We start from the raw sequence: 144179 nt of genomic DNA on the forward strand, positions 1-144179 counted from the left end.
GAAGGATCATGGATGGCACATTGTAGTACCTCCTTGGGTTGTGTGCTTTCTTCAAGACCAAATAAAACAATTCCTTGGGTTGTGAGCTCGCCTCAATTCCTTAGTTAAATGCCACAGGCCACATAATTAAAACATGATTTAACTAGACTTCAGCACGTGGCATAAAGGTCATGATACAAGATCCAGGAACCCCGTGTTCTTGCAGAATCAAGTCAAGCAGGCAAAAATTCAGAACGAAATCTGCTGTTCCCAAACAGGTGATACTAGGAGAACAGTTGAATCCATCAAATAACGATAATGAAATGTGCTCTCAAATCTTCATTCAATTGTACAAGAATGCATAAAAATGGATGCATGACCACTCCTTACAAAATGGAGAGTTATATACAGATCTACAAAGCTAGATCTCCCACCTTATCTGAGGCAGCCTTAAAATGTGAAACTCAAGCTTTCATATTACTTAATGCCTGCCCCACATCCTGTCTCAATATGCCTCATCAAAAGCAGCAAAAGCAGCAAAGGCCGTTTCCTACAAGGAAGCACAACTCATCAAATCAATCTAAAGAATGCAGTGACAGAGACTATCTTTCGACAATGACAAATGTCAGCCGAAGAAGAAATGACGACAATTTCCAGCACTGTAGCCATCGCTTTTAGCTGAAACCGATGACGTTGGAGAGAGGTGGCCCTTTTAATCCTCACTTGAAGTTTTAAGAAGCCTTGGCAATGCAGGCATCTCAGCCTTTGGTTTCTTCAACCAGTTCAAGTCAACCGTTATTTAAACTTCAGTGCCCAAACTGCTTGCAGAGGGCTTGGCCCTACTTGAATTTCAGTCCAACAGACTTGGTGCCATTCCTCTTCTTCAAAAAATGGAACAAGAAACACAGGTCTCATGATGGCAGCTTCATTGGTTTGTATCTAGACATGGCAACATTAACGCCAACACAAATCAGCCTGTTGGCCAACACAAAAGGAGTTCGCTCTGATACCAGCCCAAATACAAGAAAATTCCCTTCCTTCCAAATACAAGAAAAAGTCTCTCTCTCTCTCTCTCTCTCTCTCACACACACACACTTTTTTTTTGTGAAACCAGTAACTATATTATTAACATGAGAGCAATGTACATGACATTAGACTCCAAAAGAGAGCCTAATGGAAGAACTCAAAAACAGTCAGAAAACACTTCCTCTCTCTCTCACACACTTTTTTTACTGAAAGCAAATGACTATATTAACATAAAATCAATGTACATGACATTAGACTCCAAAGGAGAGCCCAATGAAAGAACTCAAAAATAGTGAGAAAACACTTCAAGGCTAGTAGCATCCAAGTCTCTTGCAGCAAAACTATCATATAAGGATTGCTTGAGAGACATTCTGAAGAAAATATATGTCTGAGAAAACTGTTGACCCATCCTGGAATGCAGTCTCTGTGTCCAAATGGTCCATAGTACCCAAAAGCGAGTCCAGTGAAAGAAGAGGAGGAATGGAGACATCTGAGATGAGAAGCATCCAAACATCCACAAGAGTTTCCCAAATCGGATAGAGGGAATCCGAAGCCGCAGCAAATGGAAAACATGAGTGATCAATATGCGAGAGTGTGGGCAAGACCATAAGAGGTGAGGAACTCTCTCGCAGTGATGAGAGCAACGGGGGCAGGAAGAGGGAGCAATGCGACGTGCTGCCAATTTCACCCCAATGGAAAAAGCTCCCACTATACATCTCCAAAAGAAAAGCCTTTGTTTTAATGGCAATTTGGCTTTCCAGATTTTCATGAGTCGCGATTGCCACCAAGATAAAGGCCTATCCAAGTTCCAAAGAGTGTTGGCATGCTTGTCAATCCATGGCGGTGGAAGAAGAAATCTGTAGACCTTCGAGGAGGTCAAATTATGCATTGAAAGCGTATGCGTAGCAGGAGGTAAGGAAGTCGAATTCCAGTCCAGTAATCTGTCCTGTACAAACAGTGGAGGAACCGGAATAAATGGCTGCAACATAGTTGAAAGTGTTTTCCAAATGGACCTATGATGCAGTCCCAAGGAGAATGTCCTGCAAGCTTGTGGAAATGAAAGCATACATCCTTGTTGATCCACAACATCGCCAACAAGTCTTATGCCCAATTTCATGAGATTTTATGCTTTAATAGGTGCCTGTAGAGCGAGAGGCGATTCAAACACCTTGCTCCAATGGATGCTTTCCAAGCGAAAAGAATTACCATGATGAGAGGAAGCACCTGTCCATTTAGCATATGAAAGAATTCTCTTCCAATCATGAATAAAAGCAGTAGAAACAGGGCAACCAGGAATTTTCCCCTGAAATGTGGTCATGACTGCTTCCCAGTGATCTGTAATCCAATGCCCATATGCATGGGAAGTCATGTTTCCACACATAGCTGCTAACATAATAGCCCATGGCTGTTTTTGCTGAAAGAAATCAGCAATCATAATGCTCTTTCTTACCAACATATGAACCTGGAGATTGAGAATATTCAGCCCCCCATGAGTCTTGGGTGAACCAATAGACTGCATTGGGAGTAGCCGCAAAGCCTTTTTGTGAGATTTGCTTTTCCAAAATATCTCCATAGCCTGTGACATATAGGAAGCCAACTGCTTAATAGACCAGCGAAGAAGAGGCAAATAGAATTGCACATATGCCATAATGATGGACTGTACTATCCGAAGTCGAACATGTAGAGGCCAAGTGGACAAATGCCAGTATTCCAGCTTCTTGTTGATCTTTTGAAGCACCCATTTGAGCTGGTGTTGCGGAGTGATATTCCAACCAATGGGGTAGCCTAGATGCCTCACATAGTATGGGAAGAGATAATGTGGCCTGGCCAGAGAAGTGCATGCCAATCAGCTTCTTTCATAGCTAGAAGTTTGGATTTCTGAAAATTGATATGCAGTCCAGCAGCTATACCAAAGTCATTCAGTGCATGCATCAAATGAGAAAGGTCACTTTGAGAATTCCTGGGCATAAAGTATGAATCATCAGCATATGCCTGTGCAAGAAATGACTATGCCCCTGGAATTTGCAAGCCATGAAGCTGTCCTGTGTCTGCAAGATAGTCCATGTGCAACAGTAACGGATGGGTAGCAATGGCATACAATAAGGAACTAAGAGGGCATCCCTGTCTCACTAAGCAGGTCATAGTCCAAGTTCTTGACAATCCACCACCAAGCAGGCACTGCGCCGTGGCCTGAGAGAAGAGCCAGTAGATAATATGGACGAGCCGAGGGCCAAATCCCAATTTATGCATAGTCTGTGAGATAAAATCCCAATGGCCAGTATCAAATGCTTTCGCAATGTCTACTTGCAGAATGAGAACATCTTGTTTAGAATATTTGGCATACTCAATCGCAAGCAAAGCATTGGAGATATTGTCAGTGATCTGCCTTCTGGGGACAAACCCATACTGCCTAGGATGAAGTCCTGCTTGCAAAAGGAAGCTCATTTTAGCGATGAGTTTGTAAATAACAGGCATGAGAGATATAGGCCGCCAATCAGCAATCGTCTCACACAACCTTTTTTTGGGAATCAATTTGACCAGGCCATGTTTCCAGGATGGAGGAAGAGATTGTTTTGCCCAAGCATGATTGATCATTAGAAGAAGAGTGTTCTTGAGATCACCCCAAAATGCACGGAAAAATTCGACAGTCAAACCATCCCAACAGGAGAGCTGCTTTTACGTAGATGACTCAAAGCATCATCCAGTTCACTAAGCATAAAAGGCTGCTCCAATGCATGAGCCTGTTCCCGAGACAATATGGGCTGGACATGCATAAGAAATTGAGACCTAGCTGCATTCACTTGTATCAAATGATCAGGCTGAAGAGAAAAGAGATGCTGGAAATGACTAGAACATTGCAATTCCAATTCTGATTTGGAAGTGGTCCAGGTGCCATCATCTTTCTTGATCCTGCAAATATCCTCCTTTCGCCTATCCGCGTGGAGGCCTTTAAAAAAGGCCTTGGAGAAACAGCCCTTATCCAAAAGGGGTTTCATGCGAGCTCGGATTTGCCACTTCTTTAATTTGCGAAGATCATTTTGGTGAATGATATGAACCGCATAAGCACAAGAATCTTGTTCAGAAGAGGTAAGCTGTCTATGAGAACTGATAGCATCCATTTGCTGCTTGTGAGATTGAGCCCATTTCAGCTTCAGCCTGAGGTTACCCATGTAGCTCTGTCCATAATCTTGAATAACAGCCTACAAGCGATGAGCAAGACTGACCCAAGCAAAATCCATATCCTCCTGAGCATGTGAGAGGAGGGGACAGACAGCCACTCTCACCATGTTCTGAAATTGCTGATGCAGCAAATAAGCACTGTTAACATGGAGCAGTCGACGACCAAAAAAAGGCATATCATCTGTCAGACTTGCTATAGATAGTGTCAAGCATACTGGAAAGTGATCAGATAGCAAGAGGGAATGATCAACCCATAGTGTACATGTAAAATCAGCATACTGCTGAGCATGCAGCAAATACCATCTGTCAAGTCGAGCCCAGTAATGAGTAAATGCATTGTGATGATATGTATAAACCATATCTCTGTCCCTTGTTGAGAGCCATAGATCTTCTGCATGCAGGGATGAGAGCATATCTTCCCAATGTCGAAGCTCAGTGGGGATCATGTGAGAACGATGAGTGGTATTGTCTTGAGTGGCAGGTGAGTTGTTAAAGTCTCCACACAAAAAAGCATTGGACAGCCATGGATATTGTTTGAGGGAGACCCACATTTGAGCTCTAGTCGCAGAGGTTTGTGATGCATAAACAGATGCTATTTCATAGAGATCAGCCTGCCAAGTGCACCTGATCCCCATCCATCGACCCTGAGGGTCATTGTAAGCAACCATGGGCTGCATATCATGTTTTACCAGAATGCAGACCCCCGAAAAGTGCATTGTACCAGCATAAAAAATATCATAACCAGCATAATGGCCTTGCTGACCAGCCAAGAAGTGTTGGTTGTGTTCCTGTAAAGAGATCACATCGGGATGCATGCTATGTACATAATGCCAGAAAAGTCTCCACTTATTGACATTGCAAAGACCCTGAACGTTGTATGTGATGCAAGTAATTGAAGTAGACATAGAAGATATGTACAGTCAAACCAAAAGCAGAGTAAAGTATAAGCTGTCAGGCCTCAGCCATGACATCAACATCCACCTGGCCTCCTGGATCATTAGCTCTACGATCCTCATCATTGTCGCATACAGGGATGCCCTTTTTTAACACATCAACCCACAGTTGGGAAGTGAGGCTGTCAGCAGGGGTAGAGGTCTGACCAGGGGTAGAAGTTGAAGCATCCCAATGGCGAGATTGTAAAGGACGTGGTTTGAGAGCGAATACCTTTTTGGGTTGCTGCCAGGCACCCTGGGGGGAGGCATGAGGTTCTGAAATTTTGCCCTTGCCCTGATCCTTTTGCTTGGCTGAAACCTGAACCACATTTTCCTTGTAAGAAGGTCCTCTCTCTCTCACACACACATAGGTATGTATGTATGTACACACACACGTGTGTGTGTGTGTGTGCGTGCGCGCGTGAACGCGCACGTGTGCACATGTGTGTGTGAGAGAGAGAGGACCTTCTTACACCCCCCCCCCCCCGCTCTCCCCACCACACACTGCTTAGCAATCAGGCATACTCACATGTAAGAGAGCAATACAACATACAAGATCTGGCACCCAAGAATCTTGCACCCCCTCTGTAAACAGCCACGCAAGTGAATCGTACATCGAAGAGGGTTTAAATACCACAGAAAGGTTTTGTGTTAACCTCACATGTTGACCAGATAGGTCCTAGACACAAACATACAGAATTAGGCAGTGGTTAAGTCAGCACAGAGCCACCACTTGGAATCATTGATGCCAAATCCTATGTTTCTTCTCCCAAAAGTCTTGTTGGGTCTTGAATGGACATTTATCATATCACATCAAATCTCAGTATGTTAGTTTCCCCCAGATACATCGTCCCAAGCGCATGAGGTCACCACGGAAGGCCATAGCCCATATGAGACGACACATGATAACATCCTAAAGCACATGACGTCACGACGGAAGCCCATATAGACCCTAGGTGACTTAAAGGCACACACAGGGAGCAAACGAGTGGTGCTACAAGATTTTGAAGCAAACCCCCTCAGAGCAGACGCAAAGCTTGGGATAGTGAGGCACTCAGATGATGCACCACACGAAATGGGGGCAGTATGCGACTTGATCATCTATGACGGCCTTCAAAGATGACCAGTATCCAAGAGGACTCACTTGTTTCCAACATGGTGGGGGGACAAGTACAATGGACTATTTGATGTGCCTTTGTGTCATGTGTACATGACTTTAATGTCCCATCCCCTCCCACTCGGCGCTGACCATTCCTACTTGGCATTTGACATCTCCGCTGCTACACCAGACACAGCCCCCGATCCTCCTTACCCCCTCCACCCAAAAACACTTGCACCATGCCCTCAATGCAATCTATTCGAGCCACCTATCTCATGAACTATAGATCTGCCTTGGAGATGATACAAACCTTGCCCATGCCTCAAACAATCTGTATCATGGGTATGGGACGATGGTCTCCCACATCTATTTTCACAAACAGTCAGTGCCTGGGCCGTTGTGAAGAATCATGTCTGTCATGCTCGCACTAAGCACATTGAAGTACACTATTATTATATGAGAGAACAATTGTCTGCAGGAGAAATCAGCATGTGCCTACACATGACAACGTGGCAGATATATTCACTAATTGCAAGTATTTGAACTTGCTTCCTTTTGGTGATTGACCACTTCACTCTAGGGGTTTGTTAGCATATATACTATGGAAGTGTCGGGTGATAGACTAGGTGTAGGGTTGGGGCACTTTTCACTCCACCTAGTGGAGGTTTTTCCCCCCAAGCACATTGTGTGTGGCCTATAGGGTGTGCTTAGTTAGCACAGCTCTATCTCTTTGTACTTGTATATCTGTTGATGTTGACATTTTCTGTCACCTCACACTATCCACTTTGTATTCCTTCGTCTTAGTGTGTTTTGCACTTTTTGTCTCCGCTTCCTACTCCAATAGAGAGTGATAGTTCCTAGTATCCATGGGATCCCTTGCTTGTGTAACGGTACCATGAACATCTGTGCTAGGATCGGGGCAAAGACCTCCTATCCATGTGCGAAGTCGTACTCCCTCATGATATTGGGCTGCAAGGAGGAAATATTAGGTGGTGCCTAGAGCGATGTGGCGTGTGTGTTGAATATCGGATCTGTGACGGGGATGGGCTTCCCCTCTGATAGAAGCTCCCATGCAATAGTGGGGTCCCCTGTTAATAGAAGCAAATCATCTCATCACGTCTATGTGAGAGGAAGGCTCGCCTCTTATGATGTGTAAGACAGTGTGAGATCCGTTGTGCCTCGAATGTTGTCAAATGTCCCGAAGCGTGCTCATGTATGAGGCGAGATATCATCAAACCATGAGTTTTGGGGCGTCTTCGTGGTTGAAGGGTGTGTTGTGGATCGAGTCGTGCATGGGAATGATATAGATCAGCATATAATCTTCTGAGCCAAACACATTCCACAGTAGTTGAAAAAGGCTGCCCTGTACTCAGCCTCACAACTGGAGGCGGCCAATGATGTCTGCTTCTTACTCAACCATGAAATGCATGAGGCACCCAAGTAGAAGCATAAGCCAAAACATCCTGCCCAATCTGAGCCACAGAAAGCATGCAGCGGTGCATTGCCGCCCCTGGGGTAGAACAAAACAAGGTTCTGAGTACTCTGCAAGTAATGGGACACCTGCTTTACAGACTGCCAATGGTTGGTCCCTGGGCAGTGCATAAATCTACCCAACATTGAGACCCCATATTGAACGTATGGCCGTGTATTGCATAAATAAATCAACAGCCCACAGCTTGCTGATATAACGTCTGATCAAACTCATCACCAGAGTCCTCAAGGCTAAACCTTATTCCAAGCTCCACAGGAGTGGCAACTGGCTTACAATCCTGAAAAGAGAGCCTCTAAAGTAGCTTCTGAATGTACTTGGTTTGCATCAAGACAATACCATCTGACTGCTGCAAAAACTGAATACAGTGCGATTGTCCCATATCACTCATCTCAAAAGCTATATGTAATTCAGCCTTAAAGCCTCAATACTCTGTTCATTTGGTATGTTGAGTAGCATGTCATCAACGTATAAAACAATGACCAGAAAATCATTTGTACTCCTTATAGAGAGTACACTCAGTTAAGCTGTTGCAAAAGCCCTGTGCAATAAGTGTGAATCTTCAAATCTCAAGCACGGTGCCTCCTTAAGACCAGATAGAGGATCCTGAGCCTACACACCTTATCTTCAAGACCGGCCTGAACAAAACCACGAGGTTGTGACACATAAATATCTTCTGCAAATCCCCATGTAGAAAGGCAGTCTTGATATCCAACTGTTGAACAATCCAAGCACGATGGGCATCCATAGCAATCATGCATCTGATAGTGGTCATGTGTGATGTGGGAGCAAAGGTCTCTTCAAAATCTATGCCTTTCTACCGAGTATAGCCCTTTGCGACCAGCCTTGCTTATAACGGTCTACTGTACCATCAGTTTTCCGTTAAGTTTATACATCCACTTTGTACCTATGGCCTTCTTGCCTTTAGGCAAGTCAGTCAAATACCAAGTATTTTTCTGCATGATGGAAACATATTCACTTTGCATTGCTGCCTGCCAACATGAAGCCTCCTCTGCATCCTCAAAGGAGAAGGGCTCCTCCTCACTGCATGTGCTTTCAAAAGCATAATCAGTGAGCAAACCATGACCAGAACTTGCACAAGTAGGTGTAGGTAAAGGATTTTCTAGCTTGCTGTCTCTACCAGCCATTTAGGCATCCGTTTGGATGATTGGATGGCTGTCATTTCCTTGTCCACTGCCTGATCAACACCTGCCTCATCCATGGGCATATGTGCTGGCTGTAAATCAGTCATAACACGCTGATTAGGAGCTATACTGGACTGTGTAACAGCAGGAGGAACATTATTGTAGTTATCGGCGAGTAAGGAGACTGCACTTCTATGAGCTAGCATCATTTCGAAAACATTTCGTGAGTAAACCTCAGGCTGTTTTTTATTGGAAAAATTAAATCCCTACTGATGATTATCCTCCTGCTGGAGGGGTAATACAGCCTGTAGCCTTTGCTTTCAACACTGTAACCCACAAAGACGCATTTAAAAGCCTTGTCATCAAGCTTAGTACGATGTTGCTTGAGCACGAAGGCATAGGCCAAGCAACCATATACCTTGAGATAAGACACTGAGGGCTTCTTGCCGTACCAGGCTCATACGGAGTGAATTTTTTTGCAAAACCTTGGTGGGGCATCTATTAAGCACATAGGCTGCGCACACAACTGACTCCATCCAAAACATATTTGGCAAACCTTTTCCCTTCAGCATTCATTTGCCCGTTTCCATGAGGGACCTATTCTTCTCAGCCATACCATTTTGCTGAGGTGTGTAAGGTACTGTGCACTGATGTGTAATGCCCCTCTCTGCCACATCCTTAACACACTTCACTTATTGGGAGCTGCCCTTATTCCTTGGTTGCTTACCAAATGGCCCAGATACTCAACTTCATCTGCCGGACCTCCTGTAGATTAATGTATCGTTTAAAAAAAACTAGAATAGATTTGTAGAGAAAAGGCTGTAGGATGTTATTCATAGGGGCTTGAAAAGTTGCAGGAGCATTGGTAGGGACAAGGCCATTACCTTAAATTGGTAGAGACCTCTTGCAGTCGTGCAAGCAGTTTGGGCTCATCTTTCTCCTTCACTCTTATCTGATGATCATCTGAGATCAATCTTTGTTAAAATCTTAGCCTCCTTCAGCTCTGGGAATAGGGAATCGGTTCTTGATATTGGTTTTATTCAAGTCCTTGTAGTCAATACACATTCTATAGGAGCCATCCTTCTTCTTCACCAACAATACGGGGGAAGCAAAAGGAGATTGGCTGTGGGTAATGAAATTTCTGTCTAATAATTCCTTGACTTGCTGTGCCACTTCCTCCCTCTCTGCCCTTGAGAGCCTATAAGGTGCTTTGTTCACAGGTTTGTACCTGGTTCCGGCACAAAAGAGTGGTCAATGTCCCTCTTGGGTAGAAGATGTTGGGGCAGATCAGAAAATTTATTTGAGAACTTCTGAACTAACTCTGCATGTCAACTTCCAGCCCATTACTATCTTGTATTTTGGCTACATTTAAAACATAGATGCCAGAAACACTCAGCTAGTCTTCTTGCAGGTATGAGAACTAACTTGGGAGAAGTGCAGCCAGTCAATGCAATAGGCTTACCATGATGAATGAACTTTATTAGCATCTTGTTCAGGTCCAACGAGAACTCCCCCGAGCTCTCATCCACTCACATCCCAAAACCACATCAATAGGGCCATGTCAAGAACAATTAGATCACCAACAAATGTGTATTCCTCAGATAATAGTGGCTGGGCCACATTGCTTCCTATAGGTGCTGACCATCAGGCACCTCCACTTTAATTCCCTGATCCATGATAGTGGGATGCAGCCTCAGAGCTTGGATGGAGGTAAGGAAACTGTCAACTAATATGCGGATAGGCCTGTTTTGGACAGAGTTTGAGCTCCTTTACAGCCCATGATAGCATCTGTGGAGATGGAGAACAGTTCAGCTCATCAACCTCTACACAAGGATGTGCATCAAAAATTCTCTCATCAAAAGAGTAGTCATAAGCAACTTCAATATTCCATTGCTGACCACCAGTGGACATTTGGCTTGAGGAATAACTTTTTTTCTGAGTGCTCATTTCTGAACCATCAGGGTCAAAGGGATATGAAGTATCCTTTTTGGAACCCTTGGCAACTTCATCATCCTCATATTTGCTGTCATTTACACAGTCATGAAATTCCATTTCTGTTACAGCTTCATTACAAGCTGAGTCCTCATCAACCTCTATAATCATGCTGATTTTAGTTCCAGATTTCTATGATCCATGGATCATTTCTCTCCACAAAGCTTTTCCCTTTCCTCCATGAGAGCTTGAGAGAGATGTTTAGCTAACTTCTCTTTGTTGTCCCCCATATCTTCCTGCTTAGTGGCTTAGGCAGGACCTTGGCCTCATCAGCCTTATAGGCTTTAGGGTGTCCCCATGATACTACCATACACAGTGGGAAAACTGGGAACAGAGGGGACTGATCAATAACTCCTCATATCCCCTGAGAGGAGTTGGCAAGGTTGTGCTCAGCGGTGCAAATGGTGGAGCATTTATTCTTTCTGATGCATTGTGGGTGCCTCGCATTAAGAAGAACTTGCTATCTGTTTCAGCCCTTGCCCAAGAAGGCCTCATGGTTAAGTTTATTGATGACAGATGCACAGTTTATGACCTCAATGATGGGGATGATATTGTTGCTTCAGGCACCTTATACCATGGGCTCTACAGGCTGGATAATTATGCAAGTGTTGTGTGTGATGCATTGGCAATAACCACAACTTCAGACATGGTGGATGCGGAACTATAGCATGCCCGCTTTGGCCACTTGAATTTCAGAGGTTTGCTGTGTTTGCATAATCATGATATGGTCACTGAGTTGCCACAAATACATGCTCCTACACGTCATGATTGTGAGGGGTGTATTCTGGGTAAGATGCAATGGGCCACATTCCCCAAGGATGGATCAGTTAGAGCTACTCGCTACAGCTCATACACAGCTATGTGTGCTGCCCCATGAAGACCCCATCCCTCAGAGCATTTTTTTTCTTACCTTCATTGATGACTACTCTTGTTTCACACGGGTTTATGCACTGAGAGAGAAGACGGGCATATTTACAAAATGCGGACATTACATTTCTCAAGCTGAGAATCATACATTGGAGAAGGTGGGCACTCTTTGTACAGATCAAGGGGGGAGTATGTGGATTTGGGGATAAGCACAAGAAACATTGGGGGTTCCTTGCATATAAAGGGTCCTTGGACCCTCCTCAGTTATCCTGCCGGCCTTTTTGGGAGACTGGGGAGGCATGCGTGGCTAGGAGGCGATGGGATTAGGACCCCCTCATACTCGGCACTACTGTGGACACTTTTTCCAACTCCTTACCGTCAAAGTCACCCCCTCCCCATAAACCCCAAGTTTATCCTCTACAAAGTGGGCAGCCTCTGATTGGCTGCAACATGTACCAGAGCAGAGCAGAGATACTCTGCGGACCTATGCGTGGGCAGGCTTCTGCGCTGCGGCTGCATGGCGGCTCTAGCAGATTTTCTTGTGTGTTTGCGATCTGCAGCAGTTTGTGTAAGTGCAACTTGATGGTTTCTTTCAGCAGCAGCTGTTCATGACTACTCACACGTGTTAGTCCCCCCTGGACTTAGGCAGAAATGCTGCTATCCATGGAATTCTGTGGCGTCCGGTCTTTGTGGTTGGTGTGGACTTTGGGGCAACTTTGGTCTGTTGACCCCCGTACACTTCACCTTGTTTGGTTTGATCCCCGTACACTTCACCTTGTTTGGTCTGTTGACCCCCGTACACTTCACCTTGTTGAGTTTACCCACGGTTTGTCCACAGGGGGGTGTTGGAGGTGGTGGCCTCACCCGTCATTTGGACGTGGAGAGAGCTCGTGGCTGTGACACGTGGATTTGGGAATATTAATCCCATAAGCACAAGCAACATTGTGGATTCCTTGCATATAAAGGGCCCTTGGACCCTCCTCAGTTATCCTGCCAGCGTTTTGGAAGACTGGGGAGGCATGCGTGGCTAGGAGGCTACAGGATTACACTTGGAAGCCTCTGATTGGCTGCAACATACCTCTCAGATCCCAAAGCTACTGCTGTACTGCAGGCCTTCCAAAACCCTGATTGTCAAGACTATCCCAAATTCAGTTTACACCATGGTTTACTCTGGTATAATGGCAGAATATTTCTTTCTGAAATAAGCTGCTAATTCTGCAGGAGTTTCATTCATCTCCTATGGCTATTTTAAAAGAATTATGAAAAAGTCAAGCAAAGTAAAAAAGAGTTGACAAGAGCAAGAAAGAAGAGAACCATGCTTGGAGACAGACTACGTAGCAGGCTTTCATCGGAAGGGATTTTGGAGGGATGCCTACACATATGTGCAGAACTGTAAGCGCCATGTCAACAAAGCAGGGAGCTGAACCTAAGTCCTGCTGGTCTCGTCCAAACATTGCCCACCCCTGAAGGGAAGTGGACGCACATCTCTTCGGATTTTATTTCAGGTCTGCCCGTAACTTCTAGAGGATGGAGCAGCGTATTTGTGGTGGTTGACAGGCTGGCTAAGGCTGCCCATTTATTCCCACCAAGACTCAATACACTGCTTCTATGGTTGCTCAACAATTCATGGAACATGTACTCAAGCTGCATGGCTTACCTCAACAGATTGTGAGTGACCGTGATACCAAGTTTATGGGCCAATTTTGGCAGGAGCTTTTCAGATCTATGGGCATACAGCAGACCATCCTCAGACGGATGGACCCACTGGGAGAGTTAATTGCTCTAAGGCACTTTTGTTTTGATACCCAATCTACATGGGACTTCATTTAGCTGCGTTTTGCTACAACACCACTAAACATACTTGTATTGGTATGAGTCCTTTTGAGGCCATGTATGTTCGCAAAGCCCATGCACCATCCACCATTCTTGACAAGGCACTTACCAACCAGCAAGCTAAGGATGATCTGGCCAATATGACAGCCTTGTTGCAGCAGTGCAATGACAACATGGTGAGAAGGTGGTTATGTATTTCTAAGGCACCACAAATCACGGTATGCATCTATTAAGGGGAATACTAATGTCAAGCTTGCCCATAGATATCATGGACCATACAAGATGATGAGAAAAATTAGATCCAACCTCATAACACCTATATCCATGATCAGGGTCGAATTGGAGCTTGCTGGGGAAGTCCTCCCCCAAGTTTATTATGTATAGCGCTGTACTATATCCAACCTTATGACCCCGTTGACCTCATCCTGTGGAATCTAGGGGGGCAGGACAGAAGAGCAAACCTCTCTGTCCATTAGCTGTTTGGATGACTCTAGTGCCAATCCCTCTGTCCGCTAGTCGTTTCGATGAGTCTAGTGCCAACCTCGGTAGTCTCCATCTGAGCAAGGCTTGAATCCGATGAAGATATACCAGTCTGAAAACTTTGTGTGTACTATTTGACGAGGTTACTAAGGGCATGCCCCGAATCATCCGGGCATGTAGCCTCTCAAATCTCCTCCACTTAGTCGCTGAGAGATCATTCCCCTAGAAGGGTGCTGCATACATGGTTGTTGGCTGCACGAGGTTATTGAATAACCATCCCTTCATCGAGAGATCTTGCCTGAAAGCACTATCACTCTACTCGAGCCAAGCTCCTGATAAAGGACTGCTTCTAAATAGAGCTATTCCCAACTAGTTTAGCATAACGAGACAGCCCTAGGCTAGCCTAATTATGTTTAGACCAGACATGAATAGCTTTGAACAGAAAATAGGCCAGATCCATTCACTTAGGAGTAGGAACTGAATTGCTGAAGTGTGCAGGAAGTACAATGTGAAATAAGCAGTCTTCATAGATTTGGAGAGTCAGAGAGAAGTCAGTCAGGGGCTATAATTACAACAGATGCTTGTGAGGAGCTGCACAAGGGCAGGTAGAGTTAGATCCTACTTAGAAATCAGCTTGGAGCTAGAAGCCCTGGTTGTAAAATCCCATTTTGGCATTATAACAGTGTAAATCATAAGCTGGGTACAACTGAGCAGCGATGCCTTTCATAGAAATTAGGGCAGCCTGAAACAGCATTGCTTATGGGATAACTCCCCTAGACTGCCACGTGGCAGCATACTAGCAGCCCTAAGTACAAAGTACGAAGTACAAAGCCACTAAAAAAGACTACTAACTAACCCTAGTGTTTCTTGAGTAGTGAAACATGGAAAACATTATGAAGTCTGGTAGTAGGAGGAAGCTCCAACTGATAGGCCACTTCACCAAGTTTGCATCAATCTCTACTTGAGAGAGAAGCGACAACATAGAGACTCTATTGACAACAAGAGATGACAATGGCATAAGAGACCATAGTCACCAGAAACATTTCGAAACATAGAAACGTGAAACGTCTCAAAACGTTTCAAAAAAAAAGCAGAAGTTTTGAAACGCCTGATTGTACTTTTTAGTGCCAAAAATGTCTAAAATATGTCCCACATATACATGGCATGTTCAAATGATGCCTAACATGTAGAATTTCCAGTAATACTACCCTTGGCCACGTTTCTTTGGGATAGGAACGTTTCGAAACGTGAGAAACGTTTCGAAATGTTTCTTTCCCAAAGAAACGCGTTTTGTTGTGACTATGTAAGAGACAGAGCTAGACCGGATATGAGGGCAGAGTGGATTGCACACAAGCTAGGTCAACGAGTACTAGCAACAGCAAGTCTATAGGATTTTCATTAAAAGATCACTATTTGTTGACAGTGATCACCAATCCCAGGATCTCAGGAGGACTTTCATACCCCTCTCTCTCTCTCTCTCTCTCTCTCTCTCTCTCTCTCTCTTCTCAACTGGCATGTATGTGTTGGAGGTGGTCATCTCCTGATGTCTCTAGAGAGAGAGGGCCTTGCTTGTGGGTATGCCCGCCCAGAGTCAGGCTAAGGTAGATGAGAGAGGGCTTGTGTTGTGGGTGTGCCCGCCCCCTATGAGGGTAGAGTACTGTATTCCACACCTGCCCATTTGGAGGAGGCTCGGGACCCGATGGGGACCAATATGGTGGTGTGCCTCGTACTGGTCAGCCTTGGATGCTAGTGTGATTCTCTGTGAGGATGAGACCAGCCCCTATGAGCCCTTTATAGGCTGAGGTGGGCCGACATGCTGGTCGGCCACCTAGGCCTGTAGGTCAGGTCATGTGCAAGGGGTTCAGTCCTCCATACTGCTGCATGGCAGCCCCTACATGGGGCAGGAGGTTGGCTGGTTGCAGTCAGCCCTTGAGGCAGGGGCAGGGGACCAGCCCCTTGTAGGGCTGTCTGCCAGCCCTATAGAGGGCTGAGGGGGTCCGCCCCCTAGCATGTGCAGTCGGGCTGGAGGGCAGTGGGTACAGCCCTCCCTATAGTTCTTGGAGCAGCCCCTTATGTGCTAGAGGGGGTCGGCCCACTTGCTTGTAGGCTGTTCGGCTCCCCACCTTGCTGACCGACCAGGGAGGGGCTGGGGCTATATATAGGCCCACCTCCTTGGTGTCTTGTCATCTCAGTTTGGTGGCTGTTGAGCAGTCTTGTGGAGCTCTTGAGCAGCCTGCTGTGCAGAGGTTTTCCTCCAGGAGTAGAGGGGATGTTGCAAGAGAAAAACACAGCACAATGCAGTTCAATCTCATGATAGTCACTCAAAAGGTTGAAAACCATAAACTCCATTACGCATAGCAAGGAATAGCTACTATAACATCCCCACAACCGTCATCAACGCCCAACATTGTTTCATCTACTATTGTTCTTTCTTTTGCACCTCCTTGTACTTATGGAGAGTTGTACCTATTAATTGCAAACTTGTTTTTTAAGAGGGCACCATGCCACCAAAACAAGGGCAAAGATAAGCTGATGAGGTTATGATTGTTAAAGAAGATCATATAGATGTTGCTCAGGCGTGTGGGCATGTGTGCTTGCAAAGCAAACAAAAACAAACAAAAAAATAGTAAAGCTAAGCATTGAACGTACATGGTCAAATTTCATTTCTTGGACTATTCACCCACAATGTACACCTGCAATGATCATCCAAAAAACACATTCTTACTAAATGTTACTCACAAATGTTAAGGCCAACATTCACTCCCACCAAACTCTCTCCAACCTAACCATTGTGCATTACCACCCACCGCCCACACTTCCACAAACACATGTTCACACATAAAGCCTGTGCCCAAGAGAAATTTATGCGACAAAATCAATATGAACTCAGCAAACTAAGGATAATGCCCATGACAAGGTTAACTTGAATCCCAAAAAGGAAGATAAGAAGACAACTAGGAGGCAAGAAGCTCATGTAAAACAATAAGAGCCTTCGAGCATACGATCCTGCACTTCTAAAACAACTCAACCTATACACCAATATCCATACATGTGTAATGAACTTTAAACAAATCCAAATAAAGAGTGAAAGTTTGAGAAGTGCAAGCTCTAATCCATGCCACTCACATTCCCGAGAGCTAGTTTGGGATCACGTTCCACCAGTGGTCTCGCACGACTTATGCAACAGACTTGAGGAGCCTTTCACAGATGAGGAGCTCTCGGAAGCCCTCAAGGCTCTCCTGACCCAGAAGTGCCCGGGTTGCAAAGCCTTGGAAGCTCCTCTTACAGCGAGGGCTTCTGAGGAAGACCCCACGCACTGGGGGACATTGGCAGCCTTCACATCGATGGATCTTCTCATAGGCCCCCCTTACGGCGAAGGGCTCCCCCCTGATGAGGAGTCTTCACAGGGTCTGGCAGACTGGCAGGGGGTCTCATCCGTGCTCCACCCAGATGCAGAGAGGAGTTTGAGCGCCAGCCCCTTATGTGGTACCCAGAGATCAGGGATCAAGAGGGCCGTATGCTCGGACAGCGGACTCACATTGGTTGGGCACAGTGGGACACTGGTCCAGCAGGGTCCTTTGGCCGTTGGAGCAGACTACCTATGGAGACAGAGGCGAGGCTTGATGCCCTAGTGCATCTACGAGGGGCAGGGCAGCGGATGGGCGAGATTGACTTAGCCATTCTGGAATCCTGGTGGGAAGGACTTCACGTTTGGACACACAGCAGATGGTTGGGGCAGTTTTCTCATACTAGTGTTCCCTTGAGGATGTTGATGTAGCGCGACAGCACGCACCCCGGCTTCTTCCGTGTAGGACCTGGAGGCCTACTTCAGCCACTCATTGAGAGTGACCCCGAGATGGATGGGAGTCTTGATGGGATACACTAGCATATGATCAGAGTGGTGGGCCGTTTGGAAAAGGAGTGGCACATTGACCCTCCCAGTATTTCAAAGCAGAATGCCTCTAGATAGCGCCTTTGGCTGTGGGAGGGTAAACCCCTGAGGGAGGTCCAGTGGGATCCGGGAGAGTGGTTCTGGCCCTCCAGAGGCGGCCCAGCTGAGCAGGTGGATGAGGTGCCCTTCTTTTCCTACACCACACGGATTGGCAGGAGGCTTCAGTGGACTCGTCGAGGCAGACCCCTTCAAGGGAGAGACATTGGGTGACCCAACGAGTGCCCCGAGGTGTGTGCTCCAGGTTCTCGACGCGGTTGTGGTCTAGCTTGCGGCCGAGGAAGATCTCTTGCTTCTTCTGGATGGCCGCCCACAGAGGCTTGCCCATCGGACCGTAGTTGGAGCAGATGCGAGTGAACGGGCAGTGCCATTGTTGCTCCGATGGTGCCTTGGAGACTATCCCGCATTGCCTGTGTAGTAGTTGTAGCGCAGCGAGGATCTAGATGGGAGCCCTCAGGATCATGACACGTATGCAAAGTCTTCATAGAGACTACACCTGGGCGATGGTGGCTTGGTTGACAGAGGGAGGACACGCGTTTCAGATTGATGAGATCTCCCCAGCCTATCAGATACAAGGTCAGAGCATCCAGAGGATCGCACTCCATGAGGCAGTCCCCCCTGACAGTCTAGACTCTAGCTAGGACAGGGGATCTCTGGAACTGGGGCTAACAGCCAAGTGGGGGCACTATACAGCCAGCGAATCCCTCGCAGAGTGGAGATGTAGAAAACACTTGTAGGCCAAGCCTTGCAGAAACGAGCACGCCTCTCAATAGTCGCCCTGGAGCCTGGAGTCCCGCGCACCCAGGTGGACCGTAGAGTATAAATGATATCCTACCATATGGCAACTAGGGTAGCCGCGGGTGGAACCGTGTGCTCACCCATCACAAGACTGCAGCGAGCCACCCAAATGTTCCAAGCCCTGATGCTGGTGGGTTTCTCTAAAACAGGCTGGTTTTTCTTTCACCCTTTTCCGGTTTTTTCCATACTCAACACCTTCGAGGCTGCTGTCTTAAATGAAAATCTTTCAAGCATTAATAGAAGGTTCCTTTCTTTGGAAAAAAAAAATGTGAGCTTAGGCACTATCAATATACGTGTTGAGATCTGTACAAGATAGGGCGCATGAATAGTAGATTGGAAGCAACAACGTGTTGTCACATGTGCAAGGACGCTTTATCCCACATGTTGAGCAAGCAATGCAAGGTTGTACTTCACTAATTGAGCTTGAAACTATTACTATTTAGTCTCGCTCTTCATCTTGTGTGCACTAGTCACACTAAGACTAAAGCTCAAAGTAGCTCTGCGCATGTGCGTGCCTGTGTGTGTGTGTGTGTGGGCATGCCCAAACTCATCCTCTAAAAACACAACATAGTGCAGTTTCAATCTCATGATAGTCACTCATAAGGTTGAAAACCATAAACTCCACGCATAGCAAGGACTAGCTACTATGACATCCCCTCTGATGTCATCAGCACCCAACAATGGGTGTAGACCATAGTATAAACGTATGCTCTCTTTCATACAAATCCACACACCCACACAGACTTGAGCGTCCATTTATACAGAGTCTTCATACGAGTTTCTATAGATACTCCGGAGGTGAGAGGCAGACTCAACCATGATGAAGGCTAGCACCAAAGGAGAAGGCTAATCAAAAGGTAGTCCAAAATCTCTTCAATCAAACCTACAACTGCTTGTGAAGACTAGATGATTTTATTTTGGTCTCTCCCAGACGAGCATCTAAATCTAGACGCACCACTTAACATAGAGAGAATTATCATCTTCTTAGATGGTAATAGAGCCACCCCTCTCCTCATGAGCCTCTCACTTTTTAAGCTTAGTTCATTAGTAGTTCCTCATTCTTCGTCAATGTTTAGTTGCTAAGTTCTTGTCACATTTGCATAAAGAGAGTTACTGTTGATAAGGACTGTGCGCTTCTTACAAGAGGTTATTGCATAGTGTTGAAGTTACAAACTCAAGGACGGTTTCTAGACATTGGATCTATGAGCCATACATGTTTCAATGTTTCCGCAATCTAAGATATGCAGTTCTAGAGATCAACCACCAACTTCAAACTGATGTCACTTGGGCTATGTTTTCATTGTTTTGGTCTCTGAATAGTCCTTTCAATTAATTATAGTTGTATTCCGCCCTTTGGGCAAGACGTTATTTCAATTATTATTTTCCTCTTCGGAGGCCCAGTATACTCCTCCCTCAGACTCACACTCACTCCACATTTCCACTTGTGTTTTAAGTGCATTATTCTATCAGTACAGATACTACTGAGCAAGAGAGAGAGTGGGCATGGCGCTACAGAAGCTATGCCCTGCACTGAAGCGCTACATTGTCGCTGTGCGGATGAGGCCATCAACTGTGTAGAAGAAGACTCAGCCTCGCCCTTGCCCAAGGGCTAAGGTTTTGGACGAGGCTGAGGCCCCACTTGAGAGGCAACGGGAGGTAGGCCGACAGTGAGAATAACTACCTCCAAACAAACATGCGAGGGAGAAGTGAGGGGGCAAGGCTGTGAAGAGGGAGGAGAGAATGTCCAGCGAAGGGCGACAAGCTGAAGCGGCAGCAGGAGACAAATTGGCTAGCTCTCCTGTGGCCTACTGCAATGAAAGTACCCGAGTGCATTGAGCCCCTGGCACCGGGGGGTCTGTAGAAACATCAGCTCTCTCCAACTTCTCCCCTTGAGACTAGGAAGCTACCTCTCGCTCTACACGTGCCCTCTCTCATAGTCTGGCTCGGCGCCTCCAGTTATTCGAGGCTTTCTCACTCGGCTTCTTCCTCTCCACACTCAAGACTAGGAAGCTACCTCTCGCTCTACACGTGCCCTCTCTCATAGTCTGGCTCGGCGCCTCCAGTTATTCGAGGCTTTCTCACTCGGCTTCTTCCTCTCCACACTCAAATAAGGATCCACCCAAGGAGCGTGGGACTCGTATTGCTACTGCACCCTGAGAGAGGACGCTAGGCCCTATCCGCCTAAGGCTCCCTCCACTGCCTCTGTCGAGCCTGCAAAGCAGAGGGACGGACTCATCTCTATCCTTTGGGGCAATCACGTGCCAAGTGACCCATCTGTATGCAATGTAGGCACTAGCCCAATAACCTTGAGACCTCAATCCTTTGGAAGAGCTGTCCCTGTCAAGGATCTCAAGGTAGATCTCCTCCGGAAGGGATTCAGTACTCTCTACAACCAGCCTGAGTCGAGGAACCCCATAATTTGCCACGAAGAGGCTGATGTATCTGGTGGGGACTTCAACATTGTGCCAAAAGTGGTCTCTGCTCCTTACCTGCCTAGGTGGTGTTAGGTGGTCTCAACTAGAGAAGAAAAACTCCTCTCCCGCAAATGGTGATCTCATGGATGTGGTCCCTCTCTAGAGCTAAGTATAACCAATCCCAGATCTAAGTACTCGAGGGTGTGAGACCAACAATTCTGCCCACCACTGCCCTGTCCTGTAGACACTGAATGCTAACTTCACCCATTTGTTTTGTCCTCGGAGAAAGCAGGACCTTAACGCTAGTGGTAGCCAGACAAAGGTCACCACCAAGTTTATTGCTCCAAGGCTGAAACAAAAATCCATGTGCTGCTAGAGGGAAGGAGACGGAAAAGAAAGGAAAATAAAAAGGCAAGAAAAAGGATCCCCACTGAAAGGCCAACCCAAAGCTTTGGCACTAAGCTGAAAGGCTGACAAAAAGAAAGGAGAAAGGTTGACTCAGCCCCAAAGGAACCTGCTTAAAATGGCTGAAGGAGCGCTTCCCCCCAATACTGAGGAAGCTCTCTGACTCAACAGCCAAAGCCCAAGTACCTAGAAGCGCACCCAAAGCAGCAGCAAAGCTGCTTCTAATGCACTTGAAGCCCAGATGGAAAGGCCCGACAAAACTGGAACGTCAGCAAGCACCCGAGCTGCAAAACGAAACCCTGAAGCTGGCCTATGAGCAGGAAATAGAATGGCACAGCAGAGAATGAAGGCCGACAAAGGGCTGGTGATGTGTATGGGCGGCTTCTCAACACACGGAGGAAGCTCCCTAAGCTGAGCAAACCTGTGTACTCCTAGGGGCCATGCGTGCTGGAATATACACCCGGAAGAGCAGACGATCACCCGCAACGCTCCACAGTCTGAGCGCAGCCTCCCAAAATGCCACAGTGACCAGTAGCCAGCCTTCAAGAAGCTGTATGAGCTGGCGAAACAGCCTCCAGGAGCAATACGAAACGAAAAAAGGCAGCCCAGGAGCTGCAGAGAGGCAAGGAGAGATCCGAACCGGGAGGTTGTTTTTTTTTTTTTTGGGCGGCCCGGGGGGGGGGGGGGGGGGGGGCGGGGCCTGCAGCGCTACGGGGAGCAGGGAGGAAAGTAAAGTCCAACAAAATACCTTTGGCCTTAGTACCTGATCCTTGACTACAGGATACTCCATGGGACCTTTGCCTAGTTTTTTGCTTGCACGTGCTCCTCAAAAGTTGTTTTGTAGCTGAACTCCCACTGTAGACGACAGTGCCAGGATCTCCACCACATACTCATTTAGAGGGCTTATGTATCACTACGCCTTTCCTTCACGTACATCTGTAGCTTCTGTACAAGTCTAATGGTTTTGCCGCTTAATCATGCACTAATACATTACTTAACAGAAGAAGAAGATCTTAGAAAGGTAACAAAGACAAGAGTGGTAGAGAAGAAGGAAAAGATTGACATCAAACAAGTACAGGCCTAAAGATATAGAATTTGATTTCTGATTTTTACATGATGATCCTAATAGTAACTTCATAAAAACTAAAGATTTGATACTATTCACTGACATGCAAATGTCCTTCACAGAAGAGCGTGCCATGTGTTACATAACATAGCCAACCTGACCAGCTAGCTCTCCAAAATCAGGAAAGGTGTGCAAATTCAACTGTCGCAGATCGGGAATACTTTCTGTCTAAGAAGGCCGTTTCCTTCCCACTGAAAGCCATAAATTTATGCATTTTCTTGGGATACATATTCCTAACAAGAAACACCCTGCCCCCAACCCCACAAAAGAAAGGCAGTGCTCATACCTTGTCCTGTCACAGTTGCAGGTACCAAGACAGGAATCTCACAAGAGGATGAACGGGGCCCAATTACAATGGAAGAGGGTCCGCTGTTTGTTACTTGCTCAACATATTCTTTTGAGACTCTCACTTCCATGTTTATTTCTCCCCTCGTCAAAGCATCAAAGGATGGTTGAAATAATGAGGAAGATCTAGCAGTCTGTACAGCTGTCGCTTCACACTCCCCTCTGGCAGTATCCAAAGCTCTGTCATCTTGCCTCTCCTTTTTCTTCCGTCTACTGTAGTATTTTGTACCAGCCAATAATCCATCCCTGACTGCTTGTTTGCTGAAATAGCTCTCTCTATATGTGTCATCAGCACAGCCATTCACATCAGCACCACCCTTAAGGCCACTGTTCAAGGCCTCATCCAAAACACTGTATTCATGCCCAAAAGACCAGTTTCTATCCATATCATCATGGCTATTTGCTACCGGATATGTTAGTTCGTCGTCATTGCCTCTAAGGTTGGCCATATCATTGCTGCATGTACCAGAATCCCAGGGATTAGATGCGACAACAGGTTTGCTTTTGCAGTCTGTCGCTGAGAAGTCCAAAACCCTTTGAATATCTCTGCCTTCCTCAACCTGATCTACTGGTGGGGCTGCCTTCCTCCTTGTTCTAACATAGACGTTTTCAATAATTCGACCGTTGCCCTGGCCATCATTCTTTTGATGGTATTCCTCTACCAGCAGACCACAATTCATACTTTCAGCCACCTCAGATAAGAATGTCTTGGGCAGACCACCTTCCATGCCCAGAGAGCGCTTCGACTGCTTGACATCCTTGACAAGTTCCTTAAGCCCATCTGCAACCCACCTGGATGATTTCACCTGATAGCAAAAAGGAAAACTAAGCAAATTAATGTATATCATCAGCGACTCACTGGATGCAAGGCTTCAGAAAGATGTGGTTTAACTTTTTTGCAAGGAGCAGTATTGCTTCACAAAAATGCAATTGACTCATTTCTCGCAAGTCTTCCAAAACATTGCACTAAGCTATTCTCTACTGTCAGAAAACAGCCATACTTGATCAAAGCCAGACTTAGCAAACCGAATCAGACCTTACAACCAAGCAGCAACCGTAAGGATCAAAACACTTGCAAGAATATTGTTTCCAGCTTATACGGTTGAACACCAACATGGTAACGCATGTTACTTCTATGTCAAATAAACACACAAAGCCATATGGAACTGCAATGTGTCATTTACCAACCTTGATATCTATATGAGCAATAACAGTACGCATCCAGGATAAACCTCTGCGAAATTGCCACTTCAGACATTCCATTTTGCACCATCCGAAAATCCCTTTAAGAGATAAGTCTGCTAGACACAGTGCACTTTGCACAATCCAGACCAATTCTACTACAACCTATATGCGTGAACAACTATGCCCACACTTGGTTGAGAACTTAACTTATCACACAAGCCCTGCACATGGACTGCTTTCGAAGGTGTCATGGACGTCACACAGTCAAAAATATTACAGTGGTCCATCCAAGGATTGAAGCCCTATAGCGTCTCATCTGTATGGTCTCAAGTACCCTGGGACATGGGAAAGCACAAAAGCTTCTGCAGCTGTAGCCCAAATAGAAAGGCTAAAGAGAACATCCCACACATTTAGGCACGACAATATAGCCAAAGATGCAATAAAACAACAGCTCATGCTCTCTTCAACTCCCTTCTTCTACAGACTACTATCTTCTCCCCTTCTGCCCTCCCTTTCCAGCCAACTGTGTAGCGTGGATTTCACTTGAACTGGATAAATTAGCCATTACTGCCAAAATGCCAAATACTGCAAGCCAAGGCCCAAGCTCAAGGAAGACAGAGAGGGCCCACAGCTGGAGATCTTGCTTAAAACATGCCACTTGAAGCTAATAAAACCTTCAGAAGCTGTCCAGGTATGGAGATATAATTGAGAATTGACAACACATCTGCACGCTAGAAGTGAAAACAAATGGCATACTGCTGCCTAGCAATTTGTAAATATGGCAAAGTGACTTCATTCTCTATGCCTCACTTGTACATTCGGTCCATTGGATTTGTGCCTAGCATCATGTTCCCTAATACAAGGTACAGTAAAGAGATTAAGAAAGAGCTTCACCACACTCTCTTGACTTAAGAGGGAGCTTAACCCTAATATAACACTTGTTCTACATCAAGAACCGTCATTATCACAACTAATATTGAGTTTAAATAGTGCTTCACTGTCAAGCCTGCCTGAAAGGTATCAAGCCTCAAGGGGCTTGAGTATAATCTGGCCTGTCATAGCCACCCCTTGTAGTTCTTTTATTCTCCCGCTGCCAGTGCTCACATTAGGCATTTGCATTGAGGACAGTGTTGTGGCAGTCAGGTCAACCATAGAGTTTTTTTCCAGCATAAAAGCAAGCTGTCCGAGGCTCAGGACAGCAAAACTGAGTTCCTACAGAAAAGCAGGTTATAGCAAGTTAGGAAGAGATGAGCTAGTAGAGAAGTGGGTGTAAAGAGGTGGACCCAGCGTGGAAGCAGCAGGGGTTGAAAGTACGGACAGTAAGTAGGGAATGGTAAAGGGAGAGTCCTTGGGGTCCTTAGAAATGCTAAATTCATATATAATTCTCCAAATTTGATTTTCCTAAGGTGGGATCCTCCTATTCCCTCGCCACTCAGAAGGAGGAATTCAACACCACCTTCGCCTCAGTCCTAGATCCAGTCGTCATCGCTACAATGCACTTTTTCAGGCTGCTGATTTTGCTCAAGCACATTTCGACATTGGAACCCACCGACAAAAAAGGACTATCAACGGCTCCGCACAAAAATAGTATTTGACTTAAATAGGGGGGCATTATTTCCTCAAGTTATGAGATTGCACATACGAAGATACGTTCAAGAGAAACTTTTGGAAGCCTCTCCACCCGCTTTGCCGAATCTCCCACAGACTCTTTGACGGCACCAAATAATGAACAACGCCCTGAAGTCCAACAGCATGCGTCGAACACAATCCAGGGATGGATTGTGAATAGGAAGGGGGGGATGTTAACTACAACGGTTAACAGTTCATATGATTGTAATAACAAAGCCAAGAAGTAGGAGAGGGTGTGAGGACTAGAGTATGTTATCTGCCTTGGAGCCGTATGGGCCCAAGTGTTTGTAATAAGAGAGTTAGAGAGGTACAAGAGAGTACAAGGGTTATCCCCCCTTCAAAAGGTGTAATGCATTTAAGGCCAAAAGTTTGACTTTGGTCTTCATTGTGTACTTGCAACATTTGGAATAGAAGCTCTCTCATTCTCTACGTTCTCTTGTACTTGAGTCTTCATGTTTAAATAGTTGTTGCCTTGTGATTGCCACTCTCCTCCTTCACACTTCTCTTCCCCTCCTCATTCCCGTTCCCTCCTCTAATTCCCCTTCCCTTCTTCTTTCTTTCCCTTCTCGCTCTCGTGGAATCACATGAACGCAATCTAGTAGACACAAGTGTAAGGCTCGTGCATACAAAGCTCCCACAATGAGTTGCTCGGGAGTGGAGACTCCAACGGCATTCTTCCAAGATCCCCACGACATGTGAGTCGCCGCCAGACTAGAAAAAGGACACTGCTTTTTCGTCCAGCTAATCATGCTTCCACCCTTTTGTCTTCCTCCTCCTTTCCTTACTATAGCATTGGAACCATTATAGATAAATCTAAACCAATTTACATCAAAAATGAAAATCCTAAATTGAATCCAACTTGTAAGGTATCTCGCATGGTCCCACAGTAATCTAACTGCAATTAGAAGATTGAGATCTGAAGTACTCGCTCAACTTTCTTGTATGAAGATAGCTATGATTCCACGGCCAAATGTTGTCCACTTTAAATTGATGTGTTTCTTATGAAAGTGCCACTCGTATAACCACACGCGCTATACTTCTTGCACTATAATAAAAAGTATTGAAACTATGGACATGCTCATTATAGTAATCAAGGCCATGGCCCATAAGAAAATTATTACAAGTATTAGCCAAATTAATATACATGCGCTATACTTCTTGTAGTATAATAAAAAGTATTGAAACCATGGGCATGCTCATTATAGAGATAATGGCCATGGCCCATAAGAAAATTATTTCGAGTATGAGCCAAATTAATAAGTAAGAAACTTACATGCAAATCACATCACCTTACGAACTCCCAGTCGTCGTCACTTACTATCTTCCCATTCTTCTCAGCTTGATGAAGAGCTTCTTGTAGCCAATGACGTGACATGTATTTAGGAAGAAGAGCAAGGTCTATTGGATATGGTTGTGTCCTATTTCAAGCTATCAAAAATTTTCCTTTTAGTTGCTCTCTCTATTTTGTCCTTTGATATCTCTCAATCCACTTTTGCATGTCATTGTTCATACTATGAATACAAGACTTTTTTACTTTCTCCCTCAAAGATTCCATCATCTTTCTTGTAATCCCTTTTCCTTGATCAGTCTCACCCACCACACAATCATTGTCTTTAAAGGGCCAATGGAGAGGCATATTGGGATCCACATGCATAAGAAACTCCGTAGAGGTATATCAGGATCCACGTGCATAAGAAACTTCATGACATATACCAAGGACTCTTGCTCCTAGCAACCCTCTAACATGCTACTACTTTTTACTCACAAATCCTTCCTAAACCTTTCGAGGAAAAACATCCAAGCACACAGGTTTGAGAGAGTCCACCCTAGCTTGTTCAATGCGCAATAGGGAGAAAATCCCTTCGACGCTTTCATAAACCTTTTGAGGAAAACATCTAAGGACTATGGATGGTTCCCTATCTCTTCTGATACATGCACAAGCAAGTGTGCTTGGATCCATTCTTGAGGAAAATCGCTTCTCTACCAAACACATAGGTTTGATAGAGTCGACCCTAGCTTGTTCAATGATCAATAGTGAGATGTCCTTTAAAGAGATCCATCTTTTAATTTGCACATGCCAAAATAAGACTGCAACATTACTCGTGATCAAATGCATACCAATGTATCATAAAGATATGTAATGATGGATAGTAAGCATAACTCATGAAGCCATTGATGTTGTAGATGGATTTTTTTGCTGCCTTTTGACAAGCATCCTTTACCACAATTGGAAAGATAAACGATATATATATATATATATATATATATATATATATAAGTGTACAATGATAAAACCTATGCACAAAGTCACATGGTCATGAAAAGCATATCACCATTTTAAAAAGCATACCTATAAGGACTTGTGCCATTCATGAGACTTGAGGCCACTAAGCTTATTGTAAAGCTCCCTTTAGAGAGCCTTTAGGCAATGCATGTATCTTGTTGGTGTTCAAAATGATGCAATGTCGCTCTTGACCATTGCTTACTCTATCTTGGTGAGTGGCCACAGTGCGTTTGAAAGCACAAGTTTTCTGCCATTACTTTGTGGCCACAACTCCCTCATCTTTTCCACGTCTCTTAGGTCCTCTCATGCTCGTTTCAAATCTCTGTCACCAGTCAAATGCTGCCAAATGATAGATCCCACATTCTCTAAGAGATGCATGGGGTCTAAGATGTGATTGGTCTATAATTGACTCCAATAAGGTAGCTCATACCCAAGGACCATCATGCATTGACCCTAGGACCATCATGCACTACGTGAACACAATGTCATCAGCCACACTAACTATGATTCCCAAGACACCATTTTGACAACTTCTCATGAGATGCCATGAGACAAATCTTATAGGATCTCATTTCATGTCACGAACTTGTCACAGATGTGACAAATCATGAGCATTATCTTTGACATACATATTTAAAGATTGACGAAAGCAACTTGTTGATAAGGAGGACTATGAAATAGACATGTCCCATAGATAGCTTCCTATGCTTGAGCACCTACAAATTGATAAGAAGTGGATGCTAGAATACATGCCAGTAGTGGTGATCCACTGCAAATCAGAGATCCGAGATGCAATGAAAAATAGACTACCATGTCCTTCTCATGTATCTCATGAGGATTGGTGCTCAGCAAAGGATGAAAGTAAGAGAGACCACAAGTGGAGCCAACAGTGATAAGCGGCACATGCTCGACAAAAAAAGGTCAAAACTTTTCACCTTCAGAGTGGTGGCACAACATATTTTGTAAGTATCTTTATTACATATCTTTATTTGTGATGCACATAATACTCGAGCTCTTTTTGACAAGCTTGAAAGCGAGGGAGTACAGCTCGATTGGGATGCAACTACAACAGAGGTAAGTCTTCTACCACTCTTACTTTCGTAATATAGCTACCTTCTTTTAAGTTATAACTAACTTCTTTTAGTTATATTACTTTCGTAACATAACTACCTTCTCTCAAGTTATGTAATGTTAAAGTTACTAAATAAACTTTTCCATTCGTGTTGCATACAGCCTACCCCTAGCTGCTAGCTCTGGAGATGATGAGGGTTCAAGAGCAAGCATCGATGGTGTTTTTCTAAAGGTGAGTGTTAAAAATTAGGCGCTCATTTGGCTTTGGGACAAAAAATCTCGGTGACCATGGGATTCAAATATTTTCAAAAAATCCATGTTGATCGCCAAAAATAGCCAAAATTTAACAACCAATAACTCTTTAATGGCAAATCCACATTGGGCTATCTAGTATATCAAATCAATTGCAAGACATCAGTTAGATAATTATCATGCCTTTGGCACCATGTAGTAAAGATATCAAAATAATCATTCTATGAAGTTATGGCTAACTTTCTCCATCAAGTTTAGAGCATGCTTGCCCATTTTAGGCTACTATCATTTCTCATAGCGAGATGGTAGGATAACCCAATTAGGTGCTCCTTTTTCAAGGTGGAGTTTTAGAAAAAGCGGCCCTGACTGTAAATCTCGACGGTCAGGCACGTCAAAGGATCCTCCAGTAGATCCTCGGCCACGGATAGAGTAAGCAAGGCATTCCACACCGGATTCACGCCGCCCTTCTCGTCCACATGTGTGCGTTCCTTCTGCTCACTAGGATCTACGTAGGCAACAGCATACGTCTTCATGCGACCTATGAGCCGGACATCTTTGAGCTCCTGAGCGGAGATGATTCTGAGCTCGATGGTGCGGCGCCGTTGAGGACGGGGGGAGGCCGGAAGCTTGGGAGTTTGCTTCATGAGGGAGTGGGAAAAAACAAAGAAGCTGCAGAAGGTGGCCAAGGAGGCCAAGCGAGGGGGACTTGTTAGGTGCTATGGAGGGATTCAAGTGGGGAAACAAAGGAGCTACTGAGGGTGGCCAAGGAGGTCAAGCGAGAGGGAATTGTGAGGTGCTATTGAGGAACCCAACTTTAGCAGTCAAAGAATCTTGAGCGAGTGAGGGATTTGAATCTCGCAAGGGATCTAGAGTCAATAGAGGTGGAGGCAAGGATGAGATAGAATAACGTGAGAGCGAAGCAAATTAAGATATCAATAAGGGATCTAGATTAGAGATAGTACTATCTTTTTTAGTTAAGAATCATGAACTTGTGACACTTACTAGAATGGTAGAAGTCGTAAATGGTTCTCATGTTAAGAGACACATGGGCACACAGGCGTCATGGAAAGGTTCACATGGAACATGTCCTTTGTACTTGTGGTCTTGGATAGGAACAACTGTGTGGATGTTGTACGACCAAATGGGTGACTTATCTCAACTTGGTGGAACTCTTGGCTCTATTTAAAGGAGCCCAAGAGAGTATTTCTTAAGGCAGAAATACAAGGTCCTGAATCTTTATATAAGTCTTCTTGACCCCTTCTCCATAGCTTTCTCCATGCAAGTCCTTTGCCCTTATTTGCATGCTCTCAAGTTTACTTCCTGTCTCTGCTTCTTAGCTAGTGGCTTTGTGCTCTTTGCCTTCTAAGAACTCTACATGGTAATAGAGGTCCCTTTCTCTAGTCTATTTCAGCCTTGTTTTTTGATATTTTAGTCGCCTGACTACCTTCATTTCTACATACATTTTACTCTATTTTTACCTCTGCCAGCGGCAAACTATCCTGTCATTGAAGCTGGGCCTTGTAGCACGCAGTAAATTAGAGCAGCAGCACAAAGAAAATCGACTCTTGGTAGCTTCAGTGAAGAGAAGCCAGTGTAAATCCTGCAGTGAAGCAAGAGGGTACACGGATACACGCACGTACATTAGGCCAGCAGTAGCAAAGCAGTTCTACACAAGCGGCAAAATAAGATGAAACAAAGTTGCAAAATGAAAGGCAACATCAGTAGCAGCGTCCACTTCCAAATCCAGAGTAGATCATTAGTGAGTGATTGAGAAGCCACCTCAAAGAAGGAAAATGGCATCTCAAGAGTAGAAAAGGAAGAACAAATCAAATTGTAAGCACTAGATGACCCAAATCATCAAACCGGCTATTTGTTGGAAATCGATACAGTTTTCAATTCTGTCTGTTCCACTGTGTTCACAAAGGCTCAAAACCCTTTATTTCAGCCTCCAATCTCTGTTTCATGGCAACTTTGGACTCCTCATAATTCTGCAACGTCGCGCCTATGTTCTTTTTCTCATAATTTTTATAATTCAAAGTTAAAGAAGATTCTTTATTTGTTGTCACGTGTCTTTTCTGCTTATCATCTTCCTCCAGAGGTCTGTAGTCGTTTTTTCACTCAAGGGTCCTTTTTTACTAAGCAAGCATTATTTTGTGTCACTACTATTGTAAAAGGATAGACACTACCGAGCAATCCATAAGCCGGTAAGACCTCCTCTAGATGGCCAAAGAAATCTCTTCAATTGAAAATTTAAATGAAGAGGATTTCCATTCATGGCAAACCGAAGTCAAATACCTTTTGATGTTTAAGGGGTTAATATGGCCATATGTAAATGGCAAGACAACCTTGAACCCAAGCGATTGAAAATGACAAAAAGGGCACAAGCCATCATCATGCTTACCATTGACAAGAGCCTTGTCCACCACATCGAAGAGTTGGTCAATGCCAAAATCAAGTGCGATGAAATGGAGAAGCTCTATCGCGCAAAAGGTTAAAATTCTAAAACTGGTCTAAATTTTGAATTCTCGGGTCTTGAGTACACTCAAGGGGATCTTGGGTTCCTTCATTTCACATATGAAGGGACTTATGGCACAATTAGCATAGATGTAAAATATAAAATAGAAGAAGAGGATGCAATTGCTATTCTCGTAAAAGCTGTGGCTATATGCTACCTCAGTCATGACATTAAAAAATGTTCCTGATCCTACACATGAGGGAGTCATTTCTTCTCTTCTCGAAGAGGAGAAACAGCTCAAATCAAATGCTACTTCCACATCAGCAGTAGCAGTACCTTAAGTCAGATGTCATCAAATGTTCTTTTTGCAAAAAGAAGGGACATACTGAGGCAAAGTTCTACATCAAAGATCCCAAGAGCAGTGCGGAAAATGTGGAGAATTGGGTCACTTATCTCCAGAATGTAATGCCAAGAAGAAGGAAAACAATTTGGTGGCAACATTGCCATCATATGAAAATCTTTTGGAGACAACATATGTAAAAATCCTACCCATTACATACCTAAGATACAAGTCCTTAATCTTTGTAATCTAGGAAAGCATGATTCTTTGTAGCCAATGTAACTCTCTCCAATGTTACATTGAGGGAGGGTGTTAAGAATCATGAACTTGTGACACTTACTAGAAGGGTAGAAGTTGTAAGTGGATGGCACATGGTTCTCACGTTAAGAGACACATGGACACATGGGTCTCATGGAAAGGGTCCCAAGTTGTTCTATGATTATTTATATTTACAGGCAGCCTCCTTCTGTAGTTTGAGCTGTTACATTTGCCCGTTTCTATGTCCAAGACTTTCGCAACACCTTCCTTTCTCTCACGAAATTGCACACGACTTACCTACACAATTGTAACTCAGACAAAGACACTCCAAGAAACAAAAAATAAGGACAAGCACACTGGTTGAAGTGTACATCAGCCTTGAACCCAATCATGATATGCATTCTTTCGTGCACATTATTACATTTTCCAAAGATGTACCTATACAGCATGCGCCCAAGTTTTTCCTAGTTGACATGACAGCTTACGAAACCCTCACATGGTTCTATGTAGGAGAGAGTGCCCAGCATTAAATTCACGGTCTATTGAGGTCTATTTCCATTGATCGCTCACTTATCCTACGTGCCATTATGTATTGACTAGTAACATTATTATTTAAGCAGGGAAATGATTCTATGAGGACAACCCATGAGTCACCCTCCGAATAATTCCTATTCATGGATACCCACAGAAAGAAAGAAAGAAAGTTTATTAAAGTCTTCGGAAGACCGATGGGTCTATGAGACTGTGAAAAACCTGATACAATGAGCTGTGGTAGTGGAGCTACTAAACGAGCATCCACACCAATGCAAAATGGCAGTACTAATTCCTAAGTACAACATAGTCATGTCAATAGTCGACTATATATAGCAATCTCAACATCATCATCATCAGCAGCAGCAAGACATCAGGATGAATGAGGCAATGGAAGTGGAGGCATGAGGTCAGCAATAGAAAGTTGTCGGCCCCCCAAGGGTGCAGTCCTGGTACGTCTCATGGTCGTAGCTCTGGTCTAACCAGAGCCACTGTGACCCCCGTCAGTCGGGCTAAACAAGGAGGGGATGTCCCCAAGTATGATTTGTGTGTCAACCCTCTATCGCGGTCATGTCGAGGTCTCGTCTCATGGGGGTCTATGTGATCTGGTTGAAAGAACTCCATGATAGAGCTCTGAGAGGTATCAGTTGAGGACAAAGTTTGCTCCTGTCTCCGTGCTCGGAGTATCCTCTCGCGGTGTCTGAGCACCTCATGAATGAAACCAACCAAACACCGTTGGTCTGGGTAGGAGAGGAAATGGGCCAAAACCCCATAACTATCTCTAAAGAGGCAGTAGAAATGCCCTCGGATCTCATAGTAAACAGGACACCTGAAGATGAAATGCTCCTCTACCTCAACCTCCTGCATGTCACACAATGTGCACATGCGCCTCTACCTAGGTAACCGCTCTAAACTGATGCTCTCGATACGAAGTCTGTGTGAAGAGACCCGGAACTTCCCAAGAGAGATCCTCAGCGAGGGGGGTAGGTGAATCTACGTGTATCCTGATGGATAAAAGAAACCCTCCGCTGTGATATGTAAGAAGTGATCTCTGTAGAAGCCCAGCTTCACTGGAAGATCACTCAGGCCCAACCAAGTCCGAAATGTGTGTAGTTGTAGTAGATCGTCACGATAACCTGGTTGACCTCGTGTGATAGGAGGGGAGAGAAAGGAGGTTCACGATCAGAAGAATTCCTATTCCACAACTTTCAAAACAGAAATTCACATATCAAAATGTCCATCTTTCTGGTCCATCATGCCTGTGAGTTATCCTCTACTGGGATCCTTAGATGCACATGTATCCATATGGCCAACCTGTCTATCACTTTCAAGTTTATTTTATACCCTAGGTTCACCAATAGCTTACAATCAATAAATTTGCAATCGTCATCAAATGTTGACAAGTATAACAAGAAGAAATATTCCCCCAAAGAGAAGATTATTCAAAATAAATGATGTCGAAGAAGTTTATCGCACTCAAGAACAAAACGGAAAAGTATGGCTATGCATGGCATACAACTCCCATCTATAAGATCACATCATATAGTGAAAACTTGCAAAATTCACCATGAACCTTTCCAAACTACCACTACCCCACACACACACGTGTCTACATAGGAGTAGAACATTATCCAATCTTACAAATTAACCAAAGAGCAATGAGAGACAAGAGAAGGGGGGGGATTAGATGAGAAATGAAACAAAAATGAAAGAGCAATGAGAGACAGCAAGAGAAAAGACAGATAGGGGGGGGGGGGGGATTAGAAGAGACATGAAACAAAGCAAATAGCAAAAAAATAGAAACTTAGCAAGCAAAGCTACGCTTATGTTCTTAGTTTCCATCTAGGTTTTGAAAGAATCCAAAATCGTTGGGTAAACCAAGTGCTTACTAAATCTCAACCAAAACCGACCAAAACAAAAAGAAAGAAGGTTGAAGAAAATGATGATGATGGTGATGATGAATAATACTTCACTTACATTAGGGTAGAACAACAACAACAACAACAAAGGAAAGGGGGGAGAGAGAGAGAGAGAGAGAGAGAGAGAGAGAGAGAGAGAAGAAAGATATATTAACGTCTTCACAAGCCCTCACAGGACTCTGAGACAAAGCGCGATTATAGACTAAGAGTCTCTTGGGAGTGCATATACCACTTCCAAAATTATTATAGATAAGCTACATTGTACTAGCTGAGATAGTCAGCCTGTATTACATCAGTTTAAGACTGAGAGTCCTTGGGTTTGGATTTAAAATCTTTGATAAGTGCTTTTCCATCTTTGTAGACAGCCCATTTCCCTTCTTTGCAAGCGTCCTTCACTTTGTTCAATTCTATGGACTTCATCTTGAGCTGAATCGGGGAGAGCTCCTCTGATATCCATACGTTGGTGCCTCTCAACTTATTTGTTTGCATGAGAATCTTGATTCTTGTTTTCCTTTCATTGAGTACCACTTTAGCTTGTGTCCCAATAGGAGCCACAATGGTTATATCCTTAAGTCCCACTCAATCTGAGAGGTTGCTACTATGAGCAGGTGCAACTCAGGATCTTGCCCAGTCTGGAAGCAAATTGGCCTGCTTGGGAGCTTAAAACAGCCCTGAGAAGTTGCGAAACTGATGGTGCCTCGCCTGGAGGCTCCTGGAAGAAGTGTGAATCAGTTATGGGGGCTCTAGAAGGCGTGGACAGTAGGTATGCAGCAAAAAACGAACTGATCTGGAGGGTCTTGGCACATGTACAATTCAGTTTTGAGCTTCTAGCAGCCCACCAAACTTAACCTTTTGACAAGTGATGCATGTCTTGACAAATGCCTCAACATCCGGTCTCAAAGCTAGCAGCAAAGAAGTGCTCAACAACCTTCACCATGGCATCAATACCTCTATGCCTGCATACGGTGGAGCATGACTTTCGGTAAGTACCTTCGGCCTCAACTACTTTGTGACACGCAAGTGTCCACGCATCAAAAAGAAGCCTTCTTTAAGAGTATAATGATCACGCTTGTGCCTATCCATAAGCTAATCAAATATCCTTGCAAAGTCATCATCTTCAGCATATTGCTCCTTCATAGCATCATCTAGCTCGCTATGATAAGCAATAGTCACTACAACATTCTTCTTGCCTGCAGCATGAACAATCTGAAATGTAACATGGACAAGAAGTTTGCCCACCTCATATGCTTCTCAAATAGTTTCCTCTCAGTAAGAAAGTAGCTGAAGGAAGATTGATCTGTCTGTACAGAAAAATCAGCTCCCAACAAATAGTGCTTCCACATGGACAAACAATGAATTACAGCAAGCATTTCTTTCTCATTAATCTGCAAATTTTGCTCAGATGACTGTAATACCCTGCTCTCATAGGCTACTACCCTACCGTCTTGCGTCAAAACACCTCCTATGCTGTTGCCACAAGCATCGCACTCAACAGCAAAGGGTTTTCTAAGATTGGTAAAATTAGCACGGGATCGGGGCATAACTTTTCCTTCATCTCTTCAAAAGATGAGTTCTCCTTCTTAGTTCGTCGAAAAGGCACCCCTTTCTTTTATAGAGCGTGCAATGGTGAAGCAATCTCAGCAAAGTATCTAAAGAACCGTATGTAGTAGGAGCATAGACCCAAAAAGCTCCGCACTTCATGACATTCTTGAGTATTGGCCACAATCGGATTGCTTCCACCTTGGCCGGAACCATCCTGACTCCATCTTTCAACACTATGTGCCCAAGGAAATGAATCTCTGTCATGAAGAATTCACCCTTCTTTGCATTAATAACCAGCTGATGTTTTCTCAGCTCTTCAAACATGATAGCCAGATGTTTCCTGTTCTCCTCCTCATTCTTTGAGAACACGATAATGTCATCAAAGAAAGCCCTATATTCTTGAAAAATCACGTTCATCATCCGATTGAACGTGGCCCGAGCGTTAGTCGAACCAAATGGCATAACAAGGTACTCATACAAACAAAAGCTGGTCTGAAAAGCGGTTTTGTGCAAATCTTTTGGTCGGATGCGAATCTGATGGTATGCGCTCTTCAAGTCGATGCGACTGAACATAGCAAATCCCTCCAACGTGTACAGAATATCATTGATACGAGGAATTGGAAACCTATTCTTGATAGTGATCTTGTTGAGTGCACGATAGTCAATGCACATCCTCCAAGATCCATCATTTTTCTGTACCAATAAAACCGGCGAGCAAAAGGGGGAAAAGCTTGGCCTTATGAGCCCTTTCTCAAGCAATTCATTGACTTGCCTCATAATTCCTTCTTGCTGAGTTGCACTTACCATGTATGGCGGCTTGTTGGGTGGGCTGCTCCCTCGCATATCTGGCTTTTATCCAGGTGACCCGAATTCAAATCCCAACAATGGAACCACTGTCACCAGCCTTCGGATTCTCCAAAGGGCGATAAATCCGAAAGGATGAGCAAATCACTTAATTACAGCCACTTGGAAAATTCAAGACAGCAAACAAATAAACTTCTAACACACAATCCAAGAGCTCGAATGCCCCTGGTCCACATCAAACACCAAATTGGCCCCAAAATCGTTGGCGCCCCTTGTGGTATTTCTTTAATTATCTTCAGTGAGATCAAAATACAGCAAAGCCTTGACTTTGCACAACACCCGAGAGATCAATCGACTCAAGCAGCCTTACCGCGGCTGGCAAAGGCATCAAAACCCAATGCAAATTCCATGGCCATCCCGGCAAAAACCTGTGGGCAATATTAGGCAAGAGTAGGGCATCCAACAACCAAAATACCTAGTATCTGGCAACCTCTAGCTCAACCAAACCCTGTTAAACCAGGCCAGCTAGGCAAAAACCAACAAGAGCACAAGCCTGGCAGGCGAAATCATCAACAACAGCCTTAGAGAGGTGAAAAACAGCAAATCAACTTCCTTGTGGCACCCCTCTGTCACCTGACAGCCCAATCCTAGAAGGCGAGGTGAAACTGGTAGCAATCAAGCACCCTGGAAAGCTGCAACAGAATTTCGACCTGTTTTGGTGGCCCTGGACAGCTCCAAACAGGTGTGAATTCTGCAAAAACTGTGTGTTGACCCTAGGAAGCATCTGGAAGCAACAAAACTGGTAAACAGCAAGTCTGGCAGCCCCGGAAGGCCCCTGGCAGGTGCGACTCTGGACCTTGCCCACTCTAGAAGCAAATCGGCCTGCTTGGGAGCTCAAGACAGCCCTGAGAAGTTGCGAAACTGATGGTGCCTGGCCTGGAAGGCTTCTGGAAGAAGTGTGAATCAATTTTGGGGGCTCTGGAAGGCACGGGCAGCAGGTATGCAGCAAAAACGAACTGATATGGAAGGTCTTGGCACAAAAACGAGATTCATTTTTGAGCTTCTCGCAGCCCTGGCAGCCCACCAACAGCCCACACACTACCTTGGTAGTCGAAAATCGGCAAGGCGATATGATAGCCTGTGACTTGCCTCTCCTTGTTCTTCTTGGTCCAGAAACCAGCCCTGAAGCAAATGTCGACTTTTCTGCTTGCTTTCCAAGCTAGCTAGCCAAATGTGGCTCCTAGACTATTTTTAGCGAAAGGGAATTTTACCCCTCTCTAACCCACTTGCCCCTTGCCCTTGGCTCTAGGAATCAATGCACTAGGTTAGCCTTTTTACCACTCTAGGGCTTGGGCTGTCACACGTAAATTCTAATAATTAGAATTACGCCCCCGTGACAGCTGATCACCACTTGGGACGAAAATTCAAAGAATTTGTCCACTAAGGTAAAATAAAAATATACCTTTGTAAGACTAGAATATATCAATCGAACAAATTCAGATTTTTGTCATTCTAAAGTAAAGAGAGAATTAATTATACTAGATTACTTATAAAATCAAAAATAGTACAAACCTAAAAAGTAAAAGAAAATGATCTTTGAAACTTCCCACTTTGGATTTGATTCTATACTTGAGGATACTAAACACATCCAAAGCCAAAATTTGAAAACATAACATAACTACACCACATAATAAAGGGAATTTCATTCAATACTTTTGTTGTATTAGCCCTTTTAGAGAAGTAAGGTGATTAAATTACAAAATTGCGAGATAAAAGTACAATCTGAAATCTGAGATCATTGAAAACAATGTAGATAGAATATTCAAGAACATTTGACTCCATCAAGAAATCATGTTGCTCCAAAAGTAATTCTTCCATTTACATTGGACAATAGTGAAGCATACAAAAAGAGATGAATGCTCTACCAATCGTTTTGATCGGGTTGTTGTAATGACTACTTTTGTATTGTAAAAGTCATCATCGTTACTCTCTTTGCCAACTCCTAAGTCATCATTTAGCCTGCAAATAAGACTCCCCAAAAAAAAAAATTTAACTTTGGAAAAAGAGAACATAACACATGACTTTTAGAATTGAGATCTCAAGCCCAAATTGTATCACTTGATGAGAAAAAAATATTCCTTCAAACTTATTTTGCAGGAGTGAGGAGGAACAAATACAGATTTTACTATCATTTTATCAATATTAGAGATAAATTCAACAAACGCTTTGCCTAAATGCTAATGTCCTAAAATTGCTTAACATCTTTCAGACGTATCTTACAAAGTTTCAATTGCGTCTTACAAATCAACACCCTAACATGTATGAGCCACCACATGGATGCATATACACACATTTTTAAAAAGTGCCTTATACAATGTTCAAAAAGACACATATATTGCATATATATCCCAAGCATTAAGATCACGAAGGACACAACTGCATCATCATAATTAACAACCACCTAAAATAGTAGCAAAGACACAATAGACTACTCGCTCTCAATAATAGGGTATATCAATACATACTTGGACTAAACAAAGCCTAGGAAAAAAGTTTTAAATTCTCTATTTTTAAAGGTACCTTATGTTCTGACCTGAAATTAAGAAGGCCTTGTTTGTTTCTCTATTTAAATGATCGAGTTTTGTTATTCATCCCTTGGTGATGCAATTCTTAGCCATTCCCCTGTAAGGTGGATTCCCATGGTATGGGACATTGGAATTTAGGCCGACAATGTGACTAATTAGTCATAAGTTGACTCATCACACTTTACCATGTTTAGCTCAGCCATGCCACACCTTTAGCACGCCAGCTCAATCTACAAGATCTAAGCTCATCCATGCTAGCTTTGGTCACAACCCTAGGTTATTCCTAACCTAGGTTAGGCCATGCTCTAACCTTAGATCTAATCCTAGATCCAAGGCTTGGCTTTGGTTAAGCCGGGACCCTTGTTAGTCCAATCATTCTCCCACCTTTAAAAATAGAATTATGATGGCATAGATCAAGGTAGGAAAGTCAAATCAACAATTCTCAGACTGTACTTCTCAATCCAACGTCTGATTCCAAATCTTGGTACCTAGTCCCCTCATCGTTCCTTTGGACACCGTTCCTTTGGACACTGCCGCCAATAATGACCTTTTTTACCACATTGATTACATGTATGGGACACCTTGAGTGCTTCCCGTTCTTCTGTGATCAACTACTTCCATCCTTTTTGCTCAGTTGAGAAAGCCTCATGCTAACTTTCAGAGGTACGATCTACAAATCTTTCCTCCTGGTCAAGCAGCATTGGGACCAGTTCCTCCCAAGTCAATGCATTCATCCTTCCACTTGTTATCAAGGACGAATAGAAGGCTCCATACTGAGAGGATAACTGGGACAAGAGAGTTATGGCCATGTCCTCAGACGATATCTGCTTTCCCGCGGATCTCCTACTGAAGTTCCTGTAACTTGTTGATGTGCTCCCGCATCAATGAAGACTTCTTGGGATCCAACAATCTCATCTCGACTTCCAGGGAAAGAGAGAAGAAGAGGGAAAGGAAAGAGGGAATAGAAAGTTTGGAAAAGAGAAGAAGAGGGAAAGAGAGAAGAAGAGGGAAAGAAGCATAAGCATGAGCATATATCTCCTTCTCTTATGCTCATGCTTATGCTTATGCACAAGAGGAGTCTTATGCATAAGCATAAGAGACGGACACATATGCTCATGCTTAACTTATGCTTATGCATGAGCATAAGAACATGAGCATGAAAGAGGGAAAAAGAGGGGAAAAAGAGGAGAAGAGAGAAGAAGAGGGAAAGGAGAAAGAGAAAGAGCATATGTCTTCTTATCTTATGCTCATGCTTATGCTTATGCATGAGCATAAGAGAAGGGAGAAAGAGAGAATAAGAGGGAAAGGAAAGAGGAAAAAGATGCTACATAGATTCTTAGCAAGGTTCACATGTGCTTGAAATTCTTGATTTGACAAAAAATAGTTTTGGAGGGGGAAAAGAGGAGAAGAGAGAAGAAGAGGGAAAGGAAGGAGAGATTGGAAAAGAGGAAAGAGGGAGAGAAAGAGAGAAGAAGAGGGAAAGAGAAAAGAGGAAAAAAGAGACATATGTCTACTTCTCTTATGCTCATGCATAAGCATAAGCAAGAGGTATGTGTCATTCTCTTATGCTCATGCTTATGTTTATGCATGAGCATAAGAGAAGGGGGAAAGAGAGAAGAAGAGGGAAAGGAAAGAGGGAAAAAGAGGGAAAGAAAGAGAGAAGAAGAGGGAAAGGAAGGAGATATTGGAAAAGAGGAAAGAGGGAGAGAAAGAGAGAAGAAAAGGGAAAGAGAAAAGCGGAAAAAAGAGACATATGCTCATGCTTATGCATGAGCATATGTCTACTTCTCTTATGCTCATGCATAAGCATAAGCATGAGCATATGTCTTCTTCTCTTATGCTCATGCTTATGTTTATGCATGAGCATAAGAGAAGGGGGAAACAGAGAAGAAGAGGGAAAGGAAAGAGGGAAAAAGAGGGAAAGAAAGAGAGAAGAAGAGGGAAAGGAAGGACAGATTGGAAAAGAGGAAAGAGGGAGAGAAAGAGAGAAGAAGAGGGAAAGAGAAAAGAGGAAAAAAGAGACATATGCTCATATGCTTATGCATGAGCATATGTCTACATTGGAGATGTTCAATTATATAGGGGCACCAAGTGCTCCCATATACTCTTGGCCACCGTCATGTGCTTCACGTGATTTATCACCTGAGGAGTGTAGTTTAAAGAAAATAAACGATCTTACCCTTCCATTGACACAGTCCCAGAGCTGAGACATGGACTCGGCCTACTTCTGCTCCAAGATGCACGCAAGGGGATCGGGTCTAACAACTCCTATCCATAGGAAATCTACCAGAGCATACGACTACAACACAAACTTCCATAATCACCTGCCAAAATTTGTAACTGAGACCATCCAACTAATGGTCAATCACGAACATGGGCAGAACTAGGGTTTTTGTCTAGTTCTCTACCAACTCGAACAAAGTCGCCATGTCAGAGTGAAGAGAGAGCTGAACTGAAAGAGAAGGTGGATGGGATAGAAGGCGACAGAAGGTTGAAGAAAGGGGAGGGCTGGAGAAGAGGATGAAGAGGCTGACAGCCCAATATACCTTCACTCCTCACTATCCGTCCCTCAGGAACACCTCCTCTCTGATCTGAAAACACCCTTCAAAGCATAGTCACCAGAAACATTTCGAAACGTAGAAACGTGAAACGTTTCAAAAAAAACGCAGAAGTTTTGAAACACCTGAGGGTACTTTTTAGTGCCAAAAATGTCTTAAATATGTCCCACATATACATGGCATGTTCAAATGATGCCTAACATGCAGAATTTCCAATAATACTACCCTTGGCCACGTTTCTTTGGGATAGAAACGTTTCGAAACGTTTCTTTCCCAAAGAAACGGGTTTTGTTGTAACTATGCTTCAAAGTCACCCCTTGTTGGGCTCCCAAACAGTCCACTCCTAGAACACACTCCTCCTTAAAGACACCTCCAAACAGCACCATAAACCTCCTCTCTATATGCTGGCTCAACACTCCCTCCGCTCCTTGGGTATCTCACCAACAGTGGCTCTGATACCACGTGAGAAGTGCAGTGGAAATGAACAAAAATAGAGAGAGAGAGAGAGAGAGAGAGAGAGAGGGAGAGATGTGATTGTATTAACATCCGCATGAGACCCTTCAGGATCTATGGGACTTGCGATCACTATTAACTAATAGTGATCCCTTACATCCAATGAAGAGAAAAATCTTACAACTTTGTCATGTATTGAGTACTTGTTGGGCTAGCTTGTGTTCTAAAATCTCTTTTAAGTAGCTTCCTAGCTTTTTGGCTGGCTGCTCCAGTAGATTCTTTAGGTCCCTGCTTTCCCCATAGCCTTCTCTGATGTGTGCGTATCTCTACATATGAGGAGTACATGCTGCTCATTTTCTACTTCTCTTATGGGGCAGATTTTGCAAATTCTTTCCTCTCTGGGGATCCTGGGTCTTGCCCATCTACCCCTCTATACCTCGAGATCATGTGAACTAATTCTGATTTTGCAGATCAGATGTCTTTTAAATGTCAATGTGTCTTCCCCAAGGTATCTCTGCATTCCATAACTGTCCATTGAGTTAATTTCTTGTTTATAAAACTGCATTTTTGTCCCTGGGTTTTGCCATAGTTTTTGTACCATTTTCTGCGTCACAATCTCTCTTATTTCACATGCATCTCCCATGATTCCATCCACTTCAACCCCTCTCTGTGCCAACCCGTGAGTTGTGTAGCTTCCATCACTTTGAGTGGTATCCTGCTGTCATTCATCTTCTCAGCTTTGTTGAAGTATGCCATGAATTGACACAATGCTTCCCCTTCTAGAGGTATCATAACTGTTTCAGCCAGCAGGATGGGGTAGAGTGTCTATGCCTTCACCCCTAACTCCCCTATTACGAAGAGAGAGAGCAAACCCACACACACCACACTGAGAGAGCGAGAAAGGAACAGGAGAGAACAGCAAGTGATCTCTGGCCAAAGTGTTGGAGAAATCATTGCCAAAGAGTGTGTGAGATGTGTGAGTGCCACGTGTCACCATGGGACTTATCCCATATACACTTGGTGCTGGTATGTGTGTTTTGTAGCATGTACTTCACTTGTCTCATTTGATGATGATGAATGAATGAAAGCCTTCCATGGTGTCCACATTTGAGTATCACCTCTTCTCTCCCTAGCCTCTCTCTCTCTCCCTCTCACCATGTTTCTAACATGGTATCAGATCAGGTTAGCACTTGCCCTGCCACGTCCTCATCTTCTCCAACCTAACCCGAACTCTGCTCCGCCGCCTCTCTTATGCAGCTTGCTGAAACCGGCCTTCAATAAAATCAAAGGGCAGTAGAAAATAACCAGCCAATGCTTTCACATTAAAATATTCAGCAAGCGACTTAAACATAGATTGGGAGCTAGAGTGCCCTTGCACCAGATCAAAGACACAGAATGCCCCCAAACCTTAGCGCCCCTTGCGGTATTTCTTTAATTAAGTGAGGTGCCCTGAATCCAAGCTCTACAAAGCATACATTCTTTCTTGCATCTAGGGCATTCCACTTCCCACTAGGCATCCACATACCCTGCAAAGCCTCTGCTGTTCATTGCTCTCACTAAACCTGGCAAAAGGCATCCATCTCTTTTCCAGATTGATTGCACTCAGCCCGGAACTGTTTCTAGTAGCCCACTCAACCACTCAGCTCCCCATAGCTGTCATTAGTGCCCAATTAGCCATCCAACTGCTGAAAAGCAGAACAAGAAAGCATATAGAAGCTTTCTCCAGTGTCTAGGACTGCCACTACCTATAGTCTCTCACCCTATGGATCGCACATATCCTGATACAATAACTTGTTTCCCATAAGAGATCTTGCATCACAATACAGCAAACACTATGGCAGTCTCACCTCTACCATTCCCTCTCGAGGTTTCAGGGATACTTCACATTCCAAGCATGGATTTCCCAACCCCTGCCTACTCAGCGATGAGGCTGTACCAAAGATGTGCCGCTTGCCTAGCAACCACTGCCTGCATGTGGCCCATCTTCTGGAGAAACCAAAAACATATTCCCACATGGAACATGTTACCTGCCAAAGCCAGCAAGCAAATAGGATTCACTATGAGTTCGATCTTTCAGTAGGCATCAGTATCCCAAACACTGGCCCTGCTGGGCCCTGCTCTCACACCCCAGTGACAACAAGCATCCACATCAAAGCAAACACCTACATAAGAACCCGGAATTGTTGCTAGCAGCCCAAACAGGGTCACACAACTCCCCAAACTGCCACAGGTGTCTACTGCCTCACTGAGATACCCAAGCGATTGGGTAAGAGCATACTGGCCTGCCCACAAACTTCAGAAGCATGAATTTGAACTGCAAAATCCACAGTGCATCTCTCTGCCAACTAGACCTCTCCAAACACAATTCACAGACCAATGCAATCACTGTTAAGCATCAGAGAACTTTTAACCAGCTCGGAGCTCAAACCAAGCTCAATCACGAGCTAATGCATTCACCTGGAGAGCTTTCTAACCACGCTGCTTGTACAACCTTCTGCCTGTGAACACAACCCAAGGCAACCTCCACAAGCCCATACAAAGCAACTAAAAGACAAGCCTAACTCTCCATTCACCGCTGTCAGTACACAAGCGCAGCTGTCTGTACATCTGACCTCAGACATGAGAATCCATACAATCTGCTTGCGTCAGATGTTCACTCACATTGCTACCCTAGGCTCTGGCATAGCATATATGATTGTTCAGAGCCTAGGGTAGCAATCCATATACACTGCAAAAACCTCATAGTGACTATTATACTGATCATAGAAGTCCAAAGGCAGAGATATTGTCAGCAAGCAGTACCTCAGGTGAACATACAATGTCACCAAGCGACCTCTAGATGTCTGTCTGTAAAAAAGATGTGAATCCATGGAAGAAGCAATGAGGCACAAATATAAATCTTTATTTTAAGAGTGGTTACATATATAGGCAACTGCCTCCATGTAGGTAGATCCCAGATCCACAATCATCTCCCTGATTATCTCAATCAATCACCTCCTATGATCACTCACTCATCACACCAACCTGACACACCTAACTAGAACCTTCTAGCACACCTACATTCACACACTTCTTGCATAGGACTCCAAGCCCATAGGCACACACACACATACACATATCAATTTGCCCCTTCATTCCTCCCAACAAATTGATGACCTCATCCCTCAACAGTAGTACATGGGATGCTCTATGGCTTGCCCACCATCATGTGGCAACACTCATGGCCCCAACCTGTGACTCACTCTTTAGGATTCTTGGTTTACAACTAGGAGATGGACATTGACTATGTATGTAAAGCCCAATGAGTCCAACAAGGAAAAAATCTCAAAAGACTAACAATCTTTTAAGGATGGACTATCCATGGCAGAGAACCATTATTGACCTCACACACATAACTTAGAAAACATATGGATCCTTACCCTTGTTAGATTTGACTTGGGTATTGTAAGCAGTGAGAGCTTTGACATTCTCTAGTTCTTCTTCTTGTTCAGTTTCTACTACATAGCCTTTTCAGCTTAGCCATACTGGCCATTGTAAGTGGCAAATCTTACTGACTTCCCACCGTCCTTGAATTCTTTAGTCTCTGCCTTCCTAATGGACTTCTTCTTCTTCTTCTTCTTCTTCTTTTTCTTCTTTGACTCTGAAGATCCCGAAGAAGGAGGTGATGTCGAGGATGAAGAGGTAGAGCTAGAAGATGAAGACGAACTAGATGAACTATGATGATGCTTCACCTTCTTCTTGGGAAGAGGACCTGCACTTTTCCTCTTTTTGCCCACCACCACTTCTTCCTGATCTGCTCCAAAGGGAGGCTTCGTTGGCTTTCCCTCAAAAAGAGGTTGTACCATCCTGCAAAACAAGGGATCACTTGTTGCCTCTCCCAATTGAGTAATCAACTCTCTGTAGGCATTCTCTTTATTTATCTGTAAAGCCTCAGCCTACTGTACCTGGTCTCATGGTATGATTGGGCATCCTGCTGTGAAGCCATCTCTGCAACTTGTTTGAGATCTGCAACTCTCTCACACACACTGTGTAAGCAACTGATGCACTCAGCCTTTGCTTTTCAGAAAGAAAGTACCTCAACAAGAGGTGTCTTGCATTCACAACTTGTGCCAGTACCGGGCTATCAACTCAAGGCATGTACCCACAAAGTGGCCAAAGCATAAATGACTGTGTTGCCCCTTTCCTTGTTTGCTGCAAAGAGCACTCAGAATGCATTTGGTTCATCTTTCCTGTGCACAAAGGCATGCATTTTCTCCTTTTCTGAAAATCTCTGATTTCACTGTGTTTCTGCTGCTTTTCTGACAGTAAAAGTCTGACAGATAAGTGAAAATTGATGGCCAGAATTGTCTCTGCAAGTGTCCTTTTTTTTAGTGCACAGTAACTCGATGGAAAAGGAGAAAATCTCTGATTTCACTGTGTTTCTGCTGCTTTTCTGACAGTAAAAGACAGATTAGTGAAAATTGATGGCCAGAATTGTCTCTGCAAGTGTCTTTTTTTTTTAGTGCACAGTAACTGGATGGGTAACTGGCTGGTTACACTAACCAGACTGACTGGCTCTGGTCTGGTTAGTCTGTGACTAGATGGTTACTGTCTGGTCAAACTGACCAGTATGGTTCTGTTCTGGTCTGGTTGGTTCTCAACCCACCAGTAGTCTAGTTAACCAGCTATGATCTGGTTAGTTAGAACCAAGGTTAGTTGGTCAGACATGGCTTCACTAACCAGTCTAGTTTAGTTAGGCCAACTAATTGGACCTTTGACCAGAGTCCAGCTAACTAAAGTTACACTAACCACGGGTTAGCCACCTCAACTGACACATCAGCAAGTTGCCACGTCATCTGCCACGTGTCAAAACGGCACGTCAGCATACTCTATGCACTGCCACGTGTCTTTTTGCCACGTCAGCAAGCTCTAGCTATATGTCACGTGTCTTTTTGCCACGTCAGCATCTGCAAGCCTGCCAAAACCTTTGCAAAAATCTCCGTGAGAAGATCGTATGTCATCGCGTCGTCAGCTCCGTTGACCAAGACGTATCATTTTCTTCGTCTTTTCACGCACGCATGTGTGTCCGCCCTCCGCCCAAAGCGTCAAGCAATTATCTACTCAGGCATTTCCGTCGCACATTCCCACAAAACCTTATACGTGCAGCTAGCACCCACACAAGGAAATCGACGACGGAACAATCCTTTATTGTTTACGCTTGCCGTCGCGCAATCGCCATACATCTGCCACATTTCTAGAGCCACCATCGAGTGACTGCTACCTCAAGCCACTGTAGTGAGCACTTAATAGAGTCACGGTCGGCTAATGAGCTTCCTAGTCGAGTCAATTCCTGGATATGTATCAAGATGTCACGCATCTACCGAGGTGCCTCTGCCTCGCCTCAATCTGTCTCCCTGAGATGAAGCTGTTACATTGGCTCGCAGCTTACACCTACGTACCCGCTTCCTTGTACCTTCACAAGGCCCAACCAGCAGAAACGCCACGCTCACAAGGTCGCACAATTCTCTTGTCTGCAACTAGCTTTTCTGATCGAGGTTGCCATAGAAGGCAATCCTTGCCATGGCTCCAATATTAATGCAATCCCCTTCCTAAAAGACAGCAAATACACTTTCACAAGCTCTCCCTCACTCCCTCTCCCAACCCAGATACACTAGGGCCCAAGACAAGGCGTCGTGCTGGACCCCCCCCAAGGTTTTTATTCATGAGGGAGAAATTCAAGTACACAGTTCAGTGTAGAGCTTCCCTTACAAATTCAAACGTGAATTCATTTTACAAGAGCTTCAAGCTCCTTCCAAAATGGCAACAAGCCACTTGTCTAAAATCTCGACTAAGTCTTATTACATGCCTCCAAGGGCAATTTCTAGGGTCTTCGTAGCACTTGGTCACGCGGGTGGCCTCCGAAATACTCGCTACGATCCAAATTACTTGGGTCTTTAGCCCCTCATAGTACCATGGCACCCATTAATTGTTAGCACTTTGCATGCAAATAATAAACTGTGGACTAATCCTAGTCAGAAATGGGCGTCCCCAACACTGAACAAACATATGAACAAAACATAGAACACAATCCTTGGTCGACCGAAGTCAACCCTCTTGGTCGTAATTAAGGGGCTTTGACCAATGGTCGTGGCGCCTTAATTATGGCCAAGTCTCTCCAACCAAAGCTGGCACATCTCTCCAACCGAAGCTGGCACATCTTGGTTAACTGTAGTTAACCCTCTTGGCGTATGCCAAGTCTCGTTGACCGAAGTCAACACTCTCTCTTTGCATGCAAATAATAAACTGTGGACTAATTCTAGTCACAGGTGGGCGTCCCCAACACTGAACAAACATATGAACAAAACATAGAACACAATCCTTGGTCGACCTAAGTCAACCCTCTTGGTCGTAATTAAGGGGCTTTGACCAATGGTCGTGGCGCCTTAATTATGGCCAAGTCTCTCCAACCGAAGCTGGCACATCTCTCCAACCGAAGTTGGCACAGCTTGGTTAATTGTAGTTAACCCTCTTGGCGTATGCCAAGTCTCGTTGATCAAAGTCAACACTCTTTGACCGTAGTCAGCTTTGTGATTCTCTGGTTAACCACAGTTAACCCTCTTGGTGATGATAAACCAAGTCTTCCCGACCGAAATTAGGCTTACTTGACCAGAGTCAAGTATCTTTAACCGTAGTCACTTCTTTGACCATAATTAACACATATGAAAACTCTTTAATTATGATCAGATAAATGATCAACTGTACTTTGACTTAAGATATTTACATTGTGGTGACATTACAAGCAAGTTTAGGCCTACTGTGCATGGCATCGATGTGCTGATGCTTTAGTCAAAGTAGTTGAGACTTTCTTTGGCCAACTTTGTGACAAGAGATGGATGCTTTTGTAGGGATTTGCATTGTATGTTAGTAGATCACTGATGTAGCTTACGGCTTGAAGCTACTAGATCTTTGGAGGATTCATAATGTTTGAAATGTAAATCTTCTTAAACCTTTCCAAGGAGATGTGCTAGAGGATGTGCCAGTTGTGTGTAGCCAGAAGTTGGGGAACTAGATGATATCTTAGTTCATAAGGAAGGAAAGTCAGAGGTAAAGTTTCTTTGGTTTGTATGCAAAGTGGCTGGAAGAGTGTGATCTGGCAGATACACCTCAATTGTTTCAGCTTTACTTGGAAGCTTTTTAGCTTGAGCCAACTTCGGTTGTGGCTCCTTCAGGCTCAACAGAGCGTAGGTTTGGAGCATGGCATGATGCTCAAGAGAGGGGTAGAACCTCTGTCTCTTTTGAAGGGGCAAATTCATGTGTGTGTGTGTGTGTGTGTGTGTGTGCGCGCGCGCCTATGGGCTTGGAGTCCTATGCAAGAAGTGAGTGCGTGTAGGTGTGCTAGAAGGTTCTAGTTAGGTGTGTCAAGTTGGTGTGATGAGTTAGTGATCATAGGAGGTGATTGATTGAGATAATTAGGGAGATGATTACCTACATGGAGGCAGTTGCCTATATATGTAACCACTCTTGGAATAAAGATTTACATTTGTGCCTCATTGCTTCTTCCATGGATTCACACGTGGTATCAGAGCTTGCTGAAGATTCTAGTGCCTTTGAAGAGATTCTTTAAAGATTCTCTCTTTTTCCCCAAATGGAGTTTTCTTCTTCTTCTTCCTTCCTTCCATGAATTTCCTTAAGCTCGTTCTCCTCCTACAAGCCACCATCGCTCCAGCCCTTCCAGGTGTAGATTCCCCTAGTTAGGGCGCCCTTCCACCTGAGAGGAATTGAAAGATTATGGCCTCTACAGCCCGTGCTTACACTCGCCCTATCCCGTGCCATTTCTGATGATACAGCCTGTTGGAGACACCATTTCAAAAACGGTCTGAGGTGCACTTGGGCGACCCTATGGGCTACTTGCTGGTGAATTTTGAGAGCAAATGGACCAAGAAATGAGGAGAAACTACAGAGAACAAGGCGGGTTTTTCAAGGAGACATGTTTTTAGAGGTGGAGAAATGTTGCTGCACCTGGAGGCTCTTGGTTTGAGTGATTCCTTTATTCATCACATTGATGGATGTGAAACTGCTCATGCTGCATAGACTCATCTTGAGCATGTGTTTGGAGCACAGGGAAGATGCTCTAAGTTTAGCTTGTCAAGTTCTTTGACTTAAAATTGGATAGAGGGGAGTCCATCTCTTCACATCTAAATTCAATGAAGAGCATTTTGACGCAGTTATCTCGCATCAAGTTTAATCTTGATGAAGATATTGTAATTGCCATCTTACTTAGAGAAGTCTCACTGAAGAATATGACACTATTGTAACCACACTCACCAATATTCCAGTGATTACAAAGAAGGGGCATATTTGGCCAGACGCAACTTAAGCAACTTCAAGGAAAAGAGCAAAATGAAATGTAACTTTTGCGACAAACCTGGACACTTTGAAAAGGAATGTTATGCCAAGAAGAGATGTTCAGCCAATCTTGTTGAGGAAGTTCATAAGGCAGTTTGATTCTGCTTTCAGCCTGGAAAATTTCAGTGAGTCCTCAAACCTTCGTATGGTTGGTTTACACTTGACCGGTACAGCCAATGCATGGTGGATAACTAAAACAGCCAACTATGTAGCCCCCAGGAAATGAAAAGACTTCAAGAAAACCTTTTATAAACAGTTTATTCCCAAACAGTTTCGGGATCACGTCCTTTTGGGTTGGGAGAGCATTCATATGGAAGCACAAGATACAATTGAGTCTTACAACCAGAAATTTTGGGATGCATACTTGCGAAAGTATGCAGGTTTCGCCTTTCAAGAATATTTCTGACAAGACTCAACTCAGGAAGACAGGGCAAGACTCACTCCAAAGATACAAGCTCAAGTGAACACCAAAGATATTAAAGAAATATCAGATCTTATGCATTCAGCCAATGTGGCTAGTCTCATGTACATGCAGGATCCTACTAGTGTGCCTTCACTACAGGTAGGATTACTAGGGGATAAAAAGCTAGTGACCCCCAAGTTTAAATTTCCCAAGGCTCAGAAGAGGGGATTTCAGCCTCGAAAGCCGAGGGGAAACCAAGTGCAAAAGCCCTACAAGGGAAGACCACAGTTTACCCCTGAATAGATTGAAACTTTCAGGAAAGAGGGTAAATGCTTCAGGTGCGGCAAAGAGGGGCATGTGGTTGCCCAGTGCCCAGAAAAGCCTCCAACTTCGAAGGGAAAAGAGGCAAAGAAGCCACAGGGACCGCAAAAGCCAATGGCAAGAGGCATTCCTGACATACTAGGTCATGTTTCAAACCCAAAGGAACGAGAGCTCAGCCCAACCAGCCCTATATAAGGGCCCTAGCCAGGCCCTTTTGGGCTGCTGCTAGGCTCCCCTTTTCTGCTGCAGGCTGTATACCTGACCATAGACCCCCACTATACTGCGCCTTGCTGCAGCCCTTTGCCGGCACCTTGTCATGGCCGTACCTCTTCCATACACTGCCCTGCAGCAGCCTGTACAGATCCGTACAGCTTTGTACCCTGCTCCGTACACATGCTGATGTCAGCGCGCCTTTCATAGGGTCTGCTGCAGTCCACTGAGTGCCTCATGCCAGGCCTGATCCAAGACACTGTCTCCCCGCCATCTTCCTGCACATGAGCTGCTCCTGATGCAACCTTTCATCCTTGGGATACCCCACCAACCATGAATGCTCTAGATCTGTCCCAGATCCACACATCCAGGTAATCTCTCTTTGGGCACATCCTGCCCTAGGTCTCCCTCCCCCACGCTCTCCTCATTTGGGGGCTTACAGATGGGGAGGTGACCATTCCAACACCCCCTCTCACCGACACATCTCGGCCCAATGCCAACACGTCGATGAAGATGCTGCAGTAACTCCCTGGTCGTAGTCCTCTGGAACTTTTCGATGTCAAAATCTTTTCCTGGCTTTTCATCCAGTGGCTCTTGCTCCACCAAGTCCGGTTCTGCTTCCGCACACCATCCTGGTACACAGGTCCATCTCTGGTAGCACCTCCAGGCACCACCTCCTTCAGTCACATTCCCGCCTTCGAACTCGAGCAACCCAGCCATCACGATCTTCCAGTCGTCCCCCTCATAATGAGTGAACAACCTGGAGTCTTCTAGGCACCATGCTCTGAGGGTCTGTTTCAACCCGTCCTTCCTTTGGCAAGGTTTGCAACAAAAGTACATCTCCAGATCACCTCGATCGTGAACGTTAAACGCACCTGACTGAACCTGAGTCACCCTCCTTCTCGCAAGGGCACAGTCCTCCAGTCGTGGCAGTCGATTCCCTAGAGCTTCTGAATCACGGTCGTCCTTCAGCAAGGTCCCTGCCTTCAGGCTCCCACACCTGTCAGCCTCCTACTTGGGCTCTGATACCATGTTAGAAAATAACCAACATAGGGTACACACAACGGAAGACTGATAGTAATGCCCAGGAGCTCACACAGTGTGGTGTGGGTGTGGAATCACAAACTTCTTTACTTATGTGCATTCAATAGATGTGCAGACTCATCAATAGACAATGAACCAACCAAATAGAGAAACCACCAAAATATATATATTTCCATCCAAAACTATGGACACAATACAAGAGAGACAGATCCAGAGTCCCACCAATGGTGTGGTCCTCTGACCTTACCACAAGGTCCTTCTCCTATCAACTGGCTATCTCTAGACTCGAGCCCACGTGCTCCACTTGGCGCTTCTGTAGACTTTCTGTCCTTTGACCTCAGCTCCTTGCTGCCCTAGAAGACAGCCAAGGTCTCAGCCTCACACTGAGCTAAGTCTGCAGCAACGCTGGTACTCCTTCAGCTTCTGGATGTAGGCCCCAAGGGTTGTGCTCTGCTGCTCCTTTCTGCTCTGCTGGAAGCTGCACTGCTGGATATTGAAATGAGGCAAGAGCCTCTCCTTTTATAGGCCTAGGGCCTTGCTAAAAAAACCGACCAGCCTGCAACAGACTGGGCCGACTGGACAGACTAGGTTGGCTGGCCCAACCGACCTGGTTGGCTCAGCCCAACCAGCCCTATATAAGGGCCCTAGCCAGGCCCTTTTGGGCTGCTGCTAGGCTCCCCTTTTCTGCTGCTGGAGACCCTGCTGCAGGCTGTATACCTGCCCATAGACCCCCACTATACTGCGCCTTGCTGCAGCCCTTTGCCGGCACCTTGTCCTGGCCGTACCTCTTCCGTACACTGCCCTGCAGCAGCCCGTACAGATCCGTACAGCTTTGTACCCTGCTCCGTACACATGCTGATGTCAGCGCGCCTTTCATAGCGTCCTGCTGCAGTCCACTGAGTGCCTCATGCCAGGCCTGATCCAAGACACTGTCTCCCCACCATCTTCCTGCACATGAGCTGCTCCTGATGCAACCTTTCATCCTTGGGATACCCCGCCAACCATGAATGCTCCAAATCTGTCCCAGATCCACACATCCAGGTAATCTCTCTTTGGGCACATCCTGCCCTAGGTCTCCCTCCCCCACGCTCTCCTCATTTGGGGGCTTACAGATGGGGAGGTGACCATTCCAACACTCCCTTGATAGGGAAGCTCCGTCTTCATATACAGAGTTATGTGGATCAAGAAGACTTCTTCATTTCTCCCCTGAAACATCATGATGTAGTCTTGGGTATGCCTTGGTTTCATCGCAAGGCAATGAAGTTAACTCTTCTTGAAAGAGTGCTAGAGTTTGTACATAGGGGCAAAGTACATCATGTGGTTGCTAAGAATAGAGGAGAAACTATTCCCATTGTATCAAATAGTTCTGTTGGAAAAGAAATAAAGTCTGCAGTTTCAGATTACATGATTTTTGTAAAAGAGAGAGATGTGGAAATGCATGCTGAAATAAGTGAGGCAGATCAGAATAAATTTCAGTTTCTTGAAAATTTTAAGGATTGCTTTTCTAACGCTTTGCCAGGGGAGCTACCCCCTTAGAGACCTGAGGATCATGGCATAGAACTTATTCCTAATAGGCCCCCATACTGAGTTAGTACAACTCAGCGAGAAGAGATTATGACTCAGGTGCAGGACTTGTTGTCTAAGGGGCTGATTCAGCCCAATTCTTCTCCTTTTTGTTCCCCTGTACTGCTAGTACAGAAGAAAGATGGCTCATTCCGTATGTGCGTCGATTACCGCGCACTGAACAAAATGACCATCAAGAATAGATTCCCTATTCCGCGCATTGATGATGTGCTGGATCAGTTAAATGAAGCTTCAGTTTTCAGCAGGATAGATTTAAAGAGTGGCTATCACCAAGACTCAAGTGAGGATACAGCCTCAGGATGTGCACAAGACAGCATTCCGCACTACTTTTAGGTTGTACGAGTATCTGGTGATGCCTTTTGGATTGACAAATGCCCCAGCTACTTTCAATAAAATTATGGATCGTATCTTCCGACCCTACAGACAGTTCACTGGTACCTTCTTCAATGACATAATTGTATTTTCTAAGTCCGAAGAAGAGCACATCATCAGCTCTATGCAAACAGCAAGAAAAGTGAATTCTTCCTGGAAGAAATCCATTACTTGAGGCATATAATATCCAAAGATGGGATACGGATGGATCCGGCAAAGATCCGTGCCATTCAAGAATGGCCAGAGCTGAAAACTGTGCATGAAGTTCGAAGTTTCCTAGGCTTGTGTTCTTACTACAGAAGATTTATCAGGCTTTTGCGGATATAGCCGCTCCACTCCACGATCTTACTAAGAAAAGTGCAGCTTTCAAATGGGGAATTCCTCAAAAGACAGCATTCATCACACTCAAAGGGAGGCTGACCACAGAGCCACTTTTAATAGTTCCAGATTTGTATCAGCCATTTGATGTGGATTGTGATGCTTGTGGGGAATGTGTTGGGGCTGCATTGCATCAAAATGGTCATGTAGTGGCCTATGAGAGCAGGAGACTCCGGGATGCAGAGAGATCTCTGGAAATCTATGAGAAAGAGTTATTGGCTGTAATTCATGCCATCCATACATGGAAGCATTATCTTTTGGGTGCACATTTACAGTTAAGACAGATCACCAAAGTCTGAGATACTTTTTGACTCAGACAAAGCTTTCCGAGAAGCATATGAAATGGGCAAATATGCTGTCAATGTATCATTTTCAGATTGTCCATACTCCAGGAGTTCGGAACAGAGTAGCAGATGCTTTGCCTCGAAGACCCTAGGTCAACAATGTGACTATTGCTTATCATCAGGACCTGGAAGATATTAGAGAGCAGTATGCTAATGATGCAGATTTTGGTGAGATTTTACAGCAAATGCAAGAGGGGCAGTCCACCAATCACTATTCCCTGAAAGATGGGTATTTAATGAAAGATACTGCCTATGCATCACCCAAGAGATGAGGAAAAAGATTTTGGAGGAATACCATGCACCTCCCTATGCTGGACATAGAGGAATTACAGCAACAACTCAAGCACTAGAGAGGTATTTCTTGTGGCCATGAATGCGGAAAGATATACATCAGTTTGTAACTAAATGCCTTATGTGTCAGAAAGTGAAGTATGATAGACGGAAGGCACCTGGCCTACTTATGCCTCTTCCCGTGCCTCAGGCACCGTGGGAAAGTATTGCAATGGACTTCATTTTTTATTTGCCAAGATCAAAGTCAGGGAATGATGGGATTTGGACTATCATTGATAGATTCAACAAGCAAGCTCATTTCATTCCGAAGGGCAGATCATATGGCTACGCTTTTCATGGCACATATCTTTAAGCACCATGGTATGCCTAAGTCCATTGTCAGTGATCGAGATCCCAGAATGACCAATCTATTTTGGAGAGCTTTATTTGATAATATGGGGACGAATTTTTTCTTCTTCTTTCCATCCCCAGACAGATGGTCAAAGTGAAGTAGCAAATTCTACAGCATTGGATATGCTGAAATGCTACGTGGGTGACCAAGGTTCAGACTCAGAAAAGTACCTACCTTTGGTAGAGTTTGCTTACAATAATGCAGTACACAGCTCTACAGGGAAAGCCCCCTTTGAGGTCATCTATGGGAAGGTGATTCTACCACCTATCCTGAGGACCGAAGACGAAATATTTGCAACTACTCAGTTTGTGAGAGACCTCCACACAGCTTACAGCCAAGTACGGACAGCAATTGAAAGGTCTCAAGAGAAGCATAAAAGAGCTGCAGATAAGCATAGAAGACAGTTAGATCTCAAAGAACAGGATTGGGTACTTTTAAAGTTCGAGAAAGCTAGGCTCCGCAAGTTTAAAGACAAACAGAAAGTGTATGCAAAGTTATCTTCCAAGTACTATGGCCCTTTCAAGGTTACAGAAAAGATTAATGAGGTTGCATACAAGTTGGCATTGCCAGAGCATTGGAGGATTCACAATGCATTCCATGTGAGTCTTCTAAAGAAACTCCAGGGGCCAGAGCCTACAGAACCAATATCAGAGGATCCACCAGAAGTGGATGAGCTGGAGGAGGTCCTTCAGCCAGAGCAGATTGTGTACCATACTGTACGCAAAGGCCCTCAAGGCAAGGAGTTTTACAGGTATCTTGTAAAATTCAAGAATTATACGGCATTGGATGCCAAGTGTATGAATGAAGACATGATGTCCGATCATCCACAGCTTTTGGATGTTTACAAGGAAGCTTTTCAATTGAGGTCAACTGAATAGAAGACGAGGGGATGTCGCCACAATGTAAATATCCTAAGTCAAAGTACAGTTGACCATTTATCTGATCATAATTAAAGAGTTTTCATATGTGTTAATTATGGTCAAAGAGTTCTTTTAATGGTCAAAGATACTTGACTCTGGTCAAGTAAGCCTGATTTCGGTCGGGGAGACTTGGTTTATCACCAAGAGGATTAATCGTGGTTAACCAGAGAATCACAGAGCTGACTACGATCAGAGAGTGTTGACTTCCGTCAACGAGACTTGGCATACGCCAAGAGGGTTAACTACAGTTAACCAAGTTGTGCCAACTTTGGTTGGAGAGATGTGCCAGCTTCGGTTGGAGAGACCTGGCCATAATTAAGGCGCCACAACCATTGGTCAAAGCCCTTAATTACCACCAAGAGGGTTAACCAACTTCGGTCAACCAAGAATTGTGTTCTATGTTTTGTTCATATGTTTGTTCCGTGTTGGGGATGCCCACCTCTGACTAGGATTAGTCCACAGTTTATTATTTGCATGCAAAGCGCTAACAATTAATGGGTGCCATGGTGGTGTGCTTTAATTAATTGTTGCAGGTACTATGAGGGGCTAAAGACCCAAGTAATTTGGAGCGTAGCGAGTATTTCGGAGGCCACCCACGTGACCAAGTGCTACGAAGACCCCAGAAATTGCCCTTAGAGGCATGTAATAGGACTTGGTCTAGATTTTAGACAAGTGGCTTGTTGCCATTTTGGAAGGAGCTTGAAGCTCTTGTAAAATGAATTCACGTTTGAATTTGTAAGGGCAGCTCTACGCTGAACTGTGTACTTGAATTTCTCTCTCATGAATTAAAACCTTCGGGGGGGTCCAGCCCGACACCTTGTCCTGGGCCCTAGTATATCTAGGTTGGGAGAGGGAGTGAGGGAGAGCTTGTGAAAGTGTATTTGCTGTCTGTTACGAAGGGGATTGCATGTAACATCAGAGACGACCATGCATATAAAGGGAATCCATCTCTGAAATTATAATGCAAATGCTGCTGTCCATCAGACAAAACCTTGCAGAGTCCCCATCCTCTGCATACTAGTCCTTCATTGCATCCAACTCAGACTCAACACATATGCGATGCTGAAAGAAATTGCAAGTATATGAGAAAGAGTTGCTGGTTGTGGCTCTTGCTCTTTCTGCATGGGAGCATTACTTGCTAGGGGCTAATTTCACTATGCAGACAGATCATCAAACATTCTACTCTCAAAGGCAACAACCCGTCCATTATGCATGAGGATTGCACCAATGCTGTTCCCACTTACATCACAATGGACAATAAAAGCCTGACCAACATTGCCATTACCCATAGCAGGGTTTGCTATACCAGCCCCAATGCCTTGCATACAAAGCATGCCTACAGGAAATCCCATAATGCTATGCATTCCATTTTGCATTCCTGGCTGCATGCCAAGCATCAACCCTTGCATTCTAGGCTGAAAACCAATAGGGTGATTTCCAAGCATTCCTTGGCCATTTCCAACTTGGCTAGCCACTGTTTGAAACATTGAACCACCACCAAAATATCATGGATGCACTGTCGGGTGCGGAATGACTTGCTGTCCCTGATTTGCACGGTGAAAACCATTGCCTTGGCCATGCAAATCAACACCAGAACTATGAATAAACAGTTGCAATGGAGCACCCTGTCCATTTGTCATAGCTATTGGCTGTCCATTTAATGGCATAGGTCCATATAGCTGCCTATCAGCATTCTGGTCATCTTCAACAGAAGCTCCCTCAAACAAGATTGTCCATCTTGGGAGGACTCCTGTCTGCTATCCCAATCCTCATCAATATGTGGCATACTTGCTGAATTCTCCTTGCTGCAATACGATTACAGCAAGCAATACCTGCACCAGACACAACCACACGCTCACCTCCTTAAAGAAGATGGTGATGTCTCCTCACCAAAGCAACCACGGACGAACCCCCTTCAGGAAGTAGGTGATGTCCCGGCAACGGAACCATGAAACTGGGCTTCAATAAAAACAAAGGGCAGTAGCACTACAAATAACCAGCCAATGCTTTCACATTCAAACCTTGGCACCCCTTTCGGTATTTCTTTAATTAAGTGAGAGGCCCTGAATCCAAGTTATACAAAGGATACATTCTTTCTTGCATCTGGGGCATTCCACTTCCCACTAGGCATCCACATACCCTGCAAAGCCTCTCCTGTTCATTGCTCTCACTAAACCTGGCAAAAGGCATCCATCTCTTTTCCAAATTGATTGCACTCAGGACGGAACTGTTTCTAATAGCCCACTCAACCACTCAAACCCCATAGCTGTCATTAGTGCCCAATTAGCCGTCTATCTGCTCAAAAGCAGAAAAGCAGAACAAGAAAGCATACACAAACTTTCTCCACTGTCCAGGACTACCACTACCTATAGTCTCTCACCCTATGCGTCGCACATATCCTGATACAATAACTTGTTTCCCATAAGAGATCTAGCATCACAATACAGCAAACACTATGGCAGTCACACCTGTACCATTCCATCTCGAGGCTCCAGGGATACTTCCCATTCCAAATGATGCTGTATCAAAGATGTGCCATCTGCCTAGCAACACCTGCATGCATGTGACCAATCAAATGGAGAAACCAAAAACATATTCCCACACGGAACATGTTACCAATCAAAGCCAGCAAATAGGATTCACTATGAATTCGATCTTTGAGTATGCATCAGTATCCCAAACACTGGCCCTGCTGGGCCCTGCTCTCACACAGCAGTGACAACAGGCATCCACATCAATGCAAACACCTGCATAAGAACCCGGAATTGTTGCTAGCAACCCAAACGGGGTCACAAAACTCCCCAAACTGCCACAGCCTCACTGAGATACCCAAGCAATTGGGTGAGAGCATAACTGGCCTGCCCACAAACTTCAGAAGCATGAATTTGAACTGTGAAATCCACAGTGGATCACTCTGCCAACTAGACCTCTCCAAACACAGTTCACAAACCAATGCAATCACTGTTAAGCATCAGTGAACTTTTAACCAGCTCGGAGCTCAAACAAAGCTCAATCACGAGCTAATGCATACACACGGAGAGATTTCTAACCATGTTGCTCGTACAACCTTGGCTCTCCTGCCTGTGAACACAACCCAAGGCAACCTCCACGAGCCCATACAAAGCAACTAAAAGACAAGCCTAACTCTCCATTCACCGTTGTCAGTACACAAGCGCAGCTGTCCGTACATCTCACCTCAGACATGAGCATCCGTACAGTCTGCTCAGATGTTCATTGCCTCTGTGTATTCCATACACATAGTCCTTAACCTCGTACTCGTAGTCATAGTGGTCCCTTATACACAGCAACAGCAGTAATCAACCATACATTTGTACGGAACGTCAGCAACCGGCAGTGATCGACCGTACAATTGTACGAAACAGCAACCAGCATTCCGTACCAACCCGTGCAGCCGTAGTAGTGCGCGCAGCTCCTGCGCAACAGTTCGTACCCGTCCGAAATTCGTACCAGCAACCCAAGCTTGCTTTTAATCCCTGTGATCCCGTCAACTTCCGTCCATTTTCCTTGCCTGGATGCTTCCAAGGTCCTCCTAGCCAAAATAGTTTTGCACGGGCATGCCACTTGGCAACCCACATCTTGGTTTTCCCCTAGGGGCTTTAATTTGGCCCTGAGCCCTAGATGGTCAACACCAATGACCAACTTAGAGCTCATTTGCCCCTTGCCTCCTCTAGTGGGATCAAACCAATGACAAACTTCAATTTCTAAGGTTCTTTGGGCCCCTCTTGGCCCTAGACCTTACATTTGCCCCTAAGGCACAAATGCTTGGGGTTCTAGCACATCAAGCAACCCTTGACCTCGCTCCTTGTATTCCCAGGCACCTGCCCACATGCAGCCCAACATGCATGCACCAAAAGTCACGCTCTCGGGACAAGGGCTCATTTCCCCCTCTAGCTATCTCTTCCTTTCAGCTCATTTCGCCTCTATTATGCCTTCTACATAGGCAACCGCCTCTTCTTCTCTGCTCAGCCTGCGTGTGCATTTTGGAGCTCTAGGTGGCCTTGACGGCCTGACAGCTTGCTGGCCGGCGCTTCATTCAAGACGCATATGTACATGTGGCAGTTTTCATCGCCAAAAACAGCCCTTTATTGCTGCTGCTGTGTAGTCGACTACCTATGAGCATTCTCTGCAGTAGTTCAAGGTCTTTGAGAGTGATAAAAGACTCCTTAGTTGTACAAAGAGGGAAAAATCTATGGAATGGGGAAGAAACGACTCCATATTTTGCCAAATCAAAAATGTTTTGAGTCAATGTGAGGCATTTTTATAATGTGTAAACCACCATATTCAGGTTGTTCACCTTTATCGTAAATATCAACCTCTAATCCTATGGTAGATTGAGAAAGTCTAAGATCTAAGAAAACACAAGAATCCCCCCTTGAAGTGTAGATTCCTTCTCCAAAAGCACAAGTGTCTTTGTACATAAAGTCTTGAAAGTTAGGAACATCTAGTACAAATAAATCATCTATAAAACGCCTAACTTGGCTAAGCTTATGTAAAATGATAGGGCAGGTATTGATAGAAATAAGACATTGCAAGAGTTTAAAATTTAATAGTACTCAGTGTTCCTATCCCGTGCTAAATCCAAAGCACTGGATGAACTGAGTTTAAGAAGTTACCTTTCAAATCACCTGTCATCCAAGTGAGTCACTCTAGGATAAACTAGCTGATCAAAAGATTTACCTGAACAACATAACCATGTCATTGGGTGAGGGTCCTAGTCTTTGTTTGTACAGTTTCATGAACAGCGGGTTAGCCAACCACTAGGTGTAGACCATAATATAAACATATGCTCTCACACATACAAATTCACAGACCAACACATACTTGAGCATCCATTTATACAAAGTCTTCAGACTGAGTTTCTATCGGCATTCCAGAGGTGAAGGGCAAACTCAGCCATGACGAAGGGTAGCACTAAAGGAGAGCTAATCGAAAGGTAGTCCAAAATCTCTTCAACTGCTTGTGAAGACTAACGATTTCATTTTAGTCTCTCCCAAATGAGCATCTAAATCTAGCTGATAGGGCAATGCACCACTTAAGATAGAAAGAATTATCGCAAAACCAGCAAGCTGCAACATGGACAAAAACTTCACAAGGTGAAAATTGGCATGTGCACTAATACGACAGAAGCATATATCTAGATGAGTCCACGAACATGCCCAAACTCATCCTCTAAAAACAAGCCATCACGCATAGCAAGGACTAGCTAATATGACATCCCTACTGATGTCATCAGCGCGTAACAATGGGTGTAGACCATAGTATAAACATATGCTCTCACACATACAAATCCACACACCCACACATACTTGAGCACCCATTTATACAAAGTCTTTGTACTGAGTTTCTGCCAGTACTCCGAAGGTAAAGGGCAGACTCAGCCATGACGAAGGCTAGCACTAAAGGAGAAGGCTAATCAAAAGGTAGTCCAAATTACTCAGATTTCTTTTTTGGATACTTAGGAGGCATGTGACAACTTCTTGAAAGAGAAAAGCAACCATATGCTAGAAGGGGAACAGGCCGAGGAGGGGGAGGGGGGGCGGGGGGGGGGGGGGGGGGGCGCAATACCAAAAGACAGAATAACTAAAAGTTATAAGGCTCTCATTTTGTAATCCAAAGCGGTATGAGAATACTTGAAACAAATTATTGATGGTGGCATCAAAGCAAAAGTTTCTAAGCCAGCCTTGGTTTCTTTCCTATTCGCTCTGAAGAGCTTTTTATCAGCCCCTTCTAGGGTGCTCTTTTTCATGCTTGCATGATGTTTTTCTGCCTTGAGCTTGCTCTTGCAGGTTTTGTTCATACTATAGAAGTCCTTTTTTCAGGGCGGGAAAAGAAAAGTGGCTAAGCCACAAGGAGATGGTGTGATGGAACATAGGGAAAGACAATTGGATACTTTGGACAGGGAGCAGGATTGACTGCCCTCTGATTTTACAGAAGCATGACAGCACAAGCTCAAATGAGAACACGACTATTCATAAGACAGCTATTTAGAGCTGTATATTCACTATAACATTGTGTGCATAACTACCATTTCATTCCCTTGCCCCTCTCTGCCCCTTCGTCGCCTCCAACCCGTTCAGTTTCTCTGCCTCTGTCGTCTCCCATCATTACTCTATAAAACCTTTTACCAATGCAATTCGTTCATGCTGTATGCTCTAAGCGCCACAAGCTGTACAAGGAGGTCAGGAAGAAGAGAGAATAGACACATACCCTTCACAATGAGATCTGCACTTATTTCGACCTTTCAATCTTCCTCTGTTTAAAGAAGTATTCACATGACCCTCTATAATTTCTACCACAGCTGGCGTTTGTTGACCATCTTGCAAACACGGCTGCATTCCACCTTGTAAGTTTATGAAGCTTTCTACACAAGAATGATGGCTCTTGTCTAGAGGCTCCATTTTCTCAATTGTAAGTGTCTTACTGTCATTTGGAGTGCTTTCTAAAGCAGCATTTGTTGGATTTGTTAAACAAGCTACTAGACCCACGGAGGCATCCACAGTAGCTGGAAAACCTCCCTCAAATTTGTATGACGAGCTGCCAATTGTCATGGAAGTACCAATCTCATGAACATTTATTTGCAAATGTTTCTGAAGAAGGGTAGTCCCAGGAAATGTCATTAAGTTAAGTTTACTGAGTTCACGGATGTCTGACAAGTTCATGTGTTGAAAACCAAATGCACCAATCCAAGTCTGAAGTAACTCAGGGACTGCCGGTAGAATCAATTTCTCCACCCCTATGCTCGTCAACATCTGCACAATTACAAGTAAAAGAACTTTTATACCAAAATTCGTCCTTGCAAGGACAAAGTTAATGAATAACTTGCCAGTAGTAGCAACTAAAAAGTAATCAAAACAACCTCTTCAATCGCATGCATCAAGCGCCGGCACATGCCTTGACGGCGATATTGATATCGAGTACCAACAAGAGGCATCTCTGCAAGCCTGATCCCATGCACCCTACAAGAGGAACATCAAAAAGAACATATGTAAAGATCCATTACAAATAAAGTTTAACATGGACTTTCTAGAGGCGTCTGTGGAGGGGCCATTTGTGAGATGGTCAGAAAGAGTGCAGACCTGATTGTTGCTACTGATATAACCTCGTCCCCTCTTTCCAAAAGCATCGTGTAAAAGCCACTATAGTTAAGTCTAGTCACCTTGGACCTGCGGTTGGGGAAAGCCACACACTTCAAAATAAGCCTAAATCCTCGACCAGTTCTCATTTCTAAGAGAAATGTCAAGCTTAATTGTAAATTCCAATATTGCAGAAGTACACATGCAGGACAAGCAAGAAGACACACACATGCTTGAGCCAATCCACCTGGATTCAAAAAGATGTTCATGTACATAAATTGAACCTTGCGTCTGTGTACAGAAGTTCAAAAGACAGAATCACAGAGCTGCAAAACAGCCTGCTACCTTCCATATATACCTTCACAAGGCTAGAATATATCCAATCCTACAAATTAGATTTTTCATAAACAGGCTGCTACCTTCTGACGTATCCATGTACATTCCATCAAGAATGACAATAAAATGAAGCGGCTCACACACTTTGCTAAGTGCAGAAATATACAATTTGAACTCACCTTCTATTGTACAAAGCTTGAGATATGAGATCTACTTTTGTGCGAGGATCAATCATAGGGACAAAACACTCTTGCATTACGCCATGTGCTACCGAAAGTTTGCTGTTGTGCTCAGCTATAACTTCAAAACTTGAGGGTGTAATCCCATGATCTCTTTTCATCGATCTCAATAATGTCCAGGAGAGACCCTTTTCAATAGGATTTGATATACCAACTCGTCCTCGCAGCCCTGTGAAGATCTGTGTGACACAAGAAAAAACACATTTCTTGTGCTTGGATATAACTTGCACGCTAACCTTAACCTATAAGGCAACAGAGCAGGCAAGGCAAAATATACCTCTTCACAACAGCGGCCACAGAACCAGGTCTTTCTTGAAGCTCGGTCAGATTTAAGAATGCCATGCACATGTACACAAGCAAGATGGTCTGCAAAACTCTATAATGTTACAGCTCATTCCTGAACCAAAATCTTCTAAACAAAGAACACTCTCCACCTTTGGACCACTTCGAAACACAGGCAAGCACTTACATTCAAGCTCACATTGAGCACACCGAAGCATTGTTTTATTTACATCTCCCGCAAGCTGGTTGACCCCACATGCACCACAGGAGCATCTAGGGCAATACCAATCCCCTTCGGGAATGACCTGTATTCACACAATTCCAGCAGAAATACTGCTCATGATTCTAAAAAAGTTACTATGCTGACCAAAGTGAACACGTTATTAACAACCAAACCATAGACGATGGTTTTTGCAAACACTAGTCCAAGCCAAACGAGTTTAAAGTTACTGATATCCCATGGGTAACAAAGCAAACCCCTGAAGAGCCAAATGAGTTAAAATGACTGATATCCCATTCATAATGTGCAAAAACTAGTCCAAGCCAAACGAGTTTAAAGTTACTGATATCCCATGGGTAACAAAGCAAACCCCTGAAGAGCCAAATGAGTTAAAATCACTGATATCCCATGCGTAATGTAGAAAACCCCACCCATAAATTAAAATAGTCATCCTCACCTGCAGCCCAATGCAGTCGGCATGAAATGTTGATGGACAGTGATCGCAAAGAATCAACTCTCCACCATCCCCACACACACCGCAAGTATCATCACTACTATCAATAAAACCTTCCTTCTTCTCTTTGGCATCCTGAAGGGCACAAGCTTGCATCTGACATTCTGAAATAGACCTCCCATCAGTCAGAAATATGTTTGCACTGGGTCGGTGAAGCTTACTTCCCGCATGGAGTTCAAAATTTGACAAAGTGAAAACGTCCTTGCAACAATTACACAGAACTCCCTCACGAGTTACCTGCCCCTTCTTCATTACATGTCCATCCTTCCTACTAAGATAGCACACAGATTCATTCTCGATCAAAATTCCCTTATCTATCAGCCAAGAGAGCACAGTGGACTTCCTGAAATGAGATGGTTCTGCACTGTCTTGCGCAAAAGATGAGTCCTTAGCTCTTCCAGGAGGCGAGAGAAGAACCTGCATTCGACAACCCCCTCGATGACGACTAGCCTTGCAATCCTGTAAAAGGTTTGTCTTTTTCAGAGTAGTCTTACTCCTCTTGCACCTTGATTCTGTAGAACAGAAGCTGTCCAACTCACTATGCTTCCTTTTACTGACCTTCTCTACACAAGGGCTTAACACACTCCTCTTAACCCTTAATGGTTGTACAGAACTTTCCTCAATTACACCCAGAGAGTTTTTGAATCCCAACTCCCCTTCTTGAAAGGTACGATGACTTCCCTTTTGGTAAAGAGAACCAAAGTTACTTTTGCCTGAAAGCAGATTCTGAGGATTCATATCCTGTGGGACCTTTGTAAAATTGTGAGAAGATTCAAGCTTTTCTCCCGCAACTATCTCTGCTTTCATTTGTCGTGTGTAAGGCTTCCTGAGGCGCATAAAACTTTCAGCAATGTTGTATGTATTCAGAAGTTTTGATGCCATACTTGTACCTTCCCTGAAACAGGTTGACAGGTTTTGAAGCTTCTTCCATGCCCTGCATGCTGATGCCAAAGAGAAGTACCTAGATCCACTGGGTGACACGTATACGGGTTCTTTCTTCCATATGTGAGAGTGCGATGAGTGAGAACGGACTCGAATTTCAACCTTCCATCCAGCATCGAGAAGAAACTTTTTGGCTGATAAACGGGCATGCTTGACCAAACTTTTAACTTCATTGGAGTTTCCTGGCAAAGATGCTTCATCACCTCTGGAATCAGTTTCCTGCACTTCAATACTACCCGCATACTGAGACAACCAGGTGGCAATGCCTGTCCTCGGATAGAAATCGTCACTTTTGTTTTCAGACTGCTTACTACCATCACTGGTATTTTCAGTCCTGCCTCCGTCACCACCAAGGGGTAATTTGTGGCCTGCTGTGGCATGCTGCGAGTTTCGTCTGACCAGCTTGCTCACTCTAGATCTTAAAGGCCTGCCACTGTTCTGATGAAAAGCCAGCGAACTCCTTGTAAGCCTAACCCTAGTTTTGTCTATCCCTCTAAGTCTAGCTTTTGCAGATTTTCTGGAGAGGGCACTCTTTCTTTTATCGGAACCTTTTCTACGTTCAGGTTTCTTCTTGAAGAATTGATTCAAGACAGTCCGCTTCTCTCGGGTGGCCACCTGGCCAACTGCAGCATCAGTCTGCAAGCGTGCCTGAGAAAGAGAAACATTCGAACCATCTCTTTGCTTTCCGGATGTCAATGGTGTAACAACTTCATTTCCAGTTTGAGAGGGAAGGATCAGAGTAGGAGAATCAGAATGATCCTTTGCCCTTGGCATTGCTTGGTCTGATTGATCCAGAAAGCTATCATAACGGACACTGACGAGCTGCCCATCGTCAGAGAGAGGACAACGTAAACATTCAATCTCTGACGACTGCTGAGCCGTTAACGTTGTGCCATTGCCATCCACTAATACATTGGAGTTCTCCTCCTCAGCCAGAGGTACCTTGCCTTGATCCACATTCCCACAATTACCTGGCCCCTCGACTCCCCTGCACAAATCATGCTTGCTCTGTGACCGTGCATCAAGTTTCTGCTCTTCCTTCCACGAGTCCCCTCTACCATCACATCTTTTCTGCCGCCAAAGCTCCTTCAACGAACTCCTAGTTTGCCTCCATATCTGCTTAAGGGAAGTGAAATCAATCCTTCCATTTTCATTAAACACTGCCCAATGACCACGCAATGCCCACCGTCCCGTAGCCTCATCCCACTCCTGCGAAAGTCTTACGCTTCTCAAAGAAGTTCGCAGATCATCACCTTCCTCTGGGAACAAGATCCTCACCTTTTCGTTTTCATAACCTGATCGAACATCGTCCAGAAGAATGCCTTCCCACCAAGCATCGTCGTAAAAAGCGTCCACTAGAAGACCTTTAGTCCAGTTTTCAGGCGCAGGTAAGAGACATGGAGGTGGTGTAGGCCTGATAAAGCCACGATTGCTTCGCTCAGCTGGACTACCGTTCCTCTCTCTTAAGGCAGAAGATTGAGACCTTATATCCTCGTAAAGCGGAATTGATTCTCGTAACTTGTTGATGCCATCCAACGTAAGTAATTCATCGTATTCCACGATTCTGCGGCCATATTTCACTTGCACTACCACTCCAGAGTGCCAGGAGCCTCGAAGTCCCTTCTCTTTCTGTCGGACCTGCAACAGAACGCAAACGAAGTGTTAAATCCTTGCATAATGCCTTGCGAGACGCAGATGCATGCTCCCGACATGACAGCGACTTATAGTGAGAGCAATTGTTGCAACTCAGAAGGAAAATCCAAGACTGGCGGTTAAAATGTGGCCTTCTGAGGCTAGAAAGAGCGTGGACATGCAAAGGCTGGCACTTCAGAGGTTACCATTACAATAACCATAAAAATAAACGGGAGACGACCCGTGTAAACAATGTCTTCGTCTAGCATGTCCCTCCCACGAGACGATCGAGGCGAGACCAACAAAATGCGTAGAAAATAAGGGCAGGCAGTCGGAACAAAATAATCAAAATACCTCAACGCGCTCCCCTTCAAGCAATTTTCTGCCGCTGCCCAATGCACATCTGTTTAGGCCTTCCATGCTTTTCGTGAAGCAGCACAAATCACGTCAAGAGCAAGGCGGAACCCGCCGTTGCTCTAGAAATTGGGGGTGACACGAAGCCATCGTCCTTCATCCTTCAGCTGCAGTTCCAATGTGCATGTGCAAACGATACCAAGACGAACACTGGGATGGACGCGTGAAAATACGACCCTTGCATGAAAGTTCGTTCGTCGAACGCAAAATTCAACTTTTTCCCGCCCCCTTTCTGGCTTCCTGAGCTGTCCTGAATAGGGTTCAAGTAGAAAGGCTTGACGAATTCAGCAAAAAAGAAGGATCGCATAGCACAAATAGCGTCTCGAGCATTCTATTAACCACTTTGTGTCCAGATTCTAGCACTCCTGCATACGAGAGAGAGACAGACAGACAGACAGACGTACGTTCTGAAAATAAGCCTAAATTTGCCCCCACTTGGTCACTGGACCGGCGACGATGTACTGCGCGATCCAAAGCTATGCCACAACAACCAAATGAAGCACCAAAAAAGGTTTGCCTCAAGCAAATATATTTGCAAGATTGCGCTTCGAGCCAGAGGTTTTGAGTCCGCACTCGAGCACCACAAGAAACTCGAGGGCCTGCAGGGATGAGCAGCAAACACGAGAAGCAATTGCAAGCCAGAAAGAAGAACCAGGAGCTGGTGATTTCGAGGCGAGAGGAAGCAGGACAGAAAATCTGCCGGGAAAAGCTAGGGTTGTAGCGAACGATCAAGAGAGCAGGAACCTAAACAGAATTTGATGACGGGGAATATAACTTTGCAGTTGGGATGCAAGGCGATGAAGGTGAAGGGTGAAGATAGTGCAGATAATGATGACGATGACGATGAATGGAGGCGCTGCAAGCACAACCCTTGTTCCTCCTCCCTCAATATCTTCCCTCTCAAATCCCCCACAATTATTAGTACCTTCCATGAGATTAGTATTCCCTGTTTTCTCTCAATTAACTTAACCCCTTCCTGCTTTCACCTCGGTTCTCACGTACCCTTCACACACACGTCACCTTCCACGTGGAGACATGCAATTGGGCATCATTTAAAAGCTGTCTCGTACATCTCCCCCCCCCCTATTTTTGGCCTTCTCTGGTCTTAGGAACGAGTTTCAATCTTGAAAACGAAAAAAATCTTTTTCCTCTCTAATTATTTGGAGTCTTCATTTTGTGGTGCTCAGATTGCCTCCTTGTTAAGCATCATTCTTCTTTTGATCATTCATCTCTGCTCCTCGTTGGGTCGGCCCTTTGAATCCGATTCACCTTGTTTCCCTTTTGGAGGGCGGGGATCCCAAGCCGTATGTGGCAAGGTATTGTAGGTTCAAGCCCCATGCAATAAATGCCTTCAACTATGTAAAACCCTGCCCATGCTCTTGGGTGGGGGGGTCTTTACTGCCCAACTTTGTCCACCCCCCTTTTTTGGTGGATCCAATAATCTCTTTCAATGTGGCACCGCGCCCCTATAACAAAGGCTTGATGAGGTAGTGTGTAAAGGCCCTTAGTATCGAAGCCCGATTCGTAAAGTAAAGTGACATCGACCACTGGCAACTTCTGCAAGGATTTGGGTATTGCTTTCTCATATGAATAAGCTTCCAAAAGAAATGTGAATAGTGGATATGCCAAATACAAGCTCTCCTCAAATATGATATCATCACCCTGAAGGCACGAAGAAGTGCTGCCAATGGTGGAGGGAGTGTGACTTTATGTACCACATTCCATAAAATTTGACTTTTGAGATGCATCTTGTGCACTACTTGCAACATGCATGGCATAGTTATTGCCACAACAACAACACAATCTCCTCCATGATGGTGTCTTGCTCTACATGATGCATCTCATCAGCCTCTTCCAAATTTAATGAATCCTGCAAACATGTAGCAGCATCCTCCTCCATCATGGCAATGGTTTGCATATGACAACAAATGTAGCGATATCCTCATCCTCATAGCAAAGTTTGCATACAATGGGAGATGTTCAAAAGCCATGTTAGAGCATTGTGCATAAAGAGAGACAAACTATGACAACTTGAGCAAGCATTGTCTCTCCAGGAAGGGCTTCCATACTACCAATTTTGATATAGAGATAGCATATAGAAGAGGCACCTACAAAACAAGGAAGGGGACTATTAGTTAGACGGAGTGATTACATCATGGAACAAGAGAGTGGTTTAGTGAAGGGCTTCCTTGTAATGAAACAAGCAGAGGTGAAAAAGCAAGTCAATAGGTACGGCCAAGAGAGCAAGTAGCCAAGAGCTTATGAGACTTGAGCAATGCTTGCCTCTCTAAGAACATACGCTACCGCTTTGTCATGGACATCTACAAAGTAAGGAATGAGTTTATCAATTAGATGGAGTGGTTGCATGGAATCGTAGTGGGTTAATGAAGTGTCATAGGCATCTACAAAGTAAGGAATGAGTTTATTAATTAGATGGAGTGGTTGCATGAAATTGGAGTGGGTTAATGAACGACCGCTAATTTGTTGTAATGTAGAAGAGGCATCTACGAAGCAAGATTACTTAGATGGATCGATTGCATGGAACTAGAGCAGGATTGTGAAGGGCATACGCATAGTGAAACGGATGGAGGTGAACAAGCAAGTCAATTGGAGCGACCGAGAGATTTGTTGTAATGTAGAAGAGGCATCTACGAAGGAAGGAAGGAGTCCATTAGTTAGGTGGAGTAATTGCATGGAATTAGAGTGGTTGATGAAGGGCTTCCATGTAGTGAAATGGGTAGAGGTGAACAAGCAAGTCAATAGGAGCAACCAAGAGAGCATACATGCATGAGCTTACGAGTCGTATTAGTTGTAGCTTAGAGGATGTGTATCGAAGCTCTCAATGCTTGTGACCGTAGCATTAGGGCATGTGTTGAAGGAAGCTATGTAGTTGCTTGGGCGTTACGAATGCCAAACACCTACTCGATCCAAGCTTGGAGCTGTTTTGCAAGTACATGACGTGACTAGTAAATGGAGGTGGGTAGTGGAAGGCCAAAGGAGGGAGATGGAGTAGAATTGAGCAAAAGGGGAGAGGGACGCAACAAGAGAAGTAGAGGTAGAGGAGAAGGAGAGGGCAGAAGCCATGAGGAGAGACAGGGAAAGATTGTTTGAAGATGAGCATAAGAAATAGATAAGGCAATAAACCAATGTAGGATGGCCCATTCCTATAATGAGATGAACATTTAAATGGATGCTAGAAAAAGAAGCCATAAATGCTTCACAAAGAGCAACACATTCAAGCAAAGGGATGCCCCACAAATAGCTAGTATGATGAGGAATGCAAAGCAACCAATAAATCATGGAAAGAAATAGTAAACATAGAACGTATAGGAAAGGGTATACAAGCAATTAGTAAGAAAGAAGAAGAGAAGGTTCTTAAGAGAAAATTTGTTTGAGGAGCTTTAAAAATTTTATTAAGAGCTCTTCAAAATTTACATGAAAACAAATAACAGGTAGGAAAAGCGGCATGGGAAGACATGAAAAAGTTTGTCAAGCATCTCTAGGGGATAGAAGAAGAGGCCAACCAACATTTCTCCATTGAGATCATAGACAATATCATCATGCTAGAAAAAGATGAGTGAGGGAGCCGAAGAAATCAGTAAATGGGTAGGTTTCAAACTTACAAGGCCTATGGTGAGGAGATCAAACAAAAGAAACGCTAACCATACTAATAACTACAACTTTAAAAGAGGTGTTTCTCAGAGAGTCGCAACTCAAACTATAGGGCAGCAAGGAAATTACAAAAGGATCATGTTAAGCAGTGTAATGGGGCAAAACTATATGGCATAATACTTGAGCAAAGATTAGTCTATGGGCATATGTGTCATCACAATGTGAGCTACAATAGAGGGAGTCAAGAATAGAGGAAGGCAAGTTACTGTTGTTTTATGGAGTTTAAAAAAGATTTTGACACAGACCCTACAAAAAACTATGGGAAAGAAATGAACAGCTACAAATACTTCAAGAACTTAGAGAGCCCATGCTCAAACTATATGACAAGGTGCTTGCAAAATTGGCAAAGCCACTAATAGATGGTTAAAGCAAGAAGACACAATCCAAAAGATAAAGATAAGGAACAAATTTCATGTAGTACAAATTGGCAAAACACAAGAAGAAAGCTGTCTAGTATGCATGAGATAGCCAGAGGGGACAACCCTATCGAAAGATTTGCCCATCAAGACTACTATAGTATATGCACACACCATCAAGTCCCCCCCATAAAGATATTTTGAAAATGTAAAAGGTAGCAGATCCCTCTCTATAAGTATTACTTTGAGAAAAGCTTCAAACTTTGTAAATAGATTTGCAATGTTATCCTAGGTAGAGCAATCGGATAGGCTAATCTCCCTAGCATGCGATCTCTCTCTAACATAATGATAACGTACTTCTATGTGCTTCATACATGCATGAAAGATTGGATTTCATGCCACTGCCACAGCACCATGGCTCTAAATGAGCAGTAGTGACACTCACAAAGATCGGCCAATAATCTCCTCAACTATATAACAATAGCAGTGGTTGCCCTATACTTCTCCTCACGATAGATGTGGCAATAGTGGGTATTTTTTACTCAACCAATGTTTGCATGAACTACAAATAAAAAATGTTTCCCAGTGGTGGATTGTTGGGTATCATAATCTCTAGCCTAGTTTGAATCATTGTATCCATGAAACTACAAGCTGCCCCTCTAGGGATACAAGAAACCAAGATCCAAGGTACCCTAAAAATAATGGAAGAGCCACATGGCAAAATCTCTCACTACGGCATGCACGAGAGATAGATTTGGCTACTTGGCAAAAGCTTTGCAAACCTATGCTTGGTTTCTTGTGAGATATGACTTATGTGGATGTGGTTGCTCTGGACCATGGTGTTGTCATGTGAAAATAGACATGACATCAAGATTTGGCCAAGTGGCCAAATCTCTCTAGACTTTAGTGCTTTGAACAAAGCTAAGAGAAAAAGATTTGGCTACATCTCCAAATCTCTCACTACGGTATGCAATAGTGATAGATTTTTCTATTTTGCTAAATCCTTGCAAACCTTTGCCTAGTCTCTTATGAGGTATGGCCTATCTCGATTTGGTTTCGATTTGGCTACATGGCCAAATCTCTATGGACCATGGTGTTGTCACGTGAAAGAAGGTATGACATGAATATTTGGCCAAATGACCAAATCTCTCTATACCTTTGTATCTCGATCAAATACTACAAGATCAAGATGTGATGCATGGCCCAAATTTCTCACTATAGTATGCCCTTGTGGTACATTTCATCACTAGGGAAAACCCTTGTAAACTTATGCCTAGTCTCATATAAGGTATGACCTATGTAGATTTGGCCACATGGTCAAATCTATCTAGACCATGGTGTTGTCATGTGAAAAGAGATATGCCATCAAGATTTGACCAAGTAGCCAAATCTCTGTAGACCTTGATGCTTGAAACAAAGCTAAGAGATCAAGATTTGGGCATGTGGCCAAATCTCTCACTGTGGGGCCGCTTGGCCAAATCATTACAGACATATGCCTGGTCTCTTATGAGGGATAGCCTACGTGGAATTGGCTGCACAGACAAATCTCCCTTGCCCATGGTGTTGTCACGTAAAAAGAGGTATGGCATTAAGAATTTGCAAGCAGCCAAATCTCTTTAGAACTTGGAACTTTGAAGAATGCCAAGAGATCAACGTTGGTCCACATGGCCAATACTCTTAATATAGTATGGCTGACTTATAGATCTAGTTGCTTGGCTAAATCCTTTCAAACCTATTCAAGGTTTGGCCTAGTGGTAGATTTGGCCACTTGTCAAAATCCTTTTGTACCTATGTTAAGTCTATTAGGAGGTATTGCCTATCAATTCCTTTGCACCTAAGTTAGGGCATGGTGCGTTGGAACAAACATCAAGGATATGAGTTGATGAATAGTAGAGCAATATCTCACCCTAGTTTGCTCTCCAGATGTTGTCTTGCACATGTGGATAGCCTTGGGTCTATCTAGATCCTTTTTCCATTGTTGCTATGAGGTGAAATGTGTTGGATTATGGTGCCTTCTGCATAGCACTAATGGGACATTGTATTGAAGACTCGCTTCATGGCATGCCAATGGTGCGTAGATGTGGCAAAGCGGGAACTTGCAAAGGCAACTATTTTGGCCACCCTCTTGGAGCAGTAGCAGAGGGCAAATAAGGCCCTCAACATTAGAGTTCGTGGTATTCCTCGCACGGATACCATTCACATGGCCACTTGGCTAAAACTTAATGGTGACCTTGTAAGGCATTGTCATCTTCACCGAAATGCTCATGAGCTAGTATCATTCAAAGTGGTTTAAATTCAACTTACTTGTGGGTGGAAAGATGGTTGCCATTGGGAGGGTGATCAAGGTGTGCCTTGGTAGTGATAGATGGTTGCTTGTATGGAAGTGCAGTTCTTCCATTTCCTGCTGGAAAATGTGCAAAAAAAACTAGCCAATGGATGCATTCTTAGCCTATGAGGCTTTGGCTAGTGTTGTACATTGGAAAGCTTGGTTAATGAGTTGTATGGACAATGCTCCAAGAGGTCAATACAGGGTCAATACATGAAAACCCTACATAGCACATGCGTATAAGGGAGATTTATAGACCCCTTTCATTACATATTTTTGAGGTTTATGTAGACCCCTTATGTGCCTCTTTTCATGGTTAAAAGACCCCTGTTGGATAAAATTTTCCACTTTTCAAATTGAAAACCCCCTTGTGTATGTAATACATTTTTTGTGACTCTAAAAAATTGAAAACCTCCTTTTGTGAACTCATGTGCTATCTTACATAATCTTAAATGACCTCCTTGAGGGAAAATGTTGATGGAGCTATGGTACCAGTGAATTGTGGGGGTTAAAGGTCACTGGGCCTTTACCCCAGTTATGTACAATACTCAAACACATATATAAATGAATGAAAAAGAAGATTAGGGTGTTCTGCACCCACCAAAAACTTGTGTGGCTCTCTGTTTCTCTCTCTCCCTCTTCCATTCCTGCTTCTGTTGAGAGCACTCTCAATTGGTATCAAAGCCCGGGTGATCTAGCTGAGCGTGCGTGAATGCCTGGAAGCTTAGCAACTCTATGGGAGGAAGGAGAAGCTCTGTGGGGAGCTTTGTGGGTGACTTTACTTGCATCCGAGCTTTGTGGGTGACTTTACTTGCAAAGACCTTGAAGGAACCTTTGGAAAGGCACTTTGGTTTTGCGAAGTGGTTTTGAGAGCCTATTAAGTGTTTTCAAAGAAAAAGTTATTTAGACTCCGTATTGACTTGTAGAGGCAACTATTGCTTGCTTTTGGCGTCCATTTCACTTCACGAGCTTGGAAACACCTTCATTCTTGAATTTGGGATCATTTCATTGGATTTCTGACTCATTGTGTCAGTTTCTACGTTTTTCTGCCCGAGTGTTAGAACTCAAGTTTGGAGCAACCATTTGTAGATCTGTCAGTTCCGGTGGACTTAGAGGTCCTAAAACTTCTATGTTACTCATCATTCCCACTCCGGTGGAGTCTACAAATAGTTCTGTTTCCAAAAACGTTTTTCAATCCGTGTGTTGGACCCAGTGATTGAGACCACGGTTTCCAAAACCATCTGTCCCATTGCATTTCGGATGCATTAAAACCCCTACCTATCAGTTCTTACGTGATTTGGTGGAGTATTTTCAGAGTCATAGATCTCTGTGTATTGGATTTCGTCTCTCTATTATGCATTTTTCATTCTAAGGTTTTGAAACCTTAGATTTATGCCACATGGCAGTGGATAAGTGTTGACTCCCATTTCTCTCACTCATCGGTTGGGATTTTGGAGTCTAGCAAAAGAGAGAGATTTGCAGATTGTCTTGCTGAGTCCGATTATGCAATGGCGCCCATATTTTGAGGCATCTCACGTTTTATTTTCAGTAGCGGTCATTACCATAGGACCATGATTTCTTGAGCATACCTTATGCAGATCACTCTGGTTGCAGTTTGAGCCGTGTGCACTCATTTGTGGTGTGCATTGGGTTGCATTGGATGATTTATAGGCCATTTGGATGCATTGCGATCCTTATTGGATGCATTGATAGGCCCAGATTGCCTTGTGGGATGCTATTTTTATGGATGCTTTGCACATGGATGCTATTTTATGCTGAGGGACAGCTTTGACACATTACAGGTGATGCACTGATAGTGTTATGCTCTCTTGGATGAGATATTATTGATGCATATGCCCATGGACGGTGTTTATACTTGAGCCATTTGGCACTTATTGGCATTTTGGATTGCCATTGCAGTTGGCATTTTCTTTTGGGCCAAATTTGCTCATATGGATGCATAGTACATGCACATGAGTCAGTTGCATCTTTTGATGCTTTGAGCTTTGGGTTTTGGTGATATTTCACTCTATTGTGGCATACACATTTGGATGCACCTAGTATTTGGTGTGATTCTCTCTTACAGGCACTAGCATTTGGGATTTTGCTTCATTTGCATCATGGCATCCTCTTCCATGTCTAAAAAGGAGTTTTTTAGCTTCAATACCTACCAAAGGTTTAATGTGCTTCTTTTGAATAAGCACATCCCTTATCTGTTCTTTCCATAAAAAAGGATGATTGGAATGAGTTGGATGCATTAGCAAAGTCTACTATTAGACATCATCTTGCAGAGTCAGTTTATTTCACAGTAGTAAATGAGTAGACTACAGAAGATTTGTGGAAGAAACTGTGTGCCACTTATGAGAAGGAAACTACCTCTAATAAAGTTTACCTCATGAAGAGGTTGTTTGAGTTGTAGATGAAGGAAGGGGTCTCCATTGCTTCTCACTTGAATGAATTCAATATTATTTTCAGCCAGCTTCAGGCTCAGAAGATGAATTTTGATGTGGAGACTAAGGCAATATTTCTCTTATGTTCATTGCCACCCTCATGGTATACCTTCCATACAGCTGTTAGTAACCTGCACCTGGTGGAGTACTGAAGTTTGATCATGTTGTGGGTAGCTTGTTGGCCGAGGAGATTAGACGGAAGTCTATGGACGGCAACAAGTAGGATGTAGCCTTAAATGTGCAAAGGGGCAGATCACAGTTCAGGGGGAAGTCCCAAGAAAGAGGGAAGTCTCGTAGCAAATCCAAGGCACAGAACATTGAGTGTTACCACTGTGGCAAGAAGGGCCATATGAAAAAGGATTGCTACAAGTTGAAAAGAGAGCAAAAGGATAAGAAAAAGAATGCAAATTGGGGTGCAAATCAAAAGGAAGAGAGTCCAAGGGAGGACAAAGGAAAAGTGAAGATCGAGGAGATCAATGCAGTCACACATGATAGTGAAATGACATTCTCTTCATGTCTAGTTTATCTGCAAAGTTGCTTACCACTTCATATGATGCATATTCCCAAGATTTAGTGCTTAATTCCATGTTACTCCCCATAGGGAATGGTTCTCCACCTATGACAGTGGAAAGACAGGTTGTGTGCATCTTGGAAATGACTATGCATGTGACATAGTGGGAGTAGGTGACATAAAGTTTTCTTTTGCAAATGGGTCTGCATTTGTTTTGAAACATGTGACACATGTGCCTAAGTTGACCAAGAGTCTTATTTTAGTGGGTCAGCTAGATGATGCTGGTTTTCACACCACTTTTGGCTTTCAGAGTTGGAAAATTCAGATGGGCTCTATGTTTTTGGCCAAGGGTGCCAAGTGTGGGACTTTGTATCCCTTACATGTATCAGGGGTGTTTGATCATGTTGTTGCAATAACCGAGCAACCAAGCACTTCTTTATGGCATTGCCAGTTGGACCATATGAGCCAAAATGGGATGAAACTCTTATGCCGTTTGGGTTATGTACCGCAGTTGAGTTTCTCTGATTTTGAAATTTGTGAGCACTGTCTCTATGGGAAGTAAACTAAATCAGCCCATAAAAGAAGAGGAAAGAAAGAGTTTGAAAAGCTTGATTTGGTGCATTCAAACGTATATGGTCCCATGCCTACATGGTCATTAGGCGAGGTTGAATACTATGTGACATTCATTGATGATGCAACTAGGAAAGTGTGGGCTTATGCTATAGCTTGGAAGAGTGATGTGTTCCAGGTATTTCAAAAATGGCTGGCCTTGGTTGAGAATCAATCAGGTAGAACGCTTAAATGCCTACAGATTGACAATGGTGGAGAGTATCTCTCTCATGACTTTAACATTTATGTGATACACGTGGGATTAACAGGGAGCTCACATCCCTCGTACTCTAGAGCAAAATCCAGTTGCAGAAAAGATGAACCGTACCATTCAAGAAAGGTTGCAATGCATGCTTTCCAATGCAAGTCTTTCTGGTGGTTTTTGGGTTGAGGCAATGAAGATTGCAGTGCATGTGATCAATAGATCACCTAGTAAGAGTTTGGATGGTGGTATTCCTGAAGAGGCATGGAGTGGCAAGAAGCCCTCTTACTCTCATTTGCGTATATTTGGGTGTGAGGCATATGCACATGTGCCAAAAGAGCTTTGAAAGAAGCTAGATCCTAAGTCTAGGAAATGCATCTTTCTGGGTTATGGTGAAAGTGGAGAGATGGGCTATCATCTCTGGGATCCAGAAGCAAAGAAGATCATACGCAGCCATGATGTAGTCTTCAATGAGAAGAAGATGCATAAGGCACGCATGAGGGATATGGAAATGAGGAGAATCACTTTCCAGGATGTGAATCCACCTGCATATGTTGATAGACAGCAAGCTGTCCATGCACCAAATGTGCAAGAAATGGTACCGCCAAGTACTCCATCAGGTATACAATCAAGGGTATATGATGGATCATCTATTGGTGGAAATGATGAGCCAAATGTGGCTGATATGCAGGTGGGACAGCAAGCTGAAATGCCCTTGAGAAGATCATCTAGAGTGTCTAGACCACCTGATAGGTTTGTTCCAGGGGTAGACTATGTGATGCTTACTGATTGTGGGGAGCCTTCTTGCTACAAAGAGGCTATGATGCACAAGGATTAACATAAGTGGGAGTATGCTATGCAATCAAAGATGAGTTCACTTATGAAGAATAAGACTTGGGACTTGGTTTCTTTGCCACATGGAAAGAAAGCATTGCCATGTAAATGGGTCTACAAGATGTAGGTCACAAGTGATGATGTCCCTAGGTACAAGGCCCATTTGGTCGCTAGAGGGTTCAAGCAAGAGAAGGGTGTGGACTTTGATGAGATATTCTCTTCACTTGTGAAGATGACCACACTTAGATGCATGCTTGGACTAGTGGCAGTAGAAGATATGGAGCTTATGTAGATGGATGTCAAGACAGCTTTCTTGCATGGGGATCTGCATGAGGAAATTTACATGGTACAGCCGGAAGGCTTTGAAGAAAATGGCAAAGAGCATTTAGTTTGTAAGCTGAAGAAGAGTCTCTATGGTCTTAAGCAAGCGCCTAGAGAATGGTACTAGAAGTTTGATGCTTTCATTCGGTCCCAGGGTTTTAGGAGTGAAATTGATCACTACCTCTACACTAAAAGGGCTAAGGATAATAGCCTGATAATCATGGCACTATATGTGGATGATATGCTATTGGCTAGCAAGGATACTTATGAGCTAGATGCATTAAAGGCCAAGTTGCATGAGGCCTTTGATATGAATGATTTAGGACTTGCATGTCATATTCTTGGTATGCGCATCACACGTGATCGGAGTAGGAAACTCCTTTGGCTTTCACAAAAAGAGTATGTTACAAACGTATTGCAGTGTTTTAATATGGAGGGGGGGAAGGCAATGAGTACTCCATTGCCTCCATATGTGAAACTGAGTCATACAGATAGTAGTCCCAAATCAGATGAGGAGAGGGCCATGATGCCCAAGGTTCCTTATGCATCAGCGGTTGGGAGTCTTATGTATGCTATGATAGCTACTAGGCCAGACATTGCATTTGCAGTGGGAGTTGTTAGTCGGTATATGGCTAATCCTCTACACTAAAAGGGCTAAGGATAATAGCCTGATAATCATGGCACTATATGTGGATGATATGCTATTGGCTAGCAAGGATACTTATGAGCTAGATGCATTAAAGGCCAAGTTGCATGAGGCCTTTGATATGAATGATTTAGGACTTGCATGTCATATTCTTGGTATGCGCATCACACGTGATCGGAGCAGGAAACTCCTTTGGCTTTCACAAAAAGAGTATGTTACAAACGTATTGCAGTGTTTTAATATGGAGGGGGGGAAGGCAATGAGTACTCCATTGCCTCCATATGTGAAACTGAGTCATACAGATAGTAGTCCCAAATCAGATGAGGAGAGGGCCATGATGCCCAAGGTTCCTTATGCATCAGCGGTTGGGAGTCTTATGTATGCTATGATAGCTACTAGACCAGACATTGCATTTGCAGTGGGAGTTGTTAGCCGGTATATGGCTAATCCAGGAAAGAGGCATTGGAAGGCAGTTAAGTGCATCATGAGGTACATGAAGGGTACCAAGGAGATGTGCATCTGCTTTGGTAGAGGAGACATGCATGTACTTGGGTACACAGATTTAGACTATGCAGGGCATGTGGATAGTAGGAGATCCACTTCTGGTTATGTGTTCACCTTTGCATGTGGTGCAATGTCGTGGATGTCTCACACACATAAGTGCGTTGCTTTGTCTACCACAGAGGTTGAGTATGTTGCAGCCACAGAAGGTTGCAAGGAGGCTATATGGCTTGATTAGCTAGTGGGAGATTTGGGGATTCATACAGGTGTACCGACATTGCATAGTGATTCCATGAGTGCTATTCAGCTAGCACGGCGGTCTTTCATGCAAAGACCAAACACATTGAGGTCAAGTACCATTTCATGAGGGAGGTACTTGAGGACAAGTGCATAAAGCTTGTCAAGGTTCATACAGATGATAACCCTATAGATATGCTGACGAAGAGTCTACCTAGTCAGCGGTTTGAGTATTGTCATGTGTTGATGGGCATTGGATAGTATGCTCACTAGTTGTTCTCCCTTAAAGGCACATTGTCCTTAAAGTGGGAGGTTGTGGGGGTTAAAGGTCACTGTGCCTTTACCCCGGTTATGTACAATACTCAAACACATATATAAATGAATGAAAAAGAAGATTAGGGTGTTCTGCACCCATCAAAAACTTCTGTGGTGCTCTGTTTCTCTCTCTTCCTCTTCCGTTCTTGCTTCCGTTGGGAGCACTCTTAGTGAATCATATAACCTTTGCAGTCAAACCTCTAAGTGAATATGATAAATTTACCATTTGAGAGAATCATCAAAGGACGACAAAGCTTTAATATGGGATGAGCAAAAGACCATGTGCATGGACAAGGGATTTTTTTTCTCTGTGTACCCATATGAACCTACGAATTTTGTGAAGATTTGCAAATGTAGTCTAGGTGTAACATTTTTAATAAAAATCGATGATTTTCCCAAGTGGAAAAGGCAAGAGAAAATGGAAGATAAGGAAACAAATGACAAATCGATAGACAAGGGGCATAATTGCATTATAAATAAACAAGCTTGTTGTTAGCGTCATCTAGACTCACGAGGGATGCAGTGACAAAAGCATCTATGATTGATTGTAAATGGAATAAATTTATAATCATCAAATGCTCTCCAATTTGTGCAAAGAATATTAGGGCCAAAGTTTGCAAGCTAAACACTGTTTCTAGAGATACAATTTAATTGGTGGTTAGTTGTATCGCTAATGTGTTGATGGTGTCTTAGGTCGATGGGTTTTACCACATGAGCAACCTATGGTGCTTGTGAGGCTCATAAAGGTCTTATTGGATGACATTTTGTAAGAGACCTCATAGCTTGGAAAAATTTGTAGGCAAATTTATGGTGGAGTACATTGTTTTGATATGCCCATGCCTTGTTGTTCAATGTGATGCTTGCCAGTGTACAAGAAGGATGCTTTTGCCATATCATATGTCTTTTCAATCGATTGAGCCTTGGGAAGATTTTTAGGGATGGGCTTGACTTTGTTGGTATTTCAAAACAAATAAAACCAATTATGCTACAACGTGAGCCAAAGAAAAATTTGTCAGAGGTAAAAATCCGAACAAATTTGTGATTGTTATGGTTATGAGCCATGTGGACACAGTAGGCAATTCAAAGAAGAAGAAAGGATTGACATGACAAGTACATTGTGCCTAAATTTTGAAAAAGGGTATGCTCATGTTGTTATACGATATAGGTTTAAAATTTGGTTAGGATGGTCCATACAAGCGGTAGAAGTTCATGGGCAAGGGGACTATTGAATTGGTTAATTTGGAAGGCGAGGTGGTTTTTGAGCTAAAGGATTCTGAGTTAAGCCTTACCACTGTGCTAAAGTGAGTTTAGTGACAGTGGGCAATGGATTAATCAGATTCCATATGGAACTGAGTCTCTTAAACTTACCACTACCAACACTAATCATGAGCATTACAGCCAGTCGGTTCTCGTCGAGTAATCACATGAGGCACTTAAATTAGGCATGAGTCATAAAAAATGAGCCATTAACTCATGCATGACATTGCTTTGTGCTACCCTTGTCTCTCCTATTTTGAATTCTCATACTCACGACTTCTTTCACTCATTCTTTAGCAACCTCAGTTATCCAATACTCTCCGTCTTTCTTGCTTCCCCTGTTCCTACTACAACCATGGATTCATCCGCATCTAACAGGGGTGAGCGAGCTACTAATAGGCAATGGGTAGCACAGCTATAGGGACCCTACACTATTGAATGACAAGCACTTACTATGAAGATGGTCAAGAGGAACTGGCTCTTGGACATAATAGATCTGCCACGGATAGATATGTGGAATCTAAGAGTCACACAGGAGATACTAAAACTTGTATGAAGTGGGCACTCAGTGTAGGCTCTAACCCATGGCTTCCATAGGATGTGTAGGGTGTGCAGGGTTCCAAGGCTTTTTGTCACCTATAGATATATTAGTGTCATCATTGTAGTATAAGTGTACCTTAAGACCTTGGGGCATATTCCGATGAGATGTAGGATCAAGTGTGGGAAGCAAATATTGCACATGCTTGTGTGAACGGAACCTTCATCAACATGGTTGGGGTAATGAAGGCTTTTGCCTCCATTGGGGATTTTAAGGTTTAGAAAGAGGTTTAGCGTTCAAAAGGAGGTTTAAGGTTGAGGAAGAGTTTTAGGGTTAGAAGGAGCTTCCAAGGTTTAAAAGGGGTTTCAAGGTTCAGAAGGAGGTTCAAGGTTAGAAGGGGGATCCAAGATTTAGAGTAGAGTACATGGTGGAGAACTCGTCTCTCTCATAGGTCTGGGAGGTCAAGGGTTGAGGAACTACTCTAAGAGGGTAAGGGTTTAGGAAAGAGTGGGAGAGAAAAAAGGTGCAAGAGCATGGGGGTTGGGGAGAGAGGAGAAGGGAGGAGGGGAGGTAGAGGAGTTGCAAGGTTGAAGGAGAGTGGGTTAGAGACAAGGTTAAGACATGCTTTTAGACATGGAGTGCAAGAGAGCATGGACACTTGGAGACAATTGCATAGAACATTATGACATGAAGTTGGGGGTAATAAAACTTTACGCACCTCTTAGCTTCCTACTGCTTTCAAACTTATTGATAGAGATCTTTATCACTAGGAAAGGGGAAAACTTGCATGCCAAAAGACCACACCACACTTTCCTCCCTTAGATGAGAATGAAGATGGTAATATCTAAAGTGACATTGTACTAATGATACATTGTTGAAATAAGATATTGTGGCTCAACATGACATGAACTAATATATATCAAGGAGTTTGAAGGGGTTGATTGGGTTGGATGGGTAGGTTTTGGGGAAACATTGCACCTCCTTCATAAATACCTCTCTAAAGTAGCTCAAAATACTCAACAAACTAACATCAGATGTAGAGGACTATAACTTCTAGCAAAGACATGATATAAATATTCAAACACATCTAGAGATGCAGCTTGAAATGGGCTTCGATCTGATATAAGTTTCGTAAGAAATAGAGAAGCAGTTGAAAAGTTATAGACATTTTACTGGAAGGGGGTAAAAATTGTTTGAAAAATGAACAGTCACACACATAGACTCATAACTTTTTTATTTGACATCTGATACAAAAAGTGAAAATATATAGTGATGTGTCATGAAAAGAGCTTCACGCTCATATAAGTTTTGTTAAACTCAGAGCATTAAGAAGAAAGTTATGAGAAAAATGATGGTAGGGGGGTCAAATAGTCATGAAAAATACCTACTCCTTCTGATGTCAACTTGGGAGAATACTCCCTCCATGCTCATACTTCATCAATGATCCAAGTACCATAGAGGTTGTGTAGGGGGGAGACTACTTATATAAAGAGAATGAACTAGAGAGATACGGACTCAAGAGTCTACATAAGAGGATATCTACAAGAGGGAGAGAGAAGTCTCATAGAAGCGGCTTGAGGGGACTAGAGCTATAGCATCATGAGGCTCAATGGTGGAAGAGATGTTGAACAAGGGAGAGGAGGGCTCCTTTTATAGAGATTTTGTCACCCTCCTTCACCCAGTTACTATTCATGCATGTAAATTCCTTTCCCCATTAATCACATAAGCCGTATGTCACCATCCATGTCAATTTTGGCTAGTCTTTACATGTGTCCCATCAAAATATGGCTCAAGACTCTTAAAATATTGAGAAAGTCAAGAGTCTCCCTATATGGAGCCCATAGCAACCCTCTCTTTTCCAAATGTCCATATGCTCATTATTCCACATAGGAATTCTAGAAGGATTCCTCTTGATTTGGACCAGAGCCATGATTGCAATGAATGCTAAACCACTTTGAAATGCTGCTCCGCTTGAGATTGATGTTTTAAACATCACTAGTACTTGAGCCACGCTAGAGGCATTTTGGTTGCTTGTTTTTTTGTTATCATCCTTTACGACTTTACCTCTACATTGGATTCTACTCCAAGTACTTTGTCTATGAGGAGGATGAGTGATGTAGATAGTTAGGGCTTATGAGCTTGCTTTGTCCATCTAGTAGAGCACTGCCTGACCTCCCACTCCTTTATTGTGACTTAGGAGTAGATATTTCCTAAGGATCTCCATCAGGGTGTACTGACACTACATCACCATGGTTGACAATAATTGCTGGTGGCTAGTTTTTTTTTTTGGTAGAAAAAAGAGATATATTATATAAAATTGAGTAACCTTTATACACCATTAGAGTTCAACTAAAAGTAGTGAGCTACCTGGATAGACTTAACCTCTTATAAAAAGAGTGGTAGTAGCAAACCGAAGCAACGTCCTTAGTACTTTTTAAATGATGCATCAAGAACTTGAAAGGAGAAGCTGGTGGTCTCTTCATTGTGGCCTTCTGTGAGATCATTAGGATTAACAGCAAGATCTGTAGAAGAGCAAGTACACCCTTGTTAGGGTCAACAGACATCTCTAGTAGCATGCATCTGAGAGGAGAGAGCATCATCATCAAATCTTTGGGCAGAGGGGATATGAGTGGAGGGACCAGCAACCATAAGCAAGGTTGGGGTCAGCTATGGTAGATCTTCTCTACAGAAAGTGAGGGAGCTTGGTGTGTTCATCAGAAATAAAATAGCAACGCTTATAGGCACTTATATGACAGTCAAGTCTTATTTTTTCTTATCCCACCATGAAGCAACCTTGTGTGTTCCAAGTTATAGGCACTTATCTGACAGTCAAGTCTTATTTTTTCTTATCCCACCATGAAGCAAAAGGCATTAGTACATAAATCTCCCAAGGCATCCTTCCCATCTCCCTTCCCTATTCTGATTCCTCTAGTATTTGTCCATACTGCTTTGTGAAGAATAAGCCAAGCAAGATAGCACATCTTCTTTGGAACCTATTTAACCCATAATTTATCAAACGTGGCATACCAAGCATCTCTACTATCCTTAATGCTAACTCCTCACCTCTACCAGGGTCCCCTCTAACATTAAGAGTCAAGAAGCAAACATTTTTATTTGGATTAGCCCTGGGGTTGGGGCTGCTGACTTGCATAGTGGCAACTTTAGATTGTCTTCTTTTGTGTTGAGCCATAGTAAATGCCTTACCTTGATTAGGGTCCTCTTGATTAACTAGAGTACCCTTCAATTGCTCTTCTTCTAATTCCTCTTCACCCTCCTATATCCCTTCAATGGCATCCTCTCTATTGACATCCTTTTCAAATTCCTTTGACCAACCAGCTTCTATAATCATGTTATCATCTTGGCTCAAACTTTTCCTTCCTTCAATGGCATCCTCTTTGTCCTTGAGAGTTTCAAAGGAGTTCTTATTGGCTACATTTGGTACAACAGTATCCTTATTCTTTTCAATGTTCTTCTTGATAAGCTGATCATCTTGTTGAGTGTTCAGAGGTGGTGCATGAGGTTTAGGTACCCATCTCTCTACAAGGGCAGCTTGTTTGACCATAGACGGCTTAGCCTCTTTAGCATCGCCCCTCTTTAGGGGACAACTTTTTACCACATGTGTGGAAAGACCACACAGAAAGTAAGAGTTTGGTAGATTCTTGTAAATCAAGGGTTGCTCCCTATGAGTATGCCCATCTCTATTGAGAATAATAAGTGTCTTAGGCATCTCCTCAACTATATCCTTCTTGATATAGATTTGGGGATTACTTGTGGGATTGATAAAGTTTTCCTGCTCTACCCAAGAACTTCACCCAATCCACAACATAAAAAGGACAGTTGATTACAAAGATAAAGAGGTAGATCAGGGAGTTCTACCCACACTGGAGTTTTGTTAGACCTAGGGGCATCAAGAGAAAATTCCTTGAACCACCACTCTAAATATAATGGTTGATTTCTAATAGTCCAAAGGCCATGTTGCATGGCACTTGCTGCCATTTTAGGTTTCTCAAATAAAAAGACAAAAAAGCCTTTTTTTAGAAACCTCACATTGAGTACATTCATTCCCTTCCTGACCCAATATTGGTTCTAATCTAGGTCTCTATAAAAGCCATAGGGGGTCTAACACTAGGGAGAAATCCTACTAAGGCATGCGTACGCAGCCACAGAACCGAGTCATTTAGTAGAGTATCATCCAAAGCCATGATTACCGTACTTGAGCTAGCAGCTTCACCCGCTCCATCAAGCTATTGTGCTCTATCAACATTTTGTTGTGTAGTAGGACCAGATTCCACATTTGCTTGTGGCATGTGATCTTTAGCTTTCTCCTTTGGTAGGCTATAGGGAGCCTCGACTCACTCGAAGGTATCTCAAAATGCTCTTGTTATTTTCTCTTCTGCCACTTGCCTGCTTTGCTCGCTCTTCTCTTGAAGTGTCTCCACTTGATGGGGTAGGTCTGGCTCTATTCAGATTAGCGGCGTGTCCTCCAAAGGTTCCTTCTTTACATTTAGCACTACTTCCTTCTTTACTATTGCGAGCGAGTTCATCGGCATCTCTCCTCCATGCACCATTGTTATCCCATCTTTCAACTGATTCAAGCGTATCAATTGGCTTGCCGTTGGATCCTAAGAGTACTCTGTTTTCACCAATGCTTCCAAATCCATTTCTATGCTAGGAGAGGCAAAGGCTTGGTATGGATATCTCGTGGCCAAGGGCCCATCTACATTGGCAATGCCAAAAGGAGAACACGATCCTGTGAGGAGGCTAAAGAAGTCCCTCCATTCATTTTTGTGTTGGGCAGAGACAAAGGCTAAGGCTTGGTGTACATATCCCATGGCCAAGGGCCCATCTGTATTGGCAATGCCAAAGGAGAACACGATTTTGGGGGGAGGCTAAAAAAGCCCCCCCCGTGGCTTCCGAGCTACATGAGAGTAGGAGGGTCGCATCACTCGTCCTCCTCTACCTTCTCAGCCTCCTCAGGTGCTAGCCAAAGATCCATGTCCTGGTGGGACTGGTAAGCAAAGGTCTAACTGGTTTAGCATCAAAAATGGTAAGTGTCTCTCGTACAGAGTATCAAGCTCATCAAACTAGCATATGGGGGAAAGATCCAAGTTAGCTCATGTGGTAGAAGGAACCTCTGTCATAAAGTCGTGCATTGCATACAAGTGAAAAGGAATGGGATCAGGATGAATAGATGGTGAGAGGTGAGGGTGACTTGAGTGACCATCACCCTCAAAAGCTCAGTCCCCTCCATCCCCATCCCCATCATCCATCTCCATCCGTACCCTCAATTGTTGGCTAGTTTTTGGATCTACAAGTGGAGGGACAATCACATTGCCCTTGAGTGGATTGCACTAGTCACACATCTATTGAGTTCCTTCTTTTCTAATGACCATGCATGTTTAGGAGCAGGTGCATACCCCTAGACACTCTCATAGATTGCTACATTTAAGGACCAAGGTAATATTTCAAGAGACTTTGTATACTCTCATGTCTACAATCATTTAATTTTGTGAGCTAATCTAATCTCTCATTTGCTCTTGTCCTACTACCTCTTTGTGTGTGTGTGGGATAGATTATTCAATCTGTTCGCTCTTGAAGAGCTTATTTTTTAAATTTTGGAAAAGCTTTTTCTTCTTTGATTTTTATCTTTTGGAAAAGAGATGTGTTTTACATCTCCCTATATCATGGGAGAAGAGAGGTTTGAGTCCTAAAAGACTGTTCTATGTAGGGGCGATTATTTTAGATACACATAAGGTTTGAGTCCCTAACTCCGTGCAAGAAGGATTGACCAGTCGACCACCTTTGAACATTTGCTGCATAAAGTCATTACAATTTTTCTCAATTTATGATGAATATGTAGTTTATATTTTAATGTTTTTGTAGATAAGGTCCTCCAACAGGAGGTGTTTAATTATGTTGACAATACAAGAGAACATGGTAGTTCATTTTCTAGTGATTAATCATTTGAATTAAGTTACTTTTGGATGATAAAAAATGATATAAAGTCCCTTTTCTTAGGATGGGATTGGGATTGTTATGGCTTTTTGGTGGAGGGAGACCTTGCACATACTATTGCGATTAGTGATACTTTAAGGTGGATCTAACAGTTTTTGCTCATCCTCTTATATTAAAGGAAAAGAAAGAATCTTTTTTGCAATCCTCTTAAAAGAGGTTGTGATTATTTATCCCATTAGCCATAATATATTAATTGGGGAAGACAATGGGACTACCGATGTAATTAATTTTTTACTCTTCTACACTTTGGATGTCCTTGCACATTCTCATTTAATTAAGGCAAATGAGTACCAATCTTTTTCACTCTTCTACACTTTGGATGTCCTTGCACATTCTCATTTAATTAAGGCAAATGAATACCAACCTTATCATGACATTTGCATCTTTCTATATGATGATAAGGTTGCATGATTATTACATTTAGGGCAGCATAACAGCCCCAATTAGGGGCAACGTAGCAACCCTCTTTAGGGGCAGCATGACATCCCTGTTTTGGGGCATCATAATAGCCACAAGGGGAAGAGGTAGAGGTTTTGCAGTAGCATAACAACCCCATTTTGGGGCAGCATAACAACCCCATTTTGGAGCCATAATTGGTAATTTGCCTTTGGTTTAGATGTGGCCTTTGGAAACCTTGCAGCATGGCTCCCATGGCCCCAACATTAGGAGTATTTCTTCACCCTTGTTTTATAAGAATTAAACCATTTATTTGCTAGATTCTACCATTCATTAATGCTTGGCCAAATTTGAAGCTTTAGCTGTTTCTAGTTTACTTCTAGCCTTTTAGAGACATTGAGTTGTTTCACACCAATCTTATATGCCAACCTTTGTTTATTTCCTATGCCAAGATTTTATTGATGCAAGTTTAGATAGAGTGATATGGATAACAATTGTGTGTCGGCATTGAAGCCTGGCTTCCAATAGATTGTTCTTTCATTTGGTTGTGATGGTACCACGTGAGTTGGCACACCTCTTTGTCAGATTTGCACTAGAGTATTGGGCATGATATTGCAAGAAAAGATGTTGGCAACCTTGAAGAATACACTTGGGGGATGTATGATGAGAGCTATAGTACTCTTGACCTTGTTGGGCACACTTACTAAATGTATCCATTTGCAATGAGAACTAGAAAGTGAGCTATCTTAAAGCTTGCTTAACTTAGAAATAGTCTTATCGTTTTTACCACTGGAGAAACTAATAAGAAATTGCTCTCTTGGATTCTCATTTTGAAATATAGCTAGAGTAATCAAATCAATTCTTGTTTACCTGGTGATTCTCTTTGTTGCACCATTAAGCATTAACTTAATTGTTACATAGTCTTGACGGGGAGCAATAGCTGCCAGCGAAGCTTGGACAAAGAATGTGGGTTAGTGGAGATGTAGATTCATTGAAGTAGGAGGTAACACACCCTTGCAAGTTCATTTGGATTTCATTGAAGTAATAGGTAACACACACCCTTGCAAGTTTGTTTGGATTTCAAAGATCCTAACTTGGCAGATTTGCATGATCCCCTGCAGGTCCCTTTTGGGTGGGAGGGGGGCTGGAGGACCTCGCTAGACTTGGCTACAAGGATCCATTATCACCCCCCTCACTGGCATCCTAGGCTATCACGGTGATGTTCAATGGAATAGTCCATAGAGCCATAACAATCATGGACTCACAAGAAATCAAGACCCATTCAAAGTCATTTTTACCCATGGCCTTGACTGATTGGTAATAGGACTTCACTTGATCCACTTTATGGATGTCCTAGACTAAATGGTCGAATGGGCTCTTTCATGATGATGAAATCTTAGCTATGCACCCACTGACTGGTTGGAGAGGATTATTATTTTTTCTTACCTTTCAAACACTGATTCTTATCCCCTACCATGTGTAATGGGACCTCTAGAAATCAAGATCTTACTCTAAAGGTACTTCCAAGACCCATTCATACTCATCACAATGTCAATGGGATAGGGATGGGATACGGATTTCATTAGTAAGTTACCTTTACTTTCGTATTTTTATATAATTGATGTGATTTGAGCTGGGATAATAGTTTGACCCAATCCATTTTGATGGGTGGACTACTGCCCTCACTTGGATTGTGTGTTGGACCTATAAGAATGCGGTTGGTGGGACACACACACATTGATCAACTAATTAATTATTATGAAAGAGTCAACGAGCGATTCTCGTTAACGATAATCAACAAAATGGCATATTTTATGAGATAAGCTCAATGATAATCAACAAAATGGCATATTTGTTATATCAAGCATTAGGAGACAAGCTCAAGTATAATCAACAAAATGGCATATTTGTTCCATCTAGCAAACGGGTTTTTAACAAAGATGTAGACATCGATATATCAATCGTTACATGCAAGCCCATCATAAGGATGATGAGGCTATCAGACATGGCTTCTATATAACCCTGGCGGAGTTTTGCTACTATAACCATAGCCCCCACCTCAGTAAAAGATGGCATCATAACTCCATTCGGGTCATGAGCTGCTACTCCCAACACTCTCGTGGTCCTACAAACCATACAATCAAAAGTATAAAACAAGGAAGGGAGCTCATTATGCTAGGAAACATCATGTCCTTATACAAAGCTATGTGTGACACAAGTGTAGCTGAGCAACCATGAGTTACTTGGCCAAGCAGTGAAGATTAGACCATTGGTCCTTTCTTGCCAAAGACCAAGCCTATGCAAAGTTTGTAGTCTATCGATTAACAAATGCTTAGACAGGTGAATCATGACTGTACACGATTCTAAGTCATCTAAAATACAAAAGAAGTAACCAGAGGTAGAAGTAACATCTTTCTTGACAACTCGGGTGTAGGATTAAACATATTTATGGCAAATCATATTATCTCTCCCACATGTAGCTAGTAGGCCAAGCCAGATAGCAAACAGTAAGCCAGCTCCTAGTAGGAGTTCCTTCCATAAGCTCATGCAAAGTAAACATGAACAGAAGCAATAGGCCGATCATCATCGAGTGAAGGTGGTTCCCTTAAACTTAGAAAAAGAGACTGCTCAGGCCATCATTATATCAAGGCAAGACATGCAATTTTGAGAGCATTTGCTCACGAGGTCAAGACACTGGTTGTAGACATGGGGAAGGGGGGTAAGAAATGGGTGATGATGGGATATCAAAGCAAGTGAAAATGCTCATCTAAGCCATTCAACCTCCATATCCTGCACATATGGGATACCAAGCAACAAGGCAATAGAAGTATTGGTGGGTGCATATAAGCTGCGATAGTTTGAGTTCACTCAACCTAGTAGATCTTCATTAGCTATCTTCTCTGTGGGGCATCTGATGAAATATGTTCACATATACAATGAATACCCAAAGCCTAGTTGGAGCTATCTGTTCCATGTACTCAAAAAATTCAAGATTGTCTTACATTCCAAAGTTGCTTTAGGGGAGAAATGGGGTCTCAAAAGGGCTCCAATTAGTGTTTCCTAATTTTAAGGGATTAGAGAGGAATTTGACGTATACCAATGAGAGTGCTCCTTTGTGTGGGGCAATGGTATGTTGAGGTGGAGGGATGGTAGGCATATAGAGAGCCCCTATTGGCTAGTTGTCTTACATTGGGGACCACCCAAACCATCCTCCCCCCCTTAACCCATGCTTGACCACCCTCCCATGTGCACCCACACCAGATCAGCTCCAAATCTCATTTAAGGCTTTGTGGCCCCTTGTGGGCAAATTTCTCTTCTCCTTGGGTGCATTGCAGGTCTGCCCCCTCTTTCTCTGCTCCTCTTCTCTGGTCCAACTACCCTCTCCCTCCATTGTGTGACCTTTTGGATGAATTTCTTTTGTCCTCTAGCCTATTGGAAGCCACCTGCCCCCTCTCTCTCTTCTCCTCTGCTCTGGTCCACAACTGTTCTCTCCCTCCATTTTTCAAAACTTGGGTTGCAGCACCTCCTACAACTGGTTTTCTCTCTCCTAGTCTTCCTACTGATTCTGTGCCTCCTCTTATTATATCCCTTCATGCTCTACCTCTAGCCTTCTCTTTCCTCTCTTGATCTTCCCTCTCTTGCTCGATGCCCACTTGCTCAACCCTCTCCTACAGGTGCTCTTTTCACTCAAATAGTTGCTTTGTCCCCCCTTACTTTTCCTTTTGCTATTACAGTAACTGTTTGCCCTCCTATAGGTGCTTTTTACCTCTTGCTTTTCCCTATCATATAGGATACCACTGCTATTTCCACTCCTATGACTATTGTTTTCCCAACAAGCATGGTCTAGAACAAAGTGACACAAAATGGCAATGTTGTGAGCTCTAGTGTGTTCTAGAGGCATGTTCAGGAAGAAAGTGACACAAGCTAGCAATATGTGAGCTCCAGTGTGTTGATCTCCTTCTGTTTGCCAACACAGTGTTCATCATAGATCTCCTATAATACATAAAAATAGGTAACGGAGCCATAACACTAAGAACCAGCGCAATGAACCTTGAATTTTCTTGATCTGCATGGGCGTGCTACTAGGTGACAAGTGGCAATGCTATTGCAAAAGGCTGGATAATGATAGGTGGTCAGGCAAGAGATTGCATTGCGGTGGTGTTCAGAATGATGGATTGCATTTCATTATTACACCAAGAACCAACACGGTGGTCTCTCCAAGCCAACTTTCAATTTTCATGATCTATGTGGGCGCACTGCCCAGTGATAGGTGGCAAAGTTGTGGCAAAAGGCTATGCAATGATAGGTGGTCTGGTTGGTCTTACTCATTTGTAGCAAGCTACTAACTAGCACCAAGACTTGGTGGCCCTTGGATATACTGATCCTTTACTAGCCCCATCACTTGGTGGCCAAGCCATGATGTCCATGTTTGATAAAAAAATACATGAGGTGATTATTGCCTTGGATATACAAGAGATACAGGACCACCCAGAATCAATGAAACTGTTGGTATTGTAGTTATATTTTAATGATTGGTGCAAGATTTTTGTTATTGGAAAAGGCAACATTGATAGAACTTTAAATATCATAAAGCAATTGGCTGCATTATTGGTTACATTGAATGTCTTAATGATTAGTAAAAATGTAGATTTTATGTCATTTTCAGCCCTTAAATGCTTTACAAACTCTTTTTCCCACAAAACCATTGAGCTCAAGTGCTCCCTATTTTGTGAGAAAAAATGGGAACAAAAGATAGGGGGGACAACTTGCCACCTTGGCATAGAATTTTCCATCTTTAACCAATTAACCACAGACACGAGAAAGAAAAAAAGAGAGGATACATGACAGCTTGGAGGAGAAGAGTTTGCCACGTGTGACAAAGAAAGAGCTCTTGGATGGAGGCTTGGAGAGGGGAGGAGGTGGAAAGAGAAGAGGTAGGCTTCGAGCGGGGAGGTGGTGAAAAGGCAAGAGGCAACTTTGAGAGGAAGGAGAAGATAGGAGGTCAATGGAAAAGGGAGATATAAGTTCAGCTTTGGGAGGAAAGAGGAGATAAAAAGTCAATGGAATGAAAGGAGATGGAAGATCAATGGAATGAAAAGAGATGGAAGGTCAATGGAATAAAAGTCGGAGATGGAAGGTCAATGGAATGAAAGGAGGAGATCGAAGGTCAGAGATGGAAGGTCTCAAAGCCAATCCAAGTATGCAAGGTGAATTGATTAGCAATTTAAGAACTGATCATTGCATGTGCCAAAAGGAGCTTCTCTCTCTCTACACACACACACACAGACACACACACACACACACACTTGTGTGTATGTGTTCGGGAGGGGAGACACTTGCTATATGAAAAGTATATATGTGTGTGTATGCACATATATATCCATTTATGTATGACATATGTGCACACATGCTCACGTGTATGTGTACTATGAGAGATAAATGAAGATATATATATATATATATATATATACATACATATATATATATATATATATATATATATACATATATATATAGATAAATAGAGAGAGAGAGAGAGAGAGAGAGAGAGAGAGAGAGAGAGAGAGGGTCCTCATCACGATGATGTCCAAAAGAACACAATGATACAAAAGAAATTATTAAAGCCTCCAAAGCCATATACAAAAAGATCCAATAGATCCACATAGTTCTACATGGAGTAAATTGGGTTACATGAAATCTGAATTTCTGTTTTTTTACATTTTAAGATCCTACCTTGAGACCCAGTGGAACTCGTTTAGCACAAAAGTAGCACAATGTCATAAGGCCTTTATATCGAGACAAGGTGGATGTCAAATAAAATTTTAATATCATAGAATTCCCAATGGGCAGAGAATCGAAATTAAAATCTCTCAATGGGCAGAAAATTAAAATTTACGCTGCTTCAAATAACCGATTTTGGAGGAAAAAATGTTCCTGAAACGAGACGAACGACGAAGGGCATTATTAGGAACTGCGAGCGCTACTCGCAGCGGCAAGAGCGACCATAGGACAGGTGCGCCTTATAGTGGGTCACAATGTGGGCGCCGGTGGATGCAGGAGTAAGCGATATGAAGTTTCCCACATTGTAACCATACACGTTTCGAAAAGCTCCAGTGCCACCCACGATGGAGAACTCCCAAGGCGAGACGGTGAAGATGCCCTCGCCTTGCTGACTGATAGTTCCTTGGATCGCACTGTTGTTGTAATGAATCACATTGTTCACGAAGAAGGTGGTCGAATTGGCAACGTTGTGGACTACGAGAGCAGTGCCCCTAACGTAGCCCAGAACGCGAGATAAAGGATCAGCTGTCTCGGTCATGAGGAATTCGTACGCGACCTCTCGCCCAAAGCCGTCTGCGGTGCCAGGGGCAGCAGGAACGGCTTGAGGAACGATACCGAATTCGTTAAGGCCAAATTGTTGCTGCAAGTAGTAGGTTAGAAGTTTGGGCGGCGGTCGATGAGCGGCGGAGGCAAGTGCGAGGAATAGGAAGGAAAGAGCGATAGAGGCGAGGTTGAGAGGGTTGCGAGCCATTGCTGAAAGGTGGTGAGAGCCGCTGCCAAACACTCGGGACTTTAAGGAGACGAGTTTGGCTGCACAACGTCAAACGTGCTCAAACGTGCTCCAAACGTGCCTCTCCTCAAAGCATTAGAGCTCTCATCTCTCCCTAGGTTTTTGTACGGCCTACATTTGGCCACCTTTTCTCATCCACTTTACCTAACAAGGTAAGAGTAGCTCTCGATGGACCGATTTTCCTATTCCCTAAAATAAAAAATGATGGTTGCGTACCACACATTACCTATGCTTGCTTTCTTTTAGGTATTTTGGGTTGCATCAGCATCTTTGCTTACCAGCACTAGCAAGTGCTCCAACCCACCCCTACAACCCATGGAAGGAGTCTAGATCTTCGCCTCACGACAGTTGGGCGACGGGTTCTTCCATGGGGAAAAATAAAAGGGATGGCAATCCTCGAAAGACTATGGAAGTCCACTCCATGGGGCTGCTCTAACCCCTTTCACGTTCTACCACGCCTTTCATGTCCTCTAGAGACGTAGAGAATGTGGCTGGTGAGTGTAGGCCCCCTAAGACTCCACATGCATATCCCTCTTGAAAACCTCCCTGCCCCTCCCAAAAAAACTCATATGGTGACCCTTGCTACAACTACTATGGAAGATTCATATGGGACTCCCAAAGTCTCTTGCTACAACTATTGTGGAAGCCTTGAAGGTTTGTGCCTTAAAGACCTTTCTACCCATGACCTAAGCATTACATACCTCATGCTAAATCCAATAGGCAAAGTCTTGGAATTTAATGATTGGCATCTTTCAACTCCTTAATCATTGGCATCTTTATCCTTGCAAGCCATATAGTGGTTTGCCACCTTGTTATTCTCACCATTGACTAAATTTTCCTTCATGGAGTTTCTTCTTTATCCTAGAAAACAAGGTGCCATAATCACTTGAAGCCAATTGCTAGAGTGAATATTGGCAATACGAATGTATGCTATGAAGTCACTAGTCCCACCAGTATAGAATTCAATGGTTCAAATGTTATGATGTTTATGGTACATTAGACCATATGTGGTCTAGATTATGCATATTACATCGACTTCTTGGAATTATTATGTCAAATTGTGGTTTTTAAGACATTGTGGAGATTTCATAAGATCTAGAGATGTATTCTTCATCATATCTTGAATGTTAACGCACTCAAGAACAAACATTTCACCTTTTCTGTTGAATTGTTTCAAGATTTAGTCAATGTGTTTATGAAGATTTTTAGTTTAAGATGGGTGATCGATGTGCGTTGACTATAATGTTCGGTGTAGTATTTTTTTATTTGCAAATTAGCAACTTCTATGCCCAAATGAGGTCGATGTATTGATGAAGAGTCTACTTTGATTTTATTACTAATCAAAGGACACATGTTCTTAAACTTGCAAAGTTGGTAATAGCTATGAAATTATTTAGTACACATTGCCAAATGCCAAAAGGTTTTGCGTCATCTTCATAACATATTTGTAAGAATATTGTGTTTAATGTATGCATTAGTGAAGCTTATGGATTTCTAGATGTGAAACATGGTATTAGTAAAGCTTATGTCTTTTTAGATGTGAAATATGGTTTGATGTTTCACTTTGCATTTTTATTTAGCCTTTGCGTTTGTTTCATCCACTCTAAGCCCACTACAAGATATTGATTTGGTAGTGAATCAAGCAAGTATAGGTTTCTATCTTAACTCTAACAAATGTGCTATGCAATACTATGTGTGTACTTATTGTGATGAAAAGCTAGGTTCTTTATTGTTAATCCTTACGTGATCTATGTACGATTTTTGCTACAATATGTTCAATGGAAAGTTTTTGCCTTGTAAGAACATATGTCTCTAAAGGCCCAATTTGTATCTCTTTTGTAAGATGAGAAATAGGAGTCCCTTTAGGGCTAAAGCTATTGAGAAAGTGGGAGAGAGAGGAGTGCATGTGATATGTAATTATACATTCTTCTCTCCCCTACTTCCTCAACATGGTATTAGAGCCCATGGTTGCTATTGCTTGAATCTCTTGTAGTAGTTCTTGTAGCCCAGGGAGAGAACTACACTTTTGCATCTGATAGTATCTTGATCTGATCTTCCTAGTCGAAGATATCCCAATACAAAGCGTTGAGCTTCTTGAGTTCCCAAATTTCCATCAATTTTGACATTCTAGTTGAATAGTTGGAAGAGAGTTCCCTTTTAGGCATTTTGCAAGAGACCTCGCATGGAGGATCCCCTTCTGCACATGTGAGAGTAATGCCTTGATATTAGTAGCCTCTAGAAGCTTTCTTAGACATCAATGTGCCTCAAGTTTTGTTGTCTCAATCTTTATCATTCTAGCATGCTTCTCACATATCTTCTCATGCTCTACCATGCGCACCCATCTTATGCATCAAAGTTAGCTACCCTCGAGCTTTCTTAGTTCTCTTGGCTAATTAAGATTATACTCCTATTGTCTACATCAAAAAATCTATCATCTCATGCCCCGTGCATGAGGTCTCATCTTTTGTGCCATGTTCATCTATTGCACTGTATGGATGAAGCCCGACTGTGCCTCTGTTTGTTTATCCATTTACCTTGATTTGGCCTCCACGCCTACCAAGATTTACATTGGCTTGCTTTGCTCTGCATTTGCACACAACTCCTACTCAAAAATGACCATGGAAAAGCTTACAAATTTGTGACTCTACCTTGTCAAGCTGCCTCTGCAATAATCTGCCCATGCAATTGACCAATTTTTTATCATCATCATCAGCATCATTGTTAAATTGCGCATAGCACACTCTATCACAATCTAGATCCTATATCGAGACTTGCACCATGTTAACTATTTTGTACTGATTGTCTCGCTCGTAAGTGTGCTTGCTTTGAAAATCATGCCACAACCCATGCCTAAACTCTGCTAGCCTACTCCATAGTTCCCACGTTCGTATTCAACTACAGAGCCCATGCACCCTATGCATGTTTTGTGAATCATCTACTGCAATTTATTGCTATATAACTTTAGCCTCTATTGACCTCTACAAAATTATGCCCGCATATTTTGTGACACTTTATGCATTGAATAATCATGGGTGACAAAGCTTAGTTTTACGTTGTGTACATAGTCATCTCATACCACCACCATCTAATTCTCCATCTTCCCCTCCCAATTGTTCCATCAAAGCATAGGAGGTGTGTCCAATCCTACATCTACAAGTCTATGCTAGCTACATCTTCAATTTAATTATTGACTATGCCTGCTGTCTGCGCCTTTGCCTATCATAAACTTGCTACCACTATCTGTGCCATACTTGTTTGCAACCCACATATGACACAATCTACTTCCTCTTCTGCATCAATCAGTGGACCACCATAGTAGCCCATGTGCCTCTCTAGCACAACAACTCCATGGAGCTACCATGTCACTGATACATGGCACAATAATCAAAAAATGCATAGATAATTACATAGACACTATCACATCATTAAGTAGCTCACTTCAACACACCTACATAGTCAAATGAACAATCATTTTAACATGTAGCATAGTCAGTTCATAGTCACATAGATATAGGCAATATCTTGTCACCTTTTAACACATGGCATCTAGTGCCACCTCTACTATACCTTGCCACATAGCATCTAGTATTACCTTAGCTACACCTTGCCATACGGGTTAAGGTGATGCCAATATTTTTTATTGCTATAACTTTTGATCCCAAAGGAATTTTCACCAGCAACAACAAAAAGGAAAAATGGCATCTAGTACTACCTTAGCTGCACCTTGCAACGTGGATCAAGGTTAGGCCAATATTTTTCGTTGCTATAACTTTTGATCCCAAAGGGATTTTCATGAGCAATGAAAAGGAAAAATGCTTGACTTTTTGTGCTCCTTAGTTGTACCTTGCCACATCATCACCTTTGGATCAAGGTTAGGCCAATATTTTGGTTTCTATAAATTTTGATCTTAAAAAAATTTTCAATAGCAACAAAAAGGAAAAATGCTTGATTTTCTTTCTCTTCATAGTTGTCCACTCGCATATGGGCTTTGATCTATCTAAGACTTTATTCATACCTTTTCATTGACCCATTTCTAAGTAACTTGTAGCCTCTCCAAACCAACTACATAAGAAGAAAACATAGAAGAAATATTTTGCTCCATGGCTATAGACTAGCATATCTTAAATGAGATTCAACTCTACCAAGCTAATTAAGCCATTTCTTGGACCCCCAATCAGTTCCTCATGATGTCAATCCATTTGTCTCTATCATTAGTACTCACACACGCATATATTTGGTTTCCTATTCTTACCTTGTGGACACTTTCATATTTTGTGACTCACTTGGTAGTTGAATCATTAGTTTAAGGAAAATTGTGCATAGTTACACTCAAATGCCATCATTGTAGTCACTAGTTCATTATTAGGGTATTTTTTCCTATAAATTCTTATATAAATCCATGTAAATTCCTTTGGATATCACCATCACTTTGTTTATGTATATTGTATACAAGTTTTTATCTCATACATTAGGTTGTTCATCATGGCTATATGTCACACATCAATGTTTATCTTTCTAGACCACAACAATAAGATAGATGATAATAAATTTGGTAATTGGAAGTCCAAGATCATTAATATCTTCTAGTTCAAGAGGTGTGGGACATCACATGTCCCATCATAGAGATAAAGAAGAACTCTAAGCCTCCTCCAATGAGTTCAAAAACTCCCCTCACTCCCCTCACTCATCTTTAAGAGCTAACAAAGAACAAATAGATTGAGATGAGAAGACATAGTTAGCATAGAATTCAATGTTAAAGATGTCATGATACCCATTCTCCAAGGTCAAAATTTTTATTGAATACATGGAAGGCTCTTAAGATCCGTTTCAATTCCAACATCATGTCCAAGATCATGTTACAAAAATTGATTGAATAGGACTTCAAAGCTACAAATTATAATCTGACTAGGCTACTTGGTTATATTGAAGGACACACAAGATCAATTGGCTTCAATCCATCAAGATCAAGTAAGAGAGTTGAGACACAGTCTAAGTTTAATAAACATCTTTTTCCATTTTATTGTTCCACTTTTCATTAATGAGAATGGTATGCATTAAGGGAGAGGGAGAGCTTTTAAGATTTTAGGTAGATACCAAAAATGGTATTGAAGCCTTGTAGTATGAGGAGCCCTGGCAGATTTTTAGGAGCTATGTTGCGATCTTTATGAGTTTCTGATAAAAGGTTGATGCTTTTAAAAGTGAAGAAAAAATGGATAGCTAGTTTAAAGTTGATAAGGCCACAATTGTTGAGTTTAAATTATTGTTGATGCTCAATGCCCCTCATAGCAACTATCCACACTGTTAGGTTCTTCTTCATTGAAAAGGGCTATGGAGTGTAATATCAAGTTGTAAGATGAAGCCCAAGGACACTGAGAAATCCATACATGGGAGAAAAAAATGAGAAGCCTGCTTATGTGCCTGGGAGAGCTTTGGGTGTTGGTTTCTTCCATCTTGTGAATACAGTGAATTGGATGATGATTGAGACTTTGCTGGGAAAAAGATGAAGGATTCAAAGATACTCTTGAAGTAAGAGATCTTTGGTCTACACACGTGAGAGTATGAAAGATTGGGTTTACATTTGAATAACATACAATGATCATGAAGCAAATGTAGTCACTTGGAGAAAAAGTTGATGACATTGATGAAGGCAATTCTACTATCAAGCCTACCACAAATTTGTTTAGAATTGGTTACTATACTAAGAGATGGTTCTAAATATTTATGTTTCAATGAGTTGTATTAATGCTATTGAGTGAGGAGCATAGAAACAAAGGTCAAGTATCGGATAGAGAGCTAGCTTATGCTATGAATAAAGGCAAGAAATAGGTCAACAAGAAAACAAACAAGGTTGAGATAAAATGCTAGTATTGTGGCAAGGATGGCCATGCATATCAAGCAAGCTTGTTAACAAAAGTCATCTAGTGTCCAATAGAAAGAAGTAAAGGCATGTGTGGCTGATGACATACCAGCGGTTAAAAGACTACACAATTTACAATTGCATATGATGATTCCAATCATGGTTGGAATTTTTGAGAATTAGATATTTTCTCTTAGTTGTGCATTGTGCATCTAGTTTTGCTTCTTCTAGTGGACACATGGTGGTGCATGGATTTTCTTATGAATTTGTCACATTTGTGATGAGTCTCACCGTAAGTACTTCATGAGACACATGTTGTCAGGATTTATGGTCATCCAACTTCTTGTTAGGCCTATTTGGCTAGCTCATAGTTTCTAGTAGAGTCTTGAGTCAATGGTTGATAGTTCTCACTTAAGCCTTGTGTCCTGCATCTAGAGTCTCATGCCATCATAAGTAGCAAAAATATTAGTAGAGGTGAGCTATAGTTTGAGTTTAATATAAACATCTTTATTGTGTCTCTTTTCATTCATGAGTATTGGATCTATTAAGTGAAAGGGAGATATTTGAAGATTATAGTTAGACTCCCAATGCTTGAGAGGTGGACCTATAAGAGCAACTTTGCACTCGTGGCAAAGTGATGGAATTTGAAGAACCAACCTCATTCCAAGAAGTAGTACAAGCTGCAAAGTGGCAACATTGAATAGATGAAGAGTGCAATGCTCTTCTCTAGACCTAGACTTGGAATTCAACAAATCTCCCTCTAAAGAAAAGGCCCATAGGATGCAGGTGGGTTTAGACAGTCAAGCTTAATTTGAATGAGAAGTTGACAAATACAAATCCAATCTAGTAGTCAAGGGATATGCCAAAGAGTATGGCACAGATTATGAAGAGGCCTTTGAGCTAGTTGTTGCAAAGATGACCAAAATCAAAAATACCATAGCCTTTGCTTCACATGTTGATTGGCCCATCCATCATATGGATGGGAACATTCCTAAGTGGTTTTTTGAACATGAAGTTTATGTGGCATAGATAGCCTCTAGGGTATGTTGTCAGTGGGACGGAACAAAAAGTTTACAAGTTGTAGAAATCACTTTATGGTTTGAAATAGTCACGCCATGCATGGTATTCAAGGATTCACCATCATTCCTTGGCATTTGGCTTTCAACCGTTAGGCTTAGATTCATTCCTTACATCACAAAGGCTACAAATGACATGCTTCTAGTAGTACTTTATGTCAATGACTTGATCATAACTCACTCTAACATATATCTCATCTAGAAATCAAAGAATTAGCTCACCTTGGGGTTGACATGAATAATATGGGAGAACTCTATGATTTTACTGGAACAGAATTTGGGAGGGATGATACAAGAATCACACTCTCATAGGCAAGACTACAAAGGGTACTCAAGCAGTTTCATCTATATGATTGCAAGCAACTCTCTACTATTGAATGTAACCTTAAAGTAATAGCACATGAAAATTCCCTAGGTCAAGATCCTCATCAATATAGACAAATCACCAGTTTGACTATTACTAGCCTCATATCTCTTACTCAATCAATGTGCTAAGTCAATCCATGTAGAATCCCAAGAAGGCTCATTTCATTTTTTTTTGGGTAGAAAAAGTAGTATGTATTTATTGCTTTATATCATGTCATACATCAAAAAAAGGATAGAACCAGAACTGACTGTTGTGGCTAAAAGAGCCCTTACATCCTGAGGATCAACAAAAGTATAAACTCTTAATGAAGACATCTCAAGGATGAAATGAAAAGCTGAAGGTGTCTTCCTTGAAATCTGAGGCAACAGCAGCAGAGGTGTCTAAAGAGTGTCCCTGGTCAATAGTAGTGTTAATAGAATGACTATGAGTAGTAGAAAGGCCCTGTAGAGGGCCAATAGACATGGATGACAGCTAGGTAAGATCAGCAGGGATAGGAGCATTATGAGTAGAAGAGCTAGAGCCATGGATATGAGTTTTGGCTCCTGGAGAGGTAGCTTGAGGCTATTTGGATGAGTCAACAGCCACAGAAGGGGAGTTGATGGAGAGGCTCCCAAAAGTAGAAGTAACCTGCATGGAACCAGCAGTAGCAAAAGTAGAGGGAGCTTTGCTTGTAGAGGCATGAGGTGTTGATCCTGGGGAAGAGGGAAGGGGTTCACCAGTTGTGATGTTCAAGATTGTATGCACTAATGATGAAGTCAATTCTCCTTTTTTCTTATTCCACCGTGCAACAAACATAGCATCAGTGGAAAGATCTTTATGATTAAATTGGAAGTTGTTCCTAGATATCCAAATGAACCAAAGTGCATGGGCCCTGATGATAAACCAAGGCTCATGCCTTATCCTGCAAGCATCTCCTAATAGAATAGCTTTCCAATTAACAAGTTCACCACATTCCATCTGAATAAATTTCCATACTTTCCTGGCATGAGGGCAAGCAACAAAAAGGTGGAAGACATCTTCAATAGGGTTTATACATCTCATACACTTGCCATCACCTTTGCCAATGCTGAGTCCTCTTGAATTAGACCAAACAGATTTATGAAGTATTAGCCAGGTAAGACATCACATTTTCTTAGGTACATTGTTAGTCCAAATTTTGTGCAATCTATAATACTATTTGGTTCTATCATCATTCAACTTCCACCTTCTATTAAGGCTTCTGAATAAATCCTCCATATCAACAGTAGGAGTTGGGATGGGTAATAAGGAGGAGCACCCCACCCAACTAAACTCCTTATGCATGCACAGTACTGAACCTCCCTTCCAAGTCACCTCTGCTTGCCATAATTCCAATCTTTCCATAATCAGTCTTTGCTGTTGGTTGGATAAAGAGAACTCTCTTCTAATTTCAAGCCAGGATTTCCATCTAATATGTTCTCTATTCCACACCTGACCCCAAGTTTGAAGCCCTTTCTTAAACAACTTAGCTGCAACTATGAATTGATCATCTGACAAAGTGGTAGATCTAAAGATGGAGGAGACCTAGATAGAATCAATTAACATGAAGTTACCTTTACCAGTGAAGAGGATATAAGCTTTTATCTCTTCAAAAGCTCCCCAAATGGACTTCCATCGGGGAATTCCCTTGGATGTACAAGGTTCAAGGTTAAAAAGAGTAGAAATAAAGGGATATTTTTTCCAATTGGGTGCCCTGCATGGTCTAATATAGTTCATGTTTCTCAAGAGCAGCTGTGCCCAATTCTCCTTAGGATGAAGAGCAGCTTTGATAAGCCAAGTAGCAAACAGTTTTTGGGTAGTAGAGGAGATGTCAATCACCCATAACCCCCCTTCCTCTTTTGGTTTGATACAATATTCCCATTTTAAACTTAGAGATTTTGTTAGACCCCCCCCCCCCCCATAAGAAGGACTACATAGTCTGATAAGTCTATCCAGTTGGATGGAGACCAATAAGATAGATAGAAGATAATAATAGGATAGATACAATGATTAAGAACCATTTTCCTACCTGCCATATTTGCTTGGAAGCTTCTCCATTTGTCTAGTTTCATTTGGAATCTATCCAGTACCCAGTCCCACCTCTGCTTCATTAATGACATCAAATCCCATTGGTATCCCCACAAGTCTAAAAACTGTACCTTTTTGTAACTTCATGCATCCTAACTGTTGGAGGACCCTCTGATCTTCCCCATTGAGAGTAGCATATCCTGTTTTGGAGTGATTAATACATGAACCTGAGGCTTGACAGAAAGCCTCAAGGCAGTCCATTACACAAATGACATCTTGATCAATGTTTCTAGGAGTTAGAGTAGTATCATCAGCAAACTATTGGCATAATAATTGTTTACCATTACTGAGTTCAATCCCTTTTAGAGCTCCCTTCAATATCTGACTTCTAAGGAGCCATCCTAGAGAATCTGCAGTAATTGCAAATAAAAGAGGAGCTAGAGGGCAGCCTTGTCTGATTAATCTCTTGAGGAAAAAAGGGTCACTCATAATACCATTAACATTGACTCTAGAAGTAGCATTAGTAATATGCAACATGTTAACACTAGAGACCTCCTTTGCTCCTCTACTCTGGTCCAATGTCTCCACCCTCCATTTTTTGTCTTTAGACTTGTAGCATCCTACCACACCTCCTCACACAAATGCTCTACTACCAATTGATTCTTCTCTACTATAAGTTGTTGCATTTACTCTACTGTACCTACTCTATTGCAACCTACTACATTTGTATAAGGAGCCTCTTTAGCAAGAAGTATATTCTGCTCTACTGCACTTGCTATTCTTTTACAAGCTCCTGCTCTATTGTAGCTACTCTGACCACACTATATGTCTCTCTCTCTCTCTCTCTCTCTCTCTCTCTCTCTCTCTCTCTCTCTCTCTCTCTCTCTCTCTCTCTCTCTCTCCCCTCCCTTGCTTTGTTGATACTAGTTTTTGTCCTTGTGAATGCCTACACTAGTTTCAAATCTCTATCCATCCATTACATAGTACCTCTTACAATGAGATAATTTACTCTGTATTACCACCACAATTCTCCATGGTATGCTCCTCTTTGTACCTCCTTCTTTAAATTTAAAAAATCTTGGTGAAGCCTTTACTCTGTTTTTTAACCAGCTTATACTCCATAATAGCATAGGAATGGTATCAAGAATATATATATATATATAATGAGAGTCCAAGCCATTGACATAATGTAGATACCATGGCACTCACTACCTTGATTGAGTTACAACTCATTTGTCACTTTCATTTGGCAAACCACTCAAACCATGTTTGAAACCAATAAAGCCATAGTGTGGCTTTTAAGCTTTTTAGGATCCCTTCTTAAGTTAACCACCATCAATTTCTTGAAAGGACTTGGCAAGTCAAGTTGGATCTTGGCCCTTTCAACCATAAAAATGCCCATGTTACCTAGGTGGCTAAAATACAATAAGGGATCTATAGGAACATAATTGAGCATGTAGAGATTAATATTCATCTTTAGCTCCTTGGTTGCACATTTAATATTTATTTCTTACTCCATCTTATCAAATGTATATTTATTATTTGAGTAGTTTAGCTTGTGATTATTCTCTCTTAAAAAGTTTCTATATGTATAAATGATCCATACAGCTCAATTTCCATCAAGAAATCACTCAAACCATCATCCCACATAGCCTGACAATCTCCACCTTCATTTTCTTTTATTTTTCCATGAAAATGGAAGAAGTTCAATAGATAGCACTCCAACCAAAAGAATTGGGATGATGTGCAACCTGGGATCCTCTTTGCATCTTTGTACAACTTTTTTTTTGGGGGGCAAAAAAAGAGTGATTATATTAATATAAAAAAACTATGTACATCATAACAGTTATCCCTGATAGAATATCCTTAGAGTCTAGATAAACTTTAGGCTCAAACAAAATTTTAGATCACAACAATAGTAACTCAGTAGTAGTAGCATGTAGAAACTAAAATGATATTTTAGGTCCTCCTATATAGACTTGAAGGGACCTGAAATGAAAAACTACGTGCAACATCATTAGAAACATCTGGAACTTGAGCATTGGTAGAAGTAGCAACATGAGTGGGGACACCTTGAGGAGGGTCAATAGATATGTCCTGACCAGAATGGCCTTGAGAGGTAACATTAGGGATCTGGTTTGCAACATCTAAGGCAAGGTTCTAAGTAGCATTACCTTAAGTAAGGTCAGAGCAACTTCATCTTCAGAGGGGAATTTCCTATGGAAGTAGTAAGGGGGCTTATGATGATCATCCTCCAAAAAACATTTGCTGATGTGGTCAGAAAGATACTTACTTAACCTATTATGTTCCAAATTGTATGCACTTATTTGGAAGTCCAATCTCCTTTTCCCTTGTCCCACCAACCATGAAATAAACAAAGTGTCAGTAAGCATCACCACATCATTAAATTAGAAGTTGTTTCTAGATATCCAAATGAACCATAAAGCATGGGCCCTTATTTGGAACCACATCTCTTGCTTGGTCTTAAATGCATCTCCTAATAAAATGGCTTTCCAATTGAAGGGCTCTCCAATTTCTATTTGGATGGATTTCCACACCTTTCTAGCATGAGGGCAAGCGACAAACAAATGGATAATGCCTTCAATAACTCCAAGGCATCTTTTGCATTTGCCGTCTCCTCTCCCTATTCTGCGACCCATTGCATTAGTCCACATAACTTTATGTAATATAATCCAAGCTAGGCATGGCATTTTTTTAGGGACCTTCTTGTTCCATATCTTTCCAAACCCTTCATACCACTTTTCTCTGCTATCTTGTAGGAGCCATCTTGCATTTAGAGTTCTGAAAAGGTCCTCAATATCAAAGGATGGAGTGGGGATTGGAAGCAGTCAAGTACTTCCTATCCAACTAAATTCTCTATGAAGGTGCCACCTTTCCAACATGTGGTCCCTTGCTAAAGTTCAAGTCTACTCATAGTCAATAGTAGTTGACACTGATTGATTAAAGTGAATTCCCTCCTGATTCCTTGCCGAGTCTTCCATCTTAGCTGCTCTTTATTCCAAATCTATCCCCAAGTTTGTAGTCCTTTTTTAAACATATGGCCGGCTAGAAGAAATTGTTCATCATTGAATTGGGAATTCCTAAATATAGAAGAGACCCATATAGAGGCAATAGCCATAATGGCTCCTTTGCCAAAAAAAGTTAAGAAGGATTTTATTTCCTCAAAGGGATTTCCAAATAGATTGCAAATAGCAAAGAGAAGGAGATATTTTTTCCATTTAGGGGCCCTAATTGATCTAATTAGATTCATATTCCTCAAAAAAAGTTGTGCACAGTCATATTCAGGATTCAAAATAGTTTTAATCGCCCATGTGGCATAGAGTTTCCTTGAAGATAAAGCTATATGAATTACTCCTAAGCCACCTTCTTCCTTAGGCTTGATGCGAAAGGTCCATCTTGAGAAAGGATCTACAAATCATAATGAACCTATTCAGTCCAGCTTTGGGTGGGGCCCAACAGGATAAATAAAAAATGGAGATACGATAAATACAATGGTTGAGAACCAGGCTTCTTCTTGCAAGATTGGCTTGAGAGCCTCTCCATTTATCAATGTTCTTCTAAAACCTCTCCATAAACTAGTCCCATCTTTGTTTCATGGTGTTGTAAACCCCACAGGAATCCCAAGCAAGCTAAAAATAGTACCCTTGTTAACGAGTTGGCATCCCAATTCTTTAAGTGTTTCCTGTTACCTTCCCTTAAGAGTGCTCAACATTCTGTACTATGTTTCTAGGTGTGAGAGTTGTGTCATCAACAACCTGTTTGCAAACTAGCTATTTGCTAGATATCAACTCTATGCCTCCAAAGTTACCTTCCTTGACCTGGCTTCTCAATAACCACCCTAGAGAATTAGTAGAGCAATGGCAAATAACAAAGGAGAAAGGGGGCATCCTTGTCTTTTTGATCTCTTCAAGGGAAAAGAAGTGCCCATTTCACCATTTATACATATTCAATTAGAAGCATTAGTGAGTAGCAGCACAACAAAAGAGGGGCCTAACCCCATTTCCTGCAAGGACTGAATGAGAAAATCCCACCCTAATCTATCATAGGCTTTATCAAAATCCACCTTGAGAAAGTAAATGTCTTGCTTGGTTTCCTTAGCATATTCACATCCCTCCTAGGTGTTGATGATGGCCTCAAGAAGATGACGTCCTTTAATAAATCAATTTTGTTTCTCCAAGATTCAATCGTTCATCTTATTTTGGATTCTAAGAGACAAACCTTAGCAAATATTTTGTAACTACAACTAAGCATAGTTAGGGGTCTCTAGTTTCTACGTTCATCTTTAGAGCCCTCCTTAGGGATGATCTTGATAACTCCCCCATTAATGTTAAGCCCTCCACAGCTTAAGCTTTCTTGTCATAGTAAGAGTAGATAAGGGCCAACCACATCCCAAAATTTCTTGTAGAATTCAATGGGCAATCCATCCTCACCTGGAGTTTTCCCTTCTACCATAATTGATATAGCTTCTCTTAGCTCTCCTAGTGAGAGGGGCCTCTCTAAATACCATATCAAATTTCTCAACAGAACTTTCTCTCACTACTTGCTATGGCTCTCCAACCCTCTATACTTCTTCATCTGGTATCATAGAGGAAGCAAGTAGAGTTTAGAAGTGGCTTTGAATCAAATTTATGTTTTTCTCTTTGGAAGAGACTAAAGTTTTCTTAGTCTTCTTCAACAAAGGAATTTCCTCGGGGGATACATGCACTAAGGATATTATCGTATTGTTCCTCGGCGAGTTGTGGGACCCAATGGACCATGAAGGATCTCCGTGTGCTTCTTGGGATACCAAGAGTGTGTAGGATGGCATGCATTTTTTTGGGGGCATAATGGAGATTACACATATGAATTCTTGCACCGTATCCTATTCCTATGTGTAAGTATTCTAACTAATGAGTTTCAAAAGTCTTTTAGTTAAACACTAAAAAACTTGGAAAAGAAACCTAATATTTTGAAAGAACATGAAAGAAGGATGGGAGAAATGGGGAAGAAATAAAGGGAGAAAGAAGGAGAGGAGAAAGCAAGGAGGGGAGAAATAACGACAAGATAAAGAGGGAAGGTATGAGAAAGTTGTGAGAAAGAAGAAGAGGGGGATGGAGAGATGGAGAGGGGGACGGATGAACAGATGGGAGGGGATATGGATTTAGATATGGATGAATTTAGGGAGGGGGATGGATGAGAGATGAAGAGGGGGATATTGATGCATGGGAGGAGCTAAATATGAGGGGCGAGGGGGATGGAGTGATGGGTGAAGTTATGGAGGGATGGATGAGAGATGGAGAGGAGGATATCGATGCATGGGAGGGGAGGAAAGGAGGGGGGAAAGAGGGGAAGGGGGGAGGGCTCAATGGGGGAAAGGATAAAAGTGGGAGAAAGAGAGGAAAGGGGGATGGACCAAACTTTTTGCCTCTAGACTAACTTAAATGCCTTATTAACATAACAAAACCACATCAAAGAACTCTTCGTTGGCACTACCAGAGAATTTTAGGAGGTTTATTATTTCTTCAAGAAAGTCAATGCATAGGTGTACCTAAAGATCTGAACCACCAATGGATTTGCAGGTGCTCACTGAGATATGTATGCAATGGAAATCATACGCTCTACAGGATAGTATCAATACATGGAAACACATAGTGGAAAAAGATTTGGAAGGCTACCAAACAAACTGAATTTATTTTTATGGAAGTTGATTGTCTACAAATTCCTAGTGAAAGAAAGAATTGTGAAATGGAATCCCAAAGTTTCCCCCTTTGCCCTCTCTGTAAAGTGAAAAAGGACTCCCATATGCATTTGTTTTGGGAATGCTCTAATATTCGGGTGATATGATGGAAAATAAGTGGGTGATTGAATTGTTTCTCCATTTTTATTGAGCTTGCATGGAAAATTTCACTGCGTGGCGATTTATGCAGCTTGAATGAAATCACCCATGCTATGTGGCAGCTTATAAGGGCTATTGTAGTCTCAAATATATGGAATACCATAATGGGGCAATATTTTGAAATTTTTTAACGAGGTGTCTCTTTTTCATCAAACCGTTGAGGCAATACTAAGGACTTCCAGGCTCTTTTTGAGAAAGAATACAGCTCTAAAGAAATTTGCTGCTCTTTGTAACTAAAGATATTAGAGCATGCCCTTTATGGGAGGCTATCTTTTCATATTTTTGTATTTTTGAGCTTTAATATAATATCCTTTCATCTTCAAAAAAATAAAAAAAATTCACAGTTGATAGCTTTATAACTCCCTTGATAAATAAAATTGATGCAAGAATGGAGCTTATAGCTAGATTTCTAGTGTCCATATCAATCATCCATCCTGTAAACCTAGGATTGTCCCCAATAATGCTTTAAATGTGACCAAAATTCATAAGGTTTTAGGTTTGAGCATCACCAATTTATGTTTGAACATGTGTGGTATTTGTGCAAACAATAACTACATGATTTGGAGAAGGTCTTATGAACCTTCAAATGGGACAAAAACTTGGCATGGTGCTTAGCTCCATCATGCTCAAGAAGCCCACCAACTTTTGTCACAAATTAATGATACATAGCCCTATTTCAAACACTACAAGGATTTAATTAGGGTTATAAGTGCACAAAAAAATGGGAAAGTACCTAAAACAAGGTCCCATGAGATTACAAATATTACCCTGTAAACAATTTGTTCCATCATGATATAGAGGATCACCAAGTTTTGTACCTTTCAACCTTATCAATTCCACACTTCAAAATATAACACTAATGGCTTTTGGCCCAAGTAGGCTTAGGATACAAAAGGTGGGGATTCATTAGAAAAGTGGATGTGTGTTGGTTCAAATCATGGGACAAAACTTGGCGTGGTGCTTACTTCTATGATGTTCTAGGGGCCGACCAACTTTTGTCTCCACATAATGATCATAACAATATAGTATATCAAACCCTATGAAAAATTAACCAAGGACATTGATGGTCAAAAAATGAAGCAATGAAGAAACACCCTAATCCTATATCATATTTCTGAAGCCATAAGAAAAATTAATTGAATATATAGGCATTAAAAATTTTTATAAACTATCTAAATTAAGGTCCCGTGAGATTCCAAATGCAATGAAACCTAGTGTGATAATTTTTTCATCACAATATAGAGGCCCACCAAGTTTGGTCCCCATGAGATTTCCAAATGAAATAAAACATAATATGATAATTTTTTAATCACAATATATAGGTCCCCTTTTGAGCACCAATGCCACACTTCCCAATAGAACACTAATGCTCGTAGGCCTAAAAGGCGTTAGGATTAAAAAGATGGGGATTAATTAAAAGATGCTAAGTCTAAAGAAGCCCATAAACTTTCATATCAAAAAATGATTCCTAGTTTTATTTTAAATCAAGTCGTATGAAAAACAAGCACTCAAAAACGGGAGAAGCATCTGGCGTATGCTCTTATGAGATTCCAAATGCAACCCAGCCTAGCACAAACTCTTTCCCATCATGTTATAGAGGCCCATTAATTTTGATTCCCTATTGACTACCAATGCCACAATTCCAAAAAGAAAATGAATAATGTTATTGGGATTAGGACTAAAAGTATCAAAAGCTTAGCAAAAGGGACAAAACTTGGCATGGTTCTTGGTTCCATACCATTCTATCATATTCTAGAAGCCCACAAACTTTTGTCCCAATTCATGATTCCTAGCCCTATTTTAAATAAGATACTATGAAAATTTAATCGCAGGTGCAAGCGCTTAAAAGATGAGAAAATTCAAACCTAGTACAAATTTTATTACGTCATAACCTAGGCACTATCATAACAGGCTTGAAACTCAATTGGGACAAGGTTAAGGTTCATCATCATGAACTAGTGGAATGTTACATTGACCAAGAAATTACTTGGTCTTACCAATAGATAGGTGGAATATATGTCATGAACTAGTGGAATGTTACATCATAACCTAGGCCTTATCATAAGAGGCTTGAAAATCACTTGGGACAAGGTTACGGTTTGTCATCACATGAACTGGTAGAATGTTACACTGGCCAAACAATTATTTAGTATTACTAATAGATAGGTGGATTAATGTCATGGTCAAGCTTCATGATCATGAAATGGTGGCATGTTTTACATCAAGAAAGTAATTCATAGACTTCTTCCTATCACATGTAAGCTAGGCTTGATAGCTTGACTACATCTCCAAGTGAGTTGTTGATAAAATCTCATAATTTAATTCCCAAGTCTACTCCTCTTGTCTTGATTTTTCTTGTCTATTTTTCTTTCACATTTGGTATCAGAAAGAAACCCAAAGAGCTCTACTTCAAGATGAACCTAGACCACCTCAAAATTTTGAGGGTACATTGAGCAGGGTTTGGAGGAAATTTAGTCTAACTTATTCTCTTCTCAAGAATTTTCTCTTAACAACTCGGACCATGCCCCATGAGAGAAACATCTAGGGTGCTTACGAAAAATCAAAGGGACTTTGAAACAGCTCAAGTAGATCATTGCAATGAGTAATGTTCCAAGATTGAGATACTTGATTTTTAAAAAATGGAGGATAGAATCCTCCATAAGGAGCTGAAAAACCAATTTTAGGAACGATAAAAAAAGTATCTTCAACAAATCCAGCTCTACATGTAGGAATGGTGGGTCCCTAGGGACATTTGATAGACCTTCCAAGGAATGTTTTAGGTTGATTAGAAAAAAGGTAAAATATGAGTTGGTCCCTCTTTTAGTTGGTCAATATGGATTGTGTAGTTGCACAATGACCAGGACAATGCATATTTAGTTTTTGAACACTTTCAAAATATCCTTGGTGTTGCTTGATGAATTTAAAAGAGGAAGGCTCTTGTGCTAGACTCTTTAAAATCTCTAGTTATTTACAAAGACCACAAACTTGATAAGCTCTCCAAACTCTTTGGAATTGAAGATGCCATGAAGAATATGGCTATCCAAGAGAGAATGGCATAGGGATTGAAGTTTACACATGATATTAGGAATTGGTGGGCCCCTACCCTAGAATAGGTTTGAGAGAATGCACACTCCATTGGTTCCCTCTCTCTAGAGATGAATGGTGGGGTCACTAGAATTCTCCCCATTGGCTCAATGAGAAATTCTATTAGTAACTAGAGAGCACTGACACTTCTAAATTGTCGTTACAATTTAGAAGTGTGTGGGAAGGGAATGAGTATACCATAGAAACCAAGTAGGGTGTTTGCTTCATCAAAGTTTGCCTCACTACAAAATTGTCTTTCAAAGCTTGTGTTGCAACCAATTCTCTAAGAAATCAATTACGCTGCTTCACATGTTTGATGAATCACATCAATTCCTTGATTTTTTGGGCTCCTTGAATGGCTTCCACTGTGTGGGGATTGATTGCCATTCCCTCTATAGAGATTATGTGACCTAGGAGAACACCTCTACAAGCTGCGGATGCATACTTTGTCAAATTGAGACTTAGGTGAGAAGATCTGTATTTGTCAAAACATAATTTGATATGGCTAATGTGATCCTCTCTCTTTTTAGATACATAAAAATTGTTCAAGAATACTTTGATGAAGGTGGTCAAAGGCCAGGGCGAATACTCTTTGTGTCTAACTTTTGAAAAGTTGGGGGTATAGTCTTCAATTTGAATCCATCACAATTTATCTTTATCCCTTTTTCCCATCTACATTTAATTATAGAAAACACTTGTCAGTACTTGTTAGCACTTTGTGTCACTTCTTTTAGCACTTTTCAACACTTGTTAGCATTGTACTTGTCCACAGCACTCCATTGGTGGTGATGAATAGGATTCTAGTGGAATACGTTACCTTTGAGCATTTTTCCTACACTTGTTAGCACTTGTTAGCATTCTTTTAGCACTTTTCTACTTTTGTTACACTTTTTAGAACTTTCTTGACCTTATTAGCACTTTTAAGCACTTTCTTGCAGTTTTTAGCACTCTTCAACATCACCACGGTGGGGGGGACAGGATCCCAGTGGATGATGCCAACCATCAATCATTTTTTGAGCACTTGTTAGCACTTTCTCATCAACACCTTTCTTAACAATTGGTAGCACTTTCTAAGTAAATTTTAAGGCTTTCTTAGCACTTGGTAACACTTCCTTATCACTTGGTAGCCTTTTTTAGCACTTGTTACCATGGCCAAGATGACATCCTACACAAATTAAACCACCTTGAGGAAGTGCAACTTAGGGCAACTTGGACCGGAGAGGGTGACAACAATGCAATGAATGTAAAAGCAAACAACTGAAAAGGGAAACAACATGCACACACACAAACACACACACACGCATACACACACACACAGGGGGGGCAGGGGGAGGGAGGTGGGATTTTGGAATGGTTTTCTTCAATTATGTGGAGCCAAACAACTAGGTTACAATAGCTTTCAACTTGCACTCCACATGCTACACTAGAAAGAATCCTCTTGCCCAGAAGAATCCCTCGATCACAATGTTGCATGCTTTCATTCTTTTTTGTCTTAGCTCAAAAAGTATGATGTAGATTGTCTTTGAGTGTCTTTGAGCAGTTTGGATTTGTGATGCAAAAGCTATTTTGACATCAGTAGAGTAGATGACCAAGTTGTTAAGGATGGTGTAAATTGCACCATCAACATAGGGCATTAGGGGCAAAACCCTAACCCTAACCCTAAGGGGTTCACATGTATATCTTCATGTTCATGTTTAATACAACTTACTATACATGTAGCTATATTGTGTGTACTCCTCTCTCTCTCTCTCTCTCTCTCTCTCTCTCCCTCCCTCACCTTTGCTATCATGGTATCAGAGCACCAGCTACTCCCAAGCCCTTGCATCTTGTCAAGATGCCAAGCCCTCCTTGTGCGAGGCATTCTCCGATCCTTGTGAGAGAATTTTCCATCAAGAAAGAGTCAAGCCCTTGCACCAACGAGGCAATAAGCCCTCCATTTTAGGCATCTTCCTCATCCTCTCAAGCTCTCATTATAGAGCTCATTCTCCTATCCGTTTTGCTTTAGAAAGTCCCCAGATCTGATATCTGGTGCTCGTCCAAAGTTTTGTATGTTTTCTTGAGAGATGTCATGAGTTTAGTATGCAAATTTCTGTAGGTTCAGACTTCTGGTTTAGGGAGCAAATTTCCATAAGGTTCAAACTTATAGTTTCATCTCTGGTATTGGCAACTACAACCCACATGAAGGTGGCTAGCCAACATAGAGGTAGTCATAGAGGTAGCTATGACTCGACCCTCTAGCAACAACTTGCTATGCAAGCAAGTCTTTATGAGACACTCCATGCCTCAGTACCTAAGCTCTATGAGCAATTCACGAGCAATCGACCATCAACAAAGGACCTTAAGCAATCTCAAGAGGCACCTCTACATTAGTTTCTCTCTCAAGCTCAGTGTTTCCTTCAACCAAGGACTGCCACAACGACCCCAACAATGAAGCAATGTAGGCAATGCATCAAAATACTCGACGGGATGACTCCACTATAGTCCAATTGTTCCATTAGGACCATTCCCGTCTCCCTCATCTCCTCGGACCTATACCCATCCGGTTGGGACCGATAGGAATTGACACAGATACTCATTGAAGTCTAAAGTCTCCTTCCCAGTCTCGGGAGATGGAACCCAAAGAGGCTCGCTCGTGTATATCATTTTCACGAACTCCTCCATTGCAACAATCGCCAACTCTGTGATCATGTTCTTTTCAAGAACTATCAGGAAGCTCAGCCGTGCAAGGCTATGGGAAGTTGTTGAGGAGAGAAGAGGATCACTTTTTGGATGGCGTTAAAAAATGGCAAAATTGCTTCTAGCTATGGCGAGCTCAGAACCGACGGCAGGAATGTAAGGCAATGCCAACTGACCTCTCCTTCAATGGGATGATGCCACCCAAACGACTCCAACATATGCACAACACCAACCAATGGCTCTCCTTGGGCTCCAACAAGAACAACCACCTTGCTCCAACAGACGCTTGATGACTTGAGATGAGCCATCCCCACAGCCTACCTCACTAAATCCAAGCGACAGCAAGGCACCACGATGCTCCCTCATAGACCAGGTTGCCATTAATAACTCAGGTGACCAACAGACCATCCATAGCATATGCCTCTTCAACAAGCAATGACGAGCACCTGATGCTCCAACCGGCCCAACGACGGGCTCCTTTGAGCAGTCGATAATTTGAACAAGCTTCATCACCTCATGTAAGCCACCAATGAAATCTGACCCAAAGCTCTCTCTAGGAATAAGAGCTTACAAAGAAGAGCAACGACTCTACACAACACACAATAGTGGCCCCTCCAACATGACCCAACTCCATGGCCTTGCAAGCCTCCTTGACAGACTTTCAAATGAAAACAGAATCTTTCAAGGTTCCAATGAAATCTAGAAAGATTCCGGTGAAAATTATCCTCTCTATGCTGCCATGTGGTAGCCTTATTTGAAGGGCCAAGTGGCACCCTTTTCTTATCATGCCACATCATCCCAGCTAGCTGATTGCCACGTCAACAGGCCAGCCCTAGTGCCACATTAGCATCCTCGATGAACACATCATTAGTGGCCAGCTCAGTGCCACGTTAGCCCTAAGTACCAAGTCACCTGACTGCCACATCAACACCGGGCCATCATCATCTATCCAATCAGCCTGCCCAATCAGCAACCATGTTAGCTGTGCCATCTAAGTACACTTGTGTCCTCATAGGCACAATTGTAATTGGCATGTGATCTTGTCTGCCACATCACCCTCCATGCCACATCATCATTTTTATCACCCTCTTGGGATCAAAATTTGGCCATCCTTCCGAGAGCCATAACTTTTGATCTCAGTGGAATTTGGAGGTCATCCAAAAAGCAAAAATGATTGCTAGATTGTGATCTATGCAATGAATACCTTGGATTTGCCATCAGAGGTCTCCATAGGTTTGCATAATTAAATCCTCTTCATTGGAACCACCTCCTGATCTAATGCAACATACTTGACACTTAAAATGATTCAAGATAAAATTCATTTTTTGCATTTTGTGGCTCGATGTGTAGTCTAGCTATAGAATAGCACTACCATAGAGGAGATTCAACTCCATTAAGTCAAGTAAGCCATTGCCACATTACCCGATTAGTTCCCACCAACGTCGATATAGCCCATAATAAAGATTAAAGATATCGCAAGAAGTGAGTCCAATGAGGAAAGTGTTGAATTGCTTGGGATTGATAACAATAAGAAACCTATTGTTTGTATTGTTATGGAAGAGAAGCTCTCTTTGAAAGCTGTTACTCCGCTCACTATAGTGGAACAGTTAAAACAAATCAAAGAAGAAGGGAAGGTTAGTTACTATCCATAAGTAATTTCTAATTTTCTATGTTTATGTAATTTTCTTTTGAATACTATGAGAGATTCAATTTTGTTTTGTGTCCAGGATCTTATTTATCACTTGACAAATCAAATTGTGGAGGTTGATGAGAGATTCAATTTTGTTTTGTGTGTCGAGGATCTTGTTTATCACTTGATAAATCAAATTGTGGAGGTTGATGAAATAATCGAGGAGATGGAGGTATCAACTTTCAATAGTGATTCTGAGGAGCATACAGAGGAGGGTTATGAAGAAGATACCACAACATCGCCAATAAAACCAATAGGTTCTTCAAAGTCAAAAGGAAAGGGATCCTCCTGTATTGAAGCTGAAAAATTTGGCTCTAGTACACAAGGATTAAGAACTCCCACGGGTTCACATGGATTAAGAGCACCTTCTCTTTCAGGCCATCATGGATTGAGTGCACCCCCAAGTGGGCATGGTTTGAGCACACCGCTCTCGAAAAAACGACCTCTATTAGCTGCAAGTGCATTTCCTCTGGAGTCTTATGAGGTTGTTGTTGAGGAGACTCCATCTATTGCACAAGGGAAAAAATGGAGTAAACTGGGATCAAAGGCTTCAAGGAGAGTACAGCCATTGGATATCATTGAAGTCCCAACCAGTGGTGAGCTGCAAGTACCAAGAGCTGACATTGGAGATGGCACCTTAGATACACATCAAAATAGAGTCCGAGCAAAGGAACAATGAGATAACCTTGTGGATCAACAGACTTTCTTCTTGCACATTGATCATGTTATTAGACCTCCTATTGATCCTAGCACTGGGGGCCTTCAGCCATTTGAGGTGCGTGCAATACATCCTTTCCATATTGAGAATTTGAAGTCACGAATGAAGGACAATCCGCATGCATAAGTTGTGAACTACATTGTGCTCGTGGATCCAAAAGATTGTCCCGCATCTCTTGATCGTCGGAAAGCAAATGATTATAAATACTTTATTCTTGGAGGCTCCCATTCAACAGAGGCAAAAAGGCAGTTGAATATTGAGTTTCCATGCAATTCTCATTACAAGACATGTAATTGTCCAGTTTATGCTAGTTTGACTGATTCAGAGGCAAACTTGCTGGCTTTTGATCACAATAATGACAATGACTATAGGAAGTCCATGTCTTGGATAGAATGAGTTTGTTTCTATCACAATGAGTTCGTTACGAAACTTAAAGAGGATCGTTCTTTGATCACTCCATAGTTTCGCTTATCTTTGTTGAAAGAGACTGTGATTTTCGCAACAATTAAAGATCCGTCAAGGCCAAGTGACAGCTTCAGATCATGGGACGGGATGTTTCCAATTGCATTTCATAGTGGAAAAGTTTTGGATCACACAAATGCAAATTTTTCAAAGTGGGAGAATTTTGAAATCAAAGGGCAGAAAAACTCATACCTAAAGGAGTCAAGAAAGAAACCCAGACCTTGAAGGCATTACCTGAAGAGATTCGAGCCACAGCATGGAAGAGCATGCAAGGAATTAAAGATGAGATTCTAATTAAGTCTGTGCTTGGTAGAGTGGTGTTTGGGATCTCTCTTTGGATGAAATGGGTAATGAATTTGATGAGTAAGTAGACTTCTCTCCTTTGCATCATGTCTCTCCTTGATTTTACATTAATCTCTTTATAAATAATGTTTCAATAGGCTTTGTTTCAACTGTGAAAGTGAGATGAATTTTACAGGTGTTTTCAATGCAGGCATAAAATATACATGAGAATGCAGGAAGCAATGATCTAGCAATTGAACATGTCGGATTAGGATGCTGTTCGGGAGGAGTATCCAGAGAGCAGCAGGATGGAGAGCTTGGCTCCATATTTCAATGTGTTCAAAAGCATGGTATGTCAAATTTGGTATACATATGCTAATGGAAATTTTCTTTCGAATTCTAGATTTGCAATGTTTAAAATATTGAACTATTATTTTGACAACAACCTTTAGAAACAAGGCAAAAAGGGATCAGAGAGTAGTATGATGCCTGCAAGCTTTAAGAAATTGATTTACCGGGTTGCAAAAGAAAAAGAGCATCGAACTCGACAACAATCTATCACTGTTAGTGATGACATGTTAGAGTTTGACAAGGGGGAAAACCATCCACCAAACTTTTATCATGTGCTCGACAGAGATTGCAATGAATTGTCAAAGATAGTTCCAAAGAATGAGTACACGTTGGTCATTACAGACATACCATATGGATTTAATGTTCCCGAATCCACCTTTGATGAGGTCCCTAACAAAACATGTGTGCCTCAGGATCTATGGAGCACTCTAAGGTGGATGGAACCTATGTGGAGACATGATGAAGAGAGTGCTCATGACATGTACCTCAAGTCAATTAGGTTCCAAGATAGATTAGCTTGGACTCATAAAGATAATCTTGAGATAGTGCAAAGTGCTTGATTGATATTACTTCAAATGAACCTCCCTTTAATAGGTGAGGGTACTTACATCCATTTGCTTGCTCACATGTGGGATATTTCCTCCATTCCATGTGGCAGCTTGCCCTTTACTCATACCTTTGCTCTACATGTGCTCATGGCACCACAACTCTCAACACCTCCCCTTGGTGCCATGATTCTTTGGCTACTGCAAGGTGGTTAGATGTGAGTTACTAATCCATCACCTCCCCTTAGTGCATACATTGCTTCTTAAGGTGGTAAAGTGTGGCTTTTACTTGTCAATACCTCCCTTGGGTGCTTTCATAGCTACTCTCAGGTGGTCAGGTTTGATTTACAAAACATATGGACTGAAGGTGGAAAGGATGTTGCTTCTCAATGCTTGATGTCGATGGCGTTGTCTTCTTTGCTTGACGTAGCTTGAAGGATGATGCTTTATTCTACCATGTGCCTTGATGCTTTATGTGTGGATGCCATGTTTCGGGCTATGGTCATCTCATACACTTGTGCTTTTGGCATGCTTTTTGCATTCATGTGTTGCTTTTCCTGTTGTTGCAAAGGTCTTACCAATGAGCTTTGTTTTGCTTCAATGGCAATGTCTAATTGCTAACAATGATTCTAACTTGAGAGGCACATAGAGCTCAAAAAGATGATCACTTTTCCTTTTTGGAGCGTGTCCAAATTCTTCTTGGATTGCAAGTTACGACTTGTCAAAGTTTATGTGAAGAAGAGGGGGCCTTAATGATGTGGCACAAGGATTCACATGTTGAATTCCATACTGTGCTTAGCAAGGGACTCTGTGCTTAGGTGGCTTTGTGCCATGTGGCAAAACATTAACTTAACCAAACCTCAATAAACTTAACCATGGTCATATCCAATCTTGACACGTGTCAGTCAATGGGAACCTTAGCAAGAAACCTTTAACTTGCTTATGGAAATATGATGGCACACGGGAGGATAAGTCTGTTGCTCTATCGACTCTTCTCCTTTGTCATTGAAGCTGTTCGCGACTTTCTTCACGAAGGTTGTTGAATGGTTTGGAGAGGTCAAACTCATGTGACGATGGCAAGGCTTGGAGCACGTTTTGGAGATGTAGATGTCACAGCTATAGATCCGCAGAGCTCATGGAGTGTGGTGCTAAGGCAAGAGGTCTATCGGTTGGCTAGGCATGTAGAGCTTCGTTGTAGAGCCACGGGTAGGTAGGATTTGCATGTGGAAGCACTCAGGCCTGTTGTCAAAGGAGTTGTTTGCTGGAGGCATCATTTGGGCGACAAGGAGCCTTAGTAGAGTTGGGAGCCCGTTGGCTCTGGTAGACATTCATAGGATCACAGACTTGCTGTGTGGTCGGATGCTGAAGAGGCCGCCATTCGTGAGTTGTAGAGTCGCCGATCAAGGTCGTTGTTAAAGGTGGCATAGAGTTGAGGCTAGAGAGGCTTGTTTGGAGTGTCGAAGGCATTTGTTGGCTATCCGCTCATCGTTTGGAGACTTGGGAGCAGAGGAGGTTGTTTCTGTCGGTTGATGAATGGAGCCGTGAGCTCCTTGTGCTTAGCTGCAATCTCGTATGGCAAGAGGCTGAAGCCGCCTTGCTTGAGTGGAAGGAGTGTTGGCTGTGGAGGCTGCACTTCTGGTTGCTGTTGCCGCTGTGTACTCATTTGGCTGTTGAAGATGGACATGGGTTCGATGAAGGAGACACTTGGTCGGCCAAGCCTTTGGTCAAACAGTGTTGATTCTCTCTCAGAGACTCCTTGAGTTCTATCTCCCTCTCTATCTTGTTCCTAAGACATTTTCTTCTCTCAATCCCATCTCCTTGAGTTCAAGATCTATCTCAGGATGTTAGCTTCTTTTCAATCTCACAGATACATATCCTCTCTTTCAAAGAACCTCACTCATGAATTTCTCACAAGAAGAATCGAAAAGAGCCGAAGCCTATGGATGGAATTTTCTCTCACAAAGATCACTCAAGAAAAAACTCACTCTAAAACTGAAACTAACCTAGGAGAAAAACATGAGCTCCTAAGACATGCCTACAACTAATCTAGGAATGGAAGCAATCCTAGTGAACTACTAATGAGCTAAACTAGGAGAGCTAAACCTATGCTCTGATACCATGACAAAACATGTGTGCCTCAGGATCTATGGAGCACTCCAAGGTGGATGGAACCTATGTGGAGACATGATGAAGAGAGTGCTCATGACATGTACCTCAAGTCAATTAGGTTCCAAGATAGATTAGCTTGGACTCATAAAGAGAATCTTGAGATAGTGCAAAGTGCTTGATTGATATTACTTCAAATGAACCTCCCTTTAATAGGTGAGGGTACTTACATCCATTTGCTTGCTCACATGTGGGATATCTCCTCCATTCCATGTGGCAGCTTGCCCTTTACTCATACCTTTGCTCTACATGTGCTCATGGCACCACAACTCTCAACAGTCCCTTACAAAGCAAAAGAACTAATGAGTCTTCTTGACCAGTTCATGTCAATTGCGATGGCAACACTTTCGTGTGTCATAATTTTTCATTCAGATTTGTAGTCCGGGGCAGTGATGAGTGTCATCAATGATAAATGTGCTAGACGTGACCACCTTTATTGATGAGTGTAGCAATGAAATGCAAATATTTTTTGGGGTCAATTATTATTGTTATAATTGTGTTTTCTTTTGATAAATTTAAAACTTATTTTTGTTGCATGTCGTAGGATGAAACCCAATGTGAGACAAATGAAAGGATATCGATTCACGGCTGCTACAGAAAACATTTCATTGGGTACTAGTTTGTCGATGGAAAAAAAAGTATTGGTCACATCAATTTTCCTTCATCTACTCCATTTACTAGTACCTAATCATTTCATTATTCCACCTGTGACAAAGAAGCTCATGCATGTGAGCATGGATAAGAATAGGGAGATAGTAAATCCTTATCAAAAACCACAACTCCTAATAAATCAGCTCATAGATCTATTTTCAAATGAGCATAAGTGGATACTCGATCTATTTGCTAGTTCAGGCACAGTCATAGCATGTGCCTTAAAAAAGGGTCAAAATGTAATTGTAGTCGAAAAAGATCCTATTCAATGTGATTACATAAAGAAGAGAGTGGCTGCTATTCATCACTTGCCTGATGAGCATCAGGAGCTTGGTTTGAAAGGTGGGAAGTTCAATGCAGATTCGGTGGTGGCCTCATCACGGGAGCCCCAACCTCCTGAGAAATTGAAACCCGATTTTACGGAGGTAGGCGAGCTAGCTAAGAAGGAGGTTGTGAAAGAGAGTGATTGAGAAACCCAAACTAGGGAGGGTGATGAATATGAGGTAGATGACACATATGGGAGAATTGAGTAGACTCTAGTTATGGAATTGTATTGACCGTTTTTTGAATTTGAATGGTTTCAATAGACAAGTGTTCTTAAGACATTTTAGAATCCATATGCTTTGAATGTTTTGAACATTTAGTTTTTCCCATTAATTTGTTGTTGGGGATGGTTATGAAGATGATGTAGATGACACATATGGGAGAATTGAGTAGATTCCAATTATGAAATTATATTGACAATGTTGTGATTTTGAATTGTTTCAATAGACAATAAGACATTTGAGAATCCATATGCGTTGAATGTTTTTTGAAGGAGGCATTTACTTTTTCCCATTAATTTGATGATATTTTTTATTATTTCAATACTTTATGTGATACTACAAAGTTTAACTTAAGAATTTTGATAAGGTTATGTTACTACACACGGGAATGAAAGTTGTATCATGTAGTTTTTCTATTGAAAATAAAAGGTCAAACGAAGGAAAAAAATTACAGACTTCTTGATTTTTCTAAATACATTGATATTGTGTTCTATAGTCGAGGTCCTTCATAATTTGTGGGCATTATGTACCAAAATTGATAGGATTTTAAAAGTTTTGAAAAATTCACTATGCAAAATATGACCTTTTTCTGAAAAAGTTATAATTTTAATGAATTTCTGAGGGAATCTTAAAACGGGTACCAATGTTACATTCCTGAATTAGATGTTACACTGTTCAGCATGGAGTTATTCACATCACGCAGTTGATGATACACCAGTCATGACTCTGAATGAGATCTGTGAGTGGAAAGACAACCTACTTCGACCATTCATTATCACAGTGTATGCATCGGTTTATGATGCAGACTTGAGCCTCATTGATCTTGAGCGATTGGACACAGACGCTTCATATGTTAGCATGGATTAGACCATAGTTTTTGATCATGAACATTTGTTGGTAAGTCCTTAGCATGAGGCACATTTGATGGTAAGCCCTCAGCACATAGTCCCATCAACACAGTCTAATTCTAGTAATGTACAACCATCACATTCATGCATGGATCCAACTCCATCTACTATCACGTTAGATGCAGATATAGAGCAGGAATTTAGTTATGATCATGTAGTTATTCAACAGGTGGTAAGACCTCAGCACGAGGCACTCACATCTCCAACCGCATGTAGAGATACATCCCATAGCACATTCAGCTCTTTAGGTGATTTCATTCTAGCATCCATCAGTGATGCTTTCACCTCTAGCACAGAACATATCACATTAGGAAAAAAGGGAGCTCATTTTGGGGCCCTGAGAGAAATTCACAATATCTTCATTTTTCTTTCCTCTAAAACACTAAAATACGACATAACTCTATTGACTCATGGTGTAGGATTTGGCACTTTTAACATCATTGGCGCATTCAAAGCAGGGCCAAAATCCCTAGAATGACATTTAAAACACTGAAAACGGGCACCCGAAGGCTTGGAAAAAGCCCCGCAAAAAAAGTGTATTAAAGAAGGCGATTTGACAGGTTGGTCGCGGTTTTGGCCCACTCTAGACACGCCAGTGATGTCTAAAGTACTGAATTCTGCACCATGCATCAGATATAATAAAGTAGCTCAAGTATCCTCATTGAATGCAAACTTGACAATATTTCTTTTTTCTTCCTTTTTGTATTTTTTCAACGTTACGTTGGCCCTCCTTTGATTGGTGGAGGGCTATTTTCCTTCTAGGCTAAAAGGCCCTAAAATGAGTTTCCTTTTTTCCTAATGCATCCTTGGACATAGTTTCCACAAGTAGTTTAGATTAGAACACTAGTCGACGTGACATTTCAGCATTGGCTCAATTATGCCGCATTGCACCACCCTTGGATCCAATATTCACCACCTCTTGCAATCAGCAAATCATTCCTCCGTATATGCATCAATGCAGTCATGCCCCAGTGCAGTGGAAATAATCAAGTTTAGCCATAATGCAACCTCGGGAGACTCAGTGTTTCATCATGCACTTATGGTCCATACTTGATGCAGAGTAGCGGCTGGATCTAGAATTACAGATGAGTCCCTATGTTAACAACCATTGAGCATGTTGATGGATCTAGCCCCTGCCCAAACCCTATCAGTTTTGACCCGCAAATGGCTTAGGATCAAGGTAGTCCTACGGGTTTTGAGCCACAAATGGCTTAGGACCGACGAGGTAGTCATCGGGATTGCCCAAATTGGCAAAGATAACACAAGAGCCATTTGGATCCCATATATGGATAACACGAGCCATTTGAAGACAGATGGAAGGTTGTGAGACTCATCATATGCCTTGGTGCCATATGGGCCCAAGTGGTTGTAACAAAAGAGAGAGAGAGAGGGAGAGTGGTGCAAGGAATAGGGATAGTGCTTGACTTTGGTCTTCATTGTTGTATGCAAACTTTGAGAAATACAAGCTGTCTTCTTACTCATGTGTTGAGATTGAGGTTTTCTTACTCTCCTTGTTTGCCTTTGGTGTTTGCCACCACGATCCCCCTTCACCGTCATCTCCTTCTCCGTCCCCTTCCCTTCTTCCCTCCCCCTCCTCTCTCCCTTTCTCTCCCTTTTCTTCTCAGTGGAAACCCCATTGCAACGATCCGGTAGGCACTCGAGTGACATAAGTAAAGGATTCACTACACAATGCTCCCACAAGAAGTAGCACGGGAGTGAGGAGCTCCGTCGGCACACTTCCAACATGCCCATAACACGTGTATCTCTACCAGACAACACATCTTTAGTGCTGTTGCTGAGGAGATACAAGGTATGCTTTTGCGTTTGTTAACCTATTGCACATGCCTTTAGGCCTTGTTAGTGGAGATTGGGAGTGGATTGGAAGCGGAAACTAGTGAAGAAGAGTGATTTTAGAGTAGAAAAGATCACTTTTAAACTTTCTGTCCATAAAGCCATTGTCATGCATTTGAGCTTGTTTTTTTATGTTTGTTTATTCAAGGAGGTAGCTAGAATGATTGCTAAGCTAGTTGTAGTGTCAAATCCAACTAAAAACACTTGAGAATGAATATTGGAGTGGAATTTCAAAATGGTTTTGGATGCATGATAGTCCGACTTGTAGAAACCACCTGTTTATGTGCCAAAAGTTATTGTTTTGTGATGTTTTTTTGTTTGTGGTAGGTAGTTAGGTCTTTAACAACCCCCCTATGTACACAAACTTGAAACAAAACTTGGAGAACCATCAGAAGGGAGTCGGCAAAATGGCGTGTTCCCAAACAATTCCTATCCCCACGACCTATCGCCTTAGCTCGCTATCCCCACGACCTATCGCCTTAACTCTATCCCACCAACCTAACACATGTTTGTCACCTAACCCGCCGCCTTATGTATGATGTGTCATGGTAGGGTCATGGTTTGTTATCCCACCGGCTTGAAATGTGTTGACTAGGTGCCTTAAGACTATCCCTATGATCCGTTGGCCTACAACTAAAACCCTCCAATCGGTGCCCCTCTGAGGCAAGCCATCCCGCTGCCTATTGCTTTATTGCTAACCCCGCGATGATTTCCATACTCACATCCCACTAACTTGAGAATATCTTGCTGCCCATTGCTTTAACGCTAACCTCCAACTCGGAGGCATAACAACCTCAACCTAATCTTTTGACACATGTCAACTACTATCCCGCTGACTTTCACCTTAAGACTATCCCTACTACCGGTTGGCATACAGCTAACCCTTCGACTGGAGGGATAGATCTAGGACCAAAAACAAAAATAAAGAACTGAATTCGAAGCAGGGTATACCCTCGCAGTGATCTCATACATGCACTTGAGGTATGGGAGAATTTTGTCCAAGGAGCCGGAGCTCGAGGATAGCGTTTCGAACTACTCGCAACCTAGCTTTCGCCCCAATTTTGGTTTAGCTCCAATAGGGAGTTCAATCCCCAGCTCTCACTTAGTGTTAGGGCCCCAACTTCGTGTTCCATCTAGTTCGGACAACGAGAGCTTGAACGAGGAAATACAAGAACCCATTGGCCCGAGGACCTCCGAAGCCCCCTACACCAGCATAGCTCCACCTCATTCCCCTACTCCTTCCATAGCCTCCAGATTAAGGGGGACTATATCCAACATGTTTGGACGGTTAGGCCAATTAGATTCAGTAGAAATGGAAAAGCCTTTTGCCAGCATGCCGATGGAAAGGGGGGGCCAGCGACACCCAATCCTTGAACCATAGGCAAGGACTAAGGCCATCTTTGTGGACTCAGAACCCACATTCTTCTCATAGGCACCCTGACTCAAAGCACATGGAAGACGAAGAACTGTGGATGAGGGACTTTGCAAGACAAAACCCTAGCCTTGGAAACTCACGGGATTTCCAAGGGGGGAACTCTTATGAACCTCCGACCTTCTGGGTGCCCCCAACATTTGTCGGCTATGTGCCCTTGCAAGTTCCACCTTACAAACCAATGCAAGGAGCATCCATGCAGATGCCTGGCAACCCATTCCTCCCAAAGACCGACAATTTACTCCCATAGTTTCGGCCCTGATGTATGGGAGAGCGGGCTACACATCCCCAATGTCGGTACCAATACCCCAATGGACACCAATACCCACGCAAGGCGGCTTGAGGCCACACCTCTACGCCCTATTAGGCCCACAACAGTGCCGCCTCCACAAGCTTCCCAAACAGTGCTATCGGATGAGGCGATGCACATCCTGGTGGACATATAGGAAGGGGGATTGCTCCACCCACAGCTAAACCCGTATTTCCTATAGGGATCACCAATCCCTCTAGGAGTCAACCCATAGCCATATCCAAGCTGATAACTAAATTTCTCGGGGAAGGAAATCCAATCTCCCATGTGGAGAGATTTGAGCAAATATGTGAAGCATTCGGTGCTCTCGAAAATCAATAAATAGTTAATGCATTTTGCCTAAGTCTAGATGGCAAGGCAAGCCAATGGTATAGGGCCCTCAGCCCGAAGGAGAAACTCAACTAGGAGGTGTTATGAAAAGCCTTCATTGTAAGGTTTGCCCCCAGTGGTCACAAGTGGAGTCCGATTAATCAATTGTATGATGTGTAACAGAATGAGAATGAATCCCTTCAAGACTACATCGCTAGGATCAAACGCCTCAATTCCCATTGCAAACCACATGACAGGATGAGCGGCAAATGTCTATTGCCATGTTCCTCATCAGATTGGCAGATCCGAAGCTGCATGACCACTTTATGAACCGCACTTCTTTTGAACTTTGCAGCAAGGTAGCCATCTATATAATATGATGGATAAGAATGTCAAGGAAAAATCTACTTCTTCGCCCGAGGTATCACCATCGGTAAGGTCTTCCAGTATGGAGCCTACCAAGAAGGAGGATAAAGAGTCCAAGGGGTTAGATATGGGCGAGTTTGGCCTCTAGTCTACTGAATTAGCTGGGCCAACAGTGGAAGGCAGGAACCTCCAAGAAACAATGAGTAACCCCACTTATTCCCGAGAAGAGACAATGTGTGGTGTGGGGTATGCAACGGCAATAACCCCTCAAATGAGTGCCCCCACCTCAGAGCAAGGAAAGCCCTCTATTGTGCACACTACTATAGATGGGGGAACCACGATATCTTTCAGTGCCGATTCCCAAAGGTCCTTCCCCAACCAATCTACCAACTGAGGCCCCAATTGTCCCTGAAGGCCCCACCCAACCTGATGAATGTGCAAGGAGCCCCTTTAACCCATCCAAGGCAACATAGGACACAACATGCTCCATTACCACCACCCATACTAGGTCCACAACCACTCCCACCTTGTATAACTCCAGTCAACCAAGTATTGGTGGAAGAACTACCTAATGATTGGGAAGAGCTGGAGCATGATCATGGGCATCCCGACTATCATCCTTATGAGGAGGGAAGTGGCATCATAAGCAACTACCTATTACATGAGGATCGGCATGTTCCAGTATATTAGACAACGCTCGTGGCCACGAGGGCAAGAGACATGAATTCTTTGGGGCGAAGGCCCTTGATCCAATGTTATAAATGTCAAGGTCCACACAAGGCAAGCGAATGCCTGTATAAGGGCGCAACGAAGCCCCCTATGTCATGTTTTAAATGCCAAGGGCCACACTTTTTAAAGGGCTGCCCATACAGGGATCTTACCCCTGTGGTCCCCCGCATAACAGGTCCCACACCCTTGTGTGCTAGGTGCAGAGTGGAGCATTTATTTAAGGATTGTCCCCTAAGGAGACCAGCGACTCTGACCACCCTGCTCAAGAGCACTAGCATCAATTTACTAAGCATTGAACAAGGTCAACTAGCAGCAGTGCCCTTGAAGGTCATTACAAGGATGCATGCAAAGGCCCTAAGCAAGGAAATGAAGAAGTAGGCAAGGAAAGATAGGACTCCCATGTCTTAAATTCCTGAGCCACACCAACCCCCGTAGACCAAGTCCAAGAAGGTCACTAGGGTGGGTGAAGGAATGAATCAAGTTGTTATCCAAGATGGTTCAGATGAGGAGACAACCACCCTTGCCACTTCCTCTACATCTAGACGAGCCCCTTCTCATGACGATCCTAGTATGGCCTCGTATTCGGATGTCAAGCTAGTGCGGGGCTCAAGGCCTCACATCTTCACCTTCTTATAAGGGAGCATATCCAGACCCATAGCCTTAGAGAAACAATGCTTAATAGACACTTAGAACTTGGTACAAGAATGCCAAGAGAAATTCAAGCATAGGCTCAAGGTCAATAAAGGGTCGAATACCATCCACCCGGACCACTTGACTACTCATAGGGGGGAAAAGGCACTTAGGGTGCTAGAGAGAGTGGAAGATGAGGAACCACCCAGGTCTGCTGATAACATAGAGGTTCCAGACTTGATACAATGGATGTTTCAAGATGACCCATTGTTGTAGAACCTAAGAGAGGAGGAAGACCTCTACGGCTTCGAGGATCCACTATCGATGGGGAGGGAGACCTCTCAGGAACCACGTGATATTTCTGGGTTAGCAGCCTTCCTCCCCATAGAGTTCAAGATGCCAATTGCATCCTTGTTAAGGGGGAATCCTACCCTCTGGTGAGACCTCTCAAATTGGATGAACAAACAAATCTTGGCCCAAGATCCTACCAACCCTGAAGACAACCAACCAGAGGAGGAGGGTCGAAACCTACCTAAGGTCCCCATCAATAAGTTAGGCCAATACTTTGAAGGTGATGACTCTAATGCAGCTATCCCCATAACCTATCAGAACCAAAAGGTTGATGCCATCCTAGATGGGGGAGCTGGTGTGTGTCTGCACTAAAGAATGTTGGGAGATGTGGGGAAAGCTTGCCCTTGAGCGAACCCATCTGGTAGTAAAGCTAATCGACGAAGGAACTGCTGAACCCTTGGGAGTTCTCACTGGTATTAACATTAAGGTGTTTGGCTTCACATACCCCATTTAGTTTGTGGTTATGGACTTCACCCAGTAGCCCAGATAGAAGCCATCCGAGGTAGGCCCTTCCTGTGAAGGTCCGGACTCATACATGATTGGTGCACATCATGTATTTACATCATGAGGAGCAAATCATGTGAGAGAGGGAATGCAACGGGAAGGAGCCAGATGAGTTTTGGTATGCCCCTCTCCCTAAACCAGAGTTCTTTCAAAATTGGATGCACATTCTGGCAAACGTTGACGTCCCAGAAAGGATAGGGTTCCAAATAACAACCCCTGAGCATGAAAAGTTGAATACGGTGGTGCCCCTCAGAATGTTTAACATGCTTAAACCCCTCGAGGTGAGCAGGGGGGTGGTAAGGGTAAAATCAGACCTCTATTGGCTAACATATGTGCATGCCACTACTGCCCACCATGAGTTTTCCTCCAATTGGGGATCTTAGCTGAGTAGAATTACCTCTCCAGTTGGCTCCATGAGTTCTATGGAATGGCTGATTGACTTACTCATATTTCATTTACGTATGTGTAATAGATGGTGAGCATCAACACAAATGCACTTGGAAAAAAAGACTTGGCATAGATTAAAGTACTCATTGACTTATTCATATTTCATTTACGTACATGTTAATAGATGGTGAGCATCAACACAAATGCACTTGGAAAAAAAGACTTGGCATAGATTAAAGTACTCATGGAGCATTACCTCAATGTTCTAAGGAAGGATCACCGCTATGCACACAAGAAAGATCGATTGGCCCTTCTTGTTTTGCTAAAGCCACCGCACAGAAAGAAAAGGAGCCCACTATCTTATGCAAAATCAATATGTCAAAATCCATGAATGATGCAAGTTCACCCCAAGTTAAGGTGCAAGCGAAGAGTTGCCCACTGAAAAGAAGAGAAGTTACTCGCTATGAAGCCCAAGAATTTAACCTGTGCTTTGGTAGCCAACTTGTTGCTTTCCATTCATACTGCTTTAGAAGCTTTTGACATGGTCGAGTTTCGACATGGGTAAATTGACTTTGTCGTTGAAGGCTCTAGGGGAGTAGGAAGCATGGCTAACACTTGCGATTCGACCTGGGCAAATTGTTCTCGTGATTAGAGGCTGAGGGGAGTAGAAAGCTTGGTTGACACTTGCAATTCAAAGTTGTATCGTATGTTTGCAACCCAAAAGTGGATCAAAGAGGGTAAGGGTTGTGAGTCTAATCTGTGACTATAGGTTGTAGGGAATTGTAGGAGTTATAGAGTTAGAACATGATATCATACATCATTGATAGGAGAGTGCCTCAAGAACACAAGTGTGGAGTGAATACACTACACAAGAACCTAAGTGTGGTGTGTACATGCTACCCAAAGAGTATGGAGTATTAACACATACCCAAGGAGTCTGAAACATTTCGTTATGTGGGATTCATCTCACAAAAGGATATGGTTGTGAAATGTGTCATGTCCTCGATAAACTTGGGACTTGATTTAGACTTATCCGAACCTACAGTTGACAAATGACATTAGCAAATAATGAAAATAGGCCTACTATCACGCATTCAAGGTAAGGATTGATGTGGAGGAAGGCAAGGTGTGTCCCAAGAAAGGTCCTTACTCTTCAATCTTCAAAAAATCACTAGATTGATTGTGATGATGAAATGGGGTATACATTACATGGAAGCACAACAAACAACACAAGAAAAACTTGAAGATGAGAAAGTCAAAAGTGAATGAAGGAGTTGCTACATCGAGGGAGGAAAGAAATGCAATGTGCTGAGTAAGTAACTAAAACATAAGTGACAAATAGTGTGGGACCTAGACTTGGATAGTTTTGTGCATTGACTGTATTTCAACTTAGAATTTATTTAGCCCCAACTCACTAGTAGGCTATTGCACTGAAAATCTATCTTAGGGGATCATGCTACATTATATGGTTGTAAGCGAAGATTGTTACGTTGAAGACTCCCCAAAACACTAGGGAGAGGTCCAATTTGGGAGGTGGGAGGTGAAGGGAACCCTAAGTGGTCAAGCGTGAGGAGAGATGGGTATCGTTGATGAGGGAAGGCATTGGACGGCGGAGGGGAAAGCTTGTGGCTCACAGCACCGCTGGACGTGCGCTTGGCGGGAAACTGGCGCCAGCTCTTGTTATGAAACCGCGAGAGCTGCTCTGAGGCTTGGCTTTGGCGACATCCCCATCTCCATCCCTTGTGCATGTACCTTGCCTCGACATTTCTGCTCATCTCCCCTCTTACGCGCCAGTGGATTTGGATCTCTGAGGGCAGTTATGGTCCGTGCCGAAGCCCTCCCTGCGACGGTGTGAGTCTTTAGAAAACTTTGCCCCAGTTTGATAGCTTGAATCGAGCTTTTATTGTCCTCTGCCTGCGGTAGAAGCAGCGGTTGGATTCTTGCGGCTACAGCTCGGGAGTTGGCGTCTCTTGGCGCGGATGCGAAGGATATTAGGAATAGAATCAAAGCGCGGGCTTGCGTGAATCCGGAGCACGGGCAAAAAGGCGAGGGGATCTGCATCAGGCGTAACAGTACACAGCATCTCGGGGAAGGAGGGAGGAAGAGAGGCAGAAAGCGAAAGCAGCAGGGCGTCGGGGGAAGAAGAGAAGTACCCGACGTCGAGGAGAACAAAGGGGACTGTCAAGCATGCCTACCCTTCGGTCGCAGTCTTCTTTGTTTCCCACGAAGGATCCCCCCCCTCCCGACCGTTCCTCCGCGGGTCCTCTTCCTCCTTCTGGCGGGCCGGCGACCCCTGTCCAAGACCGCGAAGCCTCCAGGAACCAGAAAGTCGGTCCTCGCATCTCTCCCGTAGATCCTCCTCTCACCAGGCGTAGCCGCAGATTGAACGCCGACGGTGAAAGTGCGGTTTCCTTAGGAGCGCGTGAGGAGGCCGCGGAGGTGACTTTCCACGATGACAAGGGTAAGGGAAAAGTCGATCAAGGGTTCAAGGACGGTTCCTCCGATGAAAAACCCAGTCGGGGATTCGATCCAGTCGGGGAGATCAGTCCCATAGGGGGCAGAGGCACGGGTAGAACAAGAGGCAGAGGCAGGGGTCGGGGCAGAGGCGGCGGAAGAGGGGGAGGCCGTAGCAGAAGGGGCAGCGAGGAGGAGGAGGGAGTCGATTGCATGGAGGAGCCTGAAGCAAAGAGGCGGAGGGGAGGTGGCTCAGAATCAGAATCGAGCTCCTCTGAGGAAGGAGGCGATGTGGAAGGATGGGGAGAAGGTGAGGGAGTGGCGGGGCCTTCGACGCCGTCTGTGGATGCGACGGAGGCGGGGACGTCGAGGGGGGAAGCGAGGAGAGGAAGGGGGCGAGGAGGAGGAGATGGAGGCGAGGCAGCGAGGCAGAGGTTCTTGGCCATAGCAAGGAGGAGAGCGGCTCACTTTGCTCATTTCGATGCAGAGGGTGATGAAGCACCCGCAGGAGTGCCTCCTCCTCCTGCTCAGGAGAGAAGAAGAAGGGGGCGAGCAGGCCATAGCACGGACGTGCCTCGAGCTCTGCCTCAGGATCAAGCTCAAGCTCAGCCTCTGCAGCAAGAAGACTGGCCAGGTCCCTTCTCCATTGCAAGACGCCTCGTTGAAGGCCGCGCCTCAGCAGCTGCTGCTCGTCAACAGGCCGGCTCTTCCCAAGCTAAGCTCCCTCTCACCGATTGGCAGCCCTCCCGAACCCCCTCCGATTCCCCCTCCTTCCTCACTCGTACCCGCACGTCCCTTCAGGACATGTGCCTCGCCATCCTCGCTGCCAATGCTGAGAATGTGGAGTCCCTCGAGGGCGTGCCTGACTTCCTCAGAACTCGCATCAGTTCTGCCTTCTGTGAGAAACGTAAAATGAATGCCAAAGCTCTGTCTCTCTTCTTCCAGGGCGAGCCTGCTGAGATTCGGGTCCCTGACTGCTCAATGATTGCAGAGACCGAGCTAACTGAAATTCTTGCCCGCTTTTCGGCAAGCCGTTTGGAGGTAAGTTGCATTCTTTGATTTTAGGTCGTTTGTGATGATCAGGAGCTTTGTTTTCCTAGTGGTGCTGCTTTCTAAGGTCGAGTCTTTTTTTTCAAGGTTTAGGGTAAGTTTTATTATCGTGTTATCGTTTACTATCGTCCGTGTGGGTAGCTTTTGCAGCATGATCATATGCCTGCTCCTGATTTTTCCTTTTAGTCGTTGAATCCAAAGTGCGAATCCAATTCCTGTAAATCTGATTATCATTGCTTTGGTCCTTTCATGAATAGGTGTTGCGCCTGAGCTATTGTGGACGTAGCTTATCCGAACAATGCTTGAGGGCCACCCTTGCAGGGCCTTCAAATTGTCTTATCTCTCTGAGTTGGTTGTCTCTCAATGGGGCCTACAGACTCACTGACAACGGTCTGGAAAGTTTATTGCTTGCCGCTCCTCACGTTACTTACCTTGATTTGTCGGAGTGCTCATTTCTAAGTGAAGCTGGAATCAGGGCTGCTACTGAGTGTGTTGGAAAGACCTTGAAGACACTCATATTGGATGATTGTAAACAGTTTGATGCAAGAAAGCTCCTATCTAGTCTTGTGAGATTGCCACAATTGGAGAAGCTTTCCTTGACTCGAGTTGGTGTGAACGATGAGATTGTTAGTGAAATCAGCGTCCAGATAGGTTCACACTTGACAGAACTCAGTCTTTCGGATAATAGGTGTGTATGATCTCTCGTCTGGTCAAATTTATGCTGTTTGTACGTTGTGTTGTCATTGCAGTGATGTCTTTCGCATGGAGAAGGGCAGTTGTTCAATTCTTGACTAAAGTTTCAATAATTTTCTGGATGGGCACCCTCATGTTTGCCTCATTTTTAAAAGAGTTTTTGGCTCAGGCCAGTGTTCTTGATTTTGTAAAGAAGTGCTCTTGTTGATTTAAACAGGCTTTCTTGCTGCATGTGAGCGGAAAATGTGACAGTGACATAAGGCAACTTCGTGGTTTTCAAGTCGCAAACTTTTTCGGAGATATGTCCTGAATAACATTCAAATTGATTTTGGTCTTCCATCGAACCTTCTTCCCTGCTCCCTACAGAGCTTTTTTTTGCTCTTGATATCAGAATGGAATTCATGCGTGTCCTCCCCCACACTAGACTTGGTGTTATGCTCTGTTTTGCATGTGAACACTCATATTTATGGAGGTTTTGTTTCCCTTTTTTCTGGCTGGGTTGATTTCTCATTTCTGCTGAGAGCACTTTTGTGTTCGACATTGGATAGAGCTTGTTGTCAGGTTTTTACTTCATTATAGCTTTTTTTGAGGGAGAAGGGAAGGGAAGGGAAGGGAAGGGGGGAGAGAGAGAGAGAGACGACGAGACGAGATAGACGACGAGACGAGAGGCTTTGTTACTTTTTAGCAACAATGCCTAGGAGCGAAATTGACTCATCGGAAGCGATTCCTAGGAATCAAGCACACACACCACGACATGAACCAAACCCACAGCCTCCAAGACCATGCTGGTTTCACTAGTCAACCCACAAGACCATGCTGGTTTCACTAGTAGTGGAGAAGGATGGCTTAAACACATGAACAAGAGGTTTTACTAAAATTCGTGGGTAAGGATGGCTTATACACTCGAGAACATGGCATGAACTAGAGTCTCAACATTTCCAGCATCATCTTCCCCTTATGTGCCAATATATGTATGTTATTCTGTGAATACTCAAAATATTTAGGCCACCATTCATCTTCGGCAAACAGAGGTGCTCCATAGATAGTAATCTTATACTCTTACGGCCATGCTTGGAGCACCAAAAAGTCTTTGTAAGAGCAGATAGTCTCAACCATTAAGACCCACACGGGTTTCACTAAACTTGGTGGGGAAGGATGGCTTATACACACGAAGACGAGAAGAAAGAAAGAAAGATATATTAACGTCCTCGGAAGACCTCGCGGGTCTATGGGACAGAGTGATACATCATCAAAAAAGATCTCATACAAGCCTTTGTGGGTTGGGGCAAGGGGTGAGCTAAAGCCCTTGCCAAGTACTAATCTAGTGTCTAAATAGAATAGAATAGAGACAAAATCAGAATTTGAATCAAGAGTCAGAAGTGTCCAGATCAAGTCAGGTCAGGTCTCCGTTTGTTACTGTCGGGTTGTCTCGCGTCTAGGTGGTGGCCGCGATCGTCTTGATCGCAGTACTCGTCAGGCCACGTCGATCGTGATCCCTCGTCTTTGGCTTTGGTGGTCCCCTACAAGTACCGCTGTGTTGGGACGAACCTCAATGGTGTGCGTTTTGGTGGTGTGCGCTCTAGTAGTCCGAAGAGTCTCATGTGATTGATTGCTGATCCAGGTTGCTCTCATGTCAACAATCTCCTTATCCTCATCTCCACTATGTTTTTTGAGCTGTCTCGAAGGCATAGAAGTTTGTACCCCGTCTCTGAGTTGGGTCCGGCTCTGTATCCTGTAGTCTGTCCGGTGCTGATAGTGCTTTGGCTTGTGTCAGTAGCGCCTCTCGGTGTCGGCGCATCTCCATCAAGTACAACCCTACACAGACCTGGTCCTGGAAGTGTATCAATCGAGAGAGCGGGCTGAAGCTGGTCCCCTCTTGATAAAGGCAGTGATATTGCCTCGTATCTCATAGTAAACTGGGCAGCTACATAGGAAGTGCTCCTCAGTCTCAACGGTATCAATGTCGCATAGTGTGTAGATCTTGTGTTCTCTGGGTAGACTTGCAACTCGGCCCACCTCAATCCTAAGCTGATGGGAGGAAACTCGCATCTGGCCAATGGCAATTCGGAGTACATGTGAGACTCCTCTGTCCTCTAGATAAGGAGATCGGATAATGAAGCTGTCATGAGAGACCCCGAGGAAGTGATCACAATAGAACTTCATCTTGGTGGGGAGCGGCTGGTCCCTCAACCAAGTCTGGGATGTTGTGAGTTGGAGGAGGTCTAACCATATGATACGGTTAATCTCATCGCGCGGAAGTTGCTCAGGAGGGGCATCCATGCTATACTGAAATGGGGTAGTTTGTCCATTTGAATGCCATGGCTAGTCAGCCATGTGTTTGCGTGCATTCCAGGTAGCCTTGCTCCCTCACCTGCTAGGCCTCGGGATGATTCCAAAGCTACCCTCGGTAGTCTCCAATGAGGTAGAGCCCATACCGTGTGAATGAAAGTCACCGTCTGGAATATAGCATCGACATATAGTGGTGTCATGGCAATGTGGAAGTGAGGGCTTACTTCGTATCATCCTGGATCCCATTGAGACCTGTAGCCTCTCAAACTTCCTCCAATCTACTGTTGGAATGTCACTCGCCTAGAAGGGCGTCGCATACATGGTGGTCGGCTGTATTAGAGCGTCGAAGAGCTAGCTCTTCGTCGGAGGATCCTGGAACTGTGTTTGGAAGCACTGTCTCTCTAGTCAGACCAGAGCACTCCGGCCTCGTGCACTGGCAACCTGGGTCATCGAGAAAATGGGTCTTGCGAAGACCGTGCCCAAATATGTATAGGACTATACTATCTCCACTGGCTCCCCTCTGTATGTGAAGTTGTGTCGAAGAAGCGCTGGACGTGAGGTATTAAAGATCATGACGTTGGTCTTGCCAAGGTTGACAGTCAGGTCCCTCTCTTTGCAGAACACCTCAAGGGTGTCCAGATGCTTTTGTAATCCCTCGGCCGATGAAGATAGAAGAACTATGTCGTCGGCATATAGTAATATTTGTATCAGGAGGTCAGCCAATGGTGAACTCTCTTTGCCCAGTTGTTCCAGGAAGGATGTGATCTCATCGATGTAGAGTCCAAAGAGGGTCGGCGAGAGAGGGCAACCTTGCTTCACCCCAATCGTGCTCTCAACCCAATCTGATATACCTCTTTGGGCTCGGACTCTCCTCTGACCGGCTCATATAGGCTCATAACCCCCCTAATCGTCACTGGGATTTGTAGCTCGCTCAATCTCGTGATGAGAGAGAGAGAGAGAGAGAGAGAGAGAGAGAGAGAGAGAGAGAGCCATAACCCCCCAAATCAACGTCTCTGGGATCTGTAGCTCGCACACGAGAGAGAGAGAGAGAGAGAGAGAGAGAGAGAGAGAGAGAGAGAGAGATTTCCTAGCAGCCTTGACCTTGGCTAATTCTGTTGCCTTATTCTCTATCCATACCTTAATGCTTATCAATAATTAATTCTAGAGATTATGTGATGTGAATGAAAACGTTTGCACCATAGAGCTCTTTGGGGGTGATTCCTCGAATGAGAGCCACACGGCAATTTTATGGTATGAGGATGGCTTCCTTGCAACCCATGACCATGTGAATCATTTAACGTGCTGCTTTCTCAATAAGCCACATTGTTTGAGGTAGGGTCATTCAAAAGTAGATTTTATTCTTGTTTTTGGTCGATTGTGTTTCTTGATGTTTTTTTTTTGTGCTTAGTCACCTTCTTCCTTTCTTCTTTATTTCTTGTTATCTTTCTCTCTTGTTTAATTGATGTATTTTAGTAAGCATTGGGTTTTACCCAAGAGACTCTGCGGGTCCTTAGAAACTGAGTATGGCTGCTTATGCTTGGGCACTAATGGCAGACATTGCTTTACTTGCTAAGTATGTCCATCTTTTGTTTTTTTCTCTTTCATCTTCTCTTTTATTTTCTTTGTAGAATTTTGGACTTGGATATATTTTAGTCTTACAAAGGTATACCTAGCAAGTAATTTTGTACAGGTTGGGAAGTCAGTTCTGATTAGGAGTAGAACTCATCGCACTTCATGCTGGGAGCCAAATTGGGGCTGAAAACTGAAAAAAACGATGGCCTGAACTGGTGCAGAGCAGCTCTCCTATACTCACAGCCCTTCTGATAGTGATTCATAGCTGGCTTGGACCTCTGTACAGTAAGGATTCAACCTCTGGCACAGCTTGCACATGGAGGACGGAGGAAAAGAGGAGCATGTAATTTTGTATAGGTGTTGGAAAGTCAGTTAGTTCTGATTTTCAATAGTCGAATGGCAAGAATGCTGAGCGGTGGTCTGGACTTTTTTGGATTTTTGTGAATGCAGGTCCATTGAGGGTAGCATTGCTTACCATGTTTGTTGATGTTGTTATTCTAATCTTCCTATCTGTAAAACTGACAGCTTGTTAATAAATGTACTTATGATGAGGCGTATCTCATATGTGAGTTGTATGAGATAGTATTGGGGTAGTGATCTTGTATATCTTTCATGGCTTATGGTGAATATATTGTCTTGTAGCTTTGTGACCGACCTGGGAAGCCACCCATTTCCTATGTTACTAAATCAGTGAACCTATATCTGTATGTTCCATTTTGGCAGCTCTCTTACTGATGCAGCAATGGCAGCAGTTGGAGCCTGCTGTCCTTCCCTAAAGGTTCTGAAGCTGGACAATCTTGTTTTACTAACTGATATCACAATTGCACGCATTGCAGATGGTTGTAGAACTCTACAGATTCTGACTTTGAACCGATGTAAATTCAGGTATGTGCAATTGAACTCCAGGTTCGTTCTTTTTGTCTCTGTTGAGTGGACATTGGTTATCTTTGCTTTTATGCCTATAGTTGTCTGAGATTATTATTACTATCTTTACATCAGTCATCTTTACTTTTATGTGGGATGAATATGCATCAGTGATGAAGCTGTTGCAGCATTTGTGACGGCCTCCGGAGGTTCTTTATTGGAGCTCTCAGTAAATTCTGTACGGCAGGTATATGCATGTGCAATCGATGTCTTGCTTGGAATTGTGTGGCTTGATGGTATGAGCTGTGTTAGATGTGACAGTAAATTTGGACTCTTTTGTAGCAAAGGCTTCGATGCTGTGTCCTGCTCTTTTGGGACTCGCACATTGTATCTGCGCAATGAAACCTCTCTCTTAGATGTTATTGCTGTGTGTGAATTCAAGGATCTGCTCTTTTGGGACTAGAACATGGCATCGAGGAGATCTTTATTGCTAGATGTTATTGCTGCGTATGAATTTGAGGCTTGATCCTGCAGGTTGCAGATCAAACACTTCTGGCTCTTGCGAAGCATGCACAAAAAGGTTTCAAGCAACTAGATGCATCTTGGTGTCGACAAATGACTGATGAAGGCCTCGGATATCTTGCTGACTCTTGTCCAAATCTCGCTGAGCTGATACTTTACGGTTGTACACAGGTTTTCCCCTTTGTCTCTGAGCCTTCAAGGGCAAATTCTTCAAGTCTTATAATCCTGATCATATCAAAATGAGGTTTTTAGCTGTGATGCGAGGGTAATCAGAAGCTTCAAATCTAAATGCCTCTTTCATTTATTGAGATTTTGTTTTATAATTAAATGTTGGATTGGTACTCTCTGGCAGGTAACAGAGAGATTTGTAAGCGGACATAGCAACCACAATTTGAAAATAGTTGGGTTATAGCTTAGTTTAATAGCCAAGTCTATATCCAAAGGGAGATTATTTGGTGCACAATGTAAACTGAGATTCATTCTGAGGCTTCAAAAGCTCAGAGTTGAACTCAGGAAGTTGTGCTCATTTTGTGGATCACTTATTTTCAACTTTGTGATCAGACGTGAGAAATAAATATTTGTAAGATTTTGAAGGAAACTGATCCTATTGTTAAGAGTCTTCAATACCAAGTGTGCTCATTTTTTTGTTTTCTTCTTGGGTATATATATAGATATCAAGAACATTTAAACGATCCAGAGTTGGGGTTGGTACACCAGACAAGTAATTACTTTTTGCAACACAAGTTTATGGGGGATAATTTCTAGATGGGCAGGACTGTTGAAGTCACTCAAATTGCTTCAGTGCTTCTAAATCTGGCATTGTAGCAATAAACAATGATAATCTTGGTATCTTCCTTATTCTGGGTAAATATCACTCATCGAATAACGATTAGATCCTTAAAGGAATCATTGGAGAATTCTGTACAATGAAAAGGGACTGAAGCATCTTTGGATACATTTCACAATCTTTAGGAAAGTAAGGGTTCAAGTTTTATTATAAAGTGGTGTGGAAGAATGTTTCTGTCTTGCTATGCCTCTTATAAAATGATTTTAAAGAATGTCTTTCCTGGAATGGCTCTCTTAAAGTGGTATGGAGTTGAAATGTGAAAATATTGGTACAACTGTATAAACCCATGGTTGGGTACTGATGACATTGGTGAATTCTACATCTGCCTGGGATGGTGTGGCGAAACGGTTTATTTATTATTATAGATTTGGTTTAAGGAGAAAATGGTATTTTCTCCCTTAAGGGAATGCTCCAATTATGCAAGAGTATATATTTGTTTGCCCGTATGTTTTAGTGCCCGTGCCCTAGGCCGCTAATGTACCTTTGATATGGAGGTTGAAAGACTAGACATGGCCCTACCCCACCAACCTCTGCCACTCCCTTTTGTCCTGGCCGTTCACGTACCTTTGATATGGAGGTTGAAAGACTAGACATGGCCCTACCCCACCAACCTCTGCCACTCCCCTGTCCTCCCTCTAGGAATTAAAGGTAACGTGGTAAGTTATGCTTGCCTATATGTGCACTTTGATTAGTGAAAATTTCTCGTCCTAAAGCCTTGACTT

General features: G+C 43.0%; 3 protein-coding genes across 4 annotated transcripts; 1 reads left to right on the forward strand and 2 right to left on the reverse strand.

Moving 5' to 3' along the window:
- Window positions 1–288: 288 nt before the first annotated feature.
- On the reverse strand, window positions 289–70113 carry LOC147886976 (uncharacterized). Of its 2 annotated transcripts, XM_087394961.1 has the most exons (12): window positions 69182–70113; window positions 66197–68833; window positions 65707–65824; window positions 65515–65603; window positions 65178–65416; window positions 64666–64752; window positions 64446–64545; window positions 63797–64338; window positions 39255–39348; window positions 23001–23865; window positions 16672–16715; window positions 289–918 (listed from the first exon to the last, which is right to left on the reverse strand). In XM_087394961.1, the coding sequence occupies exons 1-11, from the start codon at window positions 69245–69247 to the stop codon at window positions 16699–16701; spliced, it is 4854 nt and encodes a 1617-aa protein (XP_087251087.1). In that variant the 5' UTR covers window positions 69248–70113; the 3' UTR covers window positions 289–918; window positions 16672–16698. The 2 variants fall into 2 exon arrangements, with proteins under 2 accessions (XP_087251087.1, XP_087251088.1); XM_087394962.1 differs by lacking the exon at window positions 16672–16715.
- Window positions 70114–96407: 26294 nt separating this feature from the next.
- On the reverse strand, window positions 96408–96959 carry LOC147886977 (uncharacterized). Its single transcript, XM_087394084.1, has one exon. It carries the CDS (start codon window positions 96957–96959, stop codon window positions 96408–96410), a length of 552 nt encoding a protein of 183 aa, XP_087250210.1.
- Window positions 96960–134787: 37828 nt separating this feature from the next.
- LOC147886978 (uncharacterized) lies at window positions 134788–143460 on the forward strand. Its single transcript, XM_087394717.1, has 6 exons — window positions 134788–136661; window positions 136928–137358; window positions 141948–142109; window positions 142260–142335; window positions 142623–142781; window positions 142963–143460. Exons 1-6 carry the CDS (start codon window positions 135354–135356, stop codon window positions 143020–143022), a joined length of 2196 nt encoding a protein of 731 aa, XP_087250843.1. The 5' UTR covers window positions 134788–135353; the 3' UTR covers window positions 143023–143460.
- The last annotated feature ends 719 nt before the right edge of the window (window positions 143461–144179 follow it).

Source organism: Dipteris shenzhenensis, chromosome 23, assembly GCF_047967505.1.
Source record: "Dipteris shenzhenensis isolate YYH24624 ecotype China chromosome 23, Dip_SZ_1.0, whole genome shotgun sequence".
Classification (NCBI taxonomy): domain Eukaryota; kingdom Viridiplantae; phylum Streptophyta; class Polypodiopsida; order Gleicheniales; family Dipteridaceae; genus Dipteris; species Dipteris shenzhenensis.

Coding starts and splice junctions, on each gene's coding strand:
- LOC147886976 (XM_087394961.1), bottom strand. CDS start 69,247: ATGGAAGGCCTAAACAGATGTGCATTGGGCAGCGGCAGAAAATTGCTT. Junction 65,604..65,706: donor TGCTCAATGTGAGCTTGAAT/GTAAGTGCTTGC, acceptor AGAGTTTTGCAG/ACCATCTTGCTTGTGTACAT. Junction 64,546..64,665: donor ATATCAGTAGCAACAATCAG/GTCTGCACTCTT, acceptor TTCCTCTTGTAG/GGTGCATGGGATCAGGCTTG.
- LOC147886978 (XM_087394717.1), top strand. CDS start 135,354: ATGCCTACCCTTCGGTCGCAGTCTTCTTTGTTTCCCACGAAGGATCCC. Junction 137,359..141,947: donor CTCAGTCTTTCGGATAATAG/GTGTGTATGATC, acceptor CCATTTTGGCAG/CTCTCTTACTGATGCAGCAA. Junction 142,336..142,622: donor CAGTAAATTCTGTACGGCAG/GTATATGCATGT, acceptor TTGATCCTGCAG/GTTGCAGATCAAACACTTCT.
- LOC147886977 (XM_087394084.1), bottom strand. CDS start 96,959: ATGGCTCGCAACCCTCTCAACCTCGCCTCTATCGCTCTTTCCTTCCTA.